This window comes from Molothrus ater, chromosome 4, assembly GCF_012460135.2.
Source record: "Molothrus ater isolate BHLD 08-10-18 breed brown headed cowbird chromosome 4, BPBGC_Mater_1.1, whole genome shotgun sequence".
Lineage (NCBI taxonomy): Eukaryota > Metazoa > Chordata > Aves > Passeriformes > Icteridae > Molothrus > Molothrus ater.
Genome location: NC_050481.2, coordinates 46,350,588 through 46,471,020, shown reverse-complemented (window position 1 = coordinate 46,471,020; position 120,433 = coordinate 46,350,588). Strand labels below are relative to the sequence as shown.

The following is a 120,433-nucleotide window of genomic DNA, read 5'->3' as shown; positions in this document are numbered from 1 at the left end:
TTATATTTAGCTCCTGATCCTTCAGTATGCGTGCAGAGCTTCCCTTTAACAATGAGGACATCTTCATTGCTGTCCAAAGGATGTTTCCTGCTTGTAAGAAGCATGTTAGATAATTTAAGTGACACATTCAGTTTGGAAACCACATTTGTGATGTTGGGATTTAATACTGCATGTCTTTCCAGTCATATCTAAGCATACCCTAACTAAGAGGAATAGGATATGTTGCAGGAAAGAGGATGGTTTTTTTTTTCTCTCTCTAATTCTTTACCGTATACTTTTAAGAAGAGCTTGAGCATACTCAGTTTGATTGTTTCTCTATGTAAGCAAATACAGGATGGGTTTTTACCCATGGTTTCTTGTTCTATGGAGGCGGGTAATTGCTGCCAGCACCACACTTGTTGCTCTATTCTGATCATCTATCATTTTGCTCCCTTGTTTTTAGAGCTGTGTTTCTGAGAGAGAAACTGGTCACTGGCCTTTGTGGACAGAGGATATCTGAAAGCCATTTAAAAGTCTCAGTGGTTATGTATTCATCATCTCAGATCTAACTGACAATTAACCAGGCATTGTTGAACTAATTTCTCACCTATGGGTGCTTTGTGGGTCTTTACAAGCCCTCTGAACTTGCTCTTTGTGTGACTCCCCAGCAAGACAGGATAAGCGATGTTGTGGAGAGATACAAATTATTTTCTTGCACTTTTAGCAGTTTTCTTCTGCAAATACCAGTAGCCCTTGTCTCTTCTTTCTCCCAGCTTGCAGAAGCAGCTGGCACTGGTACCAACATTGCACAGTGCTCTGAGTGTCCTCATTTATTTTCAGCATGCTCTCATGTTAGCTGTGATGCATGTCCAGCCACAGGTTTGCCTTTTCATAGTCTGTAGAACACTTAACATTATCTTGCCACATTATTTAACATTTTCCACAGGCTGACTATGCAAATACCTTGTAATGTGAGCAGATTACTAATGTGAAATGCAAGAGACAATACATGTAAGTACAAAAAGCTTGAAAACTCCTAATTTTTTAACAATTAAAAAATAGGATGAGGATATTTTTCAAGAAGCCAGACAGCATAACATGACTTGCATAACAGATCAGATTATGAATCATATCTGTATATAATCTTCAAAGTCTCTGAGCATACTTTGATGGATTTTTTTACAGGATTTAGACATGCTCACCCTATTAGGAAGGTTTATGTTGACAGTGAAAAAATCTTAAATTTGAATATTCTTTTCTTCTAAGTAGCTTGTGTAGTTTAATGTATGTAATTAGTAGCTAATATTCATTGACATTTGCATTATTTTATCAAAATGATTAAGAAAAAACATGACCACAAACAGTTTGTATACTTCTTCTACACCTGTGGTTAGAATCGGGAAGCTAAAACTAAAATTTATTTGTCCTTACATCCACACACTGATCTAATCCCTTGATATTTAAGTGGTTTAGAAAAATGTGCATTATATATCTAAGTCACAATCATTGTTTCAAACTATGACAGAAATGTGCTAGAACAGGTCCTGCTGCAGGGGTGTGTGACTAATCTTTTAGTTTTCTAATCATACTGTCTTCATCTCAGCTTTCATAAGAAAGTATGTTATGAAAGAAGAAGTTTCTGGATATCTTTATGCATTCAGAGATGGCATGTAAAGAAAATAATGTGTAAAATAAGCATTATTTACTAAAGGTTTGAACTTTTTCTAGTGCTAAAAGGTCTAGATTACATATATCTGACTTCTAAATAATATGTATTCTGTGGTACTCCAAATCGCATCCTCTGAAATTCTGTGCAGGTCTGTTGAAGTTGGTAGGAATGTACAGGAAGAGGCAGCAGTACATCAGGGGCCTATCAGTGTGTACTTTGGAATAAAAAAGAACTCCAGGTAACATATATCAGAGCACCTTCTGAGAGTATGGATTCTTCAGCAGGGTGGAGACTCCAGTCTCCCCTTACATATATTTTCCTGCCTTGACTCAGGCGCAGTGACTCTGGTGTTGCTACAGAGCACTCCAAAACCTGGGAGCTGCAGTTCAAACCTCTTGGGCTAAGAAAAACCCGAAACTGTTATTTCCCATTTTCAAAAACAGTATTGCAGCTACAAGCTGAGCAAAAGTTGGACACACCCTTTGGTTTTGAACCAGACTTGATGTTATTAAAATAAGTTGTTGCAGCTTAAGTGTACAGGTAACCAGTTCCCACTTGTCTCACTGGAACAGAACTCTGAGAATGTTCATGGTCCTCTGCTGATAGTGAGGGAGCTTTGTGGCCCCTCACTATCTGCCCCTCACTATCTGGGGTGCTGGCTGTTTTGATGCACCCCCAGGGTTCAGGAAGACATTCTTAGCTGCTCTCAAGCTTGGCTGCTCAGAGTTGCCTCCTGATGAATGAAGAGAATGTAAAATTGAAAACTGAAGCTGAAAAAAACCCTATAACTGGAATGTAAGAATGTAGGTATCAACAGCCCCGCAACATGGTTTTTCTCATGTATGTAAAATGACATTGGTTTGCAGGATGCTACAGGAGGACCTTTGGGTCAAAGCCATGTACTTGTGGAGCAAGTGTTAGAGAACAGACCTTTTCACTTCAACAGGGAACACAGTGTGGATCCATGGACAAGGAGATTAAAATGAGCTGAACTGTTTTATGAGTAGTGCTATGAAGCAGTTCATATAATCTGCAGCTCTACTTTCTGCCACTTGAGGTCCTCTTTTGTCCCTAATCGGTACAGTTTGCTGACACCAAGCAGGAATAACTCACAGGTGTTAGTTTTTTCATTGTAACTCTGAGGGTGAAAAATCTTTTCAGAAGCATTACACAAATATGTGTTGATTTGGGTATCAGTTACCTCTTCATATCTGCAAATGATTTAGAACTGTGATTGCTGGGCTTCTTGGAGGCACTGTGTTTATTTTCTTACAATACCCTGCACTGTGTTTTGTTACTGCTTGGGAGGCACTGTGTTTATTTTCTTACAATACCCTGCACTGTGTTTTGTTACTACTTTATCTGCTTTCTTAATGTTCAGCAAATTCTTCTTTGTAATGTTTTTCTTTTCAATACAATTCTCTTTCCCCTCTGACTTGTAAAACACATCATGGCATGTGATTCTGGTGCCTAAAATTAACTTTCAAGCTTGTTTCTAAGCAAAGCAAGATGAATTAAAGTATTCAAGAGATAAAATGGCTTTAGCAATCTGTAGTCTGAAATCCTTTGGATACAGAGTTTCCTTTTGGAAATTCTTTCTCAGACACATCTGCACTGTTTCTGATAGTGAAGAAGATATAACCAAGTAAATGGCTCCTCTTTCTCTTGTTATGCAGTGCAAACATATAAAGCAAACAATGGCAGTCTTTTTCAGGAAAAAAGAAAAGAAGTCTGCAGTTCCAAGGTTGATCTAAGAGTGTGCAAACTGGCAGATGCATTTACTGCCACTCTTCACTTCCATGGTTTGTTATTCCTCTCCTGTGCATTGATGGGAGCACTTGCACATTATGTGTAGTAAGCCAGATCTGGATATTCAGCTGGCTTGGAAAACAAACAAATAAAGAAAACTTAAGCAAGTGTTGAAAGGTTTGTTTTGTTTTGGGATTTTTTACTTTTTGGGAGCATTGAGGACAGTCTTGCTATTTGACCTACCTTGCTATTTAGCTGTCCAGATGATTGCACTGGCACAAAATAAAGGATGCCAGGAGGGTTAGTATTAGGACACTAGTGCCGGAACTGCTTAAGCTGTCTCAGTCCATGTGGTGGTTCCACCCTGACTAGATACCAGATGCCCACCAAAGCCACTCTGTCACTCCCCTGTGCAACTGGACAGGGAGAGAAAATGTAATGAAAGACTTGGAGGCTGAGATAAGAACAGGGAGAGATCACTCACCAGTTAGTGTCCTGAGCAAAACAGACTTGACTCAGGGAAATTAATTGAATTATTGCCAATCAAAATCAGAGCAGGACACAATGAGAAGTAAAACAAATCTTAGAAGCACCTTTCCCCCACCCCTCCCTTCTTTCTGGTCTTAACTTTATTCCCAGTTTTCTACTCCTCCCACACAGTGGCTCAGGGAGATGGGGAATGGGGGTTATGGTCAGTTCATCATGTGCTGCTTCTGCTGCTGCTTCCTGCTCAGGGAGAGGAGTCCTTCAGCTGCTCCAGTGTATGTCCCTCCCATGGGAGAGGGACAGTCCTACACAAACTACTCCAAGCTGAGCTCTTCCCATGAGCTGCAGTTCCTCATGAACTGCTCCAGTGTGGGCCACTCTCCCATGGAGTGCAGTCCTTCAGGCTGCTCAAGCATGGATCTCCCACAGGCTCACAAGTCCTGTCAGGACCCTGCTCCAGTGTGGGCTTCCCACACCTTTCTTTTGGGCATCTCCTGCTGCAGTGTGGGGTCTCCAGGGGCTGTGTAGGTGGATTGCTGAACCCTGTGGAGCTCCATGGGCTCCACCACAGCCTGCAGGGGAATATCAGCTCTGCCACCTGGAGCACCTCCTCCCACTCCCTTACTGACCCTGCTGGCTGCAGAGCTGTTTCTCTCACATGTTCTCACTCCCCCCTTCTCTGGCCACGATTACATCTGCATATTAACTTTTTTTTCCCTTCTTAAATATGTTACCACAGCGGCGTTACCCCATCACTGATTTGTCTGTCTTGGAGCTGTCTGCCCTTGGTTCTGTCAGACATAGGGGAAGTTTCTAGCAGCTTCGCACAGAAGCACTCCTGTAATCCTTCTGCTATCAGGGATAGGCACCAGTCCCCTATCAGAACCTTGGCAAGCGACCCAACACAACGATTGATCAGCCATGACCTGTTTATCTGCTCTATGTAAAGTGAAGCATTTCTGCATTTTATAAACTCGGCTTTATAAAGGAAATACAGGCCTGATTTTGTAGCATCTGTTGATTTGGAGACCTCCATAGTGGTGTACAGCTAGTGGTAACAAAGGGGATTATTTATAACTTCTTGAGGTTGGAATGAAGGTGCATGTTTTAATCGGCCTTGTTCTCATGGGGCAGGCTTCTTCTGGCTGATGCATGAATCCACTGTTTAGCAGGCAGAAGCTAAGAAAACAGTTTATGTTTCCCTCTGGATTTCTTTGCAGATCTCATTTTTAAGGGTCGGAGATTATACTTGTGCATTCAAAAATATATGGAAGTTTTGCTTGTCAAACCTATTTGCTTTACAATCTAGAATGAAAGTAGTTACAGAAGCTATAGTCTAAGGAAGTATTTTTAAGGCCAAGTAGTATCTTTTATTTCAGACTAATATAAATTGGGGGAAAGTGCAAACTTTTCTGTCTTCAGAAGGGTTTTCTGTGCCACCTTTCTTTACATCTGTGTCAATTTATAGCTTTGTTAAGGATGGAAGAAGTTTTCTTTTTAAATATGTTTTTATTCTGAACTAGCAGGCTGCATGCTTTTTATGGTCAAGTGAACAAACAGACACCCCTAAAGGAATTGTTCCTCTTAAACCAGAATTAGATCAGATGAACTGCTACTCCGTGGTGCCCCTATTGGGTATAAGAACTTGGGCTGACACATACTAATATGAATGTCTGGCATGTGGCATGTTATAGAGCTACCAAAGAAGTGAAACATAGCTTGCATTGCTTTATAATTATATTTTTTTACAGAGGTTTCACAGAATATTGTGAATTGGAAGGGACTTACAAGGATCACAGAGTCCAGGTCTCAAGTAAATGTTTCATATGGGGACTGAACTCCAACCTTAGTGTTATTAACATCAACCAACTGAGCTCAAGAAAAGATGGTGAAAATAGGAAAATATCCTGAGACACAGGCAGGAAGTTCTATAGAAATAATTTCAACAAGTTAGTGAGTAAGTGAGAATTTCAAATAATGTGAGCTTTCATTGCTCTGACATGGGTTTTAGTACATGACTTTTGAAAAGTGGATTCATTTTATTATGGACTCCACCCTCTTCTCTGTAAAACAGGCAGTGGAAAACAAGAAAAATAAAATCATCTGCACTTGCACGTTTTGACTCACTGAGTAAGGCAAAGCTTACAAAAAACCCCAAAGAAACACAAACAGGCTTGTGATCAGTTAATTCAGGGTTGTATGTTAGTGCATTACTCCAGAGGGATAATTATCTTAAATCTGGCACTACTTTAGTTTCGTAGTCCTTTACTTTCTTTTAACTTAACCTTTTAGCGGAAAGGTTTTTTCATTACTCAGTTCTTTCTAATCCTGCACTGAGCACAGACGCTACTCTAGCAGTCTCTAGCATCAGTGTTTCAGCGGCGGGAGGTGCCGGGGCCGGATTTACCCCGGACCGCCCCGGGATGCTGCGCTCGCAGGCCGAGCAGCAATGACCGAGAGGGAGCCTTCCACCCGGGCTCGGGGATGGAGCCCTCGTCCTGCAAGGGCAGGGAAAGGAGGGAGGGAGGCTCCATGCAGTACATTTCCAGGATGGAGAACAATACCATCGTCCCGCACGGAGCACCCCTGGTGGCCCCAGGTATGTCCACAGCCCACCCTGCCGCTGCTGTAATGTTGACCTGACACTTGTGTGCGCTCGACTGGCGTTGCCAGCTTGCCATTTTTCTCCCTTGGAAGAGGGAGATGGAAGAAATAAGGAAATCGTTCCAGGCTAACCGGCGATTTAGCCGCACCGCGCGGGGATCACTGAGCAGAGGGGAAGTGCCGCAGTCCGGCGCCCCCGACCCGGGCCCTCCCCGCCCGCGGCCCTGGAGGACGGGGCAGCCTCACGGGCCACGCCCTCTTCTCTAGCTCAGCCAATAGCATCAGTGCATGGGCGCGGCCCTTGGTCCCCATAGCCAATCAGCGCCGCGGGTGACACAAAGTGGTGCTCTTTGCACGCGCTTTAAAGGCCGGGAAAAACTGGCAGCGCCAGAGCCCAGTCAGAGTAGAGAGGGGCGTGGCCGGCTCGGCCTTCTGCCCAATGGGAGGCCGGGGCGGAGGTGCGGGGCAGGCGGGAGAAGAGTGGCAGCAACCTCACCCAGTAAGAGGGCGAGACTCGCCGCGTCCCCCGGCAGCGCGGGCCAATGGGCGCGGGCGGTGGGCGGGGCGGGGGTGTCCGTGCCCAGGCTCTGGATTGGGAGCAGGGCAGGAGCCGGGCCGGGTCGGCAGCGTGTGCGGCGCTGCACGAAAATGCACTCGGATGCCGCCGCTGTCAGTGAGTAGCGCCGCGGCCGGGCCGGGCCCGGGCCCGCCGCTCGCCCCGCTGTCCGACCGAAAGAACCGCCCGGCTGGAGGCAGCTTCTCTTGCCCCTGAGCCGTGAGGCTTGGCCGAGCGCGCCACCGGGACTCCCGATGCCGGGGAAGGGTTCAGGCCCGCGGGTGCGGGACCGCCGCGGAGCGGGGCGGTGTGTGCGTGCCTGGCGGTGGGGTCCCCACGGGTCAGAGGGAGCCCCGCGGCCCTCAGCGCGCTCTCCCGGGTGGCGGGGGCGGGAGCGGGCGGGGACAGCAGCACCGGAGAGGGCCGGGGGCGCTCAGAGGGTGTGACGCAGTTTGCCCATCCCAGCTGGTGAGCGGGTGAGGCTGCGGCCGGCCCTCGTGGCCGGCTGTGAGAGAGCCGGGATTGCAAAGGGGAGCGCGGGCCGCGGAGCTGCGTGTGTAAGGGAAGACGGACGGGGGTGAATTCAGCGGGTTCCGCCGGGCCGGTGCGGGAGAACCGGGCTGCTTGTGCGGGGGACTGGAGCCGCGGCGCATGGTGGGAGGTGAAGTCCCTGCGGCGGCGGCCCGACGCAACGGGGGTGGCGGGAAGCGGCCTGGCGGACTACAACTCCCAGCGGGCCCTGCGGCGGCGCGCTGCCCCCGCCCCGCGGACCCCCGGCCGGCCGTCCCCGCCCGCCCTGGGCAGCGCGGGGGCATCGCGCCGCCTGTTCTGGAGGAGCGGAGCGAGGGCTTTGTCTCCGCAATCGAGTTTCTGGCTGCGCGTTCCGAGCAGCAGGGACCGCCTGCTGTAGGCGGGTTGCACGGTGCAGGGGGTCACGCATCGGCGTGGCCGTGGGGTGGCCGGGGTTCAGGGATAGGCACCGTCCGCTGCAGAGACCTGGCGGTCGTCCCGAGCACAAAGCTGTCCTTCTCAGCGGCGTGCCTCTGAAACCTCCCAGGAACGTGTTCTCACTGCGAAAGGATTTGCAGCTCTGAGATGCTTTATTACTGTAGAACTTGCTTGTGGGAAAGATAATGAAAATTGAAGCTTTGATCGTGCGTTAGTGAATGATAGTCCGACTTTTGGACAAAGTCCGGAAAGCAGTGCGGGAAAGAAATGCTGCATAATGCCTGGATTTTCTTGAATCCTCCTGTGTCGCTCAGAATGAGATCTCGTACAGGGGCAGCCTGGTAAAGGCTCTAAATCGTACGGTTATATCATTTTTAGTGGTTCTGGTTTATTTTACCTTTGTATTTAGGGGTCATTATGTGTTGGTGGTGAAGGCTGCCATTAAAGCAGGAATGATTGCCTCAGAAATAGAAGGATAATTATTCTAGAAAATGCCTTCTGTTCAGTGTCTTTTGTCATATGTCCTGTCAAAAAAAATGCAGGTCCTCATTATATGCATGCATAAATTGAAATTACAAATATTCCAGGGCTCCCTCATGTAGGATGATTTGGCGACACAGTGATTTTTAATTTTTTTAAATTTTAACTTGTCTTCAAAAAACCAGTAAGAGTAGTCTTCCTCAGCCTTCAGCTGTTACTGGCTTTTCATTAACAATGTGCTCTGGAGTTATTGAATCTTGTGCCTCAATTTTTGTTTTTAATTGCATATGTGTTATTTTAAATAGATATTTTTTCCTAAATTAAGTAATTTTATTATCTGTAGCTTCATAGTGGTTGGGCTTTTTTTTGATGATCTAAATGAGCACTTCTTCTTGAAGCAAGAAGTGTTCATAGCATAGTTTTGCACATACAGAACCTGGCTTATGGTAGTCTCTTGACTGAAGGTTTATTTTGAGCCACCTTTTTGATCCTTCTTAGATCCTTTTCTGTTCTTATGCTATAAACTCCATTAATATGTTTTTGCTCAGTCTCAGTTTTAGTTTCTGAATACACACCTTTATATGAGGAAATCAACTTTGCTTTTATCTATTGAAGATGCTTGCTTAAAAGTTTCTTGTAGCTCCTGTAGCTATAATTGGAAAAGCCTTCTCTGTATAAGACCATGTAAAAGGTTGAATTAGGCAGGTAAAGTTTTGTTTTACTGCTTCTCTTCATTCTGTTGTATCAGGATGAGCTCTTATTTGTGTAATTGCAGCACTTCATTTAAATTTATTTTTGTCTGAGTACTTTTTGTGCTCTTAGTGAATTATTCATCCTGTGTTTTCTTTAATTCCCCTCCTCCCACACTTTCTTTGCAGGTACTGAAAGCAAAGACTTTGGGCTTTTTCAAAGCATTAGTTCTTAGTTTTGTTTGTGTCTTCAAGCAGAAGAAGATAACTCGCTTAATTTGTCTGTCTTGTGCTTGCCAAAAAGCATAGCATTAGGAAGTACAGTACATCCTGTGAAAGTGTTCATCTCTTGTATCCAGCCTAAATATTAGAGCATTTAATAGTGTGGTTATTTCTTCTACAAGAAGTAAGACTACTTAACAGGGGCTTGAAGCAGAACCCTTAATTTATATGTGCCAGCATTTTTGTTGTACTCTCCAATTAAATTGTTTTATTTACAATCATGGTCTGATGTTAAACAGAATTTTTACTTTTGGCTCATAAAGAGATGGAAACAACTACCAGTTCATTCAGTGGGGGGCATGTGTATATACATACAAAATTGTGTGTATGTAGATGGTTATATATATTTATATAGAGTTAGAGCTGCAAGGCTTTAGCTCGTGCTGGGGAACTGACTGGTGTGGCACACTTGATGCAGATGTGTCGCTGCATAGACTGTGGGACTGGGTCTGCTCAGCTGCTCATTACTGCTCATTAGCTAAAGAGGACTGCTTCCCTTGCTCTGTTAATAAAGTGGTTTGTAGGAGCACTCTAATCCTCAGTCAAATGTACCTGGGTTAGCTCTTGCCTCTTACTTAAGTTGTCTGAACTGACAGGTTGATTTCTTGCCTGAAGTGGGTTAGGGAATGTGGCCATGGCCTGTGCTGCTGGCAGGCTGTGGGGTCAGTAAATTTTGGCAGGGAGGAACAAGCAAGCAGCTGGGACAGTGATGCCTTTGACTGGCATAGCTGTTTCTAGGCTATTGCAGCTCCATTCTGAGCCACATTCCAGATGTGCACGGTGCTGGATACCCTGTAGCAGGTGCTTGACAGGGTTGCATTTCTGCTGAATTAGCTAGAGCACAAGATACGAAGTTTGTATTAGCTTTATGCCCTTTGTAGAGTGCCAGGTGACACCTGGCATGAAGTTAAGAGTAATGCTTGCAAACAGCTCTCAGGTCATGGCAGCCAGTGATGCAAAACTAGCTCACTGACACTCGTTTGAATTAATCTGATGGTAGAATAAGTATTAGACTGGATGAACACTTGCCATCAATGGAAGCAGATGTTTTGCACCAGAAACCCACTTAGTGTTAGGTCTTTGCTATATAGCACAAAACACCCAACCAAAATCACCTCCCCCCAAGCAAACCCATATCCTGCCATGAGCCAGTTATGCAGAGTATTTTATCCTGTATTTTAGTATAGGAGAATTAGCCTAGCTCTTATTTGTTCAATTTAAGGTCAATGGAAACGTATTCAAACTAAAGTAGCAGTTACACAAATTTTGCACTGTTTAAATTGCTCTAAAATTCTCAAGTAACTTTAAAGCTGCTGTAGATCTTTTTGTAAACAAGCCTTCAGATTAGGATACTCCAAAAACACCTAGGTAGAATAAAGATTTGTTCCAATGGGGGCAAAAAAGAATTATGCTTTTTCCTATCCATGTAGCATGCAGTGACCTTAAAATATTTTGTTGAGGTAGTCATTCTGAGTGGTAATACCGAATGTTAAGAGTTGAATGTGAATGTTTACTTTTAAATTATTTTAGAGTACGTTTAGTAACTCCTACTGTATTTTTTTCCTTGGGTTTGGGTTTTCTGTAGGGTTTTTTATTTACTGGCTTAAGTCAGACTGTGTTTTGCTTCAGAACATTTTAGGCTGTTGTGTTTGCAAAATTTACACAAATTTGCAACTGTGGGTTTTGGATACTGCTGGTGTCAGCAGTAGCTCTGAGCTTGGTGCAGTTCTGGGTGCAGGCAGGCAGGAGAAACATTCTGCAGTATCCTGTCTTCAGCTTTAATGGCTAGGTCCTTATGCTCCTCCAGATAGCTTGGATCATCCCATCTAAATGCCTGTCCTTGCTTTCCAAGCTGGAATTCACTTCTGTTTTCCATACTTTCTGAATCATGCTCTTTATTTGACCACACCAAATCAAGGGAGACCCTGCTTTTCATGCCTGTTCTCTGCCTCCCTTGACCCAAGGCTTGTTGTCCCATGATGGACTGGGAGAAAGGATTCTTCTGCAGGGTGGCCCTGGTATAGGGTGTCACTGCCTGCAGGGATGCAGCTACAGACACACTGGAAATAGATTTTTAATCCTGTCTTTGACAGGAATGCAGAGTCAGCTCCTGTCTGCTGTGTACTGCAGTTTGGGATTCTCAGTCTTCAGGTGTGTTGTTAAGTTTTCGTGTAAATAAGACTGATGTACATTTTTCTTTTGCCTTCTGTAATTAGTAATGAATGCAAAGATTTTGCTTCTTGGACATGAACGTTGAGGGCTTTCAGCAAATGTAGGTTTCAGATCTGATCATTAATCAATTCATCATTAATCAATATAAATTGTATTGCTGTTAGGATAATTCCATAAGTAGACTACAGACTATAAAATAGTATATTTTGTAGAAGATTAAATGATTCTTTTTTGAGTAAGTAAAGTTTATTTAAAGCTAACTCAGACAACAGAACTTTGAGCTATTATTGCCAGTGCTACTACAAGTTTTTTTTCTATCTCTGTTACTTGAAAGCAAGGAAAACAATTGAATAAAAGCCTAAGTGTGCTATTTTAATTTTTAGATATGAATTTGCCTGATGTGTTTTCTGTTAATTTTTTTTCCTGAGAAGTTTACAGCTGTATTTTAGCAGTAATAAGAATTACTACTATGTTATTACTACTGCTACTTCTATATTTAAATTTTAATATTGTATATATGGCATATTAATTTGGGATAACTATTTTAGACCTACTGTTAAAGTGAGATTTTTGTATAGATTTTCTATTTGCTTAAAAAAATAGCAGCTTTTAAAAGAAACTTGGAGTCAGCTGATCTAGTTTACTACTATTGTTAATTTCTTACTAGGTTTTTAATAGATTTTACTGCACCTTGTAGCTGTGTTTTGTCCAAACTTTAAATTTCCACAGCAGGTACTTTTTTTTTTTCCCCCCTTGGTTTTCAGATGTTCATTTAATTAGTTTGGCAACACATTGCTCCTTCTGATAAAAAAAAAAATTGGGATTTGATCTCTAAATTTTTTTCATTTCAGATAGGATAGTAGACTATTTGAGTCTTGTTTACCTGTATACTTTGCTTATACTTAAGATACATTGAGTTTTTTGGTTTTCTGCATTGTATTTCATGTGTGCATTAATGAGAGGGTGTAGAATGTTTTTTCTCTAGTTTGTTATGGAAGCAAGCCCAGGTAGCTTATGTTTCTTTAACCTCTCTGTAATTCTCAGGTCCATAGTTTAAACCTTAACCTAGAATATTCTAAAAATTACTTTTGAACTATTTTCTTTTAAATTTTGAATCGTATATAATTGACTAACCCAGCCTTTAACTCTTAACATTGTGTTAATCACAGACTGTAGACAATGTTTAAATTCCATTAAACTAGGTTGTCTCTGTCATTTCTTTCCTTTCTGGGTTCTGGATTTGCAATTATTTTACTCAGATTTTTTTTTTTTTTTTAGCCATTGCATACTGAATTACTGCAAAGTATTTAATGCCATCTGGAATTTTCATTGCTTCAGACCTCACTGAAGATCAGCTACCTTTTGCATGAAAACTAATTTAATCAACAGAATACATACGCTTGTTTGACATATACCTCTTAAAGTCATAGCAAACTTTCCACATATCATCTGTCACTATTTACGAAGCAAGCAGATTTCCTTTTTCTGATTTGAGGTCAATGAACTGTGTGTTCTGTCAGAATCTTAGAATGGCTGGAATTGGAGGGGACCTGAAAGATAATCTAGTTCCAATGCCCCTGCCATGGGCACCAGTACCTTCTACCAGGACCAGGTTGCTCAGAGCCCCATCCAGCCTCACACTTCAGACTTGGGGCATCCACAGCTTCTTTGGACAGCCTGTGCTACTGTCTCACCACCCTCACAGTAAAGAATTTCTTACTAATATCTAATCTAAACCCACTGTCATTTTGCAGGCATTCCTCCTTGTCCTGTCACTACGTGCTCTTCTGGAAAGTCCCTCTCCACTTTCTTGAAGTCCCCTTAAAGTACTGTAAGTGCACTTAAAGTGCTATGAGATCTCCCTGGAGTCTTCTGTTCTCCCCACTGAACAAGCCTAGCTCTCAGCCCTTCTTCATGGGTTAGGTGTTCCTCCAGTTGTCCTTTGTGACCTTTCTCCAGCAGGTCCATGTCTTTCCTGTGCTGAGGACCCCAGAGCTGGATGCAGTTTCTGTAGGAAAAAAAAAGAATTCAGACCAATTCATGTGCTTTGAAACTCTTGTCATTAGGTGAAAAATAGCTTCACATATGGTGGCATTATTTGTGTCAGGCTCATCCAACCAGCTGTGGAGCATGCAGCTTCCTGTGATGTGTTGTTCCTCTCGTGCTGGCACTGGGAGGGACAGGTGGATTAATGAAACACATTGCTGCTGTTGTGCTCCCACTTCAGAAGACCTTTCCTGTTTCTTCCTCTAACTCAGCTTGTGTTGCAGCTCCTTGGTGATCTGATTCAGAGCACTGGGATGGCAGGGTTTGTTTATTTATTCTGTAGATTAGATTCCAAGCGTAGTGGGCTGACCAAGAAGGGGATCAGCAGGCACAACTTTGGAGGATGTATAAGCATATGTGGAAAGTTTGGGAAGTGGAGGGGAGAGAGTGTGTCCCTAAAGAATACATTTGCAACCTGCTGTCCAGTTGCTTGCCATCTTGACCACTGTTGATCAGTGCTATTTTTGCTAATTTCTCAGACTGTAATTTACCTTCCCTAACTTAACGGGTGCTCCTTGTATTTGCTTTTATAACTGTAAAAGAAACCTGTTTTCAGTTTTAGGTAATATCCCTACACTGTGCAAGCTTCCCCCATGAGAGAAAAAAAACTTTGGACTCCGGTCCTCCACATTCAAATGGTGGATGGTGTGATATCTCCTGTATTAGAACTGGAAAATATGTTGGTATAACCCTGCTAAGTCCATCATAGTTATGGATCTATTTCTGAAGCAGCAGCTTAAAATTGTACAGATATTTCCAGCGGACATGTAAAACGTACTGGCATGAACTGTGTGTTTTAAAGTGCTTAGGAATATTTTGTTTCAAAGGTGATACCTATATATATAATCCTAATGTTAGAGCACTTTTTCAACCATTTTAAGAGTGCTATCTGAAGTTAATATTAGATAAGAATAAATAAATATTTGCTTAGTGTTCTCAGCTTCTTCCTCCAGGTATAACTGGTTTCTCTAACCACTCATGTTCTTTGTAGATTTTAGGCTAAGCAGCAAGGGAAACTGTAAAATTCATATTCCAGAAAGTTTAATCTGATCTGCCTGTTAAAAAATCAAATCTTATCTTTTCATCCTGCCCTCCTCAGAATGGCTTTCATGTTCCCTGTAGTCCTCGTCCCTGTTTGCCCGCCTCTCCTTCTTTTTTTTTTCTCATTGCTTTATATTGAATTGAGGATTGACCAAGAAACTCAGGATTATTTTTTTCTTGCAGAATGGTTCTGCTTAGTATTGTTTGACTAGCAAAAATGGAACTTTATTGAACTCTTAATGCAGGAAGAACTCTAGCACTCTGTTCAGGGTTCAAGAGCTTCCTATTGTGGCTTGGTAAGAAGATCTAGATTGTCTTTGACTTTGTATATATAAGGTTAGCTGAAGTTGGAAATTCCATCTCTGATGCTTCTGACTTAGAGCAATTGTATTGCTGTGGTGAACTGGGGACAACACGTTAAGAAATAGGTAGCAGTTAATTAAATGATACTCTGGCTAACATAATAAATGAAATGAATCATTTCTAAAAATTTCTTTTTATTTTTTTTAAATTCATTGTGATAAGAGAATTCCACAGGGATGTGTGTAACAAGTACACTTAGAGCAGGCAGTTTTTCAGTTCCACTTGTTAACTTCATAGCTGTGTGCTTCACTGACTTGGCAGTTGGATGTTTAATGATGACTCTTGTTTATCTGGGTCATCTTAAGTGTATCTTGAGAACCTTCCTTTGAAATGCTCTGGATGGAAATAAGGGAATTATTTTTTGACCTTATTTGCATCTTGCATCAGCTGCTGGGCAAAGCCAAATTAAATGTCTTGTATTAGAAATGCTTTAGTGCATTAGCTGGGTACTGATGCTAGGCACATACAGAAGCTTTTCACATATAGAAGAAGTTTGCTTGGAATACTTTGCTTATCATACAGTACATTTCTCTAGAGTGTTTTGGCACATGAGTTCTAGTGGGGTAGCTAATTTATTTTTAGTTTAAATGGAGATACTCTGTAGTAGTTGGCTGTCTTTAAGCCCTCTCAGCTGGTTTGTGTTCAGCTTCTGAGATTCTTTTTGGTTTGCCTGCTGTCTAGCTGGATCTCAGCTGTTTTTTTGTGAATTACTTACATTCCAGTTTTGTTCTAGCCACATTCCTAGCAAAAATAGGGAATTCAAAAGAATAGAGAAAAATTAGTTTCTCACTCTTTAGCAACTGAAGCAAACTCAAGTGTTTTATATTTGGAGTGTGGAAGCAAAATTATCATCTATGCTATGGCTTCTTCCAAGAAGTGTCAGAATATTTCATTATCAGTTTTTTTGTCTCTTGTCTTAACAACTGCTGTATTGTAACCTTTGGTTTGTTATTAAAAAGCCATGTTTCAACTGTGCAAGTGTATTCTAGTCACTTATTTTTTGCAAGGAAATTAGCATAAAGGCAAGTACATGTGTATTAATAAAATCAGAATTTTTTAAGAACTAGGATTTTTATTGATGATTTTAGAATGCTACATGGTACTTAACTTGGTTTTGGAATAGACGAAACAGAAGGACTGGGTAACATGGAAGTTTTAATGATTCCCAATATCAGGGGAAAAAATGTTGTAATTTATTTTTTTTTATTCAGCTATAGTTAGCTATACTTCTGTTCTGCTGAGGGTCATCCATGTCTTAAGAAATATACATGCATAGAATATCTTTTTGCAGATTTCAATTGTTCTACTCAAGTGTTGAAAATGTCAGTGCTGAAAAAGTTGCGATTACTTTTAGTTTATAGTTCTGTGATGATTTTATTAAATAGCCAGAATGTGGGAAGATCATGACTGCTGCATTTGGAAATCAGAAATTTAAAACCCTTTTTTTTTCTCCCCTCTAGATTTTCAACTGAATTCTCATCTATCAACACTGGCAAATATTCACAAGATTTACCACACCCTCAATAGGCTGGTAATGACTTGCCATTTTCTCTTAGCAGAATAGCTAGGGCTTTGGTCCAGAATATTTCATGATTGAAATCATTAAGTGATTACACTTGTAAAAATTATAACTGCCTTGTTGTATGAAAGGCTGTTGGGTTTGAAATGGTGAAGAGATAAGCAGTATTAGTAAAAGGTGAAAGATTATACTCCAGAGGTCAGAGTGGAGTTTGAACTTTGAACATTGGATTTAGATGTTGCCTCATACAAGAAGCTTTCTTGGATACATTAAGTGATGGTAATCATCATAGTTACCCAGTTTCTTGCAGTTCTTCTGGAAAACATATTGAATGAGCAAGCTGTCCTTTTACACCCATGCAAAAAATGAAACAAGGTTTTTGTGAAGACTCTTCCTGCTTATGTGCTGTGTATTTACATTTGTTTTATTGCAACCATAGCTGGAAATGGTGATATGGCTTCTATTTGTACACTGTAAATTTAGTGGAAAAGACCCTGCCTGAAGAAGGGGGTAAATTCTTTTCCAAGGTTTCAGATGGTTTTTAATCAGTTTGCTTTAGAAGAGATATGTATGTTTATCCTTAAGCAAAGTAAATTCTGTGCTAAGTGGTAAATTCAGTCTTTCTAATGCTGCATTTATTGGAGGAATTATTCAGTAAAATAATGCCAATTCCCCACCTGATGGGTAATTATTTCCACTCTTGAAATAATTTGATATGTTTTTGATTGAAAAAACCTCAAAAATATTTATCAAATTCAATTTACTTGAACTTTTTAGATAAATGTGCAAATGTAACTTTTTAGGTAAATATGAGCTGAAAACACAGAGTCTACAATCTTAGGCAGATGATCCTTAAGTAATTAGGATGAATATTACTATCAAGTAAAAGTTTAAAATAGTACAGAAGAATGACGATCACGGTTTTGTTTAACTGTGTCCTTCCTGTTTCTTGCAGAATCTGACAGAGGACGTTGGTCAAGACGATCACCAGACAGGTATTTAATAGGGATGGAGTAAAAATAGATGGAAACAGTTTAAACACGCTTTATTAAGCAAGTCTCTCTAACATAACTGAAAATGATGTTTTAGAAGGCTAAAGGAGTTTTAGGAAACAAGTGCCTGGGTTTCTTAGTTTTTTTCAAAATAGGTGTTTGTGCTTTTAATTTACCGAATTATGAAGGACTTGAACAGGTATCAGCAGTATCTGTAATTTTACTATCTCTTAGTTTAGAAGACTTAACAAAAAATTTCTCTCACTCCTGGGACTCAGCCTGATGGGCCACAGAATATCCATGTTCTTACAGTGTTTTGAGTCTTGAAAGAGCATTAGTGAGAACAGAGCAGAAGCAAAACCTCATCTGGCTGTTGTGATACCTGTGACTGAGTTTAAATGCTGTGCTCCAAACAACCAGCTTTTTTCTTGACTCATTCTGATGCAGGTTATTTCTGTTTCTTGTGCAGCTTTTCAGTCAGTGTCTGAGTACTATCTATTTTTGAGTTATATCTGTATTTTGTTCCATGAAGTGTCACCATTTTTTGAGACCTTCTTCTCAGGTGCCTGGTACCAGCTTCCTGTCATTCTTGATTTGTCAGCATTTGAGCTTTGTGACTTGATGTTTTGCAAGGGTTCTTACCTCTTGCACTGCCTTCAAGCCCTGATCACTCACTCAGCAGACTATTCTTTAAAACTAACCATGTCAGTCCTACCATCTGACTCAAAGCTTTTTCACTGTCCTGAGGTGATGGCTATATTTGCTGATGTTACCTTGAGCATTTAGCAAAGTGGAGAGAGCTGTCAGCTCCTGGAGATTTGTGGCACACACTTACAAATCTAGCACACTCTTAGCCTAGAGCAATGAGAAGAGATGCACAGGACTGCATTGCTTGGGATTGGACAGAGCTCACTTAGGGATTATGCACCCTCCTCTGTACAGCAGCAGGTCACTTTGTTTCATGCTTGAACTCTTGCCAGCCAAAAGGCTTCTCTGAAATACTTTCCTTCAGTGTGGTTAGTGATTTGATACTTGAAATTAGCTCATTATGTATATGAAAAGCCTCTGAAAAAGAGGTTGTGACCAATAGTTGAAGACAGAGATTTCAATGTCCATAATTTAGATCTGATGTCCTCCCATCTTGTGATGGAGACTTGGAATTTTCTCCTATGTGTCCCAGGTGCTCTAAACTGAACAGCTACATACTGATTTCCTGTATGAAAATGTGTTCTATAATCTTTGTTTACTCTTGATCACCAAGACCTGTTGTGAAGCATTGAGGTAGTCCCCTTCTGTCACTAATCAGGATGTGTTGATGTACTTGAGGTATTTGGGATTTGTCTTACCTCTTGCCTAGCACTTCTGTCATAAAGTATAAGAAATTAGCCTTGGTGCTCTCATTACCTGTATTGGAAGGTGCTTGAGCACATTACCATCAGTGTCAGTACAAAACTATTCATCAAAGCCAGTATCCTATTGCCTGCACACTGTTGTTTGAATTAAGCTGTTTCAAAAGTGTAAATGTGCCTGTTGAATGAGTTGGGACACAAAATCCCAGTAAAGGGTGCAGTTTTTTTGCAATAGCTGTAAAACCTTTCAAACCAGAAACAAATATGAAATGAGAAGAGATGAAGCCCAAATGTTTGCATAAGTTCCAGGCATGTTCAGTTGAAATGTGTGTTCGATTTGACTCAAATGAGGACAAATACACATTCAAGGAGCTATTTTGGCCCTCATGAATGTAGTACAGTGAGGTCTTCTGTTTCTGTTTTGTATGGAACTTGACACTTCTGAAACATCTTACTTGGAGAGACTGGCATAAATCTATAAAGTTACCTTTGAAAAATGTTTGATTTCAATGTGCCTAAACTTGTGGAACTTCTGTTTTCCAGTAAGAAGTTGTCAAGACCTATTAATTTTGTTGCACAATTTATGAAACTGTTTAGGTGCTGTAAATTTAAGATTCTGTGTCTAGAACTCATTTGAAAGTCAGATTAAGAACTGTTGCAAAAGGTTTTAATGTTGCCAAACCCATGTCAAGGTTTTTTTATAGTTCTGAGATTATTTTAACCCTAAATCTTCTGACTCAGGCCTTATTCTTAAAGATTGCTGTTAATTTTCTGACAAAATTATCTGGGTTATTGTCATTAGGTTGTGGACTTTGTTTTTGGGATGACTTAATGTATGCTTATCTAAATTGGATTGGGATTTCTAAAAGCTATTTTAAAAAATCTTAGTTTTAGATTAATATTTATTAATAATAGTGTTAAGTTTTAAATGCATATCACATTTACTTCAAAGCAGTTCTTTGTAAGCTAACAAAAATGTCTTGGACATCTAAATTACTTAGAAGCAAATTGTATCTTTTCTAAGTATTAGCCAGATTGCCTGTCTGAAACCAGGCCCTAAAACACCAATGGACTACAGGGAAGTGGCAGTTTCTAAATTCCTTCAGTGGCTTGAGAGCTAAGGTGAATCTTGTTTCAAAATTCTGGTCCCCTACAATGGCTGCAGTCTCATGTGCTATAATTCAGTATGCATATCTCTCTGAAAAATAAGATAGACTTCAAGTGTGTCATGGGCTTTGCCTTTTCAACCTGTTTGTAGGTGTAAGAACAGCAGGCATTCAGATTCTGTAAACAATTTCTTTTTCTTTTAGTATGTATATGCATTAACTTGGAAAACTTACATTGGAAATAATAGTTGTTTTTATGTCATAACTACAAATCTAGGAGCTTGTTAATAGCTTAAGGTTATGATTTGGTAATTAAATTGTGACTTACTTATCCAGACTAAAAAGTCTTTAAAAGTATGCTTCTTGTTGTCACCTGACTTGTTTAAAACAGTGAGGTAACCTCTACAACAAAAAGAAGGCTTCATTGCAGCTCATGTATCTTTGCAGGGGGAGAAATTGCTTTTGCCTCTGCTGGTTATTTCTTTTGTTAGATTAGAGAAGAAACCCCCCTTGAGTCCAGAGCAGTTCTGTAGTGTGGAATTCAAGACAGAGAAGATGATTTTTCCTTTTGCAACAGCATTGCAAGTTGTTTAATGTTTTGATGAGTATCTTAGCTTTCTCATCTTGTGTCTGATGATTGTTAGCTATGCTTGTGGTCATTTTGTTGCATTATTAAGTGATCAGCTGTATCTTCCCAATTGCTTCAGCATTCACAGTTTCTAATTATTTTTCCTTTGAAGCATCCTTCTACTGAAGCATCAGAAGAGCAGGATTCCTCACAGGCTTTAGCTAGAGAAGGTGAAAGTGCCATGCCTGTAAATAATTTCCGTAGGGACACAGCTTGTAGAGTTCTTCTTTATTGACTTTTTTTCTTTTTTTTTTTTTCTGGTTTTGTTGCTGTTCTAGGGCTGTCCCTCTCTTGTGGGTTTTATTTTATATATTGTTTTAAATTTCCTAGGGTGAATTTTAGCTCTTGAATTGATACTTCCATTTGGAAGCTTTGTCTGCTGCAAATTTGGAAGTATTCAATAGGATGTTTGGCAAACAGCATTTAAACTTGACAGGCTTTTGGCTGGTGGTGGTCTATTCAGCAGCCATCTACCTTGCAAATGCTAGTTTCAAGTGTCAAAAAACCAAGGAGAACTAGCAGGGTTCTGCCAATCTTGAGTTGAGGCCTAGGAGTGAGAAACTTTGAAGATAATCACATCAGCAAAGCTGCACTTGGTAAGTAAAATTCTGTCAAATTTACATGTAGTCAGAGGTAGCTGCATGTTTGTTTGCAGATGGTCAGACCTTTGGGAAGAGAAATTAGTTGTGCACTGCTAGATCTAAAATTACATTAGAATTAGAAAGCTCTGTGTAGGAGAGGTTAATATTGCTATTTAGTGAGCTGTACTGTAAATTAAGAAATTGCAGGAGTTCAAAGTAAAAAAACCCAATTTGATAATTTTTAGCTTTATATGAAAATGAAAGAAATATTCTGCCCTTCAAAGAAATTATAACTGCCCTTCAAATTTAATACACCAATTTTAGTAACAAAATAAATGCTTTGAAAGTAAAATCCTTACACTGTGTTTTATAGTAGTTTAGAGATTATTCAAAAGCTAAAGTCTAGTGAAGACTTGCTCCAAACCCCAGTTATTAAGATGTTAAGTCTTGGAAAGCATTTACAATATGTCCACCTGGTGTCTGTGTGCTGTCAGCTGTCAGTGTGTGAGGGCAGTGTATGTGTGCATTTAAACCTACCAATTTCTGAGCTGTCTCTTTTCTTCCCTTTTCTGTGCCTTTGAGAGCTGCAACTAGATACATTCAAACCAAAAAGGATACAAGTTTTTCATAGGAGTCATTAGAGAAATTGGGTTGTGTAGTGAATTGTGATCAGTTTAAGCTTTAAAACAAGTTCACCAATCTTCTTAAAACATCCTATCATTTAAGGAGGCAAAAAGTCCAAGCAGGAATTCTTGAGTTAAGTTCTTTGGTTTGTATGGGGTTGCAGGTCTGACAAAATGATTTCTCTGTTCTATAACTGCTTTATTTTACTTTTATTTATTTATTTTTTCTCTTTTGCTCTGCTTCTTTTGTCACAGAGGCCTTGCATATTTCTTTTCACAATCAACTGACCAGTAAACTGCACAAATTTGTGGGGGGTGAGGGGGATGTCTATTTTTTTCTTGCATTTTAGCAGCATCCAATGCCTGTGTCCATCACTAATGGATTTTTACTTTTTTAAAAGAAAGGACACTTAAAAGCAATCTATTTGCTCTCAAAGGAATGAGATAGCTACAGGTTATACTTAAGTAAATGCATATTTACCAAAAAGAGGTGTTGACTATCACATTTTCATTTATTAAGTTCAGTGTGTGTCTTAAGTCTGTTGGCTCTTTCTAGCCATCTGTTCTGCTGTCATCTTAGGTGTTTTTAGTCTGTGTAGGCTTTCAAAAAATACTTACTGGCAGAGTCTTCAGAAATTTGATCTGAAAGATAAAGTATTGCAGATTCAATAACTTTTGAGAGTAGAGTTTTTCAGTATCATTAATGTGCAGGCATAACTAGATGGAACAAATGACATTCAGCAGGTCAGGTTCCTTAGTTTGTTTAATTTGTAAAATGCCTTGGGTGTACTCTTGAGTTTTTTATGCCTTGGGTGTACTCTTGAGTTTTTTATGGTCTCTGGCTTACCTGTTTCAAATATATCTCATATTGTTGAGGAGAAAATCAATACTATTGTCACTAATTTCCTTTTGTAATGTGTTCTGGACAGGGCTTCTAGAAGTTCTTCTGACACAGCCATTACGATTTTTTTTGTGGTAATAGTTTATGGACCACAATACTTGCAAGTTTTTTGATGATTAGTTAAATTGTAATTTGAATTTACAATTCTGTTAATTCTCTTTCAAAAAGACAGTGTATGGCCATACTCTCCCAGGATAATAATGGGGAGGGAGTTTTAGGGTTAAAAAAAAGAATATATAGGAAGAATTTTTTTAATTGGAGAGTATTTCTTGAACTAGAGAGATTAATTTTCTTCTTAATAGATAGAAATGAATATAAAGATAAGACCAAAGAAGGCATACTTAGTGCAAAAACTTTATTAGTTGAAACCAGATTAGTTCATCTTGGTGTAAAAATTGGGTTGAACATCTTACGTAATACTAGAGAAATATGAACATAATACTAGAGAAATATGTACTTTCTTATGGGTTAGAATTTCCATGCATGTTTAAATAATGTACATGTAGCAAAGCCTGTGAGGCTCGAAGGTTCCTTACATGTGTTTCTCCTATAACAGGAGAGAGCCTTTCAAAGATTCGAAGAATAGGTAAGCAAAAGATTGCTGTCAGTGTTTGTTGGGAATTGGGCCTCTGATTTCAGTCTGTTCCCTTGGTGTCAAAAAGCAGTCAAAGTTTTATTGCTTGCTTCTGTGCTGTGATGTTGTATGATAAAAGATTTTGTGGGCATCTTGACTGAGCGTAGCTAAACTTGGATGCTGTTGTAGCAAAGAGAAGATAGCTTAGGAATGCTGGAGTTCTTAATGTTTTCTTGCAAATTTCTTTGGCATCGCTTTATGTCTGGATTTTTATACCTCACTTCTCTCTTCTTTTTCTTTTCAAATTCTCTGTGTAACACTTAGAGGTGTGATAGCTCTTGGAGCTGCTCTTACACGCACCTTTCTCAGGTGTCACTGTGGTCTTCAGCACATGAAAGTAGGACAAAATTGTGCCTGGATGTTAGCCTACTGTTTTCATGAGGCAGCAAAAGCAATTTAATGACTTTCTGTGGTCAAAAGGGCTGGTCCTGTGCTCTTTCTTGTGCTAATGTACAGAAAGTTGTTATTCTTTTTTCCTTGGTTAATTATGTACAGGTTTGGTGAGCTGGATTGGCACACGGAAGAGTTACCAGAGACAGGAGTATGTAGCTGAGAGGAGGGGATGGAAAGACTGCCACCTGATTGTCATCAATGTCTTGAATTGGCTATTTCCTATTTGGGGACCTTCATTTTTTGAGAACTGTTCAGTGCAAATAATACAGCCAGCCACTTATTTCTTTCCCTGGTGTTTGCTGACTGTCTCTACCTGTCCCTGCAAAACAAAACAAAAAACCTTCCAAAAAACCTGAAAAAAACCCTCTCACCAAAGAACAAACAAAACCTTTCCTACCTCTTGCTCTCTGTCTAACAAAAAACTTGAGGCTTGAAAATAAAGTTCTGTTTTCTAGAGGTAGGTGTTCACTCACATCTGTATTTCAAAAAGCAATGATCAACTCTTAGAACGTGTGATTTGAATAAAAGACTAAAAATGAGGATGACTTTTTGAGGACCGAAATACGTCTTTAGGATAGTGTCAGTTCTTGACTGCTGTTAGACTGGAGTAATGCCAGTGCTACTGTGCATTTTGCTATAGTACTTTTGACCTTAATGGAAATCTGGTCATAGGAAACCATGTAAAGCTGAGATGGATTTTGCTATTGAAAGGAGACTGTTTCTTTTTTAATTTTTAAATCCCCTAACTGCCTTCCCTTTCCTTTGTAATATGCCTATTAGTGGACACAGTTTAACTGGTCTGCAACAGTTTCATTTCTTTGTGCTGGTGTTTTTAATTCCCTCTGTAGGAAGTCTTCGGTCTTGCAGTTCATCAGACTGCTTTAGTAAAGTGATGCCTCCAAGGAAAAAGAGGAGACCTGCAGCAGGAGATGATTTATCTGCTAAGAAAAGTAGACATGATGGGTATGTCATCTTACCATGAGCTAAGACTGATGGAATATCTAAAGTTGAAGAGCTGATATATCATGTGTTTAAATACTAATGGAAATAATATTGAAATTTACTTGGTTTCTCAATGTGGAACCATAGCTGGTGATTGAACTGTGGGATATTGATAAGTATATGTAGATTCAGTTTGCATCTCACCTTTCTCTAGACATACAAGAAGCATGTAGGGAACTTTTCCTTGCTCTAGTTGCCAGCTATGAAGATATGTACTTGTTTGTTCAAAACCAACTTCTAAGAGATACAGTACTATTTTCTCATGTACATGCATAAGGTCTGGATTGGCTGTTATCAATCTCTAGCCTGTCAAAAAAGTGAATGTAGTTATAGTCCACTCAGCTCTTAAAATCTTGCTAGTCTCTCCCTGTTATGTTGTGATTGATACTGAACATAGAAGGGAAATTGCCCAGGTAAGGTGACAGCCAGTAGTTCAGCAGTTATTGAGGGGCTTCTCACTGGACAGCAGAAGCCAAACAGGCTAAAGAGAGTGCATGAACAGTGTATTCTCTTGGCATGAAGTATTGGATAGCTGAGACCTCTGCAAGTGCTGGATTTCCAGTATGTGTAGTGAGTCATTCAGAAAGCATTGAATGTGCTCAGGGTGTGCAAAAATCACTATTTATGTGGACTAAATTCAGAACTTGAGGCTGTATAGAACTGCACACTCCTGCATGATAGACACAGGACTGCTCTGATGTTGAAAAGTGGCTTATACAACTAGAAAGTTTGCTTGGCACTGCATCAATCAGTAGAATTTGAGCTCTGTTATACTCATGTGTTACGGACGTCCCAGAAAACACACGCTTCCATGGCAAGTACCTTCAGGGTGGTTAAAAGAGGCATTTTTCTCCAAACTGTCAGCCTGAAATCAGGCTAGGTTCTCTCCTTTTTATAATCTAGCATGAGTAAGAAAAATACTGGTAGCCAAATTAAGCCTCTGGTCATGCCCCTATAACTCCATTGTGTTTAATAGGGTTGCACAAGTGTAACTGCACTGGAATTTATTAAATGATCTCTTGATGCAGAAGAAAGAGATTTCAACTCTCTCTTTCATTGCATTGTAACACTAACTAGAACAAAAAAGCTGTTCATGTCCTTAATATTTTTTGTTCCTTTTCAGAAATAATGAAATATAAAAGGTAAATAGTTGATAGAGGGCATTACAGGTTATTCACAGATAGGCATACAATGTGGAAGCAATACAAGGACAGACCCTTTGTAGGATATAGAGGGGTTCATAAAACTGAGCTCTACCTACCTTAGCCAAGACACTGATGATAGAAAAAAGCAACCCCCTAAAAAGTAAGCTTGCATGTAAGTAAGAAATACTGATTTGTGTAATTACATAAGAAAATTATAAAAACCTGATTTTTTGCTCTCTGAATACTGGATATTTCATCATTTTTAAGAGCTTGTTGCAAATGTAATTTGAAGGATTTGTTAATATCTGCCTCTCAGTTCATAACTAATGGATCTAGTTTTCATTTTACTGCCATGTAAGTCTTTATTAAAGGGAAGATCTCAGCCTGCTTTTAGAATTGGAGGAGAAACCAGATCTGCTAGTCATGAGCCATGGGGTAATATCCTCTGATGTGGTTCCAGTTTTTATCTGACTGACTTCCTATAAAGGTTTTTGAGCTTTTTCTGTTTTCCAGAGTGTTTATTTTGTTTTAGTCTTCAAGAAAACAGTTTTTTATTTTAGCATGACTGGCAATATGAAATTATTTGCTGGACATTCAGCCTGGTCTTGAAGTTGTATTTTCTTTCAAGGAAGGATTTTTACCCCTGTAATCTTCTTGAATGGGTTAGTCAAAACGCAGTCTCCTACTTCCATGCTTGTGTTGGTCAGGTGGAGTTCATACCTGTCAAGTTTAGTTTTTGGATCAGACATCTCAGTAGTTGAGCAGAAATCGGTCTGAAATCAGGAAACTCTACAGCAGTGTGCTGTAGCATACCTAGTTTACAAAGCCAGTTCTGCTTACATTGTGTGCAGAGAATGCTATATACAGTAAAAAGAGTAGAGTGGAATACCAGTTTATAGAATAAGGGTCTCCTAGGCCCAGTTCTCAGCTTCTGTTTTAGAGACAGAATTATTAGAAGCTGCATTCTAGTAACTCAGGATAAGCCTTCACAGCGCATTAGTCTGTGCGGATTCTGTATTAAGTGAAGAAAGGCAGTCACTGTCTGAAGAGCTACACAGTCCTCTCCAGAAGAGCCTCTCTTTCCTAACAGAAGTGATTTGTCACTTCAAATACTTAATGGAATGACATACATTTTTGTGTGTTTCTCAGCTACAGTGGCATACTTACAGGGTCAACATTAACAAATTCAGTAATTCAAAGTCTCCTGTTTGTTCTCAGTGGAAAAATATTGGGTAGTAGTCCAAAGATTTTTCAAGGGATGTCATCATTAATGGTGTTACTGCAACTGAGACTGAAGGTTGATGATTTTTTCTGGTTTGTCCATTATAAAAATGTGGGGTTTTTTAATCTGTAATGGAGTGTTTTGTTGGGTGATATTTTCAGTCTTCACTATTTTTTATTCATTCCTATAATCTCTTCAGATCTGATAGGAATATTTTTAGGTATGCCTTCTTCCATAAAGTTTCTTTCAGCAGGTCTCTATGCTGAAAGAGAAGATAGTTTCTAAAGACTCTTCAAGTTATAAACTTAAACATGTCTTACACCCTTAATTTCAAGCTGCTAGGAGTACAGCCTCATCTCAGAAGCACTGGTGGAATGCACAGGCAATCGAGGAAAAACATTTATAGGAAGAAATCTAGTTGTGAAATTATTTGGAAATGCTGATCTAGGGCATAAACTGATTATAGAAGACTCCAAGCATGTTCATTAGTATTGCACCCTTACATAATAAGAACTTGAATTCTCTTAATTAGTGTTTATAGCATCACCATGAACCATGCATGAATGCAGTGTTTCAGCTGGAGGGAATTTTTATACCAGATGACGAATAATAAAAAGAACTCAGTGCTCCATAGATAACAGTAAGAGTTATCTTGCCTTAAAGAATAGCTGTTGGAAGTAAACAGTTGAGCATGTGCTAACTTGAACATAATCACTTGAAGACTTTGTTTGTATTTTCATCTCAGTATCACAGTCTTGACTTTATTGTGCTTAAAGCTGTCACAGTATAGGGTATTCTCAAATCAGAGTTAAAATTACATTTTCTGTACATTGTTCTTCCATCACTATGTTAAGCATCTTCAGAAAGGTACAGCAAGATTCATGTAAAGATACTTGCTAGGTAAAACGATAGTCCTCACTGGGTAATTGTTTTATGTTGCTTATCTGTTACATCATATCTAGCCAAATAGGGAAAAATGAGCTGTTCAATATAATGTCTTATGTTTTGACAGTCTCATTTAAAAAGTAATTCTACTCTTATTCTGGAATCACACTGAGGGCAAAAGCCTTGCAGTAATGGGTATTGTCACTTCAGGAGGATGAAAACTAGGAATATTTACCTACTTCTCTGAAATTTAGGTTTTCAAACAATTAGATAAATGTTTTCAATGAATTTACCCTTATGTGTGTAGGAACCACAAAATGGCCTACTAACATGAAAAATAGATTTTCTGTATTGAATTGTAAACTCCATACTCTGTGTGGAAAAATGCAGTTTTTGAAAACAGAGTGTCATTAACATAAGATGTACTAACTTCCAAAGTTTTCCAAACCTTTGGTGTTGAGAGTTGGTTTGGTTTTTGTTCTGCTTTTGTTTACTATCTGGTTAGGTCCTGCCCCATGCAGACCACCTGTGTTCCCAGCTGTCATAGATGTGTAGATCTTTTTGCTTGAAGTAGGGTTTTCAGGTACACACAAGCATAATTTTTCCATTTTCTATATTTCTGTATTTTCTTTTCAGCACACTTCACTTAAACTGGACATGTGACTATCAGCATGTGTGTTGTTACACATACTGCTCATTAAGTAGGCCTGATAAAGTTCCAAACATTTAATGGTTTAGGAATGATTGTAAGTCTTTAAACAAGGAGACATAAGGTATAGTCATTCATAAAACTTAACAGTCAAGTTCGTCCTGAGGGTTGCTTTAAACTGTTTTTGTCATGTCTTGTAAATTGCAAAACATCTCTTCTCCCACCCTTCTGTTTCTAATGCAGATTTTATGAAACTATTGCTAGAATCATAATTGTGGGTGAATAGATAAGGCTTTATTAAAGTATGTTCATTGTGCTGCATTGATGAAAATTCTCAGCCAAAATTTAAAATTAATAAGTATTAATGGAAGTAGTGTGGGGCATCTTCTTCAATCAAAAATTGGCATGTTTTGAAAAAAAAGTAATCTGGAAGCAATTAGTTACTTAGTTCAAAACTCAAACAAAATTCAGAAAAGATTTTGACTAAGTTCTGGTTGCTTAGAAACAAAGCTTCTGTTGGTGAATTTCTTGATGTCTTCATTCAGTAAGCACTGACCATCTGAAATGACCAGGCAGTAGATCTTCATGAGAGGCTTTTGACTTACCATAATAAAACATAGCTTTTTTCCCCTTCCCTTTTGATATTCTTTTTCCTCCTCAATGGATTATTACCAGCTTCCACCATGAAGAGAATGTTTTCTGTGACCTAAGCTCCATGTTTTCACTGATCTTGGTTGGAATATTCTGGAGCTACACAGCCCAGAGTTGGTGCAGTGGGAGGGACTGCAGCTGGAGCTTTAACCAACTCCAGTACAGGTGAAACATGCTCAGAGCAGCAGATCACCCAGCTTTGAAAACTGCAGTGGGTTGAAGAGAATTGCCCTTGTTCTTTTTGCTGGCAGCAACCATCAACTTTTACAGTCACTTGCCTAGTCACCCCATTATAGTTGGATGGAATTTTCATGCTTTTGTTTTCCCACCAAATTAGGTAGGAAGAGAAGAAAATAATCTGGAAAAATGTGGACCATGTATTTAAAGTTCCCACAAAGTGTGAAGTGCCTAGACACTCAGTTTTAATTTTTTTTGTGGTTGTTGATGCTTGCCTATAGCACTTCCAGTTATAAACTACATTGTCTTACCTTTTTTGCTGGTATATTACAGTTTCCTAGCTCACATGAGTATTTCATATATATGTTTGAACATGGATGTTATGAGTCAGCCATTAGGTCATGATGGAGGTGCAAGCATCTCTGAGAAAATTATTACATTTTGATGTGGTTAAGTAACTGAAATCACTCTTACAAAATTTAGACGGGTTATCTCATGTTGCTTTTGCCCTGCCCTGTCCCACATTCTTTCCTCTCTCTAGCTGATGAAATGGCTGTTAGAAAGAGATAATAATAAAAAAAAAAACCTAAATGCTCCTTACACAGGGATATTTGTTACAAATAACTTGTATATTGCTCTCACTGACACAGTATCATGCTAAACTAAAAAAAAGCTATTTTTCAAGTGAAGATTTTTCTGAGTTATTGTACTTACATGTGTGTTTTATCTGAGAGGTAAATACATACTTAGCCTGTAAGTAACACTTTTCTTCTTTTTCCTGTTCCTGATGGATATTCATGTCATGAGTTAGAAATGGAAGGGTAATTCTAAAGGCAAAGGTTCTGAGTTTGGTATTGTGTCGTAGTGATGGGTATAGCAGACACTCTGGGATAAAGCTGTGCTTGCACCTTTCTAACTGATGATGGAGAAAATGCCTTTAGCAATCCTGTTTCAGTGCCAGCATTCTTTGACAGTGTGCAAATTCTAGTACCAAAAGTGCCAGGTATATTTATGGAAGGCATCTTTTTGAGTTTTTTATTTTTCCCCTGTGCCTTGCCTGCTCTCACCCTCCCCCTCCCCCCTTTTTTTTTTTCCTTTTTTTTTTGGTGAGCATTGTGTTGTTTCACATCTGGTGTGTGACTGACACTTTGCTGGCAGTTTCCTGTGACTGGCAGTTTCCTTTTACAGACCATCAATATGGAAGCAAATTACTAAGCAGAATGTGGTTGGCATAATGGTTGTGCATCTGTTTGCAAGTACTGGTGCTGGTCATCTTGATGAAACTGTGAGCCATTGATGACTTGCTGTTTGTGAGATCTGTTCATTAGATGTTTGGTATTCCCAAAGTATTCAGATATCTACCCTGTGCACTCTAGCAGTGTATTTTTCTGCATAGCAAGAGATACTGTCATTAGAACAAAGACAAGGCACATCATCTTGCAGTATATACTGAGAAATTCCACAGAGATGAAGAATACTGCAAGATATAAAATGGATGCCAGATGTGTCTGGAAGTTTGTGTTTTTCTCCTCTGTAAATATGGTTCTTGAGGTAATAAAATCTATATTAATCATAAGTCAGGGGATGTAGTCCTTAAAAACACCTTTACTCTGTGCCACTAGATTGAACCAAGTTGTCCTAGGCTGAATAATCTCAGGTACTTGTCTACTTGTTTGCATCTCCCCACTCATCTTGCTTCCCTAGCCACTTCAGAGGTTAGGAGTCTCTTGCTAGTAGAAATAGCTGGCTTGGCTAGGCTGGGATGAGACACTCATTTAATATGTGGAGTAAGCAGGGAAAGCAAAGGGTTTGTCTTTATACATGAGATCACTAATTCTGACCATGCATAGTCTGTTTTCATTATAAACGTGATACAGAGTCATATGCACTGTTAATGCATGTCTGGCTAATTAGCTCATAGCAGAGAGTGGGATAAAATTTCAAGATAATATCCCTTTTGACTTTATTTTCTGACTTGTCAACTGGCACAAGCTGGAATATCTATAGTCAGTTCTGGTTTCTCAAAAATCAAGCTCCAGTGGTCAAGTATTGCGCTTTTTGAACAATCGTAAGTTTGAGGCAAGAGCATTTTAATTGGAGTTACTTGGCCGTATGTTGGGCACATGGACTTAATTTATTATTGCTATTTCCTGCAGTTCCTGAACTGTGACCTTAGCCCTTAAGACAAGTGACTTTCAATCTCATATCAGTTGTCTGAAATTCTTCTGCTATGTGCAGATGCAGAGAATGTATAAAAAGGGCTGTTTTTTTCTGTTCTTGCTCACCATTCCTGTTATCCATACTGCTGGCACCGATGTCTTGTTTCAGGCTGCAGTATTTAGCTCTGCCATTTGTAGATGCAGGATACCTTTTTTTCTAAAATACCTGAATGACTTACAGCTCTGTCAATAAGTTGTTTCTTGAGTTCCTTCTTAAATGCACTGTTTGCATACTGACAGCTTAATGTGTTGATGATTTACATGAACAAGCAGGGCAAGACAATTGATTATCATCCGTTTGTAAGAAAAAGCATTGAGTCTTGTGATAAATAACTTTCTTTGTGAACCTTGTTAGCTTTGCCATGTCCCAGCAGTACTCTTACAGACTTCTTGAATAAAGAGAATAGAATAAAGATGTTGACTAGCTCCTACTAGAGTTTCCAACTTGGTATTCTACTTGGTGTTTGTCACGTTTGTTTGTGACAAAAAAGGGGATACTGAATAATTAAAACTTTTGCCAAAGTGGCAGAATGCCTCCTTTCTTTGTCTTGATTGCTCTGAATTCAGAGTACCCTAAAAATTATTGGCTAGGTCTTTCATAATCACAGTTCATTTTGCAAGTGTGAAAATGTTATCAGACCTATTTAAAAAAAATTATTCCAACTCAGACTTACACCTTCTGGATTACCTCTTACTGAGCAATGCTGTCAGCCTTTTCCTTTGCAGCTTCAGTAAGGCTTATGCAAAATAGATAATTCAAATAGGAAAAGAGTGTTTTCAAAATGAAAAAAACCCAAACCTAAAATTGTGAGTATATGAATGTGTTTGGAACACATATGGCTGACATTTCTATGCAGTGTTCCAATGTGTTGTAGATCAGTGTGTTTCAGTACAGTGTCAATTTTTCATAAGAACTTTCTTAAGAGCCTCATTTGTATTTTTCTTCTAATTAGGAAAATTTATCATTTTGTTCTGACTAGTATTACTTTTCTAAAGGTTAGCTGCTTTAAGGGAACTATGACAGTAAACATGAAATATTTCTTTGAATTCCTGTCAGAATGATCTGTGTGCTGTTAACTTCTAGCTACACTTCCTCACAGCTGATAGCTGAGCTAGGTGGAGGATAGTGAGATCAGTGTCTTCTAAGCTCATAAATCTAGGTGTCTTTTACATGTCTTTCTAGAAGGATAAAACACTGATGAAGTCAGCTCCAAATTAATTTCATTATTCAAATGGTTTCAAAATTCTCCTTGATCCAGTTAGCCGCTTCATTGTCTTCCCCCATCAGGATTTGACATTGTGAGAGGAAACTCTGCATGCTTGGAACACTCACAGAGCTGTTCTTGGCTACCACCTCTAGACTAAACCATTTATTTGTTGCTCTTTTCAGCCTTTGAGCCCATGCTCTGAAGAGTGGTGGAAATGGATCAGAGAATGCATATGCAGCAGTGGTTAACTACTTGGACTGCTGAGTCTCTTTCCTCTAGCAGGCACAAATGATATTGTGCCTGTTTCAGAAGGTCTAACTGAGGGAGTGACCCTTCACATTCTGTCATGTTCTCTGTGCTTTAGGTGTTTCAGATACTAAATTTGTTTCCTTAGTGTTGTTAAAATTCCTTACACTTCTTGTTGAAGGAGAAGAGCATTACCCTGCTGGTAGTCTCTAGGGGAAGGGGCCAGCTTTCCAGATGGTTCTGTGTTCCATGATGAATGACATCCCTTGAGGTATTGTCTATGAGGACTTTCAACCTTTTTTTTCTGTGATTCTTTCATGTTACCAGTTTACTGGCTTTAGAATAATAAAAGTGTAGGTCTTGTCTCTTTTGGCCTTTATGCCTTTTGTAGAATCTTTTCCAGGCAGCAAAAAGAGTGTTTGCAGTATTCTTTAGTTAATAATTCAAAGTGCACCTAGAGGTAGGACCTGTGTTGACTGTGACATGGAATTACTCTGGCCATAGACCCACAGCTGGATTGCAGCCCATCAGCTGTCTGTGGTAATTGGTGGTGTAGGGCAAGGCCTTACTGTGAACTTTTACAGAACAGTTTGGGCTTGAATTTGAACTGACCTATATTCATTTTAGGAGAAGGTCATTACATGTGTAATGTAGTGACATTAATGTAATGGTTATGAATCAGTGGAAGTATGACAGAGTGAGCAAACCAAGTATTTAGTGTCATTGATTCTTAAGCAGTGTTCCAAATGACTGGATATGAGGACAGAATGTTGAGTAAACTAAAAGGAATAATGTTTCTGCTAAGAGTGGCTGTTGACTAAAAGATCGCTTTTAAAAAGTGTTGATTAATTAATTACTTGTTTCTCTCTCTTTTTTCTAAGTATGTATAGAAAATATGATTCAACTAGAATAAAAGCAGAGGAAGAAGAAGTCTTTTCAAGTAAGAGATGCTTAGAATGGTTCTATGAATATGCAGGTAAGTGTGAAATGCAAATTTCCTACAAGTAACAATTAAATTTATATTGGAATATGAAAATTGCATTAACTGAGCTTTCAAAAGATGGAATATAAAAGATGATTTGTAGAAGTCTTAGAGAAACTTCCCTTTATCCTGTGGGATGTGAGGTTGAAGAGTTCAAGGTTCAGTTTTGTCTTTGTCTATATCCTATGAAAAGAATACAGAAGGTGTGTAATTTGAAATATTTTGGAACATGTATTACTATTCAAATCTACAGTTAAAGCTGTACTTCTGTTGAAAATGTTGTTACCTCTCTATCATCTGCCATGTTAGTGCTGTATAGTACAGAATTAGCCTCAGAAGTGGTGTGTCTTTAATTAAAAAATCTAAAGGGTGAGGGAGGTAGTAATGCTAGTTTTGCTCCTGCTGAATCTGGTGCTGAGGGTTTCAAGCAAAGAAGTGAATGAATTCAAATATCCTGTATTAGTTTTATCAGATAGTTTTGCATCACAAGGTATAGGGAAGGTAGCCTGTATTATTTATTCTTGCCCTTGTGTATGAGAACTTTCTTCAGGCATTACTTCTAGGAATGTTAATTATTGTCTGTGGTCACAGATAATCCTTTATTAGTGAAGTTGGTTGTTGTATTTGTTTTCCTGCAAATGTTTTCTGAAAGGAAGAATTTGACGTATGGGGGAAAATGATCTCATGACTGTAAAGACCAAAAAGAAATTAAATAGATATTTTGTGTCATCTTGCAGTTTTCTGGTGATGTCTTGAATAACATGTCTAACTTGTTCTGTTTTGTCTACTTTTTAAACATAATGAAGAGTGACTTAATTTGATGTAATAAAACATTTTTTTCTCCTAATAAAACTATATAAATGAAATTAAATACTTTGAGATCTCACTTGTCTGTGGCAGTCTGTGAGAGGAGATTCAGACAAATTCAAGCCAAATCTAACCTGTTAGATTGTCTGCCTTTCTGACCAGCTTGATTTATTTTTTTACTCTAGCAACAGGCATGACTCATTTTTGTCAAGACTTTCATGGAAAGAAAGGATGAAAGGAAGGCTGTTTGTGAAAGAACTGTGGGGTTTCCACTGGATGCACACACCAAGATAAAACACAGAAAAGTGGAGAGTACGATTCTGTTTACAGTATTGAGTAACATTCTAAAAATTGAATTTTCAAGGAATAATCTCTTGTGTTCTTGCTTCATAAGTCTTCTTTATGTATGCAGACAGTAGACACTGCATTTGGGTTTTTTTTCCCTCCCTTGGTGTGTTTTTGCATAACAGAATGAGTCTTTTTAAAGGCTGTTGTGTACACTCTGAGAGCTGAGAGGCTGTTATGAGAAGATGGGAAAAGACCTAATTAAACCTTGTTATTTCTAGAATAGATCACCTAATAATAAAATACAGATTGATCTTCCCTTTATAAATCCTGTTTTTCTTACACATGTGATCTTTATGTTGGAGGAAAGTAGGCAGTTCAGCATGTATTTTTTTTCAAATGAGCCCTTTTAAATATGAGTCAAATAATTCTAACAAAATAGTTCAAATACTTAAAGTATAGAATTGCACAGTACAATTCATAATGTCTGTATAATTTTTTCAGAGTATTATAGAAATTGTAAATATCTTGATTTAAGACCATGCTTTATTAGTGGTGCATTTTAATAGCATTTGTGTTTTGAATCTTTTTTTTCCTTTTAAGTAGGCAAAGAAATAACTGTAATTCATTATTTCCTTCCTGTTGCATTTACTGTTAGACAGATGATGTGTGACCATGGTGTAACAATATGAATAAGCAGGATAACATTATATAAAGATAATATATGAGACAATGAGGAATGAGGTTCTGGGAGTAATAATGCCTTGTATCCTGTATAGCTGTACATCATGTTTTTATGTGGTTTGATCTTGTGATAAAGTAGAGATTCCAGCCAGGGCATGAGTTTCACTAGCCAACGTCCACTCATTTAATTTGGTAATATTGTATGGTGTTCTGTTAGTCTTAAGTGCATTATGGAAAAAATCTTACTAATTTACATTTCCAAGATTATCTCAGTAAATGAGTTGAAAGATTGGCAGGGATGAAAAGTTGTTTACGGTTTCTCTGTTTTCAAAGGTGAGATAAAGATTTAAGTGTATCCAAGTCTGATAGTAAGTGTGGAAATATTTATTTAATGCCAAAGCAAACAAACTGTATGAAAGTTAGGTTTGCACTATGTGATTGTACTTCTTTTGTGCTGTAAAGGACAGGCCATTTTAATTTTTAGAGATAAGTAAAATATATTTTGTTTGCAGGCACAGATGATATTGTAGGGCCAGAAGGCATGGAGAAATTTTGTGAAGACATTGGAGTTGAACCAGAAAATGTAAGTTGCAAATTTAAATAACTTGATTATTTTTTTCTCCAGGTTGGTAGGGTCAGTTGTCCTGCAAGTTTTTTTTTTCTTCACATATTTGTCAAAAGTGGTTTCTTAAGTTGATAAATAAGATAATAATAATCTCATGGTATTACCTTATCTAAATTCTTTTTTGCTTTGGTCTTCTGTGTGAGATGTGAAAAAGACTGTTTTCTTTTGGGCAAAACTGAGGTATTATATATCAGCCTGTGTTTTGATGTGTATTACTGTTAGTTCATCTAGATTTACTTATCTGCTTGAACTGTGGGATCATTATTAGCTTTCAAATAATTGATTCCATGGATTGCAGATGATGCTCATTGAGATGAAGGTTTAACAAATGTCAGGTATAGCTTGTCAAACTGATACTGAAATTTTGTAGTTACTTTGGGAAATCTTTTCTGCAGCTTTCACACCAACTCATCTTCTCCCCATTGTATTGTTTTTGAGATGACTGATAACTTGGGTAGATGTTCACTCCATGTATTTGTACTATTCCCTTCTCTTCATTTGGATTGTGTACAGATTTGCCACTTACAGGGTTTTTAAACTTCTAAAATAGTGTAGCAAAGTTCTGAACTTTCCACTTATACGAGTAAAAGCATTGGTATCCTACTAGACAGTGGTTATTTATAAAACACATGGATCTTTTTGTTAAATTCTCAGTCTCCATTTTTTTCTCATTAAAACAGGTTGTTATGCTTGTGCTAGCATGGAAGTTGGATGCACAAAATATGGGCTACTTTACATTACAAGAATGGTTAAAAGGAATGACATCACTACAGTAAGTGCCTTGAACATTCTCTGTAGTTACTTAATTCTCTATAGTTACTATATTTGTTATAGTAAACACAGCTTTTCAGAAAAAACACACTTTAGTGTTTTCACTCAACACCTAAAGCAAAGAACTCTGCCATGGAGTAGAAGTCACAAATTTTTAGCCTGATTTTTGATAATATGGTCACTTAGAGACAACTTGATGAAACCTGATGTTGCACATTTAAATATAGTTGGGTTAAAAGATCTGCAGTCCCAATAAAAGAGAAATGTCATGAGGTTTGACACTCTTTCTGTCCCCAAGGACACCAACAATCTTTGTTGCTGGATTGCGTGTATCTTTTAGATATTGCTATGTTGTTAGAGTGATGTAAAACACTAAATAATACCAACCCTTTCTGTAACTCTGCATTGCTCTAAAAGTTGCTTTCTCCAGTTAAGAGCTTAATTTTATGGCAAAATTAATATAAATAAAGTTGAATAATCATGTTTCACAGAGAGTTGGAGAAAGAACGAAGTTTTTTGACTTACCTTCCAGAAGAGAATTACTAAAACTTTGTAGGAAGTTCTATAGTTTCAGCAAGACTTTAGAAGTATTTTTCACTGCTTTGATTTGATGCTTGTTTGCCAGGTGTGGACAAGCTCTTAGCTTTATCTGTTAGAGGGTGCATTTTTTACAAAGCCAGTTAGTCCCAGTGTAAGACTTCGCTACTTCATCTAAATTTGTTTTACACTGGGTTTAATAAGGCATTTTATGCAGGCATACTCAAAAACTTGTGTCTACAGAGTGATGTGTTTTGAACAGGGTAATGGGCATACTTGTTAGAGATTCTTTCCTAGAACATCAGACATCTCAGTAAGCATGCAGACTCTAAACTCACTTGGTGCTTGTTTTGTAGGTGTGATACTACAGAAAAATTGAGAAATTCTCTGGATTACTTGAGATCTTTATTAAATGAGCCTACCAATTTTAAACTTATTTATAGATATGCCTTTGACTTTGCACGGGTAAGTACTGTCAATTTGAAATTACAAACTTTACTGTCATAAATAATAACTGGAAGACTGTGTACTTCTAAGTTTGTTTCTCTGAAAGTACCACTCAAGATTGCTTTGAACAAATGGAACAATTTGTGTTCTTAAACAGTATATGCAAGATGTCAAAACTGGAAAAGAAAAGTATATAGAATGTGTAATGCTTAGTGGTTTAATGACATGTATTAATTATATCTCTGCCTCAAGCTATTTTATGACTTCAGGGAAATTATTTAGGCCCCATTCTGTTATATATTGGAGCTTTATACTGAGTTCCCCCGAATTTATAATTTACTGTTGTTTTTCTTACTCTGAATTTTGTGAACATAAACATATATAAAACAGGAAGGCACTTCACACATTTCAATAGCTGGTAAAAATGGATAACATGATAAAAGCTGGATATGATATAAATACCGATTCAGAAGATTGTTGGAATGGCTTTAATGATGTTTTCAGTATTCATTAAAGAATACCCTGATATTAGTCTTCCTGCTATAACACATGCTTTGATGAAATTTTACCTGTAATGGAACCAATATGCATAAGACTGTTCATACTTGCAAGGAGTAATAAGAGAACTTTATTTTCTGAAATAACATTTTGAAATAGAATTTGGACATCCCTTTTGCTAATGTGATGGAGTGTACAGAAGACGTAACATAAAAAGGTAAAACTGAACCTCAGATTTCAGTGCAAGAAAACTAAAAATACTAAGAAAACTTGCACCAAAAAAAGTAGCATGAGAAAAATAAGGAGAAGTTGAACTGATAGCAGTTCTGATAGTATCTCATTAGCAACTCAGATATTTGGTACCTCAGTGCTTTCTGCATCTCAGCATTTGGATTTATGGTAGTTCACTTTTAAACAAGGAAACTTGCAGTTGAATAGAAAAAAATGCCTGGGATTAGTTAGTATGTGAGGAAAAGAAAAGCTACATCAACCTCTTAATTCCTCCTTTGCTGTATGAAGCTTTATTCTGCTAGTTTTGCTGAATGTAAAATGCAAAGGCATTGCCTAAGAAGTTAAAGATGCTGATGAAATATTTGGGATAGAGAGCAAACCTGTGCCAGCTGATGGCCTGTCAGAAGTAAGTGCAGATACTAAAAAGGTGGATAGTGTGTGTGTTCTTTTCAAGAGGTACCAAACTGGTGTGACAAACAGTGGTCTCAAAAAATGTAAACATTGAGACACAGGTGCTGTGACTTCATTTGTGACAAAAAGCCCCTGCAGATTATAGAACTTGAAGTCAACGACGTATAAACTGAGGTTCAATAATCATATTTGGCTATTATGATTATTGAACTTTCCATACTACAGACTTGGGGAAAGTCTATAGGAGAATGGCATCCAGTAAAAATAGAAAAGAACAAAGGCAGGTATATTCATAGATGGTAGATTAAATTGGGCATAACTTCAGGATCACTGAAGTGATTGGTAGAAAAAAGCTGATGGTTTCACATTCAGGAGATTGTATAATTTCTGTCCTAAGGATAATTCTTTCAAGGGAGTGCTCTATGGCAAAAAGCCACTTGTCTAAACTTCCTAAGTTTTAAGAGAAAAGGTTTTTAAAGAGTCTGTTGATTTGGCATTTGAAGTTAGTTTGTGAATAAAGATGTGTCATCAAGGTTTCATGTGGCATGCATGATTTAAGTCAGCGTAGATTTGGGGAAATAATTTATAACACCATATGTTGATATTAAGCACAGATAACATTCCTCACTCCATGTTTGCCCTTGTTACTGCCAAGTTTTAGAACATACAGATGCATCTATTGCATGGCTTAAATTGATCTTTAATGTGAAATATTAGGGGAAAAAATCTCAGGAAGAGTGTCTATCATTAGTGTAAAACAAATACCAAGATAAAATAAAGTTTTTAAATAAATTCCTTCAACTGTATCCAAGGAATGTGTTTAGAATGTAAGCTAAGAATGCAGTTGCATCATCTGTCATGGCAGATGTGCCATTAGGCAGTTGGAGGTGGGTAGAAAGGGCTTATCTGAACGATTTGTTCTGATCAGTTGTCTGAGAGAGAGAATGTAGAAATGTAACAATATAAGGCATGAAAACCCAGTGTGGCCAAAGTAAAGGCAATAGAGCCTGATTTCATTAATACTTGAGTGTGTGGGAAGAATTCAGAGTATGAAAAGTAGGTAAAATAAAATGTATTCTGACAGCAGTATTGTTTCTGCTTTAAAGGTGTTTGTGACAGAAGTATAGATGGGCTTTGGAAAGAGGATTAGTTTTTAGAACTTTTTGAGGTTGGAAATAAGTGAAAGATTTATATCATACTAGTACAAAAATGCCTTTGCAGGTTTCTTTTTCTTCTTTATTGCTAATTGAAAAGCATTGTTCATAATGGAATTTACTTTTTTTTCCCTAATTCCCTCTTGGATTTAGTGCCCAGAATGCAAAACAGTTTCTCATGTTTTCAGAATTGCTGGTCTCCCCACTTTACTTTCAAAACAAATCTGCATTAAATTCTGTCTATACAATTTTAGAACTGAGGAGCATTTAATATGAAATGAACATAACCTTGTAACTAGGGCATTCAGTTGTTGACTGAGAACTGGGATCTTGCTCTGTCAATTCCTTCATGTGTGATAGAACAATTCAGTTACGATTTGAGCTTGTTTTTTTTTAATAAAGATGCATGTTCTGTAATACATACAAGTGCATTTTTGCAGGTGAAATCTAGGGCACAATTCCCCTTGTGGTGGGCAGCTAGCTGTCTTGCAATGATCTGTTAGACAGTCCCTACATCCAGAATATCCCTGTGTGGGATATGTCCTGGTGGACAACAAGCTGTCCATGAGTCAGCAGTGTGTTCTGGTGGCCAGGAAAGCCAGTGGTTTTCTTGTGGGCATTAGGAAGGACAGTGCCAGCAGGCTGAGGGAGGTGGTCCTTCCTCTCTACTCAGCCCTGGTGAGGCCACATCAGGAGTGCTGTTGCCCAGCTCTGGGCTCCCCAGGGCAGGAGAGACATGGAGCTCCTGGAGCAGGTCCAGTGGAGGGCAATGAGGTTGGTTAAAGGATAGGAGAGCCTTGCCAGTGTCTATCAGTATCTGCAGGGAAGGTGTCAGAGAATGGATCCAGGCTTTTCTCAGTGCTGCCAAACAATAGGACAAGAGGCTGTGAGCAGAAAGTGATGCACAGGAAGTTCCATCTGAATATGAGGGAGAATTTTTTTGCTCTGCAGGTGAGCACACACTGAAACAGACTGCCCAGAGAGGCTGTGGAGTCTCCCTCTCAGGAGATAGTCAAGAACCACTTGGGTGCAGTTCTGTGCTGTGTGCTCTAGGGTGACCCTGCTTGAGCAGGAGCGCTGGACCTGATGACCCACTGTGGTCCCTTACCCATTCCATGATTCTGTGATACCTCTTAATTTAGCCTTTGCAGTCTGCTGTCATGAATAGATACACAGAACAACGTCTATGTTAGCTAATATGGAAATTTATTTTTTGTGAATATAACTTGTGAATTTGTAGCTCAAACCAAGGCATAAAAGTGTGGGGGTTTGCGTCTCATCTCTCAGCAAAATTGGTTTAATTTTGTGATAACAAATGTAGGTGAATAAACTACTTAACAAAATGGAATCATACACATACACGTTACTTTGAGATGTGCAGAAGTTATGTTACTAAATATTTGCCACTGATTAACAAACCTGCTGGGTACATATGTTCTTACTTAGCAGAAACAAAAAAAAACAGCCCTTAAGCTTAAATATGTTGTTGTTACATTGAACTAAAACTGGACAGTCCAGAGGGGAGTCTCTGTGCTAGTGTACTGTCTGCTCATTTGATAATTTAATCTGAATTCCATGTAATCAGTTAGAATAACTGAACAAAGATCCTCCCTTGGCTCACTCTCGGGCAGGGAAGGAGGTGTCAATTAGCACTGAGTGTCTATTGACAGCTCACATAGTTGTAATAATAGGGTGGGAAGTGGGGACAGCACTGCTACTCTGAGAGGTGTGGCTGTGCAGAGCATAAGTGCCAGCCTGGCTGGGGATGTGGTGGCCATTGCTGGCTGGGAAGGTCTGAAGTCAGAAATAACCTCATGCCTCATCTGCCATAACAGTGATGTTTTTATTGGGAACATCTATAAAAAGCAACATCTCCATATAACAAACCATTACCTATAAGGAAGGAAATCTTACTGGCAAGTTGTGTATTATTAAAAAACACTGCTAGATACTGTTGTATATTATTTATTTGGTAATTTATTTTGTCCATGGGTGAGCTGTGAGGGAAGTGAAAAATCTGGAATTCATGCTCTGTTTTCCTTTTTGACGTTTTCATGCAGGAAAAGGACCAGCGCAGCCTAGATATCAATACTGCTAAATGTATGTTGGGCCTTCTTTTAGGAAAAGCATGGTCCCTTTTTCCAGTGTTTCATCAGTTTCTAGAGGTATGGAATTGGAAACAGAATTATGGGGGGTTTTAATCTGTCCTTGATACTTTTAACTCGAGGTAGAATGAACAGCTAAGAATGCTGTGTTCTGATTTAGGAAATTGTAACCACCAAAGCAGCGCATACAGCTGGTTATCTTTCCTTTCTTCCTTTTCCCTAAAATCCTATGCTGTTAAGATTTGTGTAATGCAGAACAAACTATAGAATGTTATTTATTTGCTTTTGAACTTTTTTTTATTGCGGTATGTTTGCCCTCTAAAAGATGTCTTAATCAGAAGCATGATTCAACACTAGTTTCAATACTTGCTGGTTTAATCCTTTCTAGTTTTAGATGGCATACAGATTAAAATAATAAGGCACCAAAAAGTTGAAATTTTCTGTAAGAAAATCTGAGTTTGAGACAGTTGAAAATACATTTCAGTAATTTCTGTTTCTTGCCTCAAGCAGCAATCAAAATACAAAGTTATCAATAAGGACCAATGGTGTAACGTTCTTGAATTCAGCAGAACAATTAACCTTGACCTCAGTAACTATGATGAAGATGGAGCCTGTAAGTACTACCATTTGTTAATTTTCTAAAATAATTTATTTCTCTGAGCTTAATCAATCAGTGTTCTTTTACAAATTTTTGTAAAATACAGTTCTTTGATCTCTCCACAGGGCCAGTGTTGTTGGATGAGTTTGTGGAGTGGTATAAAGGAAAACAGATGACATAGGAGTTTAACTATGCACAGCCACTCAAGAGTCACTGTTACCACAGTTATGTCAACCATTAGCCATAAACTGCTATTTGTATCAAAGTGCATGCTGCTTTTCTTGCACTGCATCCCTTTGGCAAGGAACTTTTGATGTTTGCTATTTAACAAGCTAGCTATGCTTGCTGTTTAGCATTGTTCTCTTTGAAGGCTGCTTTGCATTTTGTATTTACACTACAAATTGGTGAACTTGCCAGAGTCTTCACTGTGATTATGTGTATATTGCTGTCTAAATTTTGTATATGTGTATAAAAAAAGGCTTCACCTAGGAATTATTTCTGCAGAAATGTATTGTAAAAATAATTTTGTGGCATATTTCTAATCATCACTTACATGTCTGTTGAAACTTTAGTTATTTTGTTTTTCTTTTGGTCTCAAATGTAGCATTTCAGTCTTTCTGGACATAGTTATGTGAAGAACTATTTACGGTTTCAATGTTACTATTTGAGATGCCAATTTCTGAGAAGAGAAGACATGCTGTGATTTCCTTCACCAGAATTTGCCAAACCTGACTTAATGCTTTATAGGAATGAAATATTGGTGTCTTAAAAAATATATATACATATAAATATTTAAACACTGTAATAGTTGTACATGCCACAGATGATTTCCATTTGAAGAAAAAAGTACTGACTTTTTAATGTTAAAACTGCAGTAGTTGTTACAGGTACAAAAGAACAAATTAAAGTACCTTTTAAAAATGGGTTTTAGACTTTTGTAAATTGCCTTTGGCATACTCCTTTTAATTTTTGGTGTACCACGAGTGTTTGGTCTATGTTGTGATCTAGTGACCCAATGACATTGAAAGTGCTAGCTGAAGTAAGTGGTTTGGGGAATGAAGTATGCTCACCCCTAGCACAGACATGATAAAGGTTTTGGGGATTATTTTGTTTGTAACACTAGTCTTTCCAAGGGCCTCCAGCTTCGTGTTTCTAAGTACTTAAAAATATGATATTGGAAAAAATACGATGTTGAATAGTCAGAGTATTACTTTTTCTTTCCTGTTGGGGATTAAAGTTTCCTGGCAGAATGTCCATTGCAGGCAATGGGCATGTAAGACACCAGCATTAAGTGACAGTACTTTTTAGTAGGGACCACTGCCTGTTTCACTCATCTCTGTCTGTATGGGATGGTTCTAGTGATTATTTTGGGAAAAAATGAGTGAATGAAATAATGTTGAAGTTCTTGTCTTTGCCTTACCCTTCTTTATTAATGTAATTATTGATATTTCTAAATAGGTCCTTAAAGTATCAGGTGCTATTAAACTTCTATCCCTAAGGATTTATTAAAATGTTATTAATTCATGGAGCATTTAACAACAAAGGGCCAGTGGGTGTTTTGGAACAACAAATAGCATTACTTTTCTGTAGAAATATTTTTCAAGGTGTTGGCAGTTTTGTTATTTCCCTAGAATGCCATCCAGGGGAACAGGAGGAAAGCATTTTAAGTTGAAAGTGAAATTCTCTTCTGTGTTGAAGGTTCTATCCTTGCCATCAAGTGAGGAACAACTGCCATTGACTTGACTCCTTTCAGGATTAAGTCTAGTTTAGCAAAAGCAGGTTAGTTTGCTGCCCTGGGCCAGGAGGTTGTAATTGTCATGGTACAGGTGGTCATTTGTGTTCAGATCTGTTTGTTGTTGTTCTTAGTTTTTGTTTTTCAAGCTCAGCTGCCAAAGACAAAAACTGTGTGTCTGTTTGTGTATATTTGTATATACGTAAATATACAATATTTATATACATGCATATACAAAACCTAGAATTTAATGATGTTAAGAATACTACCTTTCCTGTGAAATAGCTACATTTGGATTTCCATAATACTAAATAGTGCTTTTTAAAGTTAGTAGTGGTAAAACATACACAGTCAGTGCTTTCTCGTGTACTAATGCACATAACCTTAATTCCATGTTTGTTGCCAGTTTGCACAAGAAATTCAGTGGAGTGTGGTATTTAATGTTTACAATAAGCCTTCTAAGAATACACATCTTTTATTAAGACTTCTGATGTAAATGTGTATATTACAATAGTATTACTGTAATGAAATACCAGTGGAGCTGCTGGTTTAGTTCTTCAAAGAATGAACTTAGAAGCAATATAACTTTTAACATTAGGCCAAATTGTGATTGCCAAGATTTTAAGGGAAATAGATGTAATTGTTCTTAAAACATTAAGCTAGCTGTTGACTCTAGGAGACTGTTCAGCACAAATTAGTGTGAATCCTGCAACAAATACAAGTTTGTATAAAAGGTTTTGTATGTCACAAATAACTGAGCTTCCAATAATGGAAGCAAGAGCCAAAGACACTTTTAATCTATTACTGTTACAGGTATAGCTTTCATATAACAGGATTGACAGAAATTGGTTCAGCCAAGTGTTGGCAGTTATGCAAATGTTTATCAGAATAAAAATTTACTTAAAAGCAAAGAAATGGGGAAAGAAACCTCAGAAAGTACTTGAGTTGTATAAGCAAACAAACTTGGTTTTTTTAATTTGGGTAAAAGTAATTGAGAGTGATGGAAAGGAAGGATACATTTGGAAATGAATCAGATGCTGCAAATTTTTTCTTCCATTTGAAACAGTATGAATCTGTCACCATCAGCAGGTTTATAAACATGCATCTTCATAAAATAAACCACAGATTCAATTAAAGCTAGTAGAGACAGCTTTACTGACATTTATAGTGAACAATGGACTAAAATGGACCTGTGGTTTGATGAGCTTCCCTGTGCTATCCATCCTGTTGGTTTTGCTAAATATGCTGATAAGCAGAAGATCCTAACATTGTCTACTCCTGTATATTGGGAAACTTTTAATAGTTGTGGAAACTTAAATAACTTAGTTAATCTTGTATTTAGTACAAGTGTGGCATTTGCTTTTTTTGTTTATTATGCCATCAAATAGCTGATATAGATTTTTTTTTTTGTTTGATTGTGGGCTCCCATCCCAACCCTTATGAAAAGTAATGTACAAAGCGTGCTGTTTTCTGGGACAAGACACTTGAGAGGTCATTCCTGAAGAAGTGTTATGGGTCTTGTGCTAATGTTACTGGTGTACTGTTATTGAACTTTTAGCAGAAACTTGATGATCAATCTACAGTTCATTTTTGGTGTTTGGGAGATGTAAATTCGAAAGACAGTTAGTGAAAGGAAAACAGTGTCCAGAGACTATAGCAGTTGATGTTCTTTGATAGATGACAAACATTTGGAGCTCTTTCCACTCAGTAGTCTTAAGAATCTTTTCAACCTAAATGATTCTATTAATACTAGTAACCAAAAGAGTCCATGAATTAAATTTTTTTCTAAAGCAAAGTAACTAAGTATTTAAAGTATTAATATAATTCTCTATTGCTGTTATTTCTTCACTTTTTTATCTTTTCCGAGGAAAGCAAGCTGAAGAACATTGAAATTACTGAAATATTTATGTATTTGAGTTTTCAGTTAAAACCTCTTTAAGGTTGTTCTTAAGCTACAATAACTACTTGGGTTCTCTTTCTGTAGCCATTTCTAATTCTGTAGACGCTTCTCCCATTTTACCACAAATGTGTGTTTCATTTCATCAGAAATATTCTCACACAATTAAAATTAGTCGTAGTTTATTGCTACTTCATTAATGTTTCCAAGTTACTATTTTGAAGCACAAGAAATGGACTTCAGTTGTGTTAAGGTTTTCCCAGATTTCTGTTTACCCTTAGTCACAAGTCTCAGAAGTTGTTTGATACTCTTGGAATTTATATAGGCAGCTTTAAATGTTAGCTTGTGCCCTGGCTTTATTTATAGCTGCTAACATACCTCTTTCTAGGCCTTATATTTTGTCTTTTCATATTGTTGTAAAAGTATATAGAATCCATCCACAAACAGAATGATTTGTTTTCTTTAATTGAGACCAAAATTCAGCTTAATTTTTTTTTGTTTGTTTGCTTTTATTTTTTAAATCCTTACCCACTCCCCCACTGTGTGTGTGTGTGTGTGCATGTGTACATGTGTCCACATAGCTCCTACTGACACTGCTGTGGCAGGAACAGCAATTAACCTGTAACTGTGAATGCTTTATGTCTTAGTTACCTGGATATTACATAAATAAGGTGTGCTGAACTCCTATGACTCACAATATGATGAAAATACTATTATGCCACCTAACATGAGTTAATCCAGTTGATTTTTTTAGGTCTTTTCTTGGTGTTGTTGTAAAATGGCATCCCACAAATAAACAGTATTTGTGTTGGTTTCAGAAACTGACTTCAGATTTTTCTATGGTTCATACTTCAGAAATTCTCATATCTGAACATACATCAGCAGGCAGCTTTTATCAAATATTAGCAGGGAATTTGTGTGTAGGATCTTGTCCCCCTGGTTTCTAATAGCGGAGCAAATCCATATTTAAAACTGTTGGGAACGGGTACATGTATCAAAAAGGTTATGGTTCAAATGGAGTGTGTTGGTGTGTTCTGTATTACAGTACTGTAATACAGAAATTTTCAACAAGTGAATTTGAGTAGAAATGTCTCAAGACAAAATTTTACAGAAGCGTAATTGTTACCCACTCATCTTGGTCCAGCCTTTTGACCCACAAGGTCCTCATAGAAAAGCTGTTGATGTATGGAATGGATGAACAGATGAGTGAAAACTGAAAATTGTAGGGCCCAGAGAGTGGTGGTCTGCAGAGCAAAGTCTAATTGGAGACCAGTGACTAGTGCTGTACACCCAGGGTCAGAGCTGGGTCCAGTCCTGTTCAGCAGCTTCATTACTGACCTGGGTGATGGGGCACAGGGTCTCCTCAGCAAGTTTGCTGATATGACAGAGCTGGAAGTAAAGAAAGGATGATAAGCCAGAGGACCATACTGCCTTCCAGAGGGATCTCAGCGTGCTTGAGAAATTCCTGACAGGAGCTACCTGAGCTTCATCCTGGAGAGGTGCAAAGTCCTGCAGCTGGGGAGGAGCAGCCCCCTGCACCAGTGTCTGCTGGGGGCCACCCAGCTGGAAAGCAGCTTGGCAGAAAAGGGCCTGGGGGTCCTGGTGGACACTGAGTCAGAGATGAGCCAGCCTGTTGAGAAGGTGAGTGGTTCCTGCCTGATTCTGACAAAGTATTGCCAGCAGGCTGAGGGATGACTATTCCCTCCTACACAGCCCCAATGAGGCCACACCTGAGTGTTGTGTCCAGTTCTGGGCTTCCCAGTACCAGAGACACTGTGACATTCTGGAGAGGGTCCAGTAAAGGGCTGTGAAGATAATGAAGAAGGAAATGAAGGGATGGGAACTTCTCTCCCATGAGGAAAGGCTTACAGCTGTTCGGCCTGGAGAAGAGAAGGTGCTGTGGAAAGTCTTACTAAAGTGTTTCAGTATCTGAAGGGATGGTGTAAAGAAGACAAAGGCTCTTCAGCCAGTGCCCAGTGACAGGACAGAGGCAGTGGGCATTAACTGAAACCTGGGAGGCTCCATCTGCACATCAGGAACTACTCTCTTTTTCTGTGAGGGTTGCCATGCACTGTTACTGAGTCTCTCTTCAGAGATACTCAGAAGCTGTCTGAAAGTGTCCTGAGCAACTGGCTCTAGGTGGCCTTGCTTGGCCAGGATCATTGGACTAGTTGACCTCCAGATATTGCTTCCAACCTTGACTTAAAATATTACTTGAAGTGGATGTATTTACATTGTAATTAGAAAATTGTAATGCAGAACCCATGCTGAAGAAGTTTTTCATTGTGTTTATGTTTCTGATGAAGGCTGGGATTGGCTTTGCCAATTCTCAGAATGTAGGCTGTTGCTTACCTGTATTTATCAGAGAGAGGGTGAGTCACAGTCTTCTCTACCATGAAGAATTTACTATCCAAAAAAGTTTGTTTTATTGATTATGTGTAGGTTAAATGTGCATGTCTTCTCCTTATATTTAAGGGTTATTTTCCAGCCCAATTTCCAGCATATTTAGGAAAGATTGAAATGCTTTGTACCCACAGCAAATAACTTGACAATTATCAAACTATTATGTGTTTGAAAATGGGAGTTTTGTTTCATCCTGATTACTGCATTTGACCTATTAAAGAGCAATTGCTAATGAAATGAACTAATATTAAGGAGAAGCAGCTGAGTTTGAATTTGAATGAAGATGTGATATTAAGAATGGAGAGGTGAGTAGCAAAGGACAGTGGCAAGATTTGGCAGCCATACAAAGATAAGTTTGAGATGAAACATAATATTTTGGCAGTAGAATGAATACTTTGCCACATGTTAAAATCCCACTATAAAAGAGTGAATTTATTTTGTCTGACAAGAACAGAAACTTTTCCACAACTTTATGGCATAAAAAGAATCTTAGAAATCCTGCAGCTTCTCACATGTAGTGTACTGTCTGCCTCATCACCACAGCATTCTCATAGTCAGAAAAAAAGGTGAGAAAATAATTTTCCACTTTATATTTTGAAATCCTATTGGACTGTTGCACAAGCAAATGGCAAAACATTTCAATGTATGAGATACCAATAGAGCACTCGAGTGTGTTTTTTCCCCCATGATTCACAAAATTGCCTTGCTTGTATAGTTAGATTTCTTAACATGTTAGTAGCTGCAACAACCAAAAGGTGACAGGCCTTGGAGAGGTGTTAATGATGTTTGAAGATCCACAGATACCAAAAACAGTGAGTCAGTGCTTTTTTCAGGCATTGCATTTTTAAAGTTGTTTTGGCCACAAAGAACTTGTGTGGATAATGAGCTTTACTGAAACTGGCAGTGACACTTTGTTCTTAATTTTTTCTTTAAAGGTAGTTTCAGTGATGTAGTGTGCCAATGGACTTGCTCCTCTTGTGATGGAATTGAAATATGTTCCTTCTGTTTGGAGTTTTTAGGAGTTAATTGTCTTTGTGAAAGAGTTTTCCTAGAGTTGTAGCCAACATCCTGCATTTTCCCAGAACTGGGTCTGCTCCCTTTCATGATGACATTTCCCTTCAAGGACTGCATCAGTGGTACAGTCTGTTGAAAGGGCCTTGGGCTATGTTCAGAGGTAAAGTTACCTTTCAATTGCTATCTTTTGGCTACTGATGTTTTAAAATAGCAGTTTTCAACTGCTCTTGATTTTTCCCCTCTTAAATAAAATTCTCAAGTGGATATAGGATCCTTTGTCTCTTTTAAAATTACCTTGCCTGTGTCACCACATCTGCAAACTTCACGTCCCATTATAGCTACATTTCTATAACTGATGTTTCTGCAGAATTGAACTCTATTCTGTGTCTTTGAGAAAGGTGGTTTTCTCTCTTTTGCCAAGTTAAAAAGTAATTTTTGAAATGTAATTGAATACTTCTTGGACTTTACTTATCTTTGCAACACTAGGAATTCAGAGATAATCCACAAATCTGGTTCAAAAAGCAGAAGACAATGGTATGTACTATTTCACTGTATATATAGGTTGAGTCTCATAAGAAAACACAGTAATAGTAATAAATTTCCATATTGCATTTATTTTAGACAAAAAGACAAAACTGAGTATCTGAAGCAAATTCCAAGGGAAATGATGTATTAGTATCAACTACCACTAATGAGAAAGTAAATATAATTCGGCAAAAGCTTTGTTAATACTCAGGAGTAGCTTTTTATAAAGTCTATTCTTGATTTTTTTACAAGTACCCTTCTAAACAGAAGTAATTTCACTTTAAAACAAAATAATGTTTGCACCTGCTGTAGTGACATAAACTGTGGGAGCTTAGTATTACCGTTTTGTGTTTCAGCTATTGAAGTTTGTTTTCCTGCTTTGCAAAATATTAGCAAATCCATCAAATGCTCTTTTCCTCTTAACAAAAAACTGATTCTGTCCCGAATTTGTCCGACTTTTCTGGCTAAGATTTTCACTGGAATTTTGGAGGTGTTCTCCAGTTGTTGCAGAGTGGTTCTCCAGTTCTGACAAACTAGTGTGATCCTTCATCTTGCTGGATTCAGAGATTTCAGTATTTCCTGTAGGCTTTTGTGGGAAGGAACATGAGCTGTATGGTGTGCTTTCATTGAAGAAACCTTGTGGGATTGAGAAGGAATATTCATCCTCATCACTCTGATCCAGTTGGAAGGGATCATCTGTCGTGTATTCTGACTGTGTTTTCCCAGAACTATGAAGATGCAGCAGAACTGCTGTAGGACTACAAGACTGCGTTTCTTCAGGCAGGCTGTGATTGCCGATATCCTGCAATTCTGTGAGTCCATCAGAATTTTTCTCATCAGAACCTCCTTGCATTTCATCTACACAAGCCTGCTTCTCCTGTGGTAGCAAGTCATCTTGCTGTGTAACAAACATGAAATGTTTTTCAGCTGTGTGTTCAGGCAGCAATTGAAGAGATGATTTTTGGCTGGAATGCAGCAGTGATGGTTTTTTTACAACTTCATTCAAATCAGTATCAATGGGAGCAAAAATAAAGCCATTGTCCTCAGATGTACTCGTGTTTCTTTGTAATGTAATGTCTGCTTCATGGTTCTTTTCAGGGGAGTTCCTGGCTATGTGTTCATCTGTGCTTCCTGCTGGTGCATTTCCTTTTTGTTCTGTGTGACTGAAAGTGAGGGAATGCTGTGGTTCTCTGGGAAGCAGAGAAAGCTGCAGTTCATCCCCTTCAGAAGTTTTCTCTGTGTCATATGTGGGAAAAAGTTTTAACTTAAGTACCCTGTTACCAAAATCTGTTCTTTGACTGTGGAAAGAATCAGAAATAGAGTTTTCTACTGTTGACTCTACATTAGTAAAATAATCAAATGTAACTGGAATTTCTTGACTTGAAGAACAAACTGTATCTGGATCAGACACGCTTATGTGGCTACTGCTTTTATCAGTGTAAGGGGATGCTGTTCCCTGCATGGTGGTGTCTGATCCATAATTAATAGTGGTTTCAAAATAGGCACTGTTCTCATCTTCATTTTTCCCAGTCTGCTGAAGTTCAGCAGTATTGTTTGGAGACTCTGGTGGTGTTACAAACTTCTCAGTTCCACTGTCTGTGTTGGCTTCATCTAGAGGTGACTGACACACTGGCAGGTTGTCACTAACACCAGGATGTTCCACTTCAAAGTCTGCTAAAGAACTACAGTCACTCATTGTGAATGGAGTCCCTTCAGCTGAAGAACTGTCACCAAATATATCAGCTGTAGCATCTTTTTCATCTGAATGTATCCTTTTACAGTCATGCTCTGTCATGGGAAATTTTTCTATTGTTTCATAGATGCCTAACTTCTCAATATCTGCATCTCTTCTGAAGCTACTGGGTGAAATAAAATCTCCAACATCACTAGGTATATTTTTGTTGCCATTTAGACAAAGTTGTTCTTCACAGCTTTGCCTTCCCTGCATAAATTTTCTAGTGTGCCTGGGTTTATTATGTGAAAGGGCACCTTTTCTTTCTGGAGAATCTGGTGTAGCTTTTGTGATCTCAGACTGCAGCAGACCAGAGTTGTTTCTTACTTTGCTGTTTGGTGTTATTTTGTTGCTGTTCTGGTAATCCGTCCTTACAAAAAATAGTCCAGTATCATAAACATTTATGCTTTCATTATTGTCACTACTAGTTTGGGCTTTTGAAAACATTGGTATTTTCTTCATGTTGATCTCAGTATTGCTTTGTTTCTGGTACTCTGCTTTGGGATTTGGTGAATGTACACCACTGCCAGTGACATTTTCATACACAGTAGAAGCTTCTGTAGGAAAAATTTGTGTGTTCCTTAAAGAATTCTTAGGACAATTGAACGTATTACGCTGCATATTTGTTGGCTTGCTTGCAGAAGAGTCTCTGCTCAAGGTTTCATCTGAAAAAGCTTGGTTAGAATACGTGTGTTCTGAACCTGAATTTTTGTTCCTGCGCATGAGTCTCCACAGGCTCTCCAGGTAGGGTCTAGCAAAAGCACCCAGACAAAAAGCACAAACAAATGTAATGAGCACAGAGAGGGAGACAGCCAGTGCAAAGTTTGGCTCAGTTTCTTTCTCTCTAAAAAGAGTGTCCCTGGTTTTTCGAACCAAAAATGCTGACACTCCTTCTTTCACCTCTATATTGTAAATCAGATATTTCTCTTTTGTTGTATTAAAAAGACACAAATATAATCCTTCAGCAGTTTTCTCAGCATTGTATATCACTAAATTATTCATTTTATCCAGTGTCATATGAGGAAGACTGTGATTTTTTGAAATTCTGCCCTTAGGTGTCCACCAGGAGACTCCATTGCCTGAAATGAAAGAAAATACAAACTCAGTCTTTGTTAAAAGCATAGTATACTTGGGTATGTTGTTAAGAATATACTCTGGACTATCTTTCATAATTTTAACAGTTTATTATAAGCCTCATTTTCCTTTTATCCATCCTAAGTGATTTTACATGGTGTGAAGTCTGTTAAAGCATATTACAGGCCTGTCCCACTGTCTCCCATCTAAAAACACAGTACATGTGGGTCTTAATCGTAGACTTTACAAGAAAAATGGTAATGTGAGGAAGTAGGTCACTGAAATAATCTAAGCAAGTTCAGAGTTGTTCTAGAAACACCTCCTGATCTTCCTTGTGGAAGAGACATCTACAGCCAGATGCTCTGCAGCCTGGCCATGGTCACTGTGTGCACCTGTGGGATAAAACATCACCTCTTAATTGCCAGTGTTTCAATCACTTTGATTTTCCTGTAGTTCCTGATCTGACTGCAGCAAAAAAAGTCTGTAAATCAAGGGTATTTGTACAGACTGAGCAATTGTTCCAAACTTGAGCTAGTGTGGGCCATGGCTGGTTGTTGGCTTTTAGCAATTTGTTTCAAAGTTGCATTTTTGGCTTTGTCTTTGGATCAGCTTTTGTTCCCAGCTGAGTTTTGCTGCAATCCAATGTGTTGATTTAATCCAGGTTTCTGTCACTTTTCTTGTAAACAGAGCAGGTGGCATTTCTGGTAGGTCCTGCATATTTTCACTGGGGATGAAGTATTCCCAGGGGAAAGCCTTACCACCTCCAAATGCTATTAGTCATTAGAGTTAAACCATTTTGTCTTATGGCACATGGCAAATACACCTTCTGCTCTGAGTTTGGTCTTAGTTTTCCATCTCCATAGTAAGTCTTGGCTCTTTAGATTTTGTTGCTTATACCTTCAATGTTCTTTATTAATTTTAAATGTAAGTGAAGTGTGTGCTACAGTGGCTGTACTTAATTAGAAGAACTAGAAATCTTCTTCCCTGCAAATAAACCTTCAATTAATTTTGCTGTAACTGAATACTGAAAACTATTGCATCCTTCTTGGTTTTCTACATGCCTCAGAAGTGCCACCCTGCTGTTCAGTCCTTTGTTTCAGTCCAAAATGAACCGATACATTTGCAATGCATTTCTTACTGAAACTTACTTGTATGGAATTTAGCATCACTTCCTCCTTTAATGTAAGGAAGGAGATGAAGACTCAGGAAACCTAACTTTCAAATATTCTAAGCAGAATGCTACTTTCTAATGAAATATTTTTGCATGTTAAATTGTTATTCAGTTAAACAGTGTCTTTAGAAAGACACTTTTAAAACCAGAGTTATTTGATCATTCTGCATTCATTTGGATTTTAGTAACATTTGAATGGAGTGCCTGATTTACATACCCCTAATGTTGTCCAAGTTACAGGTCAGCACTGATGTGTTCCCTGTTGGGATTGTAGCCCTTCTGAGCACAACATTGTGCCTGCAGTTTAAATGGAAACTTGAAAGATACAGCAGAGGTTTCTGGGGGTTGTTGGCAGACTTATTGTAGGAAAGGCTCCATTTCTGCCTTGTGGAGTCAAAGACAAAATGAAAGAACTGTTTAAAAGCATTTAGCCTGCAGTTAAATATCCAGGCATTCTTTGAGAAATACACTTCAAGCTGAAAAAAGTTCAAACTGACTAGTATCTGTGGTAGAGGGATTGTCAGAGCATTTTCACGGAGATCCACGACCTATATGGAAACAACACAGAATTAATTTGATAAGGCTTACAGTGGAATTCGTATTGCAACATCTTACAACAGTGATTCAGTGTACAAGCAATTCTGATTTCTGTGAACCTGCTTAGAATTTCAGTAATGTTGTTTTAAGCTTTTTTAATGTAGATGAAAAGTTTAAATGGTGGTGTTTAGATTTCTGCCATTGTAGACTTACCTGTGTGAATAGGGAGCTGCAGAGCTCTTGCCATGGAAGGAGTGGGGGTAGAAAGGGACATGTATTGTTATGGATTGGTTTGTGGCATAAAGAAATTGTGAATTTATGGTTATATCTATTACATTTCAGCATGTGTGTTTTCCTACATATAAAAAGGAAATATATAAAATATTATTTTCACCATTTTCTCTAGTTTTTAAATTCTACACTAGTATTATAATCAGAACCATATAATCATGCTGAATAGTTGGTAAATAATCTCTTTAATGATTACCATAAAATATTGAAACAGCTGTATTGCTTTAAAACCTGTAATTTGTTGAGATCTCTGAAGGCATCTGGATGAATTTTAGTTATCTTGTTGTTTCGCAGGTCAATGTCTTTCAGCTGTGAGCAGTTTTGAAAATCCTTTGGATCAATCTGTTGTATGGCATTGGATGACATATGGACAGTTTGTAAAGACTGCAGGAGGCCTAGCCCTAGGAAGAAAAAAACCCTATTTTATATTTCATTTTTTTGCTTTCTCAATTGCATCAAGTGTTCTTTATAAAATTCTTTGCCACAAGATTCCTTCCATTCCTCACTATTGCAATGAGTGGCTGCAGCCTTTGTGTTATGCCTTTCCTAATCAGGGGTTGTCCCATTCTAAAAGCTGCATAGCATCAACAGCTGGCACATTAAAACATTCACAGTCAATGAATTCTTAAAAATTGACACTTTCATAAAAGCCACTAGCATTTCTTTGTGCTATCAAAATTATTCTGACTTTGATCTCTGTACTTTGAGCAAGCTTCTCTGGAGAACTGGAGGTAGGATATAGAATAGAATATATTGAGTTGACAAGATCCAAATATGCTAATTGCAAGTAAAAGAGATGCAAAAGGTGATACTGTATCTCCTATCCATTTGGATGTGCAGTTTTTTGGGAGTTCTTCTTATGTGGAATTACTTGAACTGTATTCCTAGGATGTAAAACCAAATGAAAACAAAACCATGTTGTTGCCTATGCCTATCTGCCTGTGAATTACGAAGCATGACAGTCTATTCTTCAGTGTATCCTAGCTACAATGACATCCACCTTGCATAAAGAACACTTTTGTTTGCTGGAGACACCTAATTGTTTTGAGGTGCTGTGAAGGCAGCCCCTGAAGCTCCAACGTGCAGGGTCCAGTGGAAAGGCAGGCACTTGAACACTCAGCATGCCCACTGCTGCTGAGTGCTCAACACCACAGTGCCACTCTGAAGTGATTCTTGATCATACAGCATTGTTGAGAAGCTACGAGTTCTTAACAATTTTGCCCTTGGTGTCACCTTGTTTACCAGTAACCCTCTTTTCTCAGACAGCAGTTCTGTTTGCTGAGTAATTGATCTTTGGGTTTATTGTGAAAAGCAGAGAGAATGATTCATTCCTGGTATAAAACTAGAGGTGGGTGCTAGGAAAGGCATACAGTAGTTCTGACACTTCATAAATTCACCAGTGTACCTACATGAGGAATTGTACTGTGCTACTTCCCTGAATTTACGTTTGTGCCAAAAATATACACTGGTATGGCAGCAGTGGTCAGCAGCCTTACTCCTGGGGTGGGTGGGGAAAGGTGAGGGAAGGGTTTTTCTGTGGGAGACTTCTGGTATAGAACTGCATATTGTGTTTTCTTTCCAGAGCTTAAACCTCAGAATTTTAGTGAAGTCTTCTGGACAAGAATAGGGTTCTGAACATGTATTTAAATGAATATAGGATTTAAGTATAACTTGAAGTATGGTGGTATCATGCACAGCAATTTGAACTTAAAAACCTGAGAGTCTCTTATAGAAGAGGATTGATCTGTCTGACCTTCTGAGGCATCCTATAATGGCCAGTCATATTTATCTAAATCCAATGAAATCATTTTTATCTGTATCAAAAGAAATCAAATCTTAATAGATATATTTTAAAATGTAAGCTTTTCTATACTGTCTATTCAGATAGCTTGTCTATACCGACACTACAAAATCATTAAATGAAACGGGTTTCCTGTGTGCCAGAGAATTATTTAATAGCATAAAAGGAGAAAAATGGAACTTTCATGATCCATGTGTAGGGGCAAATATATTATCTTTGTGTGACTTTGTGGGATAAGTGGCATTTTTGTTTGTCATCACTTGTCCTCCTGTATTTTCAAACTCATGAATCCGATGGTGTTATCAGACATCAATAAATTCAACATATTGTACAGGACAGGGTTGCTCATCTGGTAGCTTCTGCTTCATTTAAACTGTTTGGTCACTGTGACTCATCGCTGGATAAGGCTAAGCTGCCCAGCATAGTTCAGTGACCAGCAAAGCCCTTCTCAAAGTCTCTTGAAGACTTGCAGCCCTCTCCTGTTACACCAAGATGTCGCTGTGATTGAGTATTAAATGGCACTGAGCAAAATTGTTAGCAATGAACAAAATATATTTTCCTGTCTCTGAAATACCCAAACTACAGTAAGTTTTATTTAAGAGTGTTAATTTCCTTCTGAAGGGTAGTATGAAATTAATGATCTGTAATTTTTTTGGCGTCAAAGTCCACGACTGGGATGTGGAGGCTGGTAGTTTTCTAAAGATTCATACTCCCCCTTTCTATACAACAAGTAAGAGTACTGCTTGGGCTCCCTAAGGATAAAACTGGTTATATTTGATTGCTGTTAATGCAGTACAGTTGCTAACACTGCAATAAAAAACTTAACAAAGTAAACAAACAACCGATTTACTTCCACCTCTGTATTTGCCAGTGGAACTTTCCCCCACCTTAAGTATAATAAAATGAGAAAGTCACAGTCTGGATTCAGTAAGATGTATGAATTAAATCCAAAGCCAACCTACCCCTTGGGAATCAAGTCCTTAAAGATTTTTGAAATGCTTACCTCTTGGAACTGTATTAAGATTGTTTCTTTCAACTGACAATACTTTCAAAGCAGGCAGGAGACGATCAACAATGCTGTACTTTTTAGATCCATGTGCAGGTGCAGGCATTTCCAGTGTGAGGGTGTGGATGGCATTACCACTGAGGTTTAGAGTTTCTAAATTGGGTAAATTTGTACAAGTAGTTAAGGTGAGTTCAGAAATCAGGTTGTTACTGAGGTTCAGGTGTTTTAGCATCCACTCTTCATTTCTTCCATCAGAGCACACAAAAGTTTTAATATAATTGTAACTCAAATCAGCTGTTACTGCTGTTTGTGATGTATCTTCTGGAATAGTAGATATTCTGGTAAAAGAGCAATTGAGCAAGAACTGCCCATCCCACCGGCACTCTGAATGGCGATGTGTAGCAGGAAGGATCCGCTGGGACTTGGCTCCCACTGATCCAGGAAGATTAAAGTAAAGGACCACAGCTATGACATGCCAGTGATAGTTATCCATAGTATCTATATGTAAAATGTACAATTATGGTTAAATTCAGCACAACACGGATAGAAAGCATAAAGAGTTTGACATTAAAAAAAATCAACACCGAATAAGCACAGCATTACCAACATTCGGCCTTGAACATTCAGTTTTGGAGTCTTATTTTCAAAAAGAGCATTCATAAACTGGTAACCTCCCTCCTCCCCCCATCTATCCCAAAAACAATTAGAACCTTTTTTTTTTCCTTTTCCAGCCTTTTGGTCGAGAAACACAACTTCTTGGGAGCTTGAGATCTAACAACAGTGGAGACTTTTGAACTCTGCTTCAGGTATTGCACACAATTACACTGAGCAAAGTCCACTACATACAACCTATGACAAACAGGTGTGGAACAATTTTTATACTTCCAGCTGTCATATCAATAACACAACAATGTATTTTAATGAAAAACCATGTTCTTACAAATAACACTTCTGGACTGCAGCTGCATCTCAGAATTTATTGTTTTATTTCAAAACAAGCATTTGAAATTCTACTGCCTTTCACCCATTGGAACAACCACCAGACTTAGAGATGGTGAGAGCCCTTCACATGCAAGTTGTTTCAGCATACCCAGTATGGCATTTTACAGAGGCATGTAGAATACACTTTATACATGCAGAATCTTAAGTGCATCAGTGGGACTGAAATAAACAGTGTTCCACTCAATGTTTTAAATACATATAGAAAAATGTACCTTAGGCAGTTAGAAGATAAACAAGTAAATGCTCAACAGAGGCATGTGTGGTACCAACATTTCTCAAACTGTGTAATATAAATATAAAATGTATTAACAATACATAGTGGCTAGCAAATTTGATAATTTATTTCATTTGGTATTTTTATGATTGGTTTTGCTACATTTTGATCAAAAAAATCCACACTTCAAAAACAATTCTGCAGATCATGATTTAAGAGTACCTTTGTGACAAATCTTTCAGCACACAGTACATTGCACACAGTATTTTAAAAAGAACTCTTGAAAATTACAAGAATCCAATACTAGCATATAGGCATGTCAGTATTAATCAGAGAAGAGCTTTAATATGTGTTTAACTACTTGACCAAGGTAGTATCTGTTATTTTCAACATGTACTTCAGCTTTGAGGATACCGCTCTTTATATTTTTAATATGTGTTTGCATTTGTATATATAAAGTGACCAACTTCCATTAGCATGAGAGTGAAAATTCTAAAAACGTTAGTTCATTTCCTCCTCTTAACTCTAACAGATACTAATTGAGGCACTGCTTAGCAGCACAGGTGGGTGTAAAGCAGCAAAATGTGTGTTAAAGTGTTTAGTAACTATTAACTGTGATAAAACTATGAGGTCCATGAAGGAAGTACGCAATGTTACAACATGTTAGTGCTTCCCAACAATCTTTAATGTGAGAACTCAGTAGTTTTTGCTGCATTATATTCTGCTTATTCCAATTTTGTCAGAACAGCTCTATTGCTGTCCAGCCCCAAAAATGCAACAACTACTGAGCATCAAAATCTGGCTTTGCCTTTGAGCAGTGAGGGAAATATGACTCCTCTGACCTCCCCCATGTGCCATAATGCCTGACTGATGAATACCCCTCCAAAAATCACTTCCAACCATACACATTCTGCATGAGTGCTTACTGCCTGCCAGTAAATTCAGAAACTGGGACCTTGGATATTAATTTCTTGTTACAGCAGGAGCCAATTTGTGATTTATGCAATCCTATGTACTTTGAGCACAGTAAAACACGGGTAGATAGTTTATCTTCCTGTAACAAATAATCAATTCTGAAGTAAATGTGTAAAACTCACATGATTTTTAGGTAAAGAAGTGTGTGCTTATCAAAAAACTTGTCAAAAAGCTGTTACAAAGTCATTTTGAGACCTCCAATATTAAGGTTACTTGACGCTACTGCAAAACAAAGCTGTTTTAAACTGAAGGAATACATGGGGTGAGGAAAGAGAGAATCTTATAAATAGCTGGTCTATTTTTAGCACAAAACACCTCACTGCTGCCAAAGCAGTTGGAAGACTCTAATAGGCCCCAGTTCACCATAGTTTCACTGCTGACAAATTCTGATACACATGTATTTACCCTGATGTCCTACCACCACATTTATTATTACAGACCTGCAGTTTAACTTCAGAATTTAATGTTTTGATTTTCTCAGTAATGCATCAGTACTGACATTTATGAGGAAGGAGAGATCTATCTCAGACACTGCTGCAACAGTTATACTCAGATTATTACCTATTGATTAATGGACTCAGACACTATTCACATTAGAACACCCAGGAAAACACTATTTTTGGGTAGTAAGCAAGTTGTAAGTACATTTTAAAAAATATACTTTTACTAGAAACACGTTTTATATGTACTTCACATAAATTAAGCAACTGCAGAATGCATTAACTGCACAGATAGAATGGAATTTCAAGCAACACTTCAATAACCACAAGACTACTTCAAAATTCAAGTTAAATTTCCATACTCAGTATTACTTTGCAAATAGTATTTATGATAGCATAATTTTTTAGCAACGTGAGAATGAATACAAGGCAGAAATAATGCAATATTTTAAAGTGAATCTGCTGCTACCCCTCTTGTTACACATCTGATAAGCCCCCTAAGTTTGGGGTAAATCAATATATCAAAAAGAAAGAAAAGTCTGCCATTTCAGCCATCCTAGGAAAATCTATTTCCAACAAGAAGTTGACATTCCTGTTGAAGTACTTGAGACTGCAGTTGTGTTCTCAGCAGTCTTCAAGGTCTTGGGATGTAGGACAAAAACCTCCTCTAGAGACAACTGTAGGCAGTAGAGTTGTTGCCAAGATATATTTACATATATTCTACTGATCCCAATTCAAGAAGGTACTTCAGTGTGCATGTACACTGAAAGCTTACAGATTCAATGCCACTATTGCAGCTAACAGCATGATGACCTAACGTTGCTGACCGTAACAGCCTTTCCTTAAAAATACTGTGTAAGAAATGTTAGTATAAACTGCTGTAAAAAAAGAAACCCTGGAAGGCATGCAATTACTTCCTACAGCTCTATGTAAACACCAAGGAGGCCTGTCCCAGGAGCAGTTGTTTCAGTGCGTGGCTCCACAGGGGTTGGCAGAGGTCTGGCAGCCCATGTTGTGCCCGGTGACCTGGACCTTGAAGAGCGTCCCGTCAGCGCACATGCACAGCTTGAAGCGCAGCCAGTTGCCGTTGTTGAACTGATCCCCATAAGAAGAGCTCGGCAGCCGTGTTGGGCTGACCATCACACTTCCGTTCAGGATGATGCTGTTTTCCTATTAAGGAGAGGGGAAAAAATAAATTGGAGAATTACAACTTCTAACGTAAATAAGGCAGATTGTTTTTGAGAAGGACAAGCTGGTTTAATGGATAAATAACATCTCCAGGATGGCTGTAGAATCAACAATAATACAAAAGGTATGTATACAAATGTTTAATTTTTTAATGAAAATTATAGTGATGCCTATGGATTTCTAGTGAGCAATTACTTTGCTACTCCAGTGGTGGATCGATACGGAGAAGGACAGCAGTAGGGTGACTTTTCATCTTACATTCTTATTAGCAATTGCAGTAAATGTAAAATATGGACATGAAACAGGCAATTGAATTCATACATGAAATTCCTTCACACCTGAAAGTGCATATACCTCTATTTTTATCCTTCTTTTCTATTGCTCCATATATACTGCCATCTTAATCTCCAAAAATCTCAAAGGAATGCTAGTGAGTCTTACAGCAGCAGCACAGAAGGTAATGCTCCAAACTATATGCTCTGCTCGTCTGGCAAAGGTTGTCAACCCTGGTTAAGCTTCCAGAGGAGATTAACTCCCTTTGGTATTCATGTCAATACCTTAGCTTTAACTGCATAGTAGATGTCTTAACAGTAGTAAATCAATGTTACCTGAACTTACTCAACCACTACTTATCAGCAAAGTAATAAATCATCTATTTAAATCCTACTAAATATACTGACTTTTATGCATGAGTAATTTATATAAAGTTTGAAGCTATATAAAGCTACATCAGTTTACTATGAGCCTAAATTTGAAACTAAGCTGTTAAAAAAAATTGCTTTGATTTGAAGTACTTACTGCTTTAAGTTCCATGTTTCCACCCATTCGAAACTCAATTGTCTTGCCTGTGATGAAAACACCTTCATTTCCCCGGACAATGGCACGACCATCAACCTTTATGTTTAAATCACTGGTTGCATTGCTGGTAATCTAAGAACACAACCAAAAAAACTGTATTATGGATTAGTGAAAATGTGCCACTTGTGTCTGTCTGAGTAACTTTAATTACCTTGAAAGCAGTGCTGTGCAATTTAATAAAAAACTTGAATTTCCCTGCTGCCCACTAGCTTCTGCATATTTGTTATTTTCCACGGTCAATTTCAAAACAGGATCACTGAATTTTGGAAGGTATGTAAAATTAATCTTTTATGTTAGTATAAACTGCTGTAAAAAAAGAAACCCTGGAAGGCATGCAATTACTAACACAGCTAACACTTGTACCAAATATAGGCTTCCTGTTAAGACAGATAATGTAAATTTACCCCTCTGTTTTCACTGAATCTGTTCCTCCTATGTATTTATAGTTGTGTGTGTTTTTTCTGCAACAGGATTGCTCAGTGCTTCCAAAGGCACACTCAACCCCCTATAAAAGCACTAACTCTACTCTACTCTTACAGAAACCAGCAATGGGCTTTATTCTCATTACTTACAAAAAATAAGAAACATACCCTCTCTGTAGAGGCCTTTTGCACATTCAAGATTTTAACTCCATTTGGCAGATGAAACTCATGAGTTTCATAGTCAGTGCTGAACAAAGTATTTTGTGTTCGTGGGTCAACAAATTCCATGCCAATATCACTGGTGATAGAAGTTTTGTCTTTTTCCACACTAAGCTTGGTTGTTCCTTGCTGAAATACAATCTTCAGAAATAAAGGCATGAACTTAATGATGTTTCAAATGTAACATTTATTAGCAATGTGAGTGTAATTCTCTAGTGTTGCTCACACACTTTCAATTCATGGTATAACTTACAGGCTGATTATTCCCAGTGATCACCAAGTCTTCGTTCCGTCTCCCTCCCACAGTGCTTTTATATAAGGGATGGATGACGCCCATGTCAGACACCTGCTTGAACCGCAGCAAGCCACTCTCATGGAATTCCATACTGTCACAACCATTGGGACCAATTCTTATCACTGCCCAGATAACCAGGGTAATCTGAAAGAGAAACACATTTTAAAGGATTATGCTAATTGTTCAGATCTTCCTACCACAATTGTATTAATTAGATGTTTTATTTGAACAATTATTAATGCCAGTATTAAAGTGAGCTTTAAGTGTGAGTTGACTTTAGTTTGTTCCTACTGAAAACATCATAATACATTTAATTATGAAAAGCATTTTAAATTATTTTTAGACTTACTTGAAACAGTAACTGAAATGATTTATACATATATGAAATATTAAAACACATCCATAGTTATATCTTTTTTCTGTTTAAGGGTAATAATTAATTAAATAAATTTCCTGAACAGTTCAGCTTGGTATATAATATGTTGAACTGCAAGAATGCATCCTCCCAGATGGATGTGCAATTATGAAAAATAATTTGTTACTTCTCATTGACCAAGCAATAAAAATGTGATGATTAGAACAATGAAGCTTTAAATTATAGTGGCTTGTTAATTCTTAATGCTCACATACAGCTCTGTAAGATAAAATATAACCATGTTTTATATGCCATATATCCTGAATACTATGTACTAATAACACTTCTCATGAGGTGACCATTATTACAAAAATACTCATGCCTGAACTTACACCATTCTTCCATCTAACCTTGCTCAGACTAAAAAAGAACTAAAAAGAAAGAAGAAAAATGAGAATCTCCTTCAGTATGTTTTAAATCCTCAGCCATACTGGAAACATTTTTTTTTTACTGAACTGTCAAAATGAAATACGACCTAATGTTGCTTACACTATAGCTATTATACTCACAATCAGATTGATGATAGCCAAAATAAAAAGAACAACAATCACACATATGGCCAAGTTGCCTTTCCTGCCACGTAACCCTGTCTTATGGAGACGGTCTTCATCAATTGGGATGTATCCTGCTTTGAAGTTACTGTTGTGCTCCTTATTAACATTCCTGCGTTCCACAGCCTTCTCTCGCATAGACTTCTTCACCGGGCCGTTAGAGCTTTGCTGTAACACAAGGCATGGGTCAGCTTTAAAAGGCATGCAAATTAGCTACAGTGGCACACACATATGTATGCAAAAAATGTAAATTGACTAGTGGGATATATTGGATATTATGTTCAGTATTAGATTTAAGTCTGGCAGCTGGCTGTCAGAATGTACACTTAGAACCACAGCAACCTCTGCTAGCACAATGACTAAATTTAAAATCCAGATACTTTCAGACAATATATGGCTTTATATCTCATTTTTATCATGGCAGATAGGAATGATTAATTATATTGTTACAGTTAAAAAACTAAAACCAGCTACCAAGAAATTAATTAAGTTTTTACCTCTCAGGGATGATATGGGACATAATTGGCAGGTCATCTGCCAATACACAGGATTTTAGTTCCCTCCATGCTCATCTGTGATAGACTCCCAGTGACTATTCAAAAAGAGTGTGGTGGATACAGTTTTTAAATTAGTTTGACAGCACAGGGTTTGCGTTCAACTCCTGTTGCTTGCACGCAGCATTGGAAAGATACTGTGAGTCTTCAAACCTGGCATGGGGAACTTGGCCAGAGTAGCTTTCATGTAATAATCTGAAGTTATGAGATCGTAAGGGATATCCTGTCAATATAACAAAGTCATAGAGGAAACTCTTGTACATATTCATAGTAAAAATAAACCTTTGATGTATTTTCGTAGCTGTCCAAAATTTTGTTCCACTTCCCTTGAAGGGAACGGTTTGTTACTTAGGGATTCACATCTTCAAAGAAGGAGTTTGATCTTTGGATGGAATTAAGTTTGTTCACTTGAAATGAACCCTAAAGCTACACCTTAAGTAAATACACTTGCACACATCTACACTGATGTAATGAGTAACAACACCGTATTTTCTTCTGCTGTTGAAGAACTATTAGGAGATGGTGTTGAGAAAGGTGCTTGACCTGGACGAGTTTGTGGAGGCTTCGCTGCCTCGGAGATGTTCTGGACCCCCTGTGACCCTGCAGAGCGCACACGAGCTGCGGAGCCCCGCAGGCACCCACGGCTGCCTCCCGCCCCCTCGGCAGCGCCAAGCGCCCCGACAGGCGCGGCGGCGGCGTCCCCGCACCGCTCCAATGCCAGGCGCCTCACACAGAGCACGAAGTATTTGTCAGTCACACACCCACGCCTCCGGGCAGGACGGCGCCGCTCCGGGCCGCCCCGCTCGGACAGCAGGCTCGGGCCGTCTCTCCCCGAGCCCGTCCCGTCCGAACACTGTCCGGGCACAAGGCGGGAAGGGCCGCCCGAGCGCCGTCTCTCCCCTCCCCAGCCGGAGCGCTCCGGCACCACACCAGCCTCGCCCACCGCGGCGAAAATGGCGCTCCCGCCCGCGCTTCCCCTCCGCGAGCAGCACCCCCGGCCGGACCGCCTGCTCCCCGCGGCCCCGCTTCCCCCTGGCCCCGGCGGGGACGGCGCCGCGCCTCGCCGTGCCCGCGTCCCGCTGCGGACGGACCTGCTCGGGGGCGGCCGCCGCCATCTTTCCCCGCCACCGCCGCCGCCGCCGCTGCGCGGGGCCCGCGAGCGCCCCCTGGTGCCGCTCCGCGCGCCGGGTCCCCGCGGCTGGCGCGCACCGTCGTTACCCGGCAGCGTCACCTGGCGGCCGCGAACCGTCCACGCGCCCCCCGAGGCGCCTCGCAGCCCCCCAGTACCGTGGCACCGCCATCGCCGCGCCAGCCGTTGAGACACCACCGCGGCTGTGGAAGCCCTCGGACGCGGCCAAGCCCAGGGAAGGGGCCCGGGCTGGCATTACCATCTCCATTACACCTGCGCCGCCCGAAGAATACTGCCGAAGGGACAGCAGAGCGAGCTGACATCTAGCCATGGCCAAAGACTTAAAGAGCCTGGTGGGCGCGGGAAGTGCCCGGGAGCTGCAGGAGAAGCTGGAGAGCTGGCAGCAGAACTACGAGGTGAGTCCTGCCACTCCTCGGGGCCAGAGGCAGCCGCCCTCGCTCGGCGTTCCACGGGCGGTCTGGGACACTGCCCGGAACGCGCGTCCAGTTAGCGCAGTTTTAACACCCTGTTAAGCTCCCACAGCTTCGGTTATTTGGCTTTTTGTCCGTGACAAGGTTCCCTGAAAAGAAGGGTTGGAGGTTTAAAGTGAGATTTGATCGGTACCGGCTGTGCTTAGAAGAGAGGAGAGCGTTGAGAAACGGCCGGTGAAAGGACTACGGCTGGGGTCATGCTCAGAAGGAATGGGTTGGGGCCCAGGAACAGTCAGGAAAACGTGAGGAAAAAGGCTGCTGGAAGTGAGAAGGGGTTATCCAGCACCCCAGCTCTTTTGGGTGGGGAAACTTGTTCGGGAGAAAGGCTGTTAGAAGGCAGCGCGCTGCACGGCCGCCAAACGGCTTCAGAAACGGCGGGCGGTGCGGGAGGAGCGGCCGTCGTGAGGAGAGGGCTGCCGGTGGGTGAGATGGAGTCCATGCAGGAGTGACAGGAGGTGAGGTGAGGAGGTGAAACAGTGGAAGCAGTAGAGAAAGTGTAAAATTAGGGAAAGATGAGACTTCACAGCTGTGACTTTGCTCAGTGGAAAAAAAATCTTGATAGAATTTTCCGTCCGGCATCCCCAGGTTTCTGTACCTTCGGGATGCAGATAGTTGGTCACGAGCTTGTAACCACCTACTGTGTGTGCTGTGGTTGATGAGAAAAGAAATGCAGTGTTTTCAGGGGAAATCAGTTTTTTTTCTTTTACTTCATGGTTGAATAGGAGTTACAGTTACATAGCCAGAGTAACTGTCTGCAAGATTCATGGCAGAGGACAGTTTTAAGGAGTTTGGGAGTAGCTGGTAAAGCTACTACGGAGGAGGCCAGAGGAGGAACAGTGTCATGTATTTCAAAATCTTGCAAATGGTTGTTGGAGGTAGACCTTAGGAGGGCTGAGCGGCAGCAGGAGCTGACCTCTCCATCAAAAGTTGGTTAGGAATAGTCTTTATGGTCTTGGGAAATGAAGATGAACAGTTTCAGGCTGCTGTTGCAGAAAAAGAGGAGCTGCCAGATGGAAATACTGTGTTATGTTGCTGTAATGAGCTGGAAAAATGCACTTTGCAGCTGTGTTCTTGTGGAGGTGAGCAGGTTTACTGCACTCCCCAAGGCCTGAGGAAAGCATGTTGCAGCAATCAAAACACAAGCTGATGGGGGCATGGGTGGGAATTTCAACTGTTTTGGAAGCTTGTAAAAACTTCCCTGAAGACCTAGAGGGTGATCTATGTGGAAAGTGATACACAAGTTATAGGTAAAGATAAGGAAAGTGGGTACAAAGTGTGTATTCTTCTGGCAGGTGCAGTAGTACCCTGAACAGATTAACCTAATCAACTCCTTTTCAGAATTGCACTTAATGAAAGTGATGTAGTTTTTCTGTTTCCTAGGCATAATGCTGGGTTTTGCTCCTTCAGTAGTATATGTTTCAGTTTGTAACTCTTAAAAATGAGGTGAAATTGCATGGAGGCTTCATGTGACTGCTGACAAAGCAAGATAAGAGCCTTATATGTATTATTTCAGCTAATATGGAAAACCAGATTTTGGGCTATTTTTTAAAATCCAACAATCAGCTAGATTATTATTTTAATAACTGTTGAAAGACTTTAACTCAACTTGTGGTTGCATCCTCTTTATGATGGAAAAGGAGTATGCTTTCTCAAGTAGTGAATGAACTGGGTCATAGAAGTCCTGATGTTTTGCTCATTTGCGTATTAGAAATGAGTATTCAAAAATGAGTATTCTAATGGATCCAGTAAGAAAAGGTTGGGAAAATGTAATTATGGGGGGGGTATGTGCCATGATTGTAACAGGAGTAACTTTAAGTAAGAAAGCCCACACAGATGTAAAAATGCACATTAATTTACAGGGGAATTCTGCTGATGAAAATCTGAGCCGATGCTGTGAAATATTAGAACTGAACAATGCAATTCAAAAGCAGCTCTTCTCAATTCTCAATGAAACATCTCAAGGAGGTAAATTGATGCCTTGTCTAATTACTTACACATTTCACATGTGCCATTTTTTCCAACTCTGGCTTTTTCTGTACGTGTTCTTACTATTTCTTAATGTATGTGTTTTCTTAGATGATTGTGCAGCAAAAATAAAAGGCTGTCTCCTGCCAAGTATATGCTGTACTGCTTCAGGAAGTGACAACCTCACTCAGGTGTGTAAGAAACTTATTTTAAGGGAATAGAACTAGGTGAATTTATAGCTGCAGAAGCGCTTTAATGACTTTCTGTTAATACTAGCCTCCCTCAGATTTTACTTAATGAAATATGTCCTTAGTTGCTTGTGGAGACACCTATGGAGACAACTATGTTATTATGGATGAATTTGCTTTGTATAAGAAGTCTGAGTTATTATACTGCTTTCCTTTTCTAGGTACAGATTTGCCATTTACATTTACATTTCAGAGACATAATAGCAGTATTTATGCCATATCTCTTGTAGAAAAAAGAGCACTGTGAAAATACATGTGTAAGCTGAAGGTGTGCATAAACTCCATGCATTAATCTGTGAGCTCCTTTTACTTTTTTTTTTTTTAAGGAAAAAACTCTAAGGATATCTTAACATTATATTATTTCCTAGAGTGTTTAAAAAAAAGTGTTCATGTGTGTCATGATATCACTATGCTCCTGCCATGATATTTGGAGTTCATATGTATTTGGTATTTACTGGAGGGGTTGTAATACTAACAGTTTGATATTAACAGAAAAGACAGATCTGTTGTGGCTTTCTGGTTTGAATGAAAATAAGAGACTTTGCTAATTCAGGCTAGGGGAAGATCTTCAAGATCCTGAGATTTGACAGTGATGTCTCCATGTTCTTTGCTTTCTCAGTTTTACACCTGCTCTGTCAAAATATTTCACAATTAAAATAGGACAAATAAAAAGTGATATCCCATAAGAGTTAGAGTCTATTATAAAGCAGGAGTGGTGGTATGCCAAAACCCTCCCAAAATATAAAACAACAAAGTTATTAAATGACAGTACACCAGGAATACCAGTTGCAGATTTGTAATTGCATGTGACATTCAAAATTTAAAGAAAAGCCTGTTGCACAGTTACTAATTTAATTCCAGTACTAGCTGGCCATTCTATGGGTTGTTAAAGGCAGCTGCATGTATAGTAGTGTGCTTTCTGGAATGATACTTGCCTTCTGTGTTCTAATAACTTTTTCTGTTGTTTTGTACACATGAATTCCCAAAATGTTTACTTGAGTTGGTGATTTAGTCAATCAGGAGTTGACTAACTGAAAAAAACCAACTATGCAACACATCTGCAAAATGCTTTGTTCTGATGATTCGGGCAGTAAATGTGCTTATGCTGACCGTCTATAATTTCTACCATGAGGTATAAAATAAGTGAATATTTTACTTTCTATAACTGAGTCTTTCTTTGGTGTGCCTGAAAGGTATTGCTTATGTCTTAGAGAGAATGCAATAGCTTTTGTTCTCAGTTTCTTTAGGAATGGTCATTGCTGAAATATTTAGAAATACATCTGCCCATTATGCTCTAGTACTTTACTGGGGGAATTTATAAGGTAGAACATTCAAGCAGTGTGACTTCATTTCCTGGTAGGATTCAGCTGAAGGAGAGCTACAGCTGAGAGATTTGTCCTGCAAACCAAGGTGTGAACTGCGAGACCTGGAAGACAAACTAAGTGAAACTCGTGTGCAGATCAACCAGATGGAACGAGAGTAGGGAGATTAACTGCAGTTCCCTCTGTTTGCTTTTTGGTTTTTTTTCCCCTTGATGTCTAAATATTGATGGAGATTTGTAAAATGTTTTATTTCTGGCCTAAAACCAGAGTTTCAAAATGCATCTGAGCTCTGTATCGTGTATATATATATCCAAAGTGTGTATATATCCAAAGTGGGGTACAAATTATATAGTCACACCCACATTCATAAATTGACTTGGTAAGTTTTGCTTTTGACAGAGATGTTGAAAAACATGCCAGTATTCTACATAAAAAGGTTTTGTATAGTCCATGACAATCCCTTGTGGAGTTATAGTCTATGAAATGTTGCATGCTAAGCAAACCCTAAATAAAAAAAACAATTGAGTAGCTACAGTGTAACATTTATTGAAGGACCTACAACATGTCACAATTAATTATACAATGTTTTTTTGATACATAAATATCCAAGAAGATAAAAGCCATTGTCATAAGATGGAGGAAGAGAGTTGGATTTCCAGATGAGTGACTAGGCCTGAAAAGTTTTTGTCTAGTTGCATAAAACATATTTTATGGAGCATTATAATATAAAAGTTAATAAATTGCTTCAGATAAAAGTTTGGGCAGTAATTACCAGTTCCATGGCCATTTAAGAGGTAGCTCGAAGTGGCAGACCCATTCTCATGCATCCTATTACCATGAGAACAATGAATGTTCCGTAAGTCTTGGGTCAGTACATTAAGTGATATAATTTCCTGCCCTTACTAAGTGATTCGAAGAATATCAGTTTGGATTTCCCCCATGCCTATTTCTAGAGCTCATCTTCCCAAATCTGCTTTTCTTTCCCAATTGTCCTTTGTAGTAGAATTCTTTAGTCCTCCCTGAAGGAGCTGACTTAGGATGGAAGTGGGCAGTCTTTCCTCTTAGCAGATGTTGCTGGCCTTATTACCTGTGGTCATCTCAGTCAGCTTGTTCCTTAAAAAGGTGGAACAAGAATCCTATCAATTGATAAGTGTTAGAGCTTTTGTTGATTCAGAGTCTCAAAAAAATCTCACCAGGGTCCTCCAGTAAGGAAAAGGAAGGACAGAGTGAATACCTTCAAAATAAATAGAAAACATATTTTCTTTTTGCCTTCCACTTTTGGTAAGAGAAAAGCAACAGTAATACTGGTATTTGGACAGAAAGCAGAGATTTTGGGATAGTTTTTAATATTAACTAAGAGTAAAGGACAGAAGATAAACTTGTTTCACTGGTTGTCTGCCAATCTTTAAGAATCACTCCCTCTTTTGGGGACAGCAGGAGAGGAATTGTTAGCTTTTGGTATTACTTGACTAACATCTGTGATATCTTTTGACTGACTAATATATTTCTGCAAAGAAAAAGAGCCCAAGAACCTGATAGAAGACAATACATAGGTTCTTGATCTATAGGACAGAAAACTGAGATGGTTTAGTTAGCGTCTTAAATGTGAGAAAGAAATTAGTTTCTTTTAGACCTGATCATCTGAGCTAGTATAAGGACGCCAAATGTTAAGCAGTGATTGTTCCTATAGCACACAGCGCTATATCCACTTTCCTGCCACAATACATGTACACAATTTAAAGTAAGATCAAGGGTCTGCTTTGTTTCATTTGTTTTTAAACTCTGGATTTTTCCTGTATTTCAGCATAAGGAAAGCATGCTGAAATTATTCAGCAAGCATAAGGAGCTTGGTCAATTATTTTCCTATTTTTTTTTGCTCCTTTTGTTTGATGATGAGGATTAATTGATAGATAGTTTACATTGATAGAAGGACACCTTGTGACTGACTGTTCTGTGATTAAGTCTGAAAGCTTCCCGGTGCAACTTAAGGAGGCTAGAGCAACTGGATGAGTACGAGCAGAAGATTGAGAACTTGCGGGATGAGATTGCTATGCTGGATTGCAAAAAGTCTGTTATCCAGAGCAGGTAGAGACCTTACTCAGAGAAGTCACTGAATCATAGAAATCAGTCATGTTAGGTAGCATGAATTTCTTCCTCATTTAAACTGAAATATAAACAAAAGCCAAGGTTTTTTACTTTGTTATGAAGGAACATAAACTCTTTAGGTTATTTGTTCTAGTGCCCAAATATTTTATTTTAAAGCAATTATGTTAGGTTTCAGACAAAACAGCAAATAATGCACCTTTACAAAATACATGGAGAGCAGCTGTATGAAATAGTTCTTTTATTGATGAGTCCTCTTTTATAGAGTTCTGCTCTGTAGTTGTAGTATTCAATTTTTACTTGTTTGACTTCAGCAGTACTCTTCAGTGGTACTGAAAAGAACAATCTCCAAAATATTATTAGTTAAAAGTGTGTTTCCTAGGAACAAAGTGCTTGGCCTTATATGCTTTACATGTTACTTTTCTTTTACCTTTTTATGCTTTAGGCCATAAAACATGTTATGAAAATGCCTTCATATTAGACTAACCAGCTGTAGCTTCTTTAATTACTTTGGCTCAAAACTCACCTTACCCTTGTAAAAATTAAATTGATGAAGAAGTCTGCCATAGGGAAAAGCATCTGAGGATGGTAAAGTGACATGAAGCTTCTTTGCATGTGTGTCGTAGGCTTACGCGCTGCACTCCTCCACCATGCCGCCGGAGGTGTGTCTCTCCACCGTGCCGTCTGAGGCCCTGTATCTCTCCTCCACCATGCCTTCCAAGGGCCTGTATTTCTCCTCCACCATGCCCTGTGAGGGCCTGCTCTCCATGCCCTCCGAGGGCCTGCTCTCCATGCCCTGTGAGGGCCTGCTCTCCATGCCCTGTGAGGGCCTGCTCTCCATGCCCTCCGAGGGCCTGCTCTCCATGCCGTCCGAGGGCCTGCTCTCCATGCCGTCCGAGGGCCTGCTCTCCATGCCCTGTGAGGGCCTGCTCTCCATGCCGTCCAAGGGCCTGCTCTCCATGCCCTGTGAGGGCCTGCTCTCCATGCCGTCCAAGGGCCTGCTCTCCATGTCTTCCGAGGGCCTGCTCTCCATGCCGTCCAAGGGCCTGCTCTCCATGTCTTCCAAGGGCCTGCTCTCCATGTCCTGTGAGGGCCTGCTCTCCACCATGCCGTCTGAGGGCCTGCTCTCCACCGTGCCTACCCTGCCGTCCAAGGGCCTGCTCTCCACCGTGCCTACCCTGCCGTCCAAGGGCCTGCTCTCCACCATGCCGTCTGAGGGTCTGCTCTCCACCATGCCTACCCTGCCGTCCAAGGGCCTGCTCTCCACCATGCCGTCTGAGGGCCTGCTCTCCTCCGCTGTGCAGGTCTCAGGCCCTGTGTCAGGCCCTGCATCAGGCCCTGTGCCAGGCCCTGTGTGAGGCCCTGTATCTCTCCTCTGCCGTGCCGTTTGAGGCCTTGCGTGAGGCCCTGCGTGAGGCCCTGCGTGAGACCCTGCGCGAGACCCTGCGTGACGCCCTGTCCTCCCAAGTGCCGTGCCCTTTGCCCGAGGCCCTGTTCACCTCCCCGGCTCAGGCGGGCCAGCGCTTCACACCGCGCCTGCCTTATAGCTCGCTATAACTTCATTTACGCTAAAGAACGCTTGGAGGCAGAGTGCATTTTGAGGCGATACGTCTGTAACTTGGAGACGGTGCAGAGGATAATATACATTGCATGTGTGGTGAGAAAGAAATATTATTTCTTATTTTACAGGCTGGAGGTGTGTTGTAAAATACTATGTCTGCAGTGGTTTAAATTGTGGGTAAATTAGCATTTCTGTCAAGTGCAGAGAAGAAAAGCTTTCTTCCGTTTTTTATTTTGATTTTTCTTTCTTCCCCTCACACTTCTACATTGAACTCTCAATGTAGTGTCCTACCTGACCTGTCCCAAGATTGGAACAGGGTCAATGATTTATTGTATGGGTACTAAAAGAGTGAAATTTAATCTGAAATTGGTCAAGTGATTTGGTCTGAAAAGTACATAGTATCTGCAGTGATCAACATTGCCTTAGTTAGAAAAATTCTTTTGGGAATGGTGCATTAATACTGCAACACTAAAAAGCTAAAAATCTTTCTGTATCATGCTTTCCTTATGCTTGTAGCTATGTGCTTTTTTAGTTTAATTGGGTCCCTTGAAACCATCTAGATACCCCACATTTACCATGAACTCAGTTTGAAGAAAGTCTTCATTTTTTCTGTATTGAATCTTCTTTTCTATAAAGATGGTGTAACACATACCTGTATTAGAGATGCAGCATCTCTTAATGTGTGTGATCCCAAGCACATTTTACTTACTGAAGATTTTTTCTTTCAACCATCATTCAGTTTACACTCTCCAATTCAACCTCTTTTCCCAGCAAATGAAGCTTTTCAATCTTATCTTCTGCAAATAAATTACACTCAATCAGAGAATTCCTTCCTCATGAGTTAATCTCCTTTACAGCAATGTATTATATTCCTCCTTGTTTTGATGATAGTGGGTTAAATTAATTTTCTCAGATAACTGATAAAATATTAAACTGGGTCTCCTGTATTTAACTAGATGTTCTTTACTTTTGCAGGAATCTTTCCGTGCGGCAAAGATGGCCTTCTGGAAGGTGAAAATAAATGTAAAAGACACTTTGAGTATATGTTACAGAGGGGGACCTACGTCACTTGAAGTTGCTGTCCTGGATTATATAGCTTGCCACAAGGATCTGTATGACGTTTGTTGCAGTGTCCATGTAAGTCGAGGGCAGTGGTGATCTCTTTCAGGAGCTAGTAAATTCAGAATATGTAAATTAGAAATGCACTGTAACCTGAAGTAGAAAAGAGTTACTGTATGGACTTTGTCTTGTAGCAGTTTATTTTCTGGAACAATATTGCTAGGATTAGTATATGTATGACTTAGTAATAGCTTCCTTGGTTTGTTCATAGCAGCACATTCTTTCTGAAGTTGTTTTCTGGAATAGTCCAGGGCAACATTACCATGAGGTTCTTATACTGATTTTTAAATGTAGAAAGCTGAGAGGCATATTTAGGGGGGATTTCTGTAGTTGCTTGTGAAAAAAATTGTTAGTGAGTGCAAATTACTCGTGTATGTTTATTTTCAGGAAGTAGTTTGCTGCATGAACAGGAACCCAAAGCTTCCATGTCCAGGAGAATTGGATTTCGTTGTGATCAGTGCTTTGATTCGAGAGTTGTGCTGTTTGGCTTATTCAATGCAGACACTTATTCCTCCTCTTGATATTGCCTATGGTGTTGATGGAGAATGTTTCAATAGGAACATGTAAGAAATTTTTATATTCAGTCAGACTTACCATTAAAGGTTTTGTAGTCTACTTGTTTCCTAATTAATATAGCAGTTCAAGATTGCTAAACATTAATTTAGGGCAAAACCCCCTGGCCTGCAGTGAATTTGGTATGTCTTTAAGGTTTAGGATAGTGTGTAAATACTAGCATGTACATAAGCGTCAACAATTTTTTTTTAGTGAACAGCAGAGCAATTTTCTGGATAAACTTCAGTCTCAAGAGCATATTTAATTTATCATTTAAGAAGAATATGATCATCAGCTTTCCCTGCTTAGTCTCTATCTGCCTTTTTAAAAATGTTTGCATCTTTATTCCTCCTTACTGGCCTGTTCTGTAGAAGTCATATATTTACTGAGATCTTGCAGATGGTGTCATTACCAGGGTCATCAACATGTTTGCTGCAACCTCCAGGTAGTGGTTGCTGTACAACATACGAGTATTAATATGCTCCCATCTCTTCTGGTTTAGAGCTGGGCAAAATCAAAACTGCCTCTTAAAATTGAGAATTTTGTTAATAATTTTTCTTTTTTCTATAGAGTCAAGCTGCTTCTTTAGCAGAGAGCTGTAGGGTGCTTCCATGTTATCTAGAAAATAATTGGAATTGATAGGTCATAAAAATTGCTCTCAAAAGCAAAACACCTTACATCACTAAGGAGGTCATGAAGAGCTTGAGAAGTCAAGGAGAGAAATAGAGAAGATGAAAGTAGACTCTCAACAGGGGAGTGAAAAATCATACAGGACTACTCAATGATCCTATCCAAATATAGGACAGTTAGCTTTTGACACTCAAAGCTATTGGCTAAATTAGGAAGCAAAAACACTGTGATATAGTCTTGAGATGCTTTCTCCACCTACTTGGTGTGTATGGCCTTAAGAAACCACATTTAATATGTTTTTCTGTGCTGCTGTGGGAGACACGTACATCTGTCTATCTAGCTAGATAAATGCGGCATATGTATATGCTTACATGTATAGCATTTGTATGTGGTACACAGAGATAGAGCAAATTAAAGTTGTAGAAATTAAAATATATCTGTTTATTACATGTGATAGCATTCTACAAACAGCCAGCCAAACATTGTTGTACCCTATGCCTTGCTTTGTGCCTCTGGTTATGACTTTGTTTTAAATAATTTACTATTGTAATAGATTACTTAAGTATAGATGCATTGCTTTTGATACAATTTCTGTTATTTGGTATTTGTTGTGAGTTTGAATCCATAAAGCCAGATGTGTTATTTGTCCTTATAGGGGGCTTGTTCTAGCAAGATATTCCAGGAAGAGGGGATGACTATGTCTGCCGAATTGCTGCTCAGAAGGTTTAATCTGTCAGTGGACACAGGGGCCTTGACTTGTGTTGGGCTTAAGCAAAAATTAAGGTCTAGTGGCCTTCTGAAGTGTGAGATGGCTTTACTAGAATGTCTGTCACGATAAGTAAACAGTATGTTCTGCTAAGTCTGTCTTCCAAGTCCATTTCTTTTACAGGATCACATAAAGAATACATATTTTTGTGATGTGGAAAGATATTAGAGCTGTAGCTACTTTTTATCAACATTGATGATTTGGAACGTATTTATCTTTTGGCACTTATATGCAGACATTTCTTGTACTGTTTGTTTCAACAGGTACTATCGTAGCTTTGACTCAGATTTCGCAGCTCCCTTTGTGGCCTATCACGTCTGGCCTCCTCTGATAGAAGACGGTACTGTTATTGTGAAGGGAGAAGTAGTCACTAAAAAAATGGTTATGGTACGTATTTTGTTAAAGAAATACGTTAAGGGAAGTCAGTGGATTTCAACACTGTTTTTAAAATGTAAAAAGTTACGTTTTTAACTGTCCCCTATATGGGTGGAGTAGTATATCAAATATCAATTAGGTTTTAGTGCCTCATCCTGTATATAGGATGAATAGTTCCATTTTCCTTCATGTATTAATTATGCAGATGTATGGTTGTTGTCAGAACCTGTTTTTAGGAGAAAGCTTACTGTGTTTCTGCTCTGTCCTCAAACCTTGTCTCCAGCATGGCAAGTCTGTCATGGCTTGCAAAGTGTGTCTTTATTAAACCTTCTCTCTCAGGAGAAATTTACTTACAAGAGACTACTTTTCTCTTGTAGTGTCCTCGCAGATGCAGAATTAGAAGCAGAAGCTGCAGCTGTGGCCGTCCTCTGCTGTGTGGTCAAGTAAGCCTCAGCTAAATGTTTGTAGTGTAAACAGCATCAAGTATTTTAACTAGGAATGTAGGCAACCTGTTAAAAATGCTGATGTGCCACATGTACATTTTAACACTGGGAAAAAGTGCCTTTGCTTGATAGTCTCGAATGAGGTGAAGCTGAACTGATAGATAGTTATTGCCTGGTATAATGATCTGTAGAGATACTGTATGAGAAGTAGATCATAGTTAAATTCTCAGAAGTATCAACTGTGTATCTTGGAATGCTTTGCCCCTACTCTGTTGCTTTAGTGCCCTTCTGAATAATAATAGCAACATCTGGAAGTGTTTCAGTCATTTTGGAGTACATATGCAAGACATAGTTCCTGCCTCCTGGACTTAGTAACCTAAATTTACTCCTAATTTATGAAATGCATCAAAGGCGCCAAAAATAAATGTAGGGTGAGCAGGAAGGGAAGGTGGTACAAATAAGATATGTGAAACTTTAGCAGAATTCTGCGTATTGTATGGTTACAAAACGTTTTTAATTATTTCTGTTAAAAATGTGTATATTTTTCTAGTTGTTAGTCCATCTTATTAAATGGACATAGGCACCCTCAACTTAAAATGTGAATATTGAAAATGTGAGAGGCTTTGGGTAGGGCTCCCTTTTTTGTGTGTGTGCAGGCTGCGAAAAAAAAAAAATAGAAAGTTGTTGAACTTGACTTAGTACAAGTAGAGCTGCACTGATAGATGTGCAGATGTTCTGGATATGCAGATTTTCTGAATGTTGATGGGTGCCCAGGTGGCTTTTTTTTGTTACAGTTCTTTAGCACACCTGATTTTCCTTTTCTCTTTGTCTTGCAGGTGCCTCGAAGCCGCAGTCTTTCAACAGTGAGGGTCAAAAGTAAGTGGGCATATTGGTTCCTAGTGGCTCATGGTTTTCTCATTAAGCCCTTGAACGATTGAACAAAAGAACAAAATTACATGTTGAATGTCTCTGATTCTAAAATACTTGCCGAAGTCTTAAATTGGATATCCTTTTTTTTTTTATGGGGGGAAAAAGGCTGAGATTTTTTACTTGGAGGAAAACTTGTTTTTTCACTCTACTTGGACCATTGTCATGGTTTCTCTCTGCTGGTTGCCTTCACTGTGGCCAGTGCTGTAGTAAGTAAAACTTGCTTCCTTCCTTACACAAGAGACAGTTTGCTACTGTACATCTGCTGTCTTCCTGCCTTTCAAATTCCAAAGAGATGGCTAAGTTGTGACAGTGAAGTGAGGGATTTCAGGCTGTATAAGTGTGTGCCTATTTTGAAGCCAAGCCAATTTAGAGATTTAGAAAATGTAGTTGCACTGAAATGTACCTTTTTCTTTCACAGGACGCTGCTAACTGGACATCCTCCTGCAGTGCAACACAACTGGATTCAACAACTTTGCTGGTGCCGTTTCTCTTTGGAAATACCTCAAATCTCTCAATGAATGGCGGTTGTCACTCCAAATGGAGTTTGTGTTCAGTGTGTTTTTTAGTATTATAGAAGGCTTATTTATAATTTTAGAAACGCTTCTGATTTTAAAAAAAGTCTATGCAGTACAGGATCATTTGGCAAAATTTGCAAAGTGGTCAGGAACCCATGATGTAATCTTGCAGGTGGAGATAGAATTATTGCATCTAGAATGTTTGCTTCCCCCAGATTCCAAATGATGCAGTTTATCTTGATAGGATGTTTAATATAATGGTGAATGTTGCAGAATGTTGAGGCTAGCTGTTACTTGAAAACAATGTAATTAATTGGTTCTTATTTATAATTTTAAAAAATAGCAATAGTCATAGGATGTGGCAGTCTCAGACAGCAGCCTTTTAATATATCCCTGTGATAAACTGAATTTTCTAACTGCAATGCAGAAATTGCACAGAGCAGTCATAAACTGCCGATACTCCAGCAATCCCCCGGACTTTATTGACATTTATGGATGAATGCTCACGTGTTCTTTAGCAAGGCAGTAATAGTCCTTGTTTGAATACATTCTAACTTAGAAATTATTATAATAAAAATGTGTAGTTCAATACTAGAAGTATTTTGAAAGTGTGCCACTGAGTATTTGTAGGCTTGAAATATTTGAGGCCTCTTCAGTGTCGCACTTAATGGGATTTCATACTGTATTGATAGATCAGTAATTGTTGTGAATACAGTGAAAAAATCCTGTCCAGTTATCTCTTACTGTAGGCATTTATTGCACTTTAAGTGTAAAAATTAGAGAGACCTGAAGAAACTTAATGGTGATAAGATGTGGGATGACATGCCATCCCACTCATACCAGTTAGCTCTCTGAGCCAGAAAGAGATGACCAGAGCCTGGAGAGGGTGTGCAGATCAATGGAGAACACCTGAAGGAATAGCACCAAGGAATTCCAGCCACTGCAGGCAGAGAGCTTCACCGGGGGCCCAGCTTAAATCCTCTATTCTAAAAAAAGCGGGTAGGATGGGAAGTAAACAGGAGAAACTAGATACGTGTGCAAGACTGCAAGGGCTATGGACCATATTGGCATCCTGAGAAGTGGTGGGATGGTTCCTGTGTCTGGAGGGCTGGAATGGAAGGGCAAAGGCACTTTATGAAGGAAAGGCATGGGAGATGAATGGTGTTGCCCTCTCTGTCAACCAGCTGGAGTGCATGGAGCTTGGCCTGGGCATGGATGAGGAGCTGACTGGGTAAGGATTAAAGGGAGGGCAGGATCAGGTGTCATTATTAGCAGGGAACTGCTACAAACCACTTGGCCAGAAAGACTGAGTCAATGAGGCCCACTACAGACAGGTAGGAGCAGCCTCATGTTTGCAAGCCCTGATCCTCATGAGGGACTTCAACCACCCTAATACCTATTGAAGGGACAACACAGCAGGGCTCAGGCAGTTCAGGGGGTGTCAGAAGTGCACTGATGGTAACTTCTTTCTCTAAATGATGGAGGAACCAATGAGGGGAGGTGTATGCTGGACCTCATTCTCACCAACAAGGAGCAGCTGGTGGGGAATGTGAAGCTCAAGGGCAGCCTGAGCTGCAGTGACCACGAAGTGGTGTAGTTTGAGATCCTTGAGTCAATGAGAAGAGTGAGAAGCAGCTTGCTACCCAGCGCTTCAGGAAAGCAGACTTTGGTCTCTTCAAGGATCTCCTTGATAGAGTGCTGTGAGAGCCCTGGAAGGTAGAGGAGCCCAAGGGAGCTACATGATATTGTAGCTCTTTTGGGCTACAATGACATGGGCTCCATGTCACTCCAGGGTGAAAAGCAATGTATTTCTACATAGATGAAATCAGGGAAGAACACCAGGATTACCTGCATGGATGAACAAGGAGCTCCTGGACAAACTTAAACAGGTAGCTTACAGAGGGTAGCAACAGGAAAAGGTAGCCTGGGATAAACACAGAGAAATTGTCCCAAAAGCCAAGGATCTGTTTAAGAAAGCAAAAGCACCAGCAAAAGTAAATTTGCCAAGGGCATCATAGCTAAATAAATGCCTTCAGGTGCATCAGCAATTAAAGAAAGACTAGGGAAAAATGTGGGTTCTCTCAGGAAGAATACAGGAGACCTAGTTACCCAGGACATGGAGAAGACTGAGGTATTCAATGACTTTTTTGCCTCAGTCTCCACCAGCAACTGCTCCAGCCACATTGCCAAAGTTGTAGAAGGTGAAATCAAGGATTTGGAGAATGAAGAACTACGGGCTTAGAAGCCCACTGTGATCCCCCTGCCTGGCATAGGTGGGAGGAGCTGGCTAATAAAGAGCAACGGGAATGATGGAATAGCCCAGAAAATAAAAACTTTAATAACGAAAATAACAACAGTGGCACAGGGTACAGAGGCTAGATTCCAAAAAACCTTTGGATGGGGCAAATGCAGCCAGGTATAGGGGCACAGGTCCAATCAGGAAGGTGAACTCAGAATATGACCTTATAAGAAAAATGTCCTGAAGCAACAGAGAAGAGAAACTGGAAATGACCAAATATAGGAGGTTCTATTACATACTACTCACAAGAATCTATGGTTCCCACTGTGACCTGATTAGGTGTCCCCCCTCAGTATACTGTCTGCCATGGTCTGAGGTCAAAACCCTCTGTAAAAGCATCTGAGCTAAAGATCTTAGCAGGATGAGATTCCACAGAGAACTGTCTTCTGTAGGAGAATGAGTTTGAGAACACCTCAGGAACCCGAAGGTGCACAAGTCCCTGACATCTGGTGAGTAATATCCACAGGAACTAGCCAAGGAAGTGACTGAGCCACTATCCATCTTGTTTGAGAAGTCATGGCATGAAGTCATCCCATGAAGTTCATAAACTGGAAAAGGGCAAGCATAACCTCCATTATTAAAAAGGAAATAAAGAAGACCTACTGCTTGTGGAAAAACCAGATGCATCCTCGTTGTTTACACTCTGCAGGACAGACAGCATTTTAAATGTAAAAAGGTGTCGGGTGCTCTCTGTAATGTGAGATGTTTTTGTTTGACTCTGCAGAAACTGAGGGAAAAAGCCATTAAAAGGAGAGGAGGCACAAAATCAGATAAAAGAGTCTGAAAAGGTTGCCAGAAGAAGCAGGGTTAAGATGTGACTGGCCATTGTGTGTGTGTGTGTAACACATGCAGCAGAGCTGAGGACTCACAGCATGGACTTGGTTGGCGAGGCTGGTCTTGCTGGACAATGCAGAGTAGCATTACTTGCAGTTGGGCTGGGTGCTCTGCCTCCTACCCTCCTGGCAGGCTCCCTAGACACCTACCCAGACAGGGGCTGTGGTTTGTAGAACACCTTGGAGCAGAGCAAAAACCTTATGAAACCTTACCAGAGTGACTAGAAAGGGTTAGTGAGCATTTTAGATGAAAGTTTATGTATTAACCGGAGGGAACCAACTTAGGGAAAAAAAAAGTACATCTCTTTTTCTTGAGGAATTGTTTGTCTAAGAAAGGCTCTCTGGGCTCCTTTGCCCAGCATAAGACGCAAAGCTGAATATTTCCCACTAGATGGCACTATTGCCTTAAGAACAGAAAAATCAGGTTTTAATTCAGCTGCAGTTTTAAAAGCTATTGCCATAATGCGGTTTGCCAGTAAATACAGATTGGAGCAGTATCAACAGATGTCAAATGGAGAATTATGATGTCAAATTAGCTTGCTGATTGAACTATTGAAGTTTGCTGCCTGATAAGAATATGAAAATCTTGACGTATGTGTTGTAAGATGAGCATCACTATCAATACATTATTGGAGAAACTGTTTGAGTTTGGGTTTTTTCCTGTTGAGGGGTCAATTTTTCAAAATTACTTAATGAGTCTTTCCAAACTGAATGGTATTTATCTGGTTGTATTCTGACCAATCTTCTCAAAGAACATATAAAAACAAATCCCAAACTGAAATTCAGATTGAAAATTAACTTCTCACAACATTTGTTCTTTTAAAATTACTTCTAGTTCAAGAAAATTACTCTAGTTCTTTTAAAATTTCTATCTAGTTCAAGAAAATGGCAGCTTGCAAAATTGTTATCTTGTGTGTGATTTTTCTGTTGAGATGGCTGACTGGCAAGTTGCTTCACTATTTCCTTTGTCTATGACTGAAATAGATGCTTTTTCAACATCTTTGCAGACTTTTTAATGAAGTCTGCTAAGCCTTTGAATCAGGAAGGTAGTCCCTGCTTTTAGCTGCACCTCTGTTCATTTTCTAATCAAAGACAGAGTCAATTGCACCTGCTGAACCCTCAGGATACAGCTGGAGGGAAGGCTGCTGTCACAGTAACTGGTTTGGGTAATTATGTTCTTCAACTTATTAATTACTATTTTAAAAGAAAGTTTGTTTAGCACCATGCTCTATCTTTAATTGCAATGTTGGTCCAGAATGTAATTTCTCTAATGCTTGGAAGTTTTCTTCTGTATCCAGCCCAAATGTATTCATTTCCCGTAGCCAAAAAGGCTATACCTCTTTGCTCTTCTGCCAGTGTCATTATCTTCAGAAGTCCTCGTTCTCTGCCTTTGGTATTTGCCCTACTGTTGAGAGCAAAAATCTTCTCTCAACTAAAACCACCAAATCTTTCCATCTCCTCTGAAGAGAGGTTTTTCATTGCCTTGATTATCCTTTTTGGGTGGTTCTGGGTTTATTTCTGTTTCAGTTCCTCTTTCTTGAGTACAGATGACTAGAAATGGTGCCCAGTATTCAGGATAAGGCCTGACAACAACTTTGTATCATACACTTATCATTTTCATTGTACCATTGTAGTGTGTCGGTGGGAAGTGGCTCATTATCTGTGATCAGTTAAGAAGCTTTATTATCCTCAGTTGTTTCAAATTTATGAGTCTTTTTCCCCCTAGAACTTAATTCATCCACACATTTTTTGGTGGACTCTTGATGTCTAAATGCTTTTCATAGGAATGGCACGGTTGTTTTAGAAATGCTGAGCTTTGGGCATCCATTTGCACACGTACCATGACAATGTGAATGCCATAGTGCATCATGGTGTGTTCCTCTATTGCTAAAACTTACTGCAGGGTGATTCTATGCATTAAGCAGCCTGAACAGATTTTAGTAACCAGCCTTACAAAGTTTCAAAGTAGCTACCTGGAGCTTGATGATGCAAAGGAAAATATCTTACTTAACTCTATTTCTGTCCACTTTGCCAAGACAAGAAATAAATGTGAAGAGTATCACTATAAAGTTCTTGAAATTTTGGAGACCATTCAATGGACAGGTCTCTGTCAATATTAACAGAATGAAATACTAGACATTCCTCATGAAAAGAATAGAAACTATATACCTGATGGTTTGCAGCAAGAGCTTTAAATAACATTGAAATATTTTATAAGTCATCTAAACTTGCCTTTTGATTTATTGATGACATGGCTCTCATTTCTTAAGACATGATTTTTTTTCTTAGTTGTATTTGCCTATCCCTTAGATTTGATGAGGGCCTTCATAGGCATCTCCAAAATATATGTATAACACTTGTCAGAGAAAAAATGACCCTTCTAAAAATATTTTCTGCCATGATTCTGGATTTGTGCTGTTTATCTCTAAGTTCTGGGTCGTCCAGAGTTTTGAAGTCTGTCCTCTTGGTTGAGTGGCACTTTCCCTAGGCTATTTTGTGCCATTGCTTCTTGTCTGAATCATGCAACCAGTAACAGGCAAGCAGTCAACATATACAGGTGCCTCTGTCATTGAAATACCCTGTTCATGTATCTAAATCTCTGTGCACCCACAGGATATGGTTATTGTTCCCATGGCTCTTCCTTCACAGTTCATCTACTATGCAGCTTTCAGACTAAAATCTTTGGGTCAGGAACAGTTTCTTACCTTTTGTGCAGCAGGGCTGGATTTCACAGGTGATGTGTCTGCAAAGCAGATGCGGTCTGACCATATCAGTGCTTGGTGCAACGTGCTCCCCTAGTGCCATGAGTCAGCTGTGGACCCATCCACGCTCCTGTTGCACAGCATGAATCACTCTCTGTGCCCAAGTATTGTGCAGTTAGAACAGCTCCATCATCTCATATAAATAAAAACAACCCAGGCATCTGGATGAATGTTTACATGCAGAAATTCCTATGTGTAATAAAGACAGGGAGGAAGGATTAGAGGGAATATGAGCAAAAAGTCTCTTACATTAAGAGCCTTCCTAAGTCACCCCTAAAATATGTGGGCCTTTAAGTGTTCTTGAAGGTAATTGTACACTTTTCCCTTATTTTTGAATAGGCTTAAAAGTAGCTTCCTCCATATCTCCCTAAAGCATGGAGTGCACACAGGGAGCAAAGCTGCTTGAGAGATTCGGCTGGGCCAAGGACAGGAGATTTTTCATAAGGTCAGCTCTTCCCCCCTAGCTGCTGTCCAGGAGACTTCTCAGAATTTGAATAGATGGGCTGTTCTTATAGGGTGGTTTTTGTTGCTGTTGTTGTTTTGGGTTTGGCTTTTTTTTTTTTTTTTTAACACGGCCTTGGAATAATATCAGATAAATGAATACTTCAACAAATGGTGAAAGTTGTCTCAGAGAAATTGCTTTTGGCAACTGTTCCTCCTAATTAAAATGAAAGTCTGAGAAGCCTCAGTCTTTGGGAACAATTAATCAAATGCTGACACTAGATAAGATACAGATAATGCTTTGTGCCTATTAATTGCTTTCTACAATTAGCATGTGTGTGTTCAGCCAAATGCAGCCTGACCCTGATATGGTGGGAAGGAGAGGTTTGGAGTGAATGGAGGGCAGCACCTCTCACTTGCCCTGCTGAGCCAACCAGTGCCTTCTCACCTTCCTGCTAACAACTATAAGAACAATTAGTAGAAAGTTTCAGTACTGAGAGACTCCCAAACTGTCCCCAGGACCCTGCAGTGGGCAGCAAGGGACCTTGTTCTGGTAGCTTAGATGCAGCAGCTAGAACACCTCTGTAAGCATTTGAGTGGATGGCCAGACAGGAAAAAGAAAGAGGAATTATCTCCTGCTGGGGTCCAGGATACTAATTTCCCTGCTGGGGACTTCACTGCTGATCTAGAGTGGTCAAAGACAGGTGTGTAGGACCTCCAAGTTCTGTTTAGATTTACTTATTTCTCAAACTGTTATATAATTAGCAGTCATCAAAATCCTGAGGAAATCTGTGCTCTCTGCCCCCTAGAGTGGCAGAGGTCAGGACTAGCAGCTGGTGGAGGTCCTGGGGGAGGCTCTGCCCCCTCAGAGACCTCAGAGGTTATTCCTGTCCCCTGTGCCAGCTTGGGAAGTCAAAAACATGTTGAGAAAGTGCCAAGCAGGAGCTGCAGACAAAACCAGTGTGTGCACATGAGTACAGTGGTCAGGTGAATCCCCCAGTAAAAACATGCAGCCAGAGGCTGTGGGAGGCAATGCTGGATTTATGGCAACCCAGCAGTAGGAGATGTGACTCCAAAACCTGAGGGATGGTGCTGGGCAGGGCAGGCGCCTGGAGGAAGGCTCTGGAGGACAGCTATGGATCTGCACATGGGGAAGGGACGTGCTGGAGGCTGTGGGACCCAGATGAGACAGAGCAAAGAAATGAAGTTTTGAGCCTATTATCTTCGTATGGAGAATGTGTGAGTCAGGGGTGTGGGAGAGTTGAGGATCCGCATGTGCATGCATGAAGGGGAGAAGGGCAGGGAGCAGTCAGCCTGCTTGGCTCAGAAGCAGCAGAGACAGGCTCTCAAGCGATGCCTCCAAAGTAATCCCAACTGTAAGGAGAGTTTCAGACAGCTCAGAGTGAGAGCTGAAGACGACAGAGCAATGTCATCCTCTCAGCTGGCGCTGCAGCCCTCACTCCTGGCAGCTAAAGCATGGAAATAGAAACCAGGGAGCACTTAAGAAAATAAAAGTACACTACAAGGTAAAGGAGCTGGTTAACATACCCATTCTAAGCAATGTTACTGTGTGTAGGGGCATTTAAGTGTAGGACAGGCACCACATTCTGGGAGCAGCAGCCCCATGACAGCCTGAGCTAGATGTGGAGGGAAATCTTGCCTTGCCATCTGGGTTGTGGCCCAGGCAGGTTTGGTTAACTAAGTCTCAGAGATGTGTAGAAAAACTGTGATTAAGCAAGCCGTGTACAGGAAAGTATTCTCAAAACTCGCTTTAACCACTGCCACAACCTAGTGGTTTCAGAAATGTCTGCAAAGTAGTTGTGCTGCTCCTCCACTGCTAGGCTTAAATTCATAGGAGGGATTTATGCTACAGCTCAGGGTGCCTGCATAAGCCTGTTTTTCCTTTGCTTTGTGTACAGGAATGAGGGTCTGGGCCCATGGCTGCTCTCTGACTAGGCTTATTCCCAGAATAACTCCTCTCCCAGCCTCCTCTGCCCCACAAGGAAAAAAAATCTTAAACAAATGTATAAACACTGGCAGCCTTCAGGTTTGTGTTTCTTTCTGAGCCTAATTTAAATGAACAGCAGACATTTTATAGGCTTTTCCAAGAGAACCTACAGGGGCTTATTTGCTTGAGTCTGACTTTCTGACAGCTCTCTACAAGCCTAATCAAAACCAGACTTAGTCTCTTGTGAAGCAAAATAATATATATTATGCAGCTACAAAGAACCAGGCTAAATGTAGTAAGTTGTAAACCATTACTATGGCAGCAAGCATTCAATCATGTGCATGTACCACACTTGGATTTTGGAACAAGGGGTGTATTTGTTTTGTTCCCATTGTACAGAAAGTTGTAGTGGTGAGGAGCTGAGAAAACATGCCTTGCATCTAGAAAATGCCCCACTTGTGTAACTTGGAGTTTGTAGCTGCAACTCAAAGGGTATCTCTTCCCTTTGTCCCCACAGTGGGGAATGCTGAGTTGATATCTCATGGTGGGGTGCACCCACTTCTGTTAGGGAAGCTGTGGATGTGGAAGGCATTCCCTTGGAGCTGGATAGGACAAATCCTAGGACCAAGCTGGATTTAAGGGAGATTTGTCTTTATCATCTTTTTAGGTGTTTTCTTCAATACATAGACCATATTTCTGAAATGTTCCCAAGTCTTTGTTTAGATTAATTCTGGATGGCATAGTTAGAATGGGGAATTCTGCAGAGACAATAAATACTTAAAATGTTTTGACAGACCTCTAAAAGAAGACTTTTTTCTATTTCTAATCATCCCACAGTGTTCTCATCACATAATATCACCTCTGTCTGTATAAGTTCATGTTCAGTTCCTGACATCTGGAAGTAATTTTTCCTTATCTTGTGTATTTTCAAGTGAAATTGTGAAAAGAGGTGCTGAACTGATAAAGCAGGGATGTACCTTTGGGCTGGACCAGATGGTGAGGTGCTGCAAGCAGACGGCATTCTGCCCAAAACAAGGAAGAAGGGAAAGGAAATCTCTAGGACTGGGCCAAGATGGAGGAATGGTAAAATCGTCATTCAGGAGGCGTCAGTCTGTTTAACCTTCCCCTCCTAACAGAGACCTTAAGTTTGTCTGAAGCTGAAGAGACATCAGGCAGCTTTAGATTGTGAGCTTTCCTGTCTAATTTAGATTTCAGTGTTTCCAGTTTCTCTGTTGAACTATTGCGTGACTGAAAATCTTATCTGGTAGCAGACAGCCTGCACTGGCCACAGTGTGTATAATATGGTCCACCTGGTTTCCTTAAACCTTTTGCTTTTCAAGATAGATCAACTATTCTATGCTGAAGCCACAGTTTAACTCTTGCTGTATTGCCTTAATGATTTTAGGGTGATGACAATTTCTTTTGCCTAAAAGTCCCAAATTACCTTTTGCAATATGCCTAGAGGAGAGATTTCAGCCCATGGGCTGAGATTCCTTCAAGCACAGTTTCTGTCCAACGGGACTATTGACATGGGGTTTTTGACATCCCCTCTTTGTCGTCACCCAGTGATTTGGAAGGAAATGATTCTTTCAAAGCAAGCCCGAGCTCCAGCAGACTAATAGATTTTTATTTCTAGTCAAATAAACATACTTGTGTCCTTTACCATAGTGCAGAACACATCAAGTTGAGCTCTTGGGATTCAGTGTTATTTGAGGTCTGTCTGCCACACGATGCAGGAAAGGATCTCCCACAGAAAGCTGTAACAGGACCAAGACATAGAGTTACACCAAATCTTACATGGTCACGTTTGATAGCCATAGAGTGATTTGGGTGGATGCAAAACTAAAACCAAATTAATTTTGGTTTGTTGTTTCTTCTAGTGACTTTCACTGAGTAAACAGTGAAATTTTACTTCATCTGCATTGATTAGACTGTTTGGATTTTTCATGGACACTCTGTGTTCAAATCTGTAATTTTGATTCAGGGTCTGTCTAACTGAGATTTTTTGGTGGGTTTTGTTTTTGTTGTTTGCTTTATTATTTTTTTTTTGTTTGTTTGTGCTCTTTACTTTGTACAAAGCCAGCACACATACAGATGTATTAACTGCATGGGCCATGTATTTGGTTTGATGTAATTATTTTTAACTGCTCTCTGCACACACTATCACTGATTATTTTTTTAAAAATATGTTGTAGCCATTTGATAGGTTTTCCAAGTTTAATGTCTCTCATAACAATGCATTGCAGTTTAACTTGCTTTTGAAAGGGTGGATGACTATAGACAAAACATTATCTTGCTTTAAAATTATGTAGGATCTTTTTATTACTTTTTTGTGGGTACTATCCAGTTTTGGCATGAGAGCAGCCATGCAGTCAGTATAAATCAAATTCCTTTAGATATTTACCTTTTCATTTTCTAAAAATATGGATGTTTTGACGTTTTATAAACCCACCTTTAAAGTATTTTTGGTATCAGAATTTGGTAGAGTGTTTTTAACCTCTTTATGTAGAAGATGAAACCATTAGAACCCTCTGGATGGCTTTTTAGTAAGACTGCTTTTCACTGTGGACAGAAAAGTTGACTCAGACAGAAGCAATAGTGTTACTCTATTAATACAAAGGCTTTTAAGGGGTTTAATAATGCCTGTTGCACTGGTTTGGAATAAAATGTGAACACTTTTCTAGGAAATGATTATTAAAACTGTAATCCTGGATTATGCATAAATTTGGTCAACATTTGAAGTGTGTCACTAGGGACTGATTTGCAACCTGACTTGTGGTGTCTTCCTGTTGCTCTATAGGCCAGGGCAGTTCGGACAGCAGAAGACAATTTTCATCTGAACACCAAATTTTGTGTCGTGCGGACTCATGTAGTGGAAAAAGCCTGTAGATGAAAAACCTATTTGAGGAGAAAAGCCATTCTCCAGGGATGCTGAAAAAGTGACACTTGGTAGGCTATCCATAAAAATGGGTGCAGAGGGGAATATTTCACATGTGAGTGCACCTGGCTTTGGAGAGGACCCCACTGACTTTCATTCTGTAAAGGGGAAACAAAAAGGTGCGTTCCAGGTACTTTCATACAGAAAATAATTGAGTCAATATTTAGATTGCCTTTCAAGGATAAAAAAATTTGCCTGTGCACTTGTATTAATGGTGAGTATTCAAGTTCTGTGTACAGTTGAGGAAGTGGCTTTTTTTCTAAAATTGAATGCCTTGTTTTGTGGCAACATAGTGGAAACCACAGTAATGATATTAAGTCAGGTTACATTGAAAAAAGCAGACCTATGTCATTTGGAGAGAGCAAGTTCATTCATGAAGGACAGAGGCATAGTAATTCACAAGATTAAATTTGTTGGTTTTTGGGTCTTTTTTCTGCTTCTGTTAAGGTTGGGATTGAAAGCAGTAGGGATGGTATTTTGTGTTCAGACTCAGATGTTTATTTTTTCTTATCTATATCACAGTCTTACAAGTCGTGAGTTCTGCAGTATTCTACTAATAAGTTACAAAATGGCTAAATATTTTTCTCTGCAAGGTATTTTAAGGCTAAACTATCTAATTAAGAAATGACACCTAAATTATTTTCACTTTTAACTCAATAACTAATCTCTTGTATCTTGCAATGTGGACTTTTCTGTTTAATTACAAAACACCACAAACTCATGAAGAAGGTGAAAAAGAAGGACTAGCTACTGCCTTAAAACTTCTATCTTGTTTCACATATAATATTATGTTCTAAAACTTTAAACTCTAAGTTTTCCACCATGTGATATTACACACTTCTAATCAAACTACACACTCACAATCCTAGTTGTATCATTCAATTTTAGAAGCCTTCTCTATGGCCTTAGGTCAAATATAGTATTCTCTTGTGAGTCTGTGCCTTTCAGAACAGAAAGTTGAAAATTCTCAGCATCCAGTGTTCCAACACAAATTGGTAAAACCAGAACCTCCTGAGCTGTATTTAGCTGTTCCCTTACTCAGTTATTTCTCATGGGAAACCCAGATCCTGCAGAAGAGAGTGCAGCCACATGAATGAAGTGTGAGTCAGTTTGCCCCTTGCCAGCAACAGCAATCATTTCTTTGTCTCATTTGTAGGTGATTTTGAGATCCTGTCAGGGTAGTTTTTTTCCTGCTTGTGTAAATAGTCTTCTACATTCCCGTTGTACCAAATCTGAGTCACAATATCAAACTCCAAACCCAGTTTTCTTGCAGGTGGTGCTGGCAGTCTTTTCCATGGCCCCTGATTACTTGTGGTGATGTAAATACCGCTGAGGTGCTAGATGTCATCCAGAAATCACAGCCTGGTGAGGACCTCATATGTGAACCCTCTGACTGTGCCCTTCATAAAAGGTTGGTGAATGAACAGTAACACAGAAGGTTTTCTTCTGAACACAGAGCATCAAGGTATGTGTTTTTTGGACCCTTTGTGTAGACATATTCCAGATGTGTTCCTTGCTGCTTGGTAATCACTGCATTCCCCGGATAACTCCGTGATAATGATAATATTAGCAAATTCTAGTAATAGATGTGCACAGGGGCTTTCAAGTATATAACAATTTCCTGCTTGCAAAGAAGGAGGTTCAGGTATATTTTTTCTTTATTATCTTGCTAGTAGGACTGTCTTAAATGTCTTTAAAAAGAAGAAAACAGTGATACATACACAGACTTTATTTTTGCTACCTCTCTGATTGCCAGCAGATAACAGCAAAATGGTTTCACTACCGCTATGCCATTATTTTTACACCTGGATATTATACCAAAAGTTTCCTTTTCCATCTTTCTTTTCTTTTAAATTTTTTTAAGGTAGGGAAAATTGAAGTTTACTGCTAAATTATTTCTTGCCAAGCTTTTTCAGCTGCAGGATATAATGGAAGCCAAATTCTTTGGAACTAATTAAAGCTGTCAGTATAATCAAGGGGAATTGCATGGTGATAAAATTGCAGATCTATGCCATAGTAGTCATGTGTAATGGATGAATGTAGACATATATATGTTCATTATGCCAGGGTGCTGTGGTGTAGCTCCATATTTTTCTTCAAGTGCAATTTCTCTGGATTGTTGTATATGGGTGTACATACACATGCACAGGAGAGAGAAAAAAAGAAATATCTCCTCCCCTTGTGTTGTCTGAGTCTTTGAAGACAGCATCTGCTCATAATGATACAGTCATTGACAAGCAGATGTTCCAAATCTGGGTTTAAGAGTTGCATAAATCGAGATTTCAACAATTCCTTTAAATTTTGCTATGTTGCTTCCAAAATATTATGTATTTTGAATTATGAAAGACAGAAATGTAAATGCTTTCATTTTGTCTCATACCTAAGCCCCAGTGGTGTTTGGGGTTTTTTTTGAATGATGAATTCCTTTGTCAGGAGCCATGTTTTATGGCACACCCACAGCTCCTAGTGGAAAATTTGAAAGAAGTAATTTGTTCAGAGCTGGGCTTGTTCAGGCTCTCTCTGCCTTGGCTGGTATGTACAATGGTATGTACAATGCACCAGCTTCCTGAGACTAGGTCCCATCAGGATATTTAAGGAGGTTTTTGTTTACCAAAGGAAGACATGGCTTTCACTCAAATATAACATGTAATGACTCTCACAGCCAGATCAGCCTTTATGAAAATAGTTTTAAATGCCCTTCTTAGTTTTAAATGCCCACAACAAAACATGGCAAGAAATGTGTGTTTGAGTCAGAAAACCCAGTCTATGTTCTCATGCCTGTTGGCACAGGAGAGGAAAGAGGGGCCCAAGGTGAATGTAAAGGGGTTGCAGGCGGATATTGCCTGGGTTATACCATCTTCCCTTTCCCAGTGGGAATCTTCTTCCGAGGATGATACAAGCAGCAGGTTTGAGGCTGTGAAAAGTGAGAGATCCCTGACCATTGCTGTTTACCACTGAGCCCTGCCCTGCACTAGCCAGCTGAGTCCTGGCTCCCTGTCTTCTTTGGCTTGCCTGTTGGGTGCTTTGAGAGGAAACTCCTGTCCACAGCTCACCTGGTGCTGGGGTCACACATGGGATGGGCACACAGACAGACAGAAAACATCTAAGGGACAAATAGTGTCCAATGCTCCCAGAAACCTGTGCTTTAGCTCAGCAGCTCTCTGGACAGCTCCACAAAGCTGAGGTTAACTCAGAAGGACATTATCTTGTGCAATTTCCAATGGGTTTTGATAGGATGCAGATGGTCAGCGGCTCCCTCTACGGGACAGTCTGCTGGCCAAAGACATGCTCTGGCCCAAGGAGACCATGCATTGCCTGGGATCTTAGGCTCCACTCCAGAGTGAAGTCCAAAAGACTTCCCTCATGGCGTTGATGTTTGGGGTGCTTTTGGGTTTTGATATTTGACTCAGAAAGTAATCCCTAACAAGGCAGGAAGTTTAATTGTAAGGCTGAAGGAATTTTCCAGGGTTACAAAGATAAATAGGACACAGTGGTTCTGTATTCTGTAGCTACACAGAACCCATGGCAGGATTCAACTGAGCTCTCTTGAGCTCCAAAGCAATGGTTTGTCTCTTATTGATAAGTATTTGTCATAGACAGATGAAGGAAACCCTCAACAAATCTTGGTTAGCTTTTCAAGCTGGGAGTTAATTTGTCCATAGTTAAACAGAAGATATTTATAGAGGCATTAGCCAGTTGAACAAAACACTTCAGAAGTTTGTTTAGAAGTGATTGAAATCAGCTGTTGCTGAACTGAAAAACCAGCCACACAAGCTAATTCTACAGCCCTTTTTCTGTCTGTTGTCTGTTAGTGTAGTGTTTTCTTCTTCCAGCACCATTACTAACTCAGGGAAATAACATCAATCTCCTGTCTTTCATTGGTGGGTATTAATAATTCAAGGATTAAACTCATCATTGAAGAGGGTAATTTAAGTGGGTTTTAATGAGAAACTGCTCCAGTTCTTATATTAAAATATATTTAAAATATTTCCATGTTTGAGAAGTCAAGCACTGAACCAGCAGGAAAACCAGCGCAGCCCCCAGCCAAAGCCCCCTTTGCCAGCACTCACTAGTCAAAAGTGAGTGATTTGGAAGACAACAGAGGGCCCATCCCTTTCAGAGTCCTGCAGGTCAAAATCCACCACTGCAGTAAGCTACAATTAAGAAAATGCTGGTGTCAGTGTGAACCAGGCTGCTCTGCCCTCATCCAGCCTTTCTTCTATCCCCCATCAAGTTGTGGACCCAGCTACAGTGGTGTGTTTTGTACAAGCTGAGTAGAAGAAAAAAATGTCATTAGGGTAATGAACAGAACCTGTCTCATTTGAAAAGGAGCTTTCCAGATGATGCACTTCTCACAGCAGCTATGCTCCACTGGTGCCCTTCCTCTAGGCTATTTCAGTAGTATTTTGCTAAATATGAATATTGCTTTGATTCCTATAGGATTTTCAAATAGATCACTGATTCCAGGGAATTAATCACTATGTTGATAAGCAGTAAGTTGCTGATACTTTTTTTCTATTTGTTTTTCTTCCTATACGTATGTATACTAGTACCATTAGTTAAATAGCATGCTTAACTTGATCATATTTAAATACCCTAGGACAACCCCTCTTATAGCATCCTCATTTATGTGACAGCAGTGACACCTCCACAGTTCAACCAAAACTTGGTATTCCTGTCTAACACCTGCACAGCTCAGAGCTCTGCTCTTCCTTTGCGTGTTCCCTGGTGGGAACATCACAGCCTTGACACTGTGACTTTATGTCTCCCAATTGTGGATGGTTTTCAGGAGACATACTTCCTTGATGAATAGCATGAAAAATGCTTTCATAACAAAAAATGCCAGAGATGCCTTTAAAATATTTCAATGCAAGGGGCTGAATGTGAGGTAAAAGGAAATCTCTCCATATTTAAACTCTAAATTAGAAGTTTATTTCTAATGTTTACACAGATGCCATAGAGCTGGAGCCACTGCACATCTGGGGAGTAGTTGGCTAAATCTCCCTTTCAGTTTTTTTACTGAAAACACAGTCAGAGGAGGCTGGCTGACAGCATGAAAAAATCAACATGATGTCCACAGGAAATAAGGAGATAGCTGGAATGAGGCATAAATATTGTAATACTAACATGGAGAGATTATTTAATACGTCTTTTTCAGAGGACTGTAGTGGATGGGTTGCTGGAAAATTTCTGAGTGCTGCTCTAAGTGCACAGTTATGAATGATCTCTTCACCTCCATGCAAAAGGCTGGATTAGCCGGATTCCACAAGGCCACAGACGCAGAGGCAGGGAAAGAGGTGGGAGACAGAAGACAAGATGGAAAGATCTTTTGATATATTCTATCTTATCTTTGATAGGGGAATAAAAGAACAAAGACCTTTTGGTTTTAACAACATGAAAAAAGTGATTTTGCCTTTTCCATAAAACTTTCCAGATTAAAAGAATGACGAGGCATGCAGTTTTTTAATCATCTGCTCTTCTCCATAAAAAAGTTCCCATGTCTTGTTTTGAGAAGAATAGAGTTGCTTGCTCAGTCAGAAAATTTAACCACCTATTCCTTCCCAGTATTATTCTTCTCTGAGCAAAAGTTCTGTCCCCTCTCTACCTGTTTGCACTTGGACATGGAAGGAGAGGTACCACTACCCAAGGGCAGTGTTTGAAAGAAATCTGGGTTGACACTGAAAAACTTGGCTAATGTCAGCAGAACATGTGGTCTGGTGTAGCCAGAAGTGCTACTCAGGGGTGACTCAGCAATCCTGTCAGTCATGGCTGGGTGCGATTTTGCCTTGTGCTCCCACTGGTACCCGCTCCATGCTGGGGTTATGCTGCCTTGAAGTCTGCAGAACATCTGGAATCACTCACTCACCAGGTACTTCAGGAAGACTCATAGAAGCCCAGGAAGATGGTGACTGGAGAGCATGAGCTCCTACAATGACTGTTATTTCCTATCGTACTCTATCAGGTTCCAGGAAATAAAATCATTTGGGGTGATCAGATCTTGGTCCTTGCTCAGCCAGAAGAGGTCCTGGTGTTACCACTTTGGAAATCCATTGCAAGCCAGCTGTACAGGGATGTTGGTTGGAACTAAATCCCTGAGAAACACTATTACGGGAAGTTAAGACTCTGATTTGAATTCCAGTGACTTCTCATTGGAATATGGGCACATTAGTAGGTTTCTAAGGCAAAATTATTAGAGGAAAAAGAAATAGTGAGATTTTCTAAATCACTATGGTCATATTTAACGCAAAGCATATGCACAGTCCAAGGGAGAATGCACAGAAGACCCTGGGATAGGCACAGCATCTCTTAATGAGAATTTTGGCTGCTGACAGAGTCTCTCCCAATTTGTGTGTTTGCAACTTTGTTTCTGAAGTAGCTGTGATGGCTAGAAAACACCAGAGAGCTGTGCAAAGGATAATTTATATTAATGGATAAAGTAATTTTTTATCTGTGAGGTCTTAAGTTATAATGTACCAGATCAGCATTATTTCATGGGATATTTTTTGTCTGCTTGTGTCATAATGCTGTCCCCAAACCGTGTGCAGTAACATCTCTGTCCAGTATGAGGAATTTTGAGATACAAGAAAACCAAGACAAAAGGGGTCATGAGGGATTCTTAAAATTCCAGAAAATTTTCATTGCATTCAGGTGATCAGAGAGATATTCTTCTGTTTCCACTAGGTATGAGGAGTTTTTCCAGGATCCTGTAGAAGCTCCAAATGTACTTTCTGTCATGGCAAAGTCCTACAGAACTCTGCACATCTGTAAAGCTGGAAATTTGACTGGTTTTGTATGTCTTATTTTGCTTTTCTGATGGAAATTCCATCCTTGCTGATCTTACTTCTCTGTTGGTTTGGCTTTTTTTTTAGCATGCAACATGTTGGAATTTAGATTTAGCCAAGATGGTTAGGGAGGTCTGCTAGCTATTCCAGGATCATCTGTGTTCTACAAGCTGTTGCAACCACAGTCTTTTGTGTTGACTCAGATTCTGTGCTGTAGACTTTCCCCCATCTTCTGAGCCCATTTGTCATTGCTTGCTTAATATCCAGCACAGAAAAATAATTGGGTCCACTCTTGCACCCAAGGGTAACATTGGTGTGTGTGTGTGGAATATGATATTCCTTCATGGTGACTTTGGTAACTCCACTGTGGCCAGATCTAGATGGCCTCTGATGCCTTTTTCTTTTGCTAAGTGCTGGCCAAAGTCTCTGAACAATCTTTAATGGCTTGTAAGATGACTTTGTCCTTTGCAATTACCAAATGATGAGGTGGCTGTCTCTAGAGCCTCTTCCCTCTTTTTTGGACTGATGCTCTATGACTGATAATTTCTGAGATACAGGACAGTTCCTAAACAAAAGGTATCTTCAAGCTGTGTTGAAGGCATTAATTTAAGATCCACCCCATGCTATACTGAACCACACTGAATCCAAACACATGCAGGGAGCTTCTAGACTAGAATATTCTTCATTGTTTTATGTCTTTCGGAGTTGTCATCTTCAAGATAGAGACACCTTTTTGTTCATCTTCCCAACAATCCATGTGGCTGGATAATTGAGAGAAATAAGCTTCTTAGCAAATGGTCTTCCTAAACAGTTGTTTTTCTAATTTGAACTGAAGCAATCTGAACTGTACTTCCTGAACCTGTACAGGCCACAAAAAGGTTGTGAAATTCCTGTTGTATCAAAGTTGTCTGGTGGATCCAATTCACTACCCAGGTGGTGAATTTTGACTGAACTCTTAACATTAGGTTTTTTTGTGGATCTAATGCCTCTTACAACAATCATTTTATTGGCAGGTCTTTCCTGGCACATGTGCAGAGAAGCCCAGCAGACTGGCAATCTGAGGTGAAATTTGTGAATGAGTGAAGAGAAAATCAGGGAGATCAGCAGAGACTCAGGGGCAGTGAGTTGCTTCAGCTCAGTGTCACCCAGTGAGCCTGAAGACCAGGGTCTTAGACCTTGCAGTAAAGGCTAAACAAAGCCTCAGTCAGTGGAGCCAGGAAACTCTGATGCACAAAAGCATTTGGGCTGAAGAAAAAAGATGGAAGATTGGAGCAAAGACAATTTCTGGGCGGACAGAGAGATTATTACAAGAAGATTCATTTGGCCATTGCTGGCTGTGGGCTGTTATTTTGTGGAAGACTACTCCTTGTATTGAAGGTAGAGAAATGGCTGCCTATCAGTTACTCCAGCAAGACTCATGTTAGCAACTTCCAGATCAGTTTAAAAGCTCCTGGCCTCTTTTGTTTCTTGAAAAGTCTGTTCCTCAGAAGTTAGGTCATGCCAGTGGTTTGAATTTCTCCTCAAATCTGAGAGAAATGCCTACTTGCCTTACTGCTTTCTCTAGCGAAATCCCCTTATTTTTAAAGGGCCAAAGAGGCCTATTGGCTTTAACATGAAAGTAGTCAAAAACCAGATGACTGTTTATTTTCATACAATCACAAGGCACATTTTGTAATACCTATCCCAGAAAACACTCTGGTGGCTTTCTCCCAGTGTCACTCTGTGGTTCTGGCTGAGTTATCTTGGACAGGCTCAAGAAGTGGGCACGTGGAAATCTCATGAGATTTAGGAAGCCCAAGGGCAACGTGCTGCACCTGGGCTGAGGATGTGAGCCTCCTCAGCTGCCTGCCTGGGGAAGAGTGGAAGACTGCAATGGCTTGATGAAACCAAGACCAGTCTGGTCTCCCTGTAACCGTGCTTCCAGCAGCTGCTTAAAGAAAAGGAGCATGGCAGAGGAGTGATTCTTCTGAAAACCCTTGCAGCCTTTGGGATCTGCTGTTCCAGAAGAGATAAAGCTTTGGGAAATCAGATCCTTCAGGCCCAAGAAAGCTAAAATTCACAGAATTTCCTACCAGCCCTGGTATTTCCATATTACTAATTTCTCAACCATGGTATGAGCCAGCATCTACAGGCTGTTTGGTGACCCTCAATTCACGTTGTTACTGAGCTAAAGTGAGACTCTGACTTTTGTTCTGGGTTGTGGTTTGGTATGGTTTCTATGAGTTAGTGACCATAATCCTGATGATGAATTGTTTTCTGGTGGTTTCTGTGCTTGTGTTGACAGTACTGCTCTTGCCCCAGAAATGAACAATAACTGTACTTTATGTTAATTTGCTTTGAGGTATTAGCCACAGCTAATAATTCTGCCCTCTCTAGGTCTTTGTTTTCTTTAGAAAACAGCTTAAAGATTATGTGGTGCTCTTGTTCTGTTTTTGGCCAGACTCCAGCAAAACAAAGTCTAGAAATTACACTCTAATTAAAACAGTCCTTACTGAGAGCTATCAAGCCACGAAGCATATCTATGTTTTCAACTCTGAACTTCCTTCCTGAGGATATTAAAGGTTTTAATGAAAATGAACATGATTTCTTCAGGATTTTTTTCCTCTTCATGAACCACAGAGATATGGTCTGTCACATATGTTGTGTATCAGAGAAGCACTCAAATGGTTAAGAGAAAACCAAAGTATTTCAGTCAGCCAGTTTCATTGTGATGATTTTTTTATTTATTTAGCAAAGGGAGAAAAAAACTGACATTAGCTGCAGGCCCTGCCAAAATAGACATTTGTTTCCCATTAGCTGCAGATATGCTTTCCTAAGGGCTTACTACGAACTGAGATGCAGCTCTGGGCATAGATCTGGCTTATGTAAGGCATTTTTTATAAAGATAAGTAAACTTCACACTCAGAAATTTCCTGTCTCTTCTTCTAATTCTACATTGATTATGTCTCTGCTTAACACCTAAGAGCTGTGAGACTATCTCACGTGGGGAGAGCTATCTCAGAATAAGAGGGAGTGATGTAGTTAGGTGGCCTTCAAAGGTCCTACAACAAATTAAAGAATAATAAGCTATTTTATGCTTTGGTGTCATTCTCAAGGCTCTACATATACTTCACCTGATCTCAGGTGAGTCTTGGAGAGAAAGTCATAATACTTCAGCGCATCTACTTAGCAATCTACAGCAAGTGGAGGAAATTTTTCTTCTAGGCATTTTTTATTTTTAGCTGAAGGGTGGACTGGAAGCAATCCACTGGCTAGTTTGTTACCAGCAACCTAGTCCATACATGAGCAGTAACTTTTGAAATCAGATTTTCACATGTTCCAGGTGCAAGAAGCAATTAATGGATGGCCACATGGATGCCAGAGGACTCCGGAAGCAGTTATTACCTATGCTTTTGACTGAAACATGTTTGAAAGTAAAACTCACCACAGACTTCAGTGGCTACATTTTCTATGGTGGCAGGCAACACAAGTGCCATGAGAGGTCACTGCCTCCCAAGAATCAGATCACTGATTTTTTGGATAATACAAAACTCTCTTAAATAAATATCAAGAAGAGAAAGCAAGATATGGTATTCTTCACTACCACAACCCCTGACTGAAAGTGAATTGCTGGAAAGATGAAACCCAGAAATACCTTATTGGCTCCCAGGCGGTACTCTGTTCTCCATCATGAAGATCAGGAGGAAACAATAGGGTTTTCAGCCTTGTGTAGCTGAGAGATCTGTGTGAGCTGTGCCTTACCAGCAAATCCCTCCTGAGAAAGCCCCTGGGAGGCTGCTGCTGCTGTCTGGAAAGAGGGCAGAGGAAAGTGGACAGGAAGCAGGTTAGTGCAGTTCAAGGTAGACAACGTGCTTGGAAGGGCATCTGGCTTTAATCACATCCCCAGCTGGAGGTTAGAAGCCAAGTTTGGGTCTACCAGCTGTGCCTGGCATGGTCAGTGGAGGAAATTCTGCTGTTTCTGTCTTTGTGGTCTCTCCACAGAGGGTTTTGGTCTTGGGTTGGAAGGGTGAACATCTGAAAATGAGGTGTGAGACTCTGGCTGAAGGAGACAGGACATCATTATGGAAGTATTCTGTGCAGAAGATGAGCATGGCCAGAAATTCCCTGCTCACTTCAGGAGAGCCTGCACTGTGAGCAGAAACATCAGCTTATGGGCAGCCCTCAGGAATCCATTCACAGAGTGTGAAGAAAATGCAGTGATCAGAATAGGAGTTAATTATTTTCCAGTCTTGCAGAGGAGACACCATGAAGACATAAATGACCTCTGTGATGAAAGAAGAGATTAAATAGGAAAATCTTTACCCAGAAAAATTCAGCAATCTGTAGCTTAGGTTTCATTATGGACAGTACAGTATGATGTAGGCAAAGCTGGGGTTCTTTGCTGTTTAAAATTTTGATGAGGCTGATATTTGTCATGCTCATGTTGCATGCAGTATAGAGAATGAGGTAAGTTAATGATATCACTGAAATGTCACAGTGGCTCACCAAGCAAGAGAGATTCCCCCTCAATAGTATTTTGATTTCTCGTTGTTTGTTGGATTGATTATTTTAAATGATCATCATAGTATGGAAACAAAAATTCCTTCTCCAGTCTTAAAACCTGAAATTAAATGAGAATATAGTATTTTCCTAACTGGAATTCAAAATTTTGTCCTTTTCCTTTTTTTTTTTGTCTTTACCATAAGGCCTGTTATAGTCATCAGAAATTATTCAGGCTGTGAGATAAATCGAGATCATATGTGACTGAAATAGAACAACTGAAGTCTGACAAGTTTTATCGTCTGTAGAATGTCTGAGATTGAGAGGAGCAGATACTCCTATTTATATTCGGTTACGGTTAAATCACTTTGGAAAAAATAGGATATTGGTTCCAGCTCATGAGTGGTCTTAGCCATCTGAACAGGCCCCACTTAGACTCTGATGTCCATCAAGGACCTGTGCTGCTCCCTGATTTGGCTGCTCTGGCAATGGATTTAACTCCTGTTCCCAAGGACTAGAGCCTACAGTGCTTTTCTCTGTGTGTGCTGGGGCAGCCTCCAGTATCTCAGGGCAGGGAATAGATTATGGGAGCTTACAACCAAGCTAAACTCTACTTGTTCCAGGAGGACTTGTAGAGCAAATTGCAGTTCTCATGATGAGGCTTTTGGAGGGGGGAGATGTTTCACAGGCAAACTTGGACAAGCATAATTTGACAGGGTCCTCAGGGAAGAGGTCACAGCACCAAGCCTGACAGAGTTCAAGGAGATTTTGCTCTCAGACACGTGGTGTGACTCTTGAGGGTGTCCTGTGCAGGACTAGGAGTTGGACTTAATGAATCTTGAGGGTGCCTTCCAACTCAGTTTATCCTGTGGTTGTGTGATTCTGGGATAAATGCCTTGGATATGCCTAGCTGTTCAAAAGAAGCTGAAAAAGTGCTTGCTGAACAATGGCAAATGCTTTATTTGGGGATCCAAATGGGAACAAATCCCCTTTTGTTCATGAAAGGGAGTATTATAAAGACGTTCACTGTTTTCTTCAGTATTTGTTTGAAAGCTTTAGTCAGCTATATAATTTTTGCCAAAATAAGTAATACATATAAATTCTCCAACATCTGAGTTCTTTTAGCTTAAGGAATTTTATTTCATCTTTCAATAGGATTTTTTGGCAAATTATGTTTTCCACCTACATTCAGTAGCAAAGACTTTCTGCTTTCCAGGGCAGTAACTCACATAAGAGGGTCCAAATGAGATCGTGAAGCTTTTATCTATGCCTTTTTATTTTCATATGTTCCCTTTCCTAAAACATGTTCCTTCTGAGTAACTTATGCCAGCTCATCTTCTGGTCAAAATGAATATTGGAAAAACTATTTCAAGGCTTTTTTTTTAAAGGAAAAATTAAAACTTGCAGAAAAGGTTGCAGAAAAAGGTATATTTTATAATTTAAAAAAATGCATGTGGAGACTTTATACAAACTTGGGCTTAAATCAAGTATTATTTTAGCTCAGCCCTCAGTTGTGCCTGTTTTCCCATGAGGTGCAGTTTTGCCAGTGTCCCAGTGCTGGTGAGAGCACCAGGGCAGGAATCTTAGAGGCCATGTCTGGTGTTTGGTGTTTAGCTCACCTTCCTGAGCATGTCCCAGGCTGCCACTGCTGTGTGTGGGGATGACAGTGTGGCCAGCTTGTCAGCCCTGTCATGTCCCCTTGCTGGTGTGGCAGCATGATACATGACAAGAGTTTTGTGGATGATGTGCTCCTCGAGACTGATGTTGTCAGAGGGAGACCTGGCACAATGAGTGGTTTATCTGAGTCAATACTGGGATCTCCTAAACCTGAAGGAAAGAGGTGCAACATTTTTAGAGGGACCACTGGAGTCCTGCCCTTCAGTTATCCAAGCAGGATAGAGGCAAACCCAGGTCACAGTGCTCGGCCCAGCTTTTGTTCTCAAGCTTGTGCTAGCATCCTTTCCCAGAATGAACCCTTCTGCTTGAACACACAGCACTTGTAGTCTGTGCATGGGTCTCAGGCTGCACACAGATACTGCCTGTGTCTGCCTGTAAGCCCATCTGGGTGCTATCAGGTCAGAATGGATGGAGGAGAGCAACAAGCTGGCCATTTCCTCCTGCACATGCCTGGGGAGTGGGGCAGAGGAGCAGATGGAATATCTGCAATACCCAGGACAGCCCTCCTGCTGCAGAAGGGAGTCAGGATGGCTGCTGCCTGGAAGGAAAATGGGAATGGGAGCCTCAGGCGTGTCTGCAGAGAAGCCTGGCATGGGGTCAGCACGCTCAGCAGCTTGTGGGTGCAGTGGGATTGCCAGTTACCGAGCTGACAATTCCCATGTCTTTGTCAAGCAGCCATCTGGGCAAGCTGGGCACCTTGCTCCCTGAGTTCACTGGCTCCTAAGCTGTGCCAACAGATGGATTTACCTTTAGCAGATGGATGAGGAAACATCTGCAACGTTGTCTGCCTTTCTGGAGGTTATCTCCCAAGGATATCCCTTGGCAATGATGGATCTGGGTAATAAGAAACTGCTGGATGTGGAAGCTGAGAGGGGATCCTGGCAGTGATTTTTTTTTTCTTTGCTTTTGCCTTTGTGGGGTGGGCTGTCACAGCCACAAATGTACATGTTGTGATGACAGAGACTTGATGAATCCTGTGGTGAGCTCCAGGGGACTGGTGCTAATTGTGTCATGCTGTGAATTCCACAGAACACCTCAGGGCTGGCTCACTGTGCCATCACCTTTTGGTCCCCATTGCCTTTAAAGGCCAGATCACCACATAGGCTGTCCTTCTCGGGCTTATCTGCCTCAGACACATCTCATATGGATGTCCTTGAAGACTGACAGACTCAGAGGGATTCCAGGAGGCCCCACAAGTATGGGAGAGGTCTGTCTAAAAGGATCTACCCCTGGGACAGGCTGTACCTTATTTCTTTTGGCCAGCAGAGATAAGTGAGCTTGCTGTGAGCATTTGTGCCCAGCTGTATAGACATCACCTCAGTGTTTAAATTTGCATCTAATCTAGCTTTGGTGAAGAAGTGTGACTCCAGCCAAGGACTCCATGCCTTGAGCCCTGGCTCCAGTGTACAGGACAAACACTTTACCAGTAGTGCTGGTGCAAGGGCTGACACTCAATACTCATTTGCTTCCCAGTCTCTCAGGCAGGTGCTCCCCATAACGTTGGGAAGTGTGGAATGACTGCCTGGACTCATGCCTTGCCAGCAGCCTCTATGCAGAGCCCTTGTGGCTGCTTTCATTTAGCAACAACCTTTTCTGCAAGTTTGCAGCAGCCATCATTAGGTGTTTTGTGGTTTAAAACATGTATCTGTTCTCTGGGTGAGTTCCCTAGGTGTGTTTAGGTGCGTTATGCACTTATTGCCTATGGACTGCAGGTGTTCAACTCACCTGTGTTCAGCCTCTGCATGGGCAGCATATTCCCATCTCCAAGGGCAAATGGGTAGTTTGTGTGGGAAGCAGGCAAACTCTGAGAGACTGGGGAATGAACCGGGAAGTTTGGGATTCAGAATAGCTGAGAGCTGGCCCCTAACCCTTTGGATGCAGAGCTCTTTTGTTCTTCCCTCACTTGGTGACACCTGCAAGTATGGTAGGCAGAATGTTCAGATGTGTGCATGTCCTTCCTGGCACGGCCCTATTGATGGGAAGTCTCACTCCAAGAGGTGTCTTTGTCTCCCTGAAAGGGCGCATGAACACAGGTGTCCTGGGGATAGTAGCAATAGAATGGACAGGCCTCAGTGCGATGCAGCATCTCCCATCTTTTTGGCCAAGAGGTGGGAAGCGCTGGAGACTTGCTGTGATTGACAGGAGATTGCTGTGTCTGAAGATGGTTTTCACAAAATCACAGAATATTCTGAATTGGAAGGGGACCCACAGGGATCCTCGAGTCCAGCTCTTAAGTGAATGGCCCATTTTGGGATCAATCCCTGGGTGATATTAGCACCATGCTCTGACCAACTGAGCTAAAGCAGCCGCCCAGAACACCTGCCCAATGGGACAAAGAGCAAGGGAACATGGAGAAACGGGCAGCTAAATAAACTGGTGGAGGAAGAGGAGAGATTTGAGAAGGAAATTGAACCAGGATATTTCTGGGATATTCCTGTTCAGATGAGGTGGGACAAAAATTGGGAGTGCTTGCAGCAACCAATGAAGATCTAAGGGATGGAAATAGCATGTGAATTATTTGAAACTTTGCAAAAGTAGTTAAGGCTAGTATTGAAGAATAAACCTTCACAGAACTGACGGAGCTTTGGGTTTTGGAGGTTCCCCAGAAAGACCAGATAAAATACTTCCAGGCACAATAAAACCATTTATTTGTGAAGGAACAGTTGGCTAGATGAGAAGTGCAGTTGTGACACCTCTGGCTCACCAAGATGAACTGATGAAGTGATCAGCATCCTGGCTGCCATGGACAGGAAGCTTTTTAAGCAAAATATGATCAAGTTTGCTCTGGCCAATTTGGAGCTTGTCAGGCAATGTGAACAAAGAGTACAAGAGCCAAAATGTCAGCTGCACACTGAAAGAGTCAAAGACTAAAGAAGAAACATGTTCTGTGGACATGGAATTTAGCCAGCTAAAGGACTTGGGTAAGACATGAAACTCTTATATGTTTCCTATTCTATTTATAACCTCATGTGCTGCAGAGAGAAGAATTCATATAGTTACAGCTCATAACTCCTTAACAGGTTTTCTTAACTACAGTGCTAGAGCTCAAATAAATGTGTAGCAGGATGTTGATTCTTTGAGCAATTAATGAGACTCATAGGAGAGTATGGCTCTGCAGAGGTGACCTCAGCTCTCCAAAGAGAGGCAGAAATCTCCAGAACAAAAATGGGTTTTTGAGCTCACCACACCAGGAGAGGCAGCCTGGGGGAATCTCCCAGGGGACTGAGAAAGGTCCCAGGGACTCAAAGTGAATCCTGGATCACTGTGATTTCAAAAAGGTCAGTGAGAAATTTTTTTATACTTTCTGAAACAGCACTTCCTTTATGCAAGAAATTAACAAATTCAGGGTCTTCATTCCAGTTATGGAGGAAAACTTAAAAGATATTTTTAATTTCCAAAAAAACAGAAATCTCATTCCTTATGCTACAAGACTCCTCATAAACTACAAAACAACCTCTTGTTTTCTCTTTTGAAGGTAATGGCCACCACAGAACCAGGATTTTTCCTATTTGGTGTTCCAGACATGGATGGTTTTACTTGGTGTGCCATAGTCACTATGGCAGTCCTTTACCTTCAGCATGAGCATCACAGTTGTCCCTCATTCACCTGTCACTGCTGAGGTAAACTAGTGAACTACTGCTCCTAAACAGGCATAGTCACCCTTGCACTGATAATTTTTGAAAACATTTGTTTTCTGAAATTATGGGAAAGAAATATAATGATGGGAGACAGCTGTGGTAGTTCTGAGGCAAAGTCCCTACACTTGGTTTTCAGCTTGAGAGAACCAATGAATGAAGGACACATCCCACATCCAAATGTCTGTTATCAACTAGCCACCTTCACTTGAATTTTTCTAGCAGCTAGCAGCATTGCAAGGATGGGGATTTTGATTCAGCAAGCAGCTGAGCATCTTAGGGACTCCCTTAGTCCACCACAGTCATGCACCAGAATGATCTGATTAATGTAAAAATGGGGCTACAGAAGGCAGCCGCTAGGAAGGGAACAAAGGAAAGGATACTTTGGAGGATAAGGTTGTTATATGTGTTTGTCTGGGGCCTCCACTTCCTGGAGGAAAAGAGTGTTCTGGATTGAGAAACTGTGGGATAGGTATGCAGGTGAGCATGGATATGCGAGAAGATGGTTGCCTTATTATGACTAAGTATGGTGCTTAAACTAATTTTTAAGAGACGAAATGAGTGATTAGCCCGAGGTGGAGAGCAGCTGAGTGGCCTAAAAGGTGAGGACCTGATGGCTTCCTGTTATGGGACAGAAGGGCACTCCCAGATTTGGTCATGAATTTAAGTATCTGAGGAGTTATGAGAGTTCAGCTATTATTTTCCTGTGCTGTAGGAAGTGCTTGGAGAAAAGCTAAAGAGATTAATTACTAAGGGTGTTGCTGGTGAGTAGAGAATTAAGAAGTGCAAGGGATGACATGCTGTGAAGCTCTGACCTCTTCATCTCTCCAGTGCTTATAGAGGTGGTAGAATCAAAAGGCAAAGAGGTGGGGTCATCCTGTCCTGCATCCATCCATCCACATCAGATCAGTGATGTGGAAGAATTGATACTGGCTTTCTCTCTTGTGCTGCAAGAGAGGGATCACTGCACTTAACTATTGCAGTGACCATTCAATTTTTTCCCCCTTTTGAGGGGGAAAAAAGTGAATGGTCACTGCAATAGTTAATTAGGAAAGCTGGAAGGGACCTTAAAGGTCATCTAGTTCCAGCCCCCCTTCCAAGGTCAGGGGCACCTTCCACTAGACCAGGTTGCTCAAGAGCCCTGTTCAAGCTGGCCATAAACATTTACAGGAATGGGGCATCCACAGCTTCTCTGGGAAACCTGTGCCCATGCCTCACCACTCCCACAGTAAAGAAATTCTTCTCAAATCCTACCTAGACATATTTGCTTTTGGTTTAAAGCCATTCCCTGTTGTTTTATGAGCACAACTTGTAAAGTGTCTCTCTCTGGTTTCCTTATAGGTCCCCTTTAGGCACTGGAAGGGTCTCCTTGTAGTCTCTTCTTCAGGCTGAACAGCCCCAGCTCCTCATCCTGTCTTCATAGGAGCAGTGCTCCAGTCCTCTGATAATTTTGTGGTCCTCCCCTGGACACACTCCAGCAGGTTTATGTCCTTCTTATGCTGGGGGCCCCAAAGATGGGTTCACTCTTCAAGATGAGGTCTCACCATAGCAGAGGGAGAACCTCTCTTGGCCTGCTGGCCATGCTGCTTTGGATGCAGCCCCGGCTTTGTGGACTTTAAGTGCACATTGCTGGGTCATGTCAAGCTTCTTGTCCATGAACATCCACAAATCTTTCTCCTCTGGAGTGATCTCAATCCATTCACTCACAGTCTGTATTTGTGTTTGCCCTGACTCGGTTGTAGGACTTTGTACGTGGTGTTGTTCATGAGGTTTGCACCAGCTCACCTCTTAAGCCTGTCAAGGTTCCTCTGCATGGCCCCTTTCCCCCCAGCATGGTGACCACACCACACCACACAGCTTGGTGTCATCAGCAAACTTGCTGGGGTGCACTCAGTCCCACTCCTCATGTCTCCAACAGGGGAAGGGGAGACTTCTCTGCCTCTCAGTGTTCTCACACAAGGCAAGGTGGCCTGATAGTTTGATGATTGTTTGCTCAGGATTTGTGAGCCCTTAGACCATGATCTGGATGGTGTGACTTGGTCAGGGGACCTCGGGGTACTTCTGCACTATATACAGTGTCAGTTACAAGTCAAAATGGAAATATGGAGCCAGCTGACAAAATCCGACCAAGGTTCTTTGATCCTCATGATGGTGTCCTGGAAGCTTATGTGTCATGTATAGCTGTCTGGCTTGGGCCCTTGCCAAACTTTAGCCCTTGAAGAAAATTTTAAATCAGCAAAAAGTAACTAATTATTATTATGAAACTGAGTGTGCATACCTAATTTTTTTAAATCACCAAAGAGAAGAAATTTCCAGGATACTATTGAAACTCCTGTTATAATAATAATTATTATTATTACTCTTCCATTCTCCTTTCCTATTTTTTGGCACAGATCATTTGGATTTCCATAGCATCTGGCATGCAGTTTTCAGTGAAATAAGACTATAAAGGGCCTTATTTCCCTTAGGAACGCACATACAAATTAAACCTGTACTAAGACACCTGATCTGAGCCAGATGAAATCAAAGCTTTGAGTCCATACACCTTAACTTTGAATGGCTTTAATTCTCAGGGACTGGATCAATTTGAAGGCTTCAGAAGCCAGCTGTGGCTCTTTAGAAGTTGTAAAAGGTAAAGAAAAAAAAAAGATTTATGATCGCTGAACCACAAACCAACTTGGAGTTTGCCAGCTGTCATCCATTTTTAAAGCTGTTTTCAAGGCACTGGTACATCTACCACTCTCCTCACTCCTTTTTAAGAGCTGTGTGTTTTTCCTTACTATTGTCAAGGACAATAGCATGCTGTGATCATCATGTTCTTTAGGATGTATTGCTCCTTTAAGTTCCCAGCCTTAGTGTTGCAGACAACTGGCAGCAGGAATATTTCTAGATGCTGCTAGGCAAGAGGTTATGGTTTATCTAGTAGCACTCAGCATTATTCTTTAAGTAGGGTTTGTAATTTCTCACACACCGGAGGTTTTGAATTTTGAACTGCAACTCTAGTGGATGAAATCTGCATAACTCTTTGGAGAAATAAACCTCTACAGATTTATTTTGCTAGCAGCTGTTCCACAGTCACCTCTAACTACACCTGGACACCATTTGATCCTGAATAGCAGATGTGCCCATTACATTGTGCCACAGTTATAACCCCGTGCTGGTGTAGAGTGACCTGCTGAACTGAGATCCAGATTCATCTCATCAGAGAGATGAGAATCAAATACTTTGGATGAGTTGCTTAGGGCAGGGTTGACCAAGTAAACTGTGTTTTATTGAGCTGAAAAAACCTGAACACTACTCTGTTGGGCTGCCACAAAGTTTTGCTGCTGCTCTTCCAATGTGAAGGTAGGAAAGATTCACATGTTGTCTTGCAGCTAACTTTGGAAAGCCTTAAGAAGAGTGATGCTTGAAATACATTCACAGTGCATTTTCTGAATATTGTCCCCTTTGAAGGGACAAGGTAGGCAGAAATGCTGTCATAACATGGAACAGTTAATAATGAAGCTGTATTTTAATTTGATATTAGAAGGTAACAAGAAGAAAAAGTAATGAGAGGGCTTAAGAAATAAGATAGATTGCTTATTCTGTGGGTAGCAAAGCACATTGAAATGTAGTCCTGTTTAGGGACAGCTGCAGCAGTCTGACTTCAGCACACACTGAGCATAAACCACACTGAAAACAGACCCTTCATTGTGTCAGCCAATTTCTGTATGAAAGTGCATCACAGCACTGTGGTTCTGAACTGCTTTTAGGAAATGGTTAGAGTAGAGGTTTGATAACAAAATCTTTCATGCTATGTCCTGCATGAAGCTGTAAGTTCTTTCTCTTTGGTAGATTATTTTCATATATGTAAAATTGTAATAATGAATACCTCTACCTTCCACATTGTTAATATGTTTTGATGTACAGAAAATCAGGGCAATTACTGAAGTTTGAACTAATGATACCAAAAGTCCATAATATTCAATATTTCATCCCTGGATCAAGCCAATACAAATGATTTACTGAAAGCTGTTTGAAGTGCTGATGTGCATTATTTAATCCCATTTTGGATTTTATATTTAGCTTAAATCTTGAAATGAAGAATGTAATAGTGTAAAATATTTAATGTCTCTAAGTAAATAAGTAACTAAAGGAAGTTCTGGCTTTTCATATAAATATCCAGCTTCTTGAATCTTGCTGATTGCTTGGCCACATATTCTGAAGTTGAATTATGCAATATATGAGCCAGGCTTGTTTGTTGCTTTTTAAATTTCCATCTGACTGAAATGCCATTGGGTTGTTTTATTCATAGGTGTTCTTTAGCAACCCTCAGATAAGTAACCTAAAAGTGTACTAGAGCACTTTTGATGCTCTATCCCAAACAGTATGTTGCACTTCACATTGCAGACCTGCAGAGGTATTATGCTTAGATCTGTTAATTTTGGGGATGTGGGGGAGAGAGAATGTGATAAAGATGGAAGAAAGAGGAGAGGAGGGTTTGAAGCATACCTAGCATGAAAGATTGGAGTGGAGATATCCAGCTGGACTATGTACTGGACCTGCTTTAATGCTTCTCTGTAACTACTGTGCTGCTTCTGCTCCCTGAGGGCCATACTTTGAGATGACAGGAAATGTCTCATGGGGCTTTGCTGGCAAGCCAAAATTTATCTTGTGTTTTGTCTCTTTAATGTTAGCAGACACTGGCAGAAAGAAGGGGTGGTCATAATCTGTCAGGGTCTTGAAAGGCTCTGACTGTTCAGCCAATGACATTCAGATGGGCTGTCAAACTGCATGCAGATCCAAGGGAGATTTTGTGACTAATGAAGTTAATAAGCATGACATGCAAATTTAATCTGAAACAGACTTCCCAGCTACTTGTTACTGCTTGATAATACTGAAGTGATTATATTCTATAAAATAGTTGATCTTCTGACAGCGTGGCTTTTGTTATATCTTCCTTTGTTAGATTCTGGGATTATTCTTGTCTTTGCAAAAGACAAGGTAATATTTCTTAAGCTGCAAGCATCTGTAAGTGAGCTCTGCTTCCCTGGGGACTGGTTCTCTTCAGGCTGTCTGCCTGGCTTTCCCTCCTTTGGAAAAGGGAAGTTTCTGCTCAGTCCCATTCCATTCCCGCCTGCTCTGTGGCTTCTGCTAGAGCATGGCTCTGGTATCTGTGAAGAGCTGCTGGTTCTCATCAAAGGATGCAGCCTTTGTAAACAAATGAGAGGCATTTTCATTTTGAGCATTTGGAATGATAAACTGAAACATGACTAACTTAACTAACATAACTAACTCTATCAGACTTAAGTCTGATAGGAGTTCTGCAGGAGTTCTCTAGGAGACTCCTGCAAACATCTTGTACAAATCTCATCAAAAGCTGGAATTACAGGTCTTGGTTACTTTCCTGGGGCAAAGCAGAATCATAATATTAATTTGCTTAGTCACAGGAGTCAAAACAAAGCACTAAAATGGTGTATGGTAAGAAGAAAACAAAGTTATTAACCTGACAGTGTCTTGGTTGATCAATTGCTACAAACAGGAGAAATAAAACTGTGGAGCCACGCAGAAAAATGATGCAATGTTATGAAACAGATGTGGAAGAACTGATTAAATGCACATATCCTTTGTACTTGAAAATTATTTCTGGAAGCTTCCAACCCTAGTCGTAGCCCTATGTAACCAATCCAACCCTATCTAAATATAGTGAGCCAGAATCTCATACTGCTGGATCAGTATCTTGAGACCAAAAATGTCAAAGGGCCTCCTGAGCATTAGGATACTCCTTTCTGCCTGCTCCTTCTGTCCAGTGCCTTGTGAATTACTTATTTAATGATATTTAATAATTGATTAAGGTTATTTGAAAGCCTGCTTGTATTGATGATATCTAGCCAACCTGCAAATGTATCTGGGTTTCAGATGTAGCTGGTTAAGTCTTACCATGTGTTTGCCCTGCATGAGGAATCACTAACACTCTTATCTGTGGAATAGCACCATTGATCAAGGACCATGCACTTCTGTTCCATAGTAGGAAGAGTTCCCTGGAGTGAGCTGACTTTCGCAGACATCTTTTATGAAAAATCCTTTCCTTAGGATTTTTCCTCCTGAGAAGCTGAGAGGCCTCAGGAACGAAATGTAAACATTGATTATCTGCTGCTGTGGAATGCAACAGGTGGATCTTTGATTGGCCCATGTTGGTTGTTTCTAATTAATGGCCAATCACAGCCCTGCTGGCTTGGACTCTCTGTCCGAGCCACAAACCTTTGTTATCATTCTTTCCTATTCTATTCTTAGCTAGTCTTCTGATGAAATCCTTTCTTCTATTCTTTTAGTATAGTTTTAATGTAATATATATCATAATATAATAAATCAAGCCTTCTGAAACATGGAGTCAAATCCTTGTCTCTTCCCTCAACCTAAGACTCCTGTGAACACGGTCACAGGACTGACTGTTTTCCAACACAGTCCCCACTGCCATTAAGATGCAGAGGCCCAGATCCTGCTGGAAACTTCACTGGTTCGAGTGTACTTTTGTGACAGACCTCAGCATCCTATGGGACACTCCAGGAGCAAGAGGTTTTCATGCTACAAAATTATTTCAATTATCTAGGGTCTTCTATGACATACCTGTCACCCCTAAGTAAGGATAGGATGGGGAGAAGCTATTCAGCTGTGAGTTATACATAACAGCACTGAGGGGTCATGCCTGAACTAGGTCACAGGCTTCTTTCCACTAGAAGGGTGACAAATAGGGGACCTTAGTACGCCTTTTTAATACAAAGTATAGAGAAGGAACTGTATGTAAGATTTTTCTCTGGAGTGACATATTTGTGGCTATACAAAAAGCAAGGTATCTCAGTGTGTAAGAGATGGATCACCAAGGCTCCCCCTCAGCTTAGGGTTATGGATAAACTGTCCCCACAGCTGAAATGCTACAAACCAGCTGGTAGCTCTCTAAGACAAGATGTTGAGAGGTACTGATGGCTGTATACAATATGGTACATTTAACGTGGAAAAAAGGCAAAATAAAAAGTACTGTGCCACTCTGAATGTGTAGCCTCTTGGGATATGAAATCAAGGAGATACTGGGCTCTTGCTTATTAGTTCTCAAGGCAATGAATATTGGATCAGCTTTGGTTTCCCTTGGCTGAAGGTGCAGAAGCACTTTGTACTAGAACACTTCATACTAGGGGCAGCTGGATGTCTGCCTGAAGCAGGAGAATTTCTACTGAAGTCCATCCTCTGTTTGAATCTACAGTCATTGGAATTTTTACATAAATGTTTTTTGTTTTTTTTTCAGAAAAAAGGTTACATATAAAACTTATTCTTATGCAAACAGCACTACTGAGTTGTAGGGGCATACAATTTAAGAAAATAAAGGTAGTATAGAAAGTTATCTTACCCCCTAAAGAGTTGCAGCTGGGTTAATTATTAAAGATTAGGAGCAGGCCTGATTTTAACAGGCCACGGCTGTAGCCAATAATAATAATAAGAGGGTTATAATAGAGTGGATTGTTTGGTTGAGGGGAACTGGAGTCAGTTGGCTACTGTGAGAAGAAGGAAGAGTCAGTGCCTAGAGGAACTGTCTATGAGAAACATCAAGGATGAGGTATGAAACTCTAGCAATGTGGAACACTTGCAGTATAATGATGTTAGAACTCTTGCAGTATAATGACAACATTGAGTGACCTAATGGGATAATTAATAGGAGGTTTTGCTGTTTGAGGTTTTTTGTTTGCTTAAATTTTGTTGCTGATTTGTTTTTTGAGATGTTTAGATATTGAAGTCAAGCAAAGGCTGAGCCATAATAAATTTAATGGCAAAAAAGACCCCCAAAACCCTGGGAAGGACTAAAATTTTGAATTTTTAAAAGCTGAGTGTTGGCTGGCTGAGGAGCAAGCTGGGTGTGAGGAGTAGTGTGCTCTCACAGCAGAGAGGGGCATCAGCATCCTGGGCTGCATTAACAGGAGCATAGCCTAATCCAGGAAGGTGATCATTCCCCCTTTCAGCACTTGATTGACCAAATCTGGGTACTACATCTGGGTTTGTTTCTCCTTTCAGCTCCTCAGCCAATACAGCAAAAAGTGTTAGTAAGCTGGAACAAGTTCAGGGGAAAGCCACTGTCCTGGTCATGTGGGGGCACTTGCCCTGTGAGAAGAGTCGGGCAGACAAGAGCCGGCTCAGCCTGGAGGAGAGGGGTTTCAGAGGGAGCCATCTGCAGACCACAGTGTCTGTGGGGAAGTTGGCTGGATGGATACAGGACATCGCACGGGAGCCATACAGGATTGGAGTGGTTAGGCTCTATCACTGGAGTTTAGAAAGCCCAACAGGACCAGACCCTGAGCTGTCTGCTCTAAACTCGCATCTGGCTCTGCCTGAGTAGGAGGCTGGGCCAGAGACCTCCTGTGGGTCCTTCCAACTCGATTTACTCCGTGGTCATATGGTCAGCTTGTGTGTTATGTTAACAACAGTAACACCTCCAAGTCAATGGCATCTGGATATTTTGCCAGATCTGTGCATGATAGATTAAAGTCCTTCAGGTGTGGTATATTTCTTGAGATGATGGTAGTGTTGTCTCAGGTGACAAGTATGAAGCCCAGCCAGGCAATCCCTTAGAGGAAATGAGTGCTCCTACAGTTGAAGAGCCATGAGAATGTTCTTACAGATTATGTCTCTCTATAAAATCCCCTTCAATTTGAGACAAGTGACTACGGTGAGTGGGAGCAGCTAGAGTAGGTTCTTGACAGAAGGGATTGTATTTTTTCCATTTGATGTGAAAAGCTCTAATTGACCAAAGAAATTCATACTTCTTAAATGGTTTAAACATGCAAGAAAAATCAGATAAGACCTTGACTTAGAGAAGAAGAAGCCTCAGTTTTCTGAAAGGCAGAAGCTGCTGTTAAATTAGTGCAATGACAGCAATCATGTTGTTTGTCATGAGTTATAATACAGTCAAGAAGGAAGATAACCTCCATGTAGTGTCAGCTTTATTAAAACAGCTTACCTTGGCTTTCATATCTGACACACCACTTTTACTCAGCTACCTCATTGCAAGGCTTGTTGCAAAAAGGGAAAGGGGTAAGAATTCAGATGGCTTGTTTAGGTTGCCATGTTTACAGCCCCAACAAATACTGATGCCTTCATGGATGAATCCAACTAGTATTGTACAAGTAACTAGTATTTAATATTGAATACAGTATTAATATTTAATTAATAGTATTTTATAATATTTAATGTAGTATTTTGGACTCTGTAAGTGCATTGTACACATAGGAACCCCTATTTTAAAAAGACAAAACCAAAACTATCATAAAGTGTTGATGATTCTGACTCTAGGCATATTAGGTACTGATACAGTCTGACTTAGGTACTTGGAGACTACATGAAATCTCTCTGTCCAAATGGTCGTGTAGCAAAATGCTGGGAAACAAGACATATAAAAGCACCTGATGTCCTGGTGGCAACTCGCTTAGCTTCTGAATTAACCTGGCTTCATTAATTTAGGAATAATAATGGGGTAGAAAACCTTCAGCAGCTTTTGAGAGTGTGACTATTTTTTCACATGTCTTGTGAGGCTTGTTTTGACCACACTTCAATGTCATTAACCTCAAGTATGAACTTCTGCACTGTCTGTGCTGACTTTACTTTTAGTATCTATATTTTTGTTCTTGCTTGTAATTTAAACAAAGGCAGTCTTGGTAGTCTAGCATATCTGCCAGGCCTCTGTCACTTCCTTGTCATTCACACTCTCTTGGGCTGTCATCAGGTGTATGATGGATGCTTTCCCAAGTATGGAATATTAATCTCAATATTTCCGGGTGGGACATGCCTGGCCCTGTCTGACCCTTGCTGCTGGACCAAAGGCGGCAGCTGTGGTGTTTCGCCTCAGAGACACCTTTGGCCAGCTGGATGCTGCAGCTGGGCACTCGGAACAAATCCAGGCATGGTAGGAACTCAGTTTACCTCTGGTGGAAAAGGTTCAGGCGACAGTGAAGGGAAAGGAGAGGATTCTACTGTAGAGTCTTAATCCAGAGTTTATTGCAGGATGACAGACCTCTGAAACAGCTCCCAGTAGAATCCCGGCTGCATGGTCTCCTCTCCTTTTAAGCCCCAGGGACAGGGGGAGGGGAAGGGACAGGTGAGGGACCAACCAGGTGGGAGGAGGGGAAGGCTCAAGGGATGAAGACACTTGGACAGGCCAATGAGCCCGGACCTGAGGGGCATCTTTTGAACTTCTGGCAACCACACGACACCCTTGCTGGAATGTTAAGATTGATGGACAGCTCTTAGCAGGAGGGCAAAAGGGGAAAGGAAAGGTTGGCACACCTGAGGGGTTGGGATAGGTGAAACAGGAAATGGCATCACACTGCAACACCCAAGTTTTATAAATTATTTTTTTATCTTGATTATACTAATATTAATAATATGGACATACAAAATCTCATTCTTATTCACTACCTTTCCTTGCCATAGGCAAGAAAAAATTGCTTGCAGAACAATCACCTGTGTCTCACGTGAGGTGTCCTTCATGTGATTTTCTTCTGTTTGTCTTTGTAACTTGTTTTTCCTTCATTTGAAGAGTTTGTTTAAAAAGAAAGCAAAGTGCATGCACACACACGTGCTCCCAAGCTCCAGCCAGTTTAGCTACCTATTTCAAATGCTTTAAGTTACCTGATGCCTTATTTGTCTTTAGGATATGTCTGTGAACAAATTCTTGAGTTTTAATAGCCCATTGCTCTTATTCTAGGCAAGGTAGGTTTTCCTAATTATTATTCAATCTCTTGCATATTCTCTACCAAACCCTGCTCTACTATTGACTGCTCTACTATTTGTCTTCAGAAATAGCAATTGCACGTGTAGTGACCTTACACATTTTGGACAAGTAGCAGGATCTGACATCATGTCCCTGTTGACAATTCCTGATGCTCTTAGTGGGCTGAGGTCACTGTTGGAACATTTCTGAGTGTTTCCAGTGCCATGCTTTCAGATGGCTGCTGTGGTTACCATTGTCCATGGCAGTGTTCTTTTCACCTGATGCTGTTGTGACTTAATGGTCTCACATCACTGTGGGAAAGACATATCATTGTTGAATACTTTTTTCCCCTCTTCATCTATCTGGGGACAGGAATCTGATTTTTCTACTCCTCTTTCTGCATCTTTGATTTTCTTTCTGCATCTTTTATTTCTTTTTCATATCTTGACTTCCTAACTTCACTTACTTGAAGGAAGCTGGCCTATTCTGCCATCCTGCTCAAGATTCAAGGTTTAAAAGTAAGGCAACATGAGACATTCAGATTATGTTCCTTCCTCTCTATCTACTTTCTCAAGGGCTTCATTCAAACGTTCACATGTAGTCCTGGCTCTCTAGCTGGTCAGACATGTAGAAAAGTGTCAGGCCAATAAACAGAGATGAGTGATAGGGGAACATTGCAGGCAAGACACAGCTTTTTCTATCTATAGACTTTATCTCACCCCTCTCTCGGCTCTTCTTCCTCACTGCCTGCAGACCACTCATTGCCAGTGAGGCTAAAATAACAATAAAAAGGATACTGTTTATTTTATATCTTCCTTAGAAAATTAGAAGAGGAAATAGAGGGAATCTGATCTTCCTGGCTTTAGTCCTTAACATTTGCACTACTTCATTAGCTTTAGCTGTTAGGACTGAAGAGGGGACAGACACCACACAGCCCCCTCCTCTTGGCTGTGGGGAAGCCATCACACAGACATATCACATCTGTGTGGATCTGCAGAGATTCCTGCCTACTGCTCCCCTGGCAACACCTGAGTTTGAGACTCCTCCTGAGTCAGAGCCCTGGCTCTTCTGAAGAAGAGGTCTAGCTCTCAATTTACAGCATAGGGAACTGTAAAATATGGCACCTGTCTGTCCTGATGGGAGCCAGTCCATGTGGTGGTGAGGCTGTTGTTGTCTCTAGTGTACTGTTCCACTGGTCACAGCACAGGTTTCTCCCTTCAGCTAACTCGAAAGTGAATTAAATCTGTCTCCCGTCCCAGCTGCCCTGATCACCAGGCCACAGTGAAGTATTGCTCAGGGGTCTGTCTGCCTTGGACTGATAGGCAAGAGGCAAATATCTCCAAGTAAGACAGCTAATGGATTTAGTCACCTCCACAATTGTGCAGGGATTTTTAGAGAGACCAGACTATCATTTAGGATGCTGACAAAAGTAACTAAAATCTATCCTGTCATAATTGTTATTTAGATGTCCTGAATCCTTCCCCACAAGCTTAAATTGGTGGGTACTACTGTTATGTTCAACAGCAATCCACCTATCATTTAATTTCGTCAGCTATATTTGAGTTTGATGTAGTTGTTCAGTTGCTGCTGCTTCTTTTAGATTGATGAATTTAATTTACAGACAGCCTCAACAGCTTCACTGCATAGACAAGAAATTAATCCTGTGTTTAAATGAAGAGGAAATAGTAAATATTAACCAACTGCTTTCAGTCTTGATCAAATGTCATGTATAAGATGAGCTGCAGTCTGTCTAATTAACCCTAATTTGGAACTTAACCGGCTTCATCATTAGTAGAGAACATTAAATACAAATTCTTAAAGCTATTCTTGACAGTGAAAAATGAGGTCATCCTGCCAGACAGCTACATCAAATGATAAACTACATAACTCTCCCTCCTCCCATCTCCCTGCTGTGACTAAATCCTTAATGATAACCACCTCATTCTACCAAAGGGGATTTGGTTGTCAGCAAACAATGCTGGTCAAGGCCAAAAACCTAAAAAAAGAAATGTAAATCTAATTTATCTCATCTTCTTTCTGTCTGTCCAACACACCTCTAACTCCAGGCAAAAAGTTTGCCTGACTAGAAAGTAAGTAAGAGCAGGGGCTTTCT

General features: G+C 39.9%; 4 protein-coding genes across 8 annotated transcripts; 2 read left to right on the top strand and 2 right to left on the bottom strand.

The window, feature by feature from the left end:
* Positions 1–7,058: 7,058 nt before the first annotated feature.
* DCUN1D4 (defective in cullin neddylation 1 domain containing 4) lies at positions 7,059–47,779 on the top strand. Of its 5 annotated transcripts, none has more exons than XM_036382419.1 (12): positions 7,059–7,160; positions 16,525–16,595; positions 17,539–17,578; positions 23,320–23,349; positions 24,639–24,753; positions 34,076–34,170; positions 36,465–36,535; positions 37,258–37,349; positions 38,242–38,350; positions 42,687–42,791; positions 43,242–43,344; positions 43,455–47,779. In XM_036382419.1, exons 1-12 carry the CDS (start codon positions 7,136–7,138, stop codon positions 43,508–43,510), a joined length of 912 nt encoding a protein of 303 aa, XP_036238312.1. In that variant the 5' UTR covers positions 7,059–7,135; the 3' UTR covers positions 43,511–47,779. The 5 variants fall into 5 exon arrangements, with proteins under 5 accessions (XP_036238312.1, XP_036238314.1, XP_036238319.1 ...); XM_036382426.1 differs by lacking the exon at positions 7,059–7,160 and adding an exon at positions 7,308–7,324; XM_036382420.2 differs by lacking the exon at positions 7,059–7,160 and adding an exon at positions 7,680–7,704.
* Positions 47,780–51,252: 3,473 nt separating this feature from the next.
* LRRC66 (leucine rich repeat containing 66) lies at positions 51,253–59,393 on the bottom strand. Its single transcript, XM_036382697.2, has 4 exons — positions 58,510–59,393; positions 55,937–56,106; positions 55,095–55,425; positions 51,253–53,711 (listed from the first exon to the last, which is right to left on the bottom strand). Exons 1-4 carry the CDS (start codon positions 59,003–59,005, stop codon positions 51,253–51,255), a joined length of 3,456 nt encoding a protein of 1,151 aa, XP_036238590.1. The 5' UTR covers positions 59,006–59,393.
* Positions 59,394–59,475: 82 nt separating this feature from the next.
* On the bottom strand, positions 59,476–66,813 carry SGCB (sarcoglycan beta). The gene is made up of 6 exons (XM_036382417.2): positions 66,737–66,813; positions 65,050–65,259; positions 64,084–64,269; positions 63,780–63,971; positions 63,130–63,261; positions 59,476–62,313 (listed from the first exon to the last, which is right to left on the bottom strand). The coding sequence occupies exons 1-6, from the start codon at positions 66,758–66,760 to the stop codon at positions 62,110–62,112; spliced, it is 948 nt and encodes a 315-aa protein (XP_036238310.1). The 5' UTR covers positions 66,761–66,813; the 3' UTR covers positions 59,476–62,109.
* Positions 66,814–67,103: 290 nt separating this feature from the next.
* Positions 67,104–79,287, top strand: SPATA18 (spermatogenesis associated 18). Its single transcript, XM_054514722.1, has 11 exons — positions 67,104–67,190; positions 69,125–69,230; positions 69,342–69,421; positions 70,839–70,957; positions 72,763–72,885; positions 74,344–74,560; positions 75,440–75,601; positions 75,971–76,146; positions 77,795–77,918; positions 78,284–78,349; positions 79,186–79,287. The coding sequence occupies exons 1-11, from the start codon at positions 67,104–67,106 to the stop codon at positions 79,285–79,287; spliced, it is 1,362 nt and encodes a 453-aa protein (XP_054370697.1).
* The last annotated feature ends 41,146 nt before the right edge of the window (positions 79,288–120,433 follow it).

Excerpts from the sequence above, each read along its gene's own strand:
- LRRC66 (XM_036382697.2), bottom strand. The coding sequence starts at position 59,005 with ATGGATAACTATCACTGGCATGTCATAGCTGTGGTCCTTTACTTTAAT. Across the intron at positions 56,107-58,509 it reads TCTTAATACAGTTCCAAGAG|GGCTAGGCCTCCTGCAGTCT; the intron begins GTAAGCATTTCA and ends TTTTCTTCCTAG. Across the intron at positions 55,426-55,936 it reads GAGATCTCAACAAATTACAG|GTCGTGGATCTCCGTGAAAA; the intron begins GTTTTAAAGCAA and ends GTTTCCATATAG.
- SPATA18 (XM_054514722.1), top strand. The coding sequence starts at position 67,104 with ATGGCCAAAGACTTAAAGAGCCTGGTGGGCGCGGGAAGTGCCCGGGAG. Across the intron at positions 67,191-69,124 it reads GCTGGCAGCAGAACTACGAG|GGGAATTCTGCTGATGAAAA; the intron begins GTGAGTCCTGCC and ends ATTAATTTACAG. Across the intron at positions 74,561-75,439 it reads TAATATACATTGCATGTGTG|GAATCTTTCCGTGCGGCAAA; the intron begins GTGAGAAAGAAA and ends TTACTTTTGCAG.
- SGCB (XM_036382417.2), bottom strand. The coding sequence starts at position 66,760 with ATGGCGGCGGCCGCCCCCGAGCAG. Across the intron at positions 65,260-66,736 it reads CGGCGGCCGCCCCCGAGCAG|CAAAGCTCTAACGGCCCGGT; the intron begins GTCCGTCCGCAG and ends CTTGTGTTACAG. Across the intron at positions 64,270-65,049 it reads TGGCTATCATCAATCTGATT|ATTACCCTGGTTATCTGGGC; the intron begins GTGAGTATAATA and ends TTTCTCTTTCAG.
- DCUN1D4 (XM_036382419.1), top strand. The coding sequence starts at position 7,136 with ATGCACTCGGATGCCGCCGCTGTCA. Across the intron at positions 17,579-23,319 it reads TCAAGACGATCACCAGACAG|GAGAGAGCCTTTCAAAGATT; the intron begins GTATTTAATAGG and ends CTCCTATAACAG. Across the intron at positions 34,171-36,464 it reads ATGGTTCTATGAATATGCAG|GCACAGATGATATTGTAGGG; the intron begins GTAAGTGTGAAA and ends TTTTGTTTGCAG.